Here is a 121,138-nt window from a genome sequence, read left to right on the forward strand (position 1 = left end):
TTCAGGCAGTGCAAGGCCAAGAAGTACTTGCACCCAAGGCAATTACCTCTTGTCCCTGCTCTAGTCCTCTTGCCCTAGTAGGAGGCAGTTTGTACTGTGTACTTGAAATGCCAGGGCCTATTTTGAATAGGGTTTTTAAACTGGAAATTTTGCACTTCTAGAACAGGGAGCAGAGCTAGCAATCCATTCTCCCCCAGACCCCCTCTGGCGCTGTAAATGTAAGCCTCAGGCCACGTTTAAGCCAAAATCACCCCTGAGTATGTATATATATATATATATATATAAGAGGGGTTGAACTTTATGAACTTTGGTCTTTTTTGAACCCAAATTAATTATGTAAGGTAACCATGTAACCAAGAGTGGGGTCTAGCTTTTTGGCTAAATAATTGTAACTGAAAAACAAGAATGTAGAACAGCAAACAAACTGCATGTACTCAAAACTATATTTTTAGATTGGAAATGGGTGTTATTAGTGTGTTTTTCTCTGCTCTCTCATTTGAGAGTTGAATATACTCCTCTAATTGTTGGGCAATTGACTCAAGAGGCTGAAGAACAGCAGACAGCTGTAAGGCAAGGGGACTGGCGGAGCACTGATGTCGATCTTATACGTTGTTTTTGTTTGCTGCTAAAGTCCGGAGAATTATCTCCCACACAGATATTCACTGCTCAAGGGCCACTGAATCCTCACATAATTGGCACTTAAAAGAAAGAGCACATTTAAATATGTTCCAATAAAATTGAAACTTGATTATTTTGCCTTTTTTATTGCTTTGAGGAAGATGCATTTAAGGTCAGGTTGTGTTTGTGTTCTGTGTTATTGCCAATACTGATACAAAGTCAACTTTAGCAAATAGCAATGTATTCTAAATAAATGCATAAGGGCTACAGTATAGGGTATCTGGTATCTTGGTTGGGATCATGTACAAGGTACTGTTTTAGTATTACAGAAAAAAAAAAAATAATTTTAAAAATGTGATTTTTATGATTAAAATGGAGTCTATGGAAGATGGCCTTCCTATATTTCAGAGCTTTCTGGATAACTGGTTCACAGATAATGGATATTATACCTGTAATAATAATAACAAAAACAACAGTATGCCCTCACTTATTATTATTATTATTATTTTCCTCAACAGTGTCTCTATTTGTAATGTGCATTTGTCATTAGTTAATCAGCCTGTTATTTGTTTCTTGAGAAATTAAACATATGTTAGATAGTGAAAGTAAATAGTTCATTTGGCTGCTTTCTTACAGTTCCATAAATCATTAACTTACCGTAATTTAAAGTGGAAATACAGCTCCATAAAAATCTTGGTCTAAGCAGCTAATGAATAATTCTGCAGCTACAGCAGCCATATGCTGACTTCTAGCCAGCCTTAATTTAAACAACATTGTAAATTGTGGCAGCCAGTAGTGAAAGTGCATAACACAAATCTGCAAGGAGCGCACTAGGTATCAGCATGCAACAATTAACAGAAGTGCTAAGCCTATTTACCTCCGGTCTTCTAAGGGCTGTGGCACACGGGGAGATTAGTCAAAGGAAACTTTGGCGACTTTGGCGCCGCGTATGCGATCTCACCAGTGATTTACATTCTCACGGGCGACTAATCTCCCCGTGTGCCAAAGCCCTAAAGATTCTATGGATCAAGACTAAAGGTGACCATACACGTTCATATTTTCGTCTTCTTCCGACGAACGTTTGGATATAGATTGTATGTTTACATGCAACAATCTAAAACTAACCTTCAGATGTAGAACTGTAGGATAAAGCCCTAAAAATAACGGAAAGGCCATCACCCATAGACCCCATTATAAACAAACAAATCTAATTTTTAAAATGGTTTCTTTTTTTCTCTGTAATAATAAAACTGTACCTTGTACTTGATCCCAACTAAGGTATAATTAATCATTATTTGTGGCAAAACAAGCCTATTGGATTTTATCAACATTTAAATGATTTTTAGCAGACTTAAATTGTGGAGATCCAAATTACAGAAAACCCCAGGTCCTGAGCATTCTGGATAACAGGTCCATTACCTGTACTGTAAATGTCCTATTGACTAACAGTAAATTATTGTGTAAACTTGATGAATATAATGGGTTATATATGGAGATTATAAGAGTTCTCAAGACTATGGATATGATGTCTCTGTAAGTTTTAACTAGTTTGGTACTTTGGCCACACCATGACATTACCAGGGTTGAACTAGTACAGTATTACAAATATATGAAAGGTATTGCTGAAATGCAGATGGGTAGAAGGAGGAGTGCAAATAAAAACATGTTATTTGATGGATGTTTGCATTAACCATTACCATTAACCAGTAAAATGTAAAGCAGACCACTCACAGACATTTTTTTACACTTTTCACCAAAACAAACAGATCTTTGCTTGCTTTAATCATTGGGGTGGTGGGCAAAATTGTACAAACATGATTGGTTGGCCCCCAAGGCCACCAATAAGATCACACAGTAGGCAGACTTGTTGGATAATGACCGCATCCACAGCCCAACAAAGTTATTCAGCCTTAAAGGAGAAAGAAAGGTAAAAACTAAGTAAGCTTTATCAGAAAGGTCTATGTAAATACAGCCATAAGCGCTCACAGAAAAGCTGCACTGAGTCCTCTATCAAAAGAAACACAGGATTTCTTGCCTCCCTTTTTGTAAACATGTTCTTTGGGTATCCTTCATTCCTGGGGCAAGAGTCTGCACATTTCTTTCTTCTCACCTGCTACCCCCTGCCACAAGAATGCTAAGAACGCCCTCCCCCCTCCCTTTGGAATGTATAATCTGAGGTATAAGTGCTAGAGCTATGCAGCAGGAAGCTATGAAGACCAAGCTAAAATGGCAGCTGCAATCTTATGCAAACAGAGAAATCATCTAGGGCTGTTAACTCAGGTATGGTAATGCTTTCTGCAGAATAAATATAGTGTTCTAGGTGGCACTAATGTGGCGAACCTATTGGCAGTAAAATGCCCAAATGAGTTTCCTTCTCCTTTAACTTCAACTCTCAGCAGAGGGTGGAGTGTTGAGAGCTCTGTGCCTGGAAATGTGAGAGGGCTGCTGTGCCATACTATATATGCCTGGACCACTGTAAAAGAGGGGGGTACTTTGCCAGAGGGATTACTATGCCATATATGTGCCAAAGAAAAGGGTACTGTTTTTCACAGTCATTTCTGAGGCAAGTCCAGGACATTTGTGCAGCTTTATCTACATCAGTTAGGTCCGTAAACATCTCTAAAAACAGCATAACACGGCATTAATATAGCTCTGTAATTGCATGTTGCCGCTCCTTAATAAGCTGGTGCATATAACCTAATTACCATGTGTTCCTTTGCTAACTGCAGCTGCTGGATCAGGTGAAACAAATCTACTAAAAGTGCTGGCTCAGGCTCAACTAATTTATACAAAAAACATCTCTAATCAGAGCCTGGGTTTATTTATCATTATGTTCAAACAACTGCCTCTCAGTCAAAATAGGATTTACGTATTTTTAGCAAGTCCTCTGTTTTTGGGGTTCATATGAGTCACCAAGGTCATTGCTTGCTTCTTCTATAACTTGATTCATGCAGGTGAAGCTGCAATTTTGTATTTCTACAATTTGATTATATTATGGAAATGAAATGGTCCAAATTTCCCACTCATTCAATCCGAATAAATTTCCTAAAAGCTCCCCCTTAAAGAGGAAATATTGTGTTAAAAAAAAGAATGTGACTGTACATCATGCATTAAATAAAGAAGGAATGTGCTTAGGCTAGTGCCACACCAGGCTGATTCTTGGCCTGCATTTATCTGTAGCCCCTACACTGGTCTCAGCCTTCCATGTGACTGCACCCAGAGCTACTGCATTGGCACAGATGCAGGCATATGGTACGCCGCTGAAATGCATACTGATGTGTTTTCCCGCCAGGGTCAGACTGGACCACCGGGACACCCGGACACTGGTGGGCCCCGGCGGCCCAGACCCGACCCTTGCTCCCCCTCGCTCCCCCTGCCCGACCGCTCCTGCCCTGATGCGTTTAATTAATGCGATTGGGGGAGGACGTCAGGTGAGGGGCCCTGCGAGGGGGTTAGGGGGGCCCCTCCGGGGGAGGGGCGCGGGCACCTGCAGGGCCCCTGGGGAAGAAGCCCCGGTGGGCCCTTCACCCCCCAGTCCGACACTGTTTGCCGCCAAAATCTGCTCTGTGTGCCTGCACCTGGGCTGACACAGCAGCTGTATGTAGTCAAAACCGGTAGGCCAAGGCAAGCGTTGGGGCTGATTCTGAGATTAGTGTACCACTAGCCTTAGAAAAGTTGAGTTTTTTTTATTGAAAATTCTCCAAAATCTCCACTAGTCTGGTTTATTTGTTCCACTTCCAGCTGCCACCTTTTCAGGTTGTGCAAAGGGGCCAGAGGCACTCAGCAGGCTGCACTGTAAGATAGAAACCAATCAGCAGCTAGGCTGACCTAATAGGGAACTGAAGTCTGTCACTTCTTGTGTGAATGCATAGGCGGATTTTCCATAAGGCTAGGGCAGGCTAAGCCTCCCCAAACCTGCTTGGCACATTAAAAAAAAACAAAACAAAAAAAAAAAACCTTACTCCGTTTCTGCGTCCTGGAAATAGATTCCTGCAAGCCCATTTGCTGTGCTCCGATTGGATCTTTCTCCTTGTGGATTCTCCAATCAGAGCACAGCTTTCTTGACAGACAGTAAAATTGACCAATCAGAGCACAGATTCACACAGGGATCGGGAGATTTTGCAAACTGGAAGCAGTGTAAAAAAGAAGACTGAAAAGAAGAATCTGCAGCTGTAAACTTTACTTAAGAACCAACTCTCAACTTTTGCTGCAGTTTTCATCCCACAGGTACTATACCCAGGTACTATACCCAGGTACTATACACAGGCACTATACACAGGCACTATACACAGGTACTATACCCAGGTACTATACCCAGGCACTATACACAGGCACTATACACAGGTACTATACCCAGGCACTATACACAGGCACTATACACAGGTACTATACCCAGGCACTATACACAGGCACTATACACAGGTACTATACCCACGCACTATACCCAGGCACTATACCCAGGCACTATACCCAGGCACTATACACAGGTACTATACACAGGTACTATACACAGGTACTATACACAGGTACTATACCCAGGCACTATACACAGGTACTATACCCAGGCACTATACACAGGTACTATACCCAGGTACTATACACAGGTACTATACACAGGTACTATACACAGGCACTATACCCAGGCACTATACCCAGGCACTATACACAGGTACTATACCCAGGCACTATACACAGGTACTATACCCAGGTACTATACACAGGTACTATACCCAGGCACTATACACAGGTACTATACCCAGGTACTATACCCAGGCACTATACCCAGGCACTATACCCAGGCACTATACCCAGGCACTATACCCAGGTACTATACACAGGCACTATACCCAGGCACTATACCCAGGTACTATACACAGGCACTATACACAGGTACTATACACAGGTACTATACCCAGGCACTATACACAGGTACTATACACAGGTACTATACCCAGGCACTATACCCAGGCACTATACACAGGCACTATACCCAGGTACTATACCCAGGCACTATACACAGGTACTATACCCAGGTACTATACCCAGGCACTATACCCAGGTACTATACACAGGCACTATACCCAGGCACTATACCCAGGCACTATACCCAGGTACTATACACAGGCACTATACACAGGTACTATACACAGGTACTATACCCAGGCACTATACACAGGCACTATACACAGGTACTATACCCAGGCACTATACACAGGCACTATACACAGGCACTATACACAGGTACTATACCCAGGCACTATACACAGGTACTATACCCAGGCACTATACACAGGTACTATACACAGGTACTATACACAGGCACTATACACAGGTACTATACCCAGGCACTATACACAGGCACTATACACAGGTACTATACCCAGGCACTATACCCAGGCACTATACCCAGGCACTATACCCAGGTACTATACACAGGCACTATTACACAGGTACTATACACAGGTACTATACCCAGGCACTATACACAGGTACTATACACAGGTACTATACCCAGGCACTATACACAGGTACTATACACAGGTACTATACCCAGGCACTATACACAGGTACTATACCCAGGTACTATACCCAGGCACTATACACAGGTACTATACCCAGGCACTATACCCAGGCACTATACCCAGGCACTATACCCAGGCACTATACCCAGGTACTATACCCAGGCACTATACACAGGTACTATACACAGGCACTATACCCAGGTACTATACACAGGCACTATACCCAGGTACTATACCCAGGTACTATACCCAGGCACTATACACAGGCACTATACACAGGTACTATACACAGGTACTATACACAGGTACTATACAGTTCTAAAGAATCACTAGCTGACATTAAATAGTTTTTTGCCTGACCTGACATCTATAATAATTTATAATCTATCCCCTACCCTAACAGATGGAGGGTAAGTTAACTCTTTCCCTCTGAAAAAGCTCATTGTGTGTTTATATATTTGTTGTTGTTTTTTGCACTTACTATTTTTTTTTTTGTCATTGTTTTGTTCATTTATAGAAAGTTACAGTGGGCCAATGTTGTGTATCAGTGCCAGTGTTATAGTGCCAGGGCCTGAATATCTGCCATCCATACCCACTGCTTCTCACTGTATATAATGTGCTGGGTTTGTAAATACGGACTGCGTCTCACTGTATATAATGGGGAGTCAGTACCCACTGCCTTTCTTGCTATAAAACTAACATTAACACATCTAAAGGGGTGGTTCACTTTTAAGTTAACCTTTAGTATGTTATAAAATGGCCTATTCCTAGCAACTTTGCAATTGGTCTTCCTAATTCATTTTTTTGAATAATTTGCCTCTCTTCTGCCTCTATACAGATTTCAAATGGGGGCCAAAAAATATTGCTCTGTGAGGCTACAATTTTATTATTATTATAATTTTGTATTACCGTATATACTCGAGTATAAGCCGATCCGAGTATAAGCCGAGGTACCTAATTTTGCCTAAGAAAACTGGAAAAACGTATTGACTCGAGTATAAGCCTAGGGGAAATGCAGCCTCTACTGCTAAGTTTCAATAATCAAATTATTTAATAAAAGGATACTCATAAGTGCTTACATGACTACCATATTAATAAACACAAGGTATGGGCTGGAAAATGAAGCGCTTTAGATTAGACAAATGTAATAACACAAGAGATTTTCCATCTGGGGAGTAGGAGGCACAAGAACAACTGATTCTATGGAGACCATAAGGGGTTATTTACAAATGCAGTCGCATGTGCAGTCACACTAAAATGGACACAAATATTGGGTGTATATTAAAGTTACTTGAATATATACTCCTTGCACTTCTCTTAAGTGCCATTGCATCCATCCTGCCTCTTCTGATGAGTTGTGCCCAAGCATGTCTATTTACACCGGTGAACCCCCAAGTTACCATCACCCTAAATGGTAACTCTAGGGCTGCCACTGCAAGTTGTGTCAAAAGCAGTCTTGCACCAATAGAATTAACTCCCTTTTAGAGATGTGCATTGGAAGTAATGGAAGCCCAACTGTAAGTATGTTAGCCATAACTTGGCACCCAATTTGTGAGCACAAACTGTGTTCATTTTGAGGCATCAGGCACACCTCTCTCTTCACTCCTTAAAATTGTGCTTTTCACACTGAACTGCATTTGTAAATGACGTTTTAAATTACCTTTTATTTCTATAAAGAGGAGGCAAAGGTCTTTCTGTCACATCATCCTTATTACTAGAGCTCTTCCACTTCCATCTCCCTGACACGCTGGACTCCATGTGCGCCGAAAGTTTGAGCGGCGCGTAACCATGGAAACCGTATGTTCTATGCATACGGTCTATGCAATCAGTGTTACACTGCTGAAAGCAGGCGCGCGTCCTCCACAGCGGCAAACGACGAGCGAGCGAGCGCACGTCAAGGAGCGCAGAACGTAAACTACCGTATATACCCGAGTATAAGTCGAGGGTGCCTTTTTCAGCACATTATTGGTACTGAAAATCTCGGCTTATACTCGAGTATATACGGTACTTATTTTTCCAAGTAGGCCCCTTAACTATTCATATTCCCATCTCTTGTTTAAACCACTACCTGGTTGCTAGGGTAAATAAGACCCTAGCAACCAGATAGCTGCTGAAATACCAAATGGAGAGCTGCTGAACAAAAAGCTAAATAACTGAAAAACCATTAAAAATAAAAGTGAATTTGAATGCGATCTACCCCTTTAAGCTAACTGATCACAAACAAATGTTTGCAGATCCCCTAACAGAAGTGCGCGTATGAATACTTTTACATACTAAACATTTTAGGGTAAAAAAAAAAGCACCCCACCCGCACTTTTGTACAGTATCCCTGGGAGTCAGTGGGAATGGCAAGAGGTAGTTGGGAGGTTAACTTTTTATGCCAGCAGCGAATCCACTAAGTGTCACATTAGCTGTAGGTCAGTCTGTGTATGGGCCATATTTAGCCTCCCCAAACAAAAAAGTCACCCTCCGCCTATGTGTGAATGCAAGGCTGCGATTGGCTATCCCTTTCCGACTGTGCTTCTGGCAGGGACCATTGGACAAGCCCACCCCTCATCTGATAGCAGATCTATGGGGAGCTTCAATATAGCGGCCATTTTTAAAGATAATGATAATTTTTAACCCAGATAAAAACTAGAAACATACATTATTCATTATTGCCTACAGCAGTGCTGTCCAACTTCTGTGGTACTGAGGGCTGGAATTTTTCTGGCCTATGTGGTGGAGGGTCGATAATGGAAGCCTGTTTTGGGCACTCCCATTTTTAAACCACACCCACTTTAAACCACTTCCATATTAACACAAACATTTTAAAGTCCTTTTAAAGGACAAGGAAAGGCTAAGTCACTTGGGGGTGCCAAAATGTTAGGCACCTCCAAGTGACTTTAATTGCTTACCTCGTACCCCGGGCTGGTGCCCGGGGTACCTGTAGCGAGCGCTTCCTCCTTCCTGCTTCGTTTTGCCAGGACCCCACGACCGGCGCATGTGCAGTAGAGTGAAAAGCCGACTTCTCTGTTAAAGTTCCACTATTCATTCTACTGCGCATGCGCGCGCAAGCGAATAGGAAGAAGGAAGCGCTGCAGCTACCCCGGGCTGGTGTGGTTCTCTCCGAACAGGGGCACCAGCCCGGGGTAAAAGGTAGGCAATTTATGTCACTTGGGGGTGCCTAACATTTTGGCACCCCCAAGTGACTTTGCTTTTCCTTGTCCTTTAAACCACATCCATATAAACACAAATATTTTCAGTGCATTAACGGTGGTAGCACACCAAAAAGACAAATGGTTGGTGCTCACTGCAGGTATATCACCCATCATTCATATGTAAAAAAAAGTTCATATTAAGCCACACCCTTAAATCCATATGCCTCCTAAATAGTGCAGCAACCAATAGCACATAATTAAATACCCCAACCAAAATGTTGAGACTTGACCATAATCACAAGGTCCCCTGTTGGTTGTAGTACAGGTATGGAACCCATTATCCTGAATGCTCGGGACCTTGGGTTTTCTGGATAAGGGATCTTCCTCTAATTTGGATCTCCATACCTTAAACTACTAAAAGATTATTTAAACATTAAATAAACCCAATAGGATTGTTTTGCCTCCAATAAAGATTATTTATATCTCAGTTTATTATTACAGAGAAAAAGAAAATATTTTTTAAAAATTACAATTATTTGCTTATGATGGACTCTATGGGATATGGTCTTCCCATAATTAGGAACTTTCTGGATAATGGGTTTCCGGATAACGGATCCCATACCTGTATGTGCTTTTGAGTGATAATTACCTGACCCTTGAGAGCACTGGCAGGGTCCAGAGAAATACCATACAAATAAATGGAGGGACACTTACATGTGTCTTGACACAACAAAGCTGGAAATCACACAGAAAAACACTAAGGTGGTAACAAAGTGTCAGTAAAGGAAAATGTCATGTAATAATGTTGCAATTGTGTTTTATTAGCTCATAGTTGAAACTGGAATTTCATGGGGTCGATGCTGTGCCCAGTTATGTTCCAGTCTTTCTAACAACAACACTGAAATTGGTCTAGAGCAGTGCTGTCCAACTTCTGTTGTAGCGAGGGCCGGAATTTTTCCGACCTACATGGTGGAGGGCCGATAATGGAAGACAGTTTTGACCACTCCCCTTTTTGAAACCACACCCATGTTATCACATGACCATACCCATATTAATGGTTGTAGTACAGCAAAAACCTGCCATACTCTGCCTGCCCTACCTTGCCTGTGTGTGCCATACTCTGCCTTCCCTAACCTGCCTGTGTGTGCCATACTCTGCCTTCCCTACCCTGCCTGTGTGTGCCATACTTTCACTGTGTTTGCCATTCTTAGCTGGTTTGTGCCATACTTGGCCTGTGTGTGCCATACTCTGCCTGAGTGTGCCATACTCTGCCTTCCCTAACCTGCCTGTGTGTGCCATACTCTGCCTTCCCTACCCTGCCTGTGTGTGCCATACTTTCACTGTGTGTGCCATTCTTGGCTGGTTTGTGCCATACTTGGCCTGTGTGTGCCATACTCTGCCTGCCCTACCCTGCCTGTGTGTGCCATACTCTGCCTTCCCTACCCTGCCTGCGTGTGCCATACTTTCACTGTGTTTGCCATTCTTGGCTGGTTTGTGCCATACTTGGCCTGTGTGTGCCATACTCTGCCTGTGTGTGCCATACTCTGCCTGTGTGTGCCATACTCTTCCTGTGTGTGCCATACTCTGCCTGCCCTATGCTGCCTGTGTGTGCCATACTCTGCTTGCCCTACTGTATGGCACACACAGGCAGCCTACAGTGACACAATGCTGGCACTGCTCCTACAGTCTGCACAATAACTATATATTAAAAAACTTTTTAATTGCAGTACCACCTCAGTATATGTTCTTTTTGTAGAGTGCAGGGATTATTTGTGGGTTTCTACTGCTCCTGAGGTGTGAACAGGGGAACAATGGGGGTGATTACAGCCTGAGCCTGAGGTGTGAACACTGCAGGGGGTGAACAATGCAGAGATTAAAAGGTGTGAACAACACAGGGGATTACATATTTAAACAATACAGCCTGATTACAGCCTGAATCTGAGGTGAGAACCATGCAGGGGGGGGCAGTTAATCTCAGTACTGATACTATTTAAAGATTACACAAGAGTAAGCCATCAAAGCAACCAGACAGGTGGGGGGGCCACACAGAGGGGGGTCGCGGGCCGCCAGTTGGACAGCACTGGTCTAGAGGAAGCAGTGGCGTAATGTACCTCTACAAGGCACCCTGCTAAAAATTTTTGGACCACTTCTTAATTTTATAATAAGCCACACGTGCCACTGTGTTCAACAGCACCTAGCCCCCTTCCAGCAAGTGCATGCCAAATGCTCTGTCTCAGGACAGGGAAGAAAAGCAAGCAAGTAAAAATTAAGTAAGGTGGACAGCAGACCCAGCAACCAGTCCAGACCTGCTATTCCTAGATCTAGGGTTGCCACTTGGCTAATAAAAATGATGCTTTATGACAATCTTATTAAAAGTGGAAAAAATAAAAACAGAGGAAAACCAGTATTTTTTCCAGAAAAGGTGGCTACCTGCCCCCCCCCCTGCACACATGGGGTTTGCTGTATTGTAGTTAAGACGAAGGTAACCTTATTTGCACTTAGCAATACACTAGGGGCAGATTTTCAAAATGTGTCATTAGAGTTTACCAAAGAAAAAATCACCAACTTTCTCTTGGTTCTTTTGGGATTTTTTTTTGGGAGTAAACAGAACACATTTAGGAAAATCAAGATTTAGGAATAACAAGCCTTGTAAGTGCCAAAAAAATCTGTTAAAGGAATGCACACAAGTTTTGTCATTAGTTAAACAACAGCTTAGGTAAACCATTTGTGGCACCAAAAATAAAAAAGAAGAGAGGATGGAAAATAGTATTGGATCTACCCATGTAATTACGTTTACCTCATGGCAACTATTGTGTGTGCAGAATACTCCTACATATGATTTATGAGTGTATACATTTAGTAGGAGGTGTCACGCTACTTGTGTCAGCAGCCATATTTTTTTCCATACAGCCAAAACTATAACCTTAGTTTAAAAAAAAAAAAAAAATGACAGAAAATATTTAATAATTTCATTTTTGTAATTAGACACTACACATAACTGCATGGCTGTGATCGATACAGTGCACAGTGCAGTGAGTCCCAAATTAGAAACTCATCAATAACCTTTACCTTAGTGAATAGTTTCCTCCTTTGCTCTAAATTGGGGTCATACTTTAATAAGCATGCCTGACCAATCCCATTAGAGGTGAAGCAGAGCTGATAACCAATATTAGAGGCATGAAAGGAAAATAAATGGTGTAAAATTATAGGGCTGGTTTACAAAATACATTTGTTGCTAAACTAACATATAATTTATTATCTCTACCAACATATACATTTTACTTCAGTTATATCATGGGGAAATAATACACAGGAATGCATGTCAGAGTAGATATTCCTCTGGCTACTGAAAGTGACATGGAAGATGAAACAGCAATTAAAATCACAAATAACATCACTGAACTTTAAAGAGAAAAGTTAAACTAACATAAAGGTAAAAATGTAAATGCTTCCATGTCTGGACTCGGATGTGGCCCTGGCATTTCAAGTACACAGAGGCCCAAACAGTCCCCCACCAGCCCATACTTAGTGAATATCTAAGGGCTGTGACACATGGGGAGATTGGTCGTAGTGCGACAAATTTTCCTTGTCGCGGGGGCGACTAATCTCCCCAAAATCGCATCCCATCAGCTAAAATGTAAATCGCCGGTGGGATGGCATACGCAGCGCCAAAGTTGCCCATGTGTCACAGCCCTAAGGCATCTTACAGCAGCCCCTCTGACATTTGCCAGAACTGACAGATTGCCAGTCTGGACATGATTGCTACAGAGCTCTGCATTTTCTTGATCAGGTATGGGGTAGCAGGGCATAATGCACAGGGAATAAGTGCCATGTGGTATGAGACACAGTAGGAAGGAGGTCCCTGCCCCATAGAGCTTACAATCTAAGTGGTTGGGTAACATACAGGCACAAATTGGAAGGTAAGCGTGCACCAGGTATGGGCATTTGCCCTTAAGCACAGGACTGGGCAAAATAGTGGTTTAGTGCTCCAGAAGGTAACAGCTGAGCTTTTTCTTAAAGAGAGTGGGTGAGTGTTCCCTACGCAGGGATTCAAGGATAGAGTTCCAGAGGTAAGGAGCAGCAAGATTTAAGGTTTAAGAAAGGTTTAAGACGAGAGAGTGCAGTGGGTGTGGATGGTGTAAAAAGACGGAGGCTCTGAGAGGAGAGGAGGAGACGACCAGGAACATGCAGGGAGACCTGTGAAGAAATGTAGTGAGGAGCAGAGGAGTGAAGGGCTTTGAATGTTAGCAGAAGAATTTTGTAAGCTATCCTTTGCTTAACAGGCAGCCATGCCAGAGAGCTTAAGTGAGGCTGAACAGGTTCCCTCTTAGGAGAGAGCAGGAGGATCCTGGCAGCAGAGTTTAAGACTGATTGCAGGGGAGAGAGGTGGGAGTCTGGTTAGTAGGAGATTGCAGTAATCTAAGTGGCAAAGGATATGGGCATGTATTCGTGTTTTAGCTGTTACTTGTAAAAGAAAGGGGCATATCTTTGCAATATTGTGGAGGAAAAAATGGCAGGATTTGGCAGTGTTATTAATATGGTTAGAGAAGGAGAGTGACTGGTCAAAGATAACCCCAAGGCAGCGTGCAGAATTAACAGGGTTGATGGTCATGCCATCAGTAGTGATGGTAAAAGGAGTAGAAGGGCCAGGTTTGGGTGGGAAGACCATGAGCTCTGTTTTAGCTAGGTTAAGTTTGAGGTGGTGTTCGTTCATCCAGGAGGAGATAGCCAGGAGGCAGTTATTGTAAAATATAAGGATGTTATATGTCACCAAGGAATTCCATGACCATATAAAGGTATGAGGGTGAAGGCCGAGTGCTGAAGCGTAACTTGGTCACAAAAAATCTTTGGAGGGGCCACACTTCCCAGTCCGCACAATGCCTCTATTTTAAAGGTAGGAGAGGGGCAGAGGAGGGGGGACTACAATACAGCAGACCCCGCAAGGGTTGCCACCTGTCTGATTTTGACCCAAACAGGCCATTTTTTCAAGAAGCTGTTCAGATCAAAACCCTCTGCCTGGTTTCCAATAATAACATCACCACACACACCCATTGTCCAGGTTTATAACCTGACAAAGGTGGCAACCCTAGACCCCACGGTCCCCCATGACCATGGGGTCTGCTGTATATGTAGTTATGCCACTGGCAGATGCTTTCATACAGGTCATGGAACTCCAAGGTGACTTCTAATATCCTCATATTTTACAACCAGGGGTTCTGTTTATATTGTAATAAACAAGATTTAGTGAGTCATGTGACAGAAATGACATTGCTAAGCAGCATTTATAAGGAAATTATTTATAGCATATTCATTGCTCTTGTCACTGAGGGCAGTGAGGTTGGGGAATGCCCTTCCTAGCTATGTTCTAATGGCAGATTCTGTTAATGCCTTTAAGAGGGGCCTGGGTGGGCTCTTGAACAAGCATAGTATCCAAGGCTATTGTGATACAATATCTAAAGTTAGTATTAATTTTTGTATATAGTTATGTATGTGAGTGTATAGATAGGTCAGTATAGGGTTGCGTGTGCTGGGTCTTTTTTCAGCACTATGTAACTATTTACATTTTTTTTTCAATTTCACATTTTGGTATATTCATATAGCCCTTTACAGAGATTAAACATCACTCACATCAGTCCCTGCCCCCTAAAAGATGACAATCTAAGTTCCCTATCACTGTCACACATACTATACCCCCCAGTCCCGGTTTTTACAGCGCGTCCCGCTGTCCCGGATTGTTCAATGAATGTCCCGCATTACGGAAATGCAGAACATTCATTAAACTATCCAGGCCAGCGGGACGCGCTGGCTACAGCGGAGCGCTCCGGCTCCTTCTTCTTGGGCTCCCGCTCCTTATTCAGCTCCTCGTACGGTGGCGACAGGTCCTTTTATAAGGTTGCGCCCGTGCGTACGTGTGACGTCACACGTACGCACGGGCGCAACCTTATAAAAGGTCCTGTCGCCCCGCTGTACGAGGAGCTGAATAAGGAGCAGGAGCCCAAGAAGTCTATGGGGGCCGCAATGGGGGCCGCTATGTATGAGGTACTCACTATGGGGGCAATTGGAGGGGTACTGTGTATGGGGGGCACTGTGTATGGGGGGCTCTGTGTATGGGGGGCTCTGTGTAAGGAAGGCTACTGTGTATGGGGGGCACTGTGTATGGGGGGACACTGTGTAAGGAGGGCTTCTGTGTATGGGGGGCACTGTGTATGGGGGACACTGTGTAAGGAGGGCTTCTGTGTATGGGGGCTACTGTGTATGAAGGGCTACTGTGTATGGGGGGCACTGTGTAAGGAGGGCTACTGTGTATGGGGGGCACTGTGTATGGGGGCACTGTATGGGGGGACACTGTGTAAGGAGGGCTACTGTGTATGGGGGGCACTGTGTATGGGGGGCACTGTGTATGGGGGCACTGTATGGGGGGACACTGTGTAAGGAGGGCTACTGTGTATTGGGGGCACTGTATGGGGGGCACTGTGTAAGGAGGGCTACTGTGTATGGGGGCACTGTGTATGGGGGTGCACTGTGTAAGGAGGGCTACTGTGTATGGGGGCACTTTCTATGGGGGCATTGTGTATGGAGGGTACTTTCTATGGGGTGCTGTCTATTGGGCCATCCTGGGCACTATTTTAAAAATGGGGTGTGGCAATTGGGGCGTGTCCACAAAGTGGGCGTGGCCAAATTTGTCAAATGTTGGGAGGTATGCACATACCATGGCCAATTTCATCAGGAGACAGTTACCTTCCTGCTTGTTCCTGTGACGGAGTAACTGGGCACATTAGGGGGTAAACTAGATAGGTGGCTGTTGAATCCCCATTCAGACGGAAGGTTAGTGTCAACTTAAACCGGACTTCTCACTATACGACTAAATCTGTATTATTGTACCTCCGCAGACTGAAGAACTTACACTCTCCAATTGAGCAGCCGTCAGATCGGCTAGCAGCTAGTACCGCCTTGGAAACGCCTACACGGTGTGTGTGTGGGGGCGTAATGTATGTTCGTGCCGCCCCCCTCTGCGTTGATGGTGCTGTCCCAGCGCGCCGCGTCGGAGGGGAACCTCTGCGTCATGCGCACTGACGTCACGGGATCTCCTAGTGTCAGAGCGCTGCGCTGAAGCTTGTGCTTATCAACTTGCGATCCTGGGGATCAGCTGGTTCCTGGCAGCGCCACTTGCCTCCTCACAGCCCACATGCGCCACAGCTGCCCTTCCTCTGGAGCGGAGGCACAGCGCGGATACTGCAGCGGGGGCAGTGTGGAGCTTTGTTCCTGAACTCGCACACAGGCAGCTTGTGCTTCTGGGAGTGGGGAAAGCAGAAGCATTTCGTTACCCGCCCCCCTGGCCTGGATAGTGGCAGAGATGGAGAGGGAGCTACCGGGAAACTGGCACTAGAGAATTGCCTCAGCCCTGGGTGCAGGGACGGGAACATTCGCTGGCGGCTAGTACGTGGAGGGGCTGAGACTGTCTCCAGGGTTTATACGGGGTAAGAGCCAGCACCCTCTGCACCTGTTGCTCCTGCCATTCCTATGGCTTTGTCTTTGCCTGCTCGTCCTATCATCTATCTATCTATCTATCTATATATATATATATATATATATATATATATATATATATATATGTGTGTGTGTATACATTCGTCTGGCAGTGTGTGTTTGTATATGCCTGTCAGTCTGCCTTTATGTATCTGTCTCTCTGCGTTTGTTCTTCAACCGTGGGACTTTCTCATTACTGATGCTGTGAATTGACTGCAAAGGCAACATTGTGTTGATTCCTGTCTGGCTAGGGTCATGTGACAGCTAAGGTGGGGGGGCTGTCTTTTTTTTAAATGTCTTATTAGGACTGCCACTTTTGTCCTGAGATAGAACTCTGCTTTGCCTTGGAATATCATGTGTTTATGGTTCTACTGAGTTCTTAGAGGTAAAGGAGGAAAAAAACCAACAACAAAGAAAGTTAGTGTAGGCAGCCCTGACCTATAGATTGTGTTGCAGCCAAAGCCTGAACCAACCCCATCCAAAGCCTGAGCCATCTCTAGACCACTGATAAAGACTATAACACTAGTTGACAGGTTTATAACTGCTCGTGAGCCTCATCAAGTTATTGGTTTCTTATTGTCTGTCAAAACTGCATGTTGGCACAAGTAGCTGTCACTTGTTGACTGTCAGAGATGTGTGTTGCGGTACATAGCCCTAGGTACGTTTAATTGGGTGACAGTCAGCTATCAAGGTCTCGGCTGCTCACTGTACCTTTTGGTTGGTGATGCTACCAGCTTCCAGACTTGACTGCACTAGCTGAATAATTCAGTTACTTTGAGTTGGGCCATCATGATAAGAAAAGTATTTTCCATTATCAGAACTCAACTTGTGGAATTTAAAAAGGAAAGCATTGGAAGTGCATATAAATAGTAGTGGTAAAGTGCCCATACATAGCAAGACATTATGGGTTTAGCTGCAAACACAAGTGCAGTTTGCGAAGTGCTATTTGAATGCCATTTTTTTTTTAACCCATAATGCAGTGTTTGCCACCATAATTTCAACATAATTGCGGGCACAGTTGTGTGTGAAACGTCAAGATGGATGCAATTGTGCTTGCGTTTTGACAAAAATCAGGGGCAATTTGTGTATAATATTTCAGAGTGTTGCTTCTGGAGTGAGCATTCTGTTTTCATCTGATTCACTAGGCACAAGTCAGGTGTACCTACTGATGCAGCCCGCGATGGAGACACTGGTAGTACCACCTTGTTCAGGGTAGTGGTAACTCCAACTCCTTGTATCAGTAGGCACAGGTGGGCAACATTCATCAGAAGATACAGCATAAATGCATTGGCAACCATGCAGAAATGCAGGAACATGTTTGGACACAAGTACCTCAGTTATGCAGGTGCATTTGTATATGAAGTCCTGTAAGCCACCGATTTGGCCCAGTCAGTAGCTTTCTAGTACATGTATTGGTCTAATAACTTCAGGCTACTAAAACTCTGAGGTGTCAACTGCCAAGAACCAACATGCTTTTTAGGTGTTGGTCTTGAATTGAATATTTGATCACGTCCTTTTGGTTCACCATTAGACAAAGATTTGGAGACCAAACCTTTAAAGCGCTAGTGTTGGTGGCACTGACTTTTAGTATGTACTAATCACCAAAATTAAATCTGTAAAGATGTTGTATATCTGATGCCTGATTTCAAGTAAAATCACTCACTTTCCGTGTACAAGCCAAGGGGAGATGTTTTTAAATCACTCATAAACTCTTGCTTGTGTCATATAAATCACTTGTTTTTTTAATTCCGCTTAATTTACTGTTCTTGTTTATGAATCAGCAAACAATTACCATACCATCATACAGTAGTTGGGACACTTAGTGCAAATAAAATGTTTTACGGGTCATTTTAATTAAATTGCTGCTCTCATTAGCTTATACTGCTTGCAGTTTCAAATTTTGGTGCCGAAGGCATCGGAATTTAAATCTCCTGAAGTTCACAAAGCAGTGACCTGGGAATCTGGCCAAATTTTCTAACTCTAAACCACAAACCTTTTGCAGCTGCACCACTCCCCTTTATAATTCTTAGTGCCACAGAAGGTTTGCCCTATAATTATAGATTATTATATCTTGGTTGTGTTATATATATATATAATTCAGTTCTAGAGTGGAGAGCACACCAAAATTCAGAAGCGATACCTGGGTGCCAGAGCAAAAAAAAGCAGAATAGACGGGCAGGTGTCGGCACTCACAGGATTCTCACGATGAAGACTCACGGACAACAAGGCATAGTAGGATGCAATAAAGTGAGATTTATTGGTCCAAATCTCACTTTATTGCATCCTACTATGCCTTGTTGTCCGTGAGTCTTCATCGTGAGAATCCTGTGACACGGAGCAGTGTATGTTGTTACAGACCCTATCAAATGTAGCACAACACTGGAATGTCTTGTCCTAATTGTAATTGTTGGCTTATCTTAAACTGGCCATACATTATAAGGTTTGCTCGTTTGGCAAGATCGCCCAATAAGTGAGTGGATTTTTTCCCGATATGTCCACCTAATGTGGGATATGTTGGGCTGATTTAGATTTTGGCCCTAGGGCCAAATCATCAATTTACACTGCCGGAGGTAGGAGCGGTTGAAGAGATGACTTCAGTCCTTTAAATAAACCCAATAGGATAGTTTTGCCTTTAGTTGGATTTGTGCAGCTTAGTTACAATCAAGTACAAGGTACTGTTTTATTATTACAGTGAAAAAGTTTTTTTTAAAGGAGAAAGAAAGGTAAAAACTAAGTAAGCTTTATCAGAAAGGTCTATGTAAACACAGCCATAAGCACTCACAGAAATGCTGCACTGACTTCTTTGTCCAAAGATTTGTTGTGTCTGTAATTCATGTGCCAGAGACACACAGCTCTTTCCTCTCTCCCCTCTCCTGCACCCCCCCTCAAGAATGCTAAGAACTCTCCCCCTCCTTAGGAATGTGGATCTGAGCCAATCAGCAGGAAGCTGTCTTACAAACTGTCTTACAAACTGAGCATGTAAACTTGGCCTCGGTCTCGGTGCAGGAGTGAGGCATTATGGGAACTTTCTTTACACAGCTCAGCATTTTTTCTTCCTGTTTGGCTTCTGTTCATATGAACAGGCCAAATATGGGGAGACTTAAGGGCACTATTGAGACAACTGAAGGTATGCCTGCAGCTTGAGATTAACTCATTATTAGCCTTTCCTTCTCCTTTAAACAAAAATTATTTGCTTACAGTGGATTTTTAGGAGCTCTCAGGATAAGGGATCCCATACCTGTACCATTACTGATCCTGCACTATGTTTTTGTGCCTTTGGGCAGCAATGTTACAGGGGCAGTATATCAACATTAGTTCAGGGAATAGGTTTTTTTTTTATCTGAAGTATGAAAATGAAGCAACTCCATGTTTGCTGATTGCTAGGAAGATAGATTACCAGTTTACAGCCCCCTTGCTTCACCCTTTGTTGTGACTATTTTGTAAGCAGGAGTCCATTATGCTGGGGTATTATCTTTGCACAGGGAATCTTATTATCTACCTCATGGGAAGGCGAGACTAACAGCTGGTGTTAGTTGTGGTGTAGATGTCAGGAACTGTCACCTAGACAAGGAGATTTGGGATTCACATAGTGTTTCCACCTTTACAATACTTTTTACCAGCTAGCAGGGGGGGCAGTGATAAAAGAAGGCAGGCCGTGATGTAAATGGGGGAGTGGCAAGGGGGTGGGTGACATAAAAAGGGATGGGGATACGATGATACGTACAGCTAGGTGGGTGGATCGATGGTTGATTGGGAGAGAACTAATTTATAATTGGGCTTGGTTAATGGTTTTGTTGGGCAAGCAATGGGCTTAATGTAATAATATTACACATTTACCGGCAACTCGATTGCTGATAAATTTGTAATTCCGGCAACCCTACACTCAAATAGAGTACTGGTGTGCTCTTCAAACTCAGTAGAGGAAAACTTGCAGTTTCTTACAGAACATGGCAAGCCCTCCCCATTGTGACTGAAAGCTGGAGCTACAGGGTGGGAACCACCCACAGATATGCTAGGAGGCAAATTATGTTAAAGTGCAGTTATAAAAATTAGTTTAGAATTTAGCATTTTGTGGTTTAGCCAAGAACCTAAGCCTTTCCTCTACACAGTTTCGTTTACTGCTGATTGTTTTGAAAGGCCTCTAGGCATGTGATTTTTCAGAAATTGGGAACATAAGGGAGGAACCTCTTAACAATGCTATGAGATGAAATAGCTTACTTTATTAACTCTTTCACTGAGAACAAAAGTATCCCAGGACAGTGTTTTAAAAGTATTTCTTTTGATGTGATAATAGGCTATGTAACAAAGCCACTTAAAGGGGACCTGTCACCCAGACATAAAAAGATGTATAATGAAAGTTCTTTTAAAATGACTTATGAATAAAATAACCTTTATTTATTAATGCATCCATACTCATTATAAAACTATTTAAAAATCCCAGCATCATTTATTGTCTGGCCTGCCTCAATGCATTTCTCTATTACTTTCACTTTCCATTCAGCACTTTCCAAGTTATCACTGCTTCCTCACTTCCCCCTCCCTCCTCACCATCTAAGTATGTAGCCATTCCATGGCCATCATGTTCCCCATTCTGGCAGATAAAAAAGATTTTGGGGGGATACAAAGCTTGCCTTAATAACAGTGCCCACAAAATGGCCTCTGCCTGCTTGCTGTTCCAAGATGTAAGTGAAGCTTATTTTACTTGGCAAACACAATAGAAAATAAATTGGAATTATTTTTTAGGGTGACAGATCCATTTTAAGGTGGCCATACATGGGCCAATAAAAGCTGCACACTCAGCCAAATGTCTGTTGGGCAAAAATAAAGTTGGGCAAATAAAGTTGGGCAAGTACTGCATTTTATCATTGATGCAGCATTTTCCTGATGGGCCACCATAGGTTCCCATTATGGAAGAAATATCAAATCAAACCATAAAAAAAACTAATTCAAAACTTTGCCATCTAAAAGCTGTTGAGGTCATATAGAAGTCAATAGGAGCTGTCCTAGGCAAATTGTAACAATCTTTATTTAATTTGTGGTTTTAGAGGTTTTGTGTGTTTTTTTTTTTTTCGTTTGTAAGTACCTGTACAAAAGAATTCTTACTGAAACGGAGGTTTTTGTACTCTTATTTTTATTTTTTCACAGGTTTTTTATTCATGCTTTTTTAGATTAGGCTTCTTTAATAAATTACTCGGCTTTAGTGGCTTTAATGAAAATTAGTTTTTTCATGGTTTCAAAAACCACTAAAATCCAAATGTTAAGAGTTGAATGTTATCAGAGAGTTGCTGTTTGCTAGTTTTAAAAAACAGCATTTAATTATATATGGTATCTGTGGATTACCTTGCTTCCATTGCTTTGCCCTGCATTAAACAAACTCACAGTTATGTTTGCCGGGGCCAAAGCTTCATCCATGAAATTGTAATTCACTGTTCATAATTTGGGGACTCTACCTGTCACATAGTTAAGGTAAGTGTATGCATTTGCATAATCAAACTATTTAGAAAATCAGTGGCATTCATATTTATGAACTTTGTCATTGTTCCCAAGTATATATTATATATATATATATATATATATATATATATATATATATATATATATATATATAAGGAAATAATTATTTGACCCCTCACTGATTTTGTAAGTTTGTCCAATGACAAAGAAATGAAAAGTCTCAGAACAGTATCATTTCAATGGTAGGTTTATTTTAACAGTGGCAGATAGCACATCAAAAGGAAAATCGAAAAAATAACTTTAAATAAAAGATAGCAACTGATTTGCATTTCATTGAGTGAAATAAGTTTTTGAACCCTCTAACAAAAAAAGACTTAATGCTTAGTGGAAAAACCCTTGTTTGCAAGCACAGAGGTCAAACGTTTCTTGTAATTGATGACCAAGTTTGCGCACATTTTAGGAGGAATGTTGGTCCACTCCTCTTTGCAGATCATCTCTAAATCCCTAAGGTTTCGAGGCTGTCTCTGTGCGACTCTGAGCTTGAGCTCCCTCCATAGGTTTTCTATTGGATTAAGGTCCGGAGACTGACTAGGCCACTCCATGACCTTAATGTGCTTCTTCTTGAGCCACTCCTTTGTTGCCTTTGCTGTATGTTTTGGGTCATTGTCGTGCTGGAACCCCCATCCACGACCCATTTTCAGTTTCCTGGCAGAGGGAAGGAGGTTGTCGTTCAGGATTTCACGATACATGGCTCCGTCCATTTTCCCGTTAATGCGAATAAGTTGTCCTGTGCCCTTAGCAGAAAAACACCCCCAAAGCAAAATGTTTCCACCCCCATGCTTGACGGTGGGGACGGTGTTTTGGGGGTCATAGGCAGCATTTTTCTTCCTCCAAACACAGCAAGTTGAGTTAATGCCAAAGAGCTCTATTTTGGTCTCATCAGACCACAGCACCTTCTCCCAGTCACTCACAGAATCATTCAGGTGTTCATTGGCAAACTTCAGACGGGCCTGCACATGTGCCTTCTTGAGCAGGGGGACCTTGCGAGCCCTGCAGGATTTTAATCCATTGCGGTGTAATGTGTTTCCAATGGTTTTCTTGGTGACTGTGGTCCCTGCTAATTTGAGGTCATTAACTAACTCCTCCCGTGTAGTTCTAGGATGCTTTTTCACCTTTCTCAGAATCATTGACACCCCACGAGGTGAGATCTTGCGTGGAGCCCAAGAGCGAGGTCGATTGATGGTCATTTTGTGCTCCTTCCATTTTCGAACAATCGCACCAACAGTTGTCACTTTCTCTCCCAGCTTCTTGCTAATGGTTTTGTAGCCCATTCCAGCCTTGTGCAGGTCTACAATTTTGTCTCTGACATCCTTGGACAGCTCTTTGGTCTTTCCCATGTTGGAGAGTTTGGAGTCTGCTTGATTGATTGATTCTGTGGACAGGTGTCTTTTATACAGGTGACTAGTTAAGACAGGTGTCCTTAATGAGGTTCACTAATTGAGTAGAAGTGTCTAACCACTCTGTGGGAGCCAGAACTCTTAATGGTTGGTAGGGGTTCAAAAACTTATTTCACTCAATGAAATGCAAATCAGTTGCTATCTTTTATTTAAAGTTATTTTTTCGATTTTCCTTTTGATGTGCTATCTGCCACTGTTAAATAAACCTACATTGAAATATGTCCATTTTGTCATGGACAACTACCAAATCATGGGGATATGAATATCGTAACATAATGGTAACCGTTAAAAGCCTGAACAGTGCTATTTTTGAGTCAATATTATGGAACCTTGTACAAATCAATAAATCATGTCGAGCAAGGGTCACATCAAGCTGTCGATGTCATCCTCTCCCAACAGGCTTGCATAGCCCAGGGGCCAATTATTTGATTGACCTGATATGGCCTATTACCTATATTAACTGTTAGGGGGCTTTTACAGAGGCTAAAGTGTCAGCCATATGAATTCTTAGCCACATTTTACATTTTTAGCTATCTAAATGCCACCTATATTGATGATCATAGTTACATTACTTGTGGCTTTTATATTTATCATGATGTTTTTACGTCCTTTTCAGTGTGGGAGATAGCATGCTGTAAATTGCAGGTGTTGATTTGGACATTTTGTACAAATGGCTATCTATAACTGGATTTCGAGTAGAAAGGCACATTTGACCATTTTGAACCTTTATCATCTGGATTTATGTTCAGTTATGGTTTTGTGGGATTGTCATAATGTGGGATTTTCAAATTTTGCTGGAGGATGTGCTACCCCCAGCCCCTTCACACACCAGTGTCCCGTATAGTGCTCGTGCATGCATCTGGACCACAAGACGCCACCATTTGGGGCAATTATGTGGGGCATCATGTGAGAAGTGGTGGGTGACTTGCAGGTGTTATAGTGTCATGATTTCTTTTAGTGCATGGAGCTACTGTACAGGGTAATACCTACAGAATCTCTAGGCACTGCGCTACAGTAAATGAGAGCTAACATTTCAGGGCTGGAACTGCAATTTGTTCTGTTTTGATCTGTTTTTATTTATGTGCATAGTAGATTTTTACAAAGTACTGCCTGTACATGTGCTTCAGATAAGGAGCAGGCAGCAATAGTTTAAATCGATCTATAATGGAAAACAATTATAACTACAAGTGTTTGCTAATCTTTTAAATTAGTTTTTGTGTGTGTGTGTCAAACCAGATTTTAATTGTTACATATTTTTTTTTTTTACCTATGCTGTATAAATAAATACTCATGGTTAAAAAAAAACCCAAAAAACTTATTAAACAATGAAAAGTTATGTTACATCCAAAATAAACAGGATATAGGACATTAGAGACATTCACAAATAATGAATGTTTCAGGGAATCGGAGAATCAAAGGGTCAGGTGTACCAACATATGTAAGGGTTTTTTATACATTTTAATGTAGAGTGCTCTTATCTTGTTAGGGGGCTTATGTGATAAGGTGCAACATTTTGCTATACTTATCCCCAATAGTAACCAATCAGCAATCAGCATTTTCTGGTCTCCTGTTTAAAATCAAACATCTTATTGGTTGTTATGGGTTACTGCTCCAGGGCAAACTGTGCGCCTTTTATTAAATATAGGGGTATGAGTTTCTTTCAGAAGCCCCTAATAAATATGTCTAATGGTTAAAAGTATTTTAATGTCTACCCAAACAATGAAGAAAAAATGTTTTGTATAATAATGGAAGTAATAGAGCCCGCTCTCTGGTTGGAAAAAACTATAGTATTTTATACAAAAAATCATTGTAGTGAGTGCTATACTGCCCCCACCGCACAGGAGCTCCTGGTGTGGGGGCCAAAATTGGTGACATGCATGCTTATAATGAGAGTCTACCTGTTCCCTCATTATGCATGTGATGTACAGGTGATGTACAGGGCTTCAAAATAGGCCCTATTACACAGAACAGAAAGTAATAGAGCCCACTCTCTGTGGCTGCAAAGACTTACTTTGAGCGTTGAACGGATATGGTTCAGTGGCCCATAAAAAGTTAAATCTAAATTTGGGAATGCGACCTTGGCCGTAGCTGCTCAGTAGTTAGCCTGAGTTCCATGGGTAATCAAACAAACATTTCCAGTTCACATGTTTACTGTTCCTTTCGCTGCCTTTCCACAGTGTGCCATCAGCCTGGTTGCAAATGCTTAATGGGAATGTAGTCAATTGTGTCAATGTCATTCATTAATGCTGATGAATGGAATATAATTTTATTAGATGAATCATTGATTTGTGTTCTTTGCTCTTTTTTTTTTGTATATATAATGGTATATGGTTGTCCGAGAATTCTTTGGGGGTTATATATGAAGCGCTTACATTGCTTAGTTTTGTCGCAAAAGGAGAAAGTGTATATGCTACATATGGAGAACATTGTGAACATAACTCTGAATTGTCAGTGATTGGCAAGTGTGACTCTGCAATACAGATGCAGCCAAGTGCCTTTACCATGTTGTTGTATTATGTCTCTGCCTCCAGTTAACACAGGGAAAAAATACCAAGAAAATACTCTGGACATGGTGAGACAAAATGTGCTGGCTGCATCTATATCTCATTACTTGTATAAGGTCAGGCTGGTCCAATACAAGTGTAGTATTTGCTCACCATACCACTGATCACAGGTGCACAAACATCCCCATACAGTGTAGTATGGTCATATTTCAGTCATATGTGCATCTGGCTCTCCCCCCCCCCCCCCATGGCTGTAAACCTTAGGAGCCACCAAAGTGTCGACCCATCATCATATTTGACATTTATATAAGCATATGATTTGGACTTTTTACACCTGGGTGTTATATATGAAGTGTTGTATATCTATATTGCAGGGTTGATATATTCATAAAATGATTTGTTTACTACTGAGATGAATACATATAATACTGCAGGTTAAATTGGTATTCAGCAAATGGTTAGTATAGCTCTCTGCATTAGTAGGCCAACACAAAATTCTTAATAACAAGTGCAATTCTAAATGTAAAACCTTTGCCTTTGATTGCCTCGCAGTACTGGGGTAATTTATTGCATATTGCTTACAGAGCTAACAATGCTCCACGTCTTATCTGCACCTAGATGTTCTAGTTTTGCCAAGGTAAACATCTTGTGTCCTGGTTCTCCAGGATTCACCCATTGACATTTAATCTCCAAAAGGTGAATGCTGTGCTCTGTTCCCTGCTTTAACAGAAAAGACTCATTTAACCATAAGAAAAAACAGGAAACTATCAATGGTATGCCAAGGAGCAAAAATATAATGACATTCTGTAGTATAATTGTTATAATGAATTATGTCTCCAGCCTGTGCTTAGTAAAGGTACCCAAATCCAACAATTTACTTGTACTGGGCCTGAGGCAACAGCTATAAGCTCCATTTTTCATAGCAATGCATAGCCCAAACTGATAGCAACATATTCTCATCCAAGAATGTTTTGTTTGTGATTCTTCTTCTTTATATAGCCAAAATATTACTTAGTTCATTATAGACTATACATCATTCACATCATATAGATTGTAAGCTCTACGGGGCAGGGACCTCCATCCTCTTGTGTCTTTGACTCTTAACTTATTGCAACTCTATTTATCTTGTATCTATCTGTATTTATTGTTATACTTTGTATTTATGTATTATTATCTTAATAATCCCCTGTTTGTATTAATGTATTCTACTGTACAGCGCTGCGTACATAAGTAGCGCTTTATACATACATACATACATACATACATCAGTCCCTGTTTTAGTGAAGCTTTCAGTCAAAGGTCCCCATTGCATTCAAACATATTACATACCTCCTAAGTATCCTGCATTACATGGGGCAGTCCCGATTTTTACGTGGCTGCCCACAGTCCTGCATCATCTGTCAAATTCCCTGCATTATCAGCAAGTCTGTAGCAGAAAGCTTGTGAATGGGGGGACTGTGACATCACCCATAAGTTTTTATATATTTACAGACGTCTGACCTGTAGCATACATGAGAATTTGCAGAGGTGAATGTTTAAATGTCTTCAGACGTGATGTAAAAAGGGGTGTGTTTTCACAGACAGGTGGTTATATAAGGGGTGTGGTTACAAAGTAGGTGTGTGTTTGCTTGTTTTTTCTGTGCTGAACAGCTGTCCCACTTTTAATTTCTAAACTATTGGGAGGTATGATATTAGGGTCAGATTTATAAGGAGCCAGTTATCCTGCATGTATGTTTTTGGTACATGAGAAGAAACCAGAGTACCCAGAGAAAACCATGTAGGTCTCACATACAAACTATTTGTAGATACTGACTTGACTAGAGTCCAGTCTCAGACTCCAGTTCTTGCACGGCTGCTCATTAGTAACTGAGCCCTGGAAAGTTGTGATGTCTGCTAGCAAACATCAGTCTCTTTGTTCTAGGGGTGCTAGATTATCCTGAGGAGATTAAAATTACAGTTTTAGAGTTTTGATTAAAAAATGAAAATAAAATATTTTTGAATTTAACAATAATAATTATTTAAATTCTATTAGTGATGGGTAGTTGTGGTGCCAAAATATGATTTGCTTCTTTCTACATTTATTCTAAATTATGCCTTATAAGTATGTTTAAGTGCAGTAAATGCTTAATAGAATCCCACAGATTATTATAAGTGTTAAATAGAAGAAATTTATATGGAAGGGAAGTACTTGTGAAGTTTAGGTGTTCATAAACTCTAGACATACTGGGCAGAACACATGCAATTTGCTGTATGAGTGGAGCTATGAAATGTGAAGCTGCACCAATCTCCATCTCTCTTCCTGTCTGGCAGCCAGTTCGGCAAAGCAAACACCAGCTGAGCGCTTTTAGCAGAGGAAGGAGATAACTTGTGCTACAAAGGCTTCCCTCTGCCTCTGACATATGGATATCTTTTGAGATCTGGGGCTGCTGCTCCGGGAACCTGTGGGATGGTAATTGATGCAGGTCTGTACGATAATGAGTGAATTCTTTGTTTAGATCAGCGGCAGGTCTGTTAACACATGACATGACGGTATTTCTATATTGCTTGTTTTGGTGTCACTTTATCTGTAGTTTGTGCTGACTTGGTGTTTAATGTTCCACTTGTTGCCTATGAGGCATTTCAAGTTTTCTGTACAGTGCAGTTTAATGCATGGAGTACTAGTTAAAGCTTTTGGTTATGCTCATGCTAATTCTAACTAATTTTTGTAAAATATATAAGCACTTATTACAGGTTTTTCTGTCCTGTTCTAAAATTTGCAAGTTTACCATTTTTATTATGACTCTTTCATAGCTTTAAAAAACAAGAAAATATAACCCTTTTAAAATTTGGTGTTGTCTTTAAATCAACAGCAGAGTGAAAGGGGCTTAGTTAACTTATGTAACTTTGCTTACTTTCATATTTATCATATAAGTGGGAGCTGCCATATTGATTAACATGCATGAGACATCAACAAAAAGTTGTCATATCAAATTTTCAAAGCACATGCATAAACATGCAAACCAGAATTAACGCTCTTTAAAACAGGTCCATATGGGACACTATCTAATAAAATAAAGAACCACTAGGGGGCATGGCAAATGCAGTTGTTCAACAGCCTGAGGAAGGGCACTATTCCTAATGCATTGTGCACTGCTATCACAATAAACATTTGCTTCATGCCTTACTCCTTTCCCTTATGATTCCTTCCTTCTTTGTCCTTGGTCTATATATTCAGTGAATATCAACATTTTAACAACCTTAGTTCTCCGGTTGCACAGAAGAAAGAAGGATCCAATGGTAGAATTAAATGCGAATCCCTTAGTTCCTTGTGCTTGAAGCCATTCTGTAGCTACACAAGTGATCAGCAGATTCAGTCTTTATATAGTGGGTTGAACAACAAGATCAATGGGGGCTGACAGAGAGTCCTTGATATCACTGCTTATTCTACAGGATCATCGCCTAAACCAGCGATCCCCAACCAGTGATTCTTGAGCAACATGTTGCTCCCCAACCCCTTGGATGTTGCTCCCAGTGGCCTTAAAGCAGGTGCTTATTTTTGAATTCCTGGATTGGAGGCAAGTTTTGGTTACATAAAAACTAGTTGTTCTGCAAAAACAAAGCCTCATTTAGGATGCCAGTCCACATAGGAGCTACCAAACAGCCAATCACAGCCCTTTTTTGGCACATTCATGAACATTTTTGAGTGTGGCTCAAGGGTAAAAAGGTTGGGGATCCCTGGCCTAAACAGTTTATTGAACATGTCCAGTGAAAATCCCACCCTGGTTTCATTTGGAAAACTTAGTGCTTTTAAATTTACAGATGGGCCATTATCTTGAAAATGTTAATTAATATTTCCAAACTGGTTCATCTTAGGCCACTTTTTCCACCCTTAATACCTACTAATGGGATCAAGTATTTAAACGGATCCATTATAAAGGGTTTAACATATGATCCAACCAACAGGACATACATAACAATCTATTCCACCTATGGGGGGGGGGGCACTATGCTTGGGAGATGTTTCATGCCAAGGTTACTGCAATTGGAAGCTAGTATTCATAGGTAAGAGGCAGATTCTGTTGGCTGCAATTGAATAATACCGACACAAGCTATGATTATAATCTAAAATAAACAAATTAAACACACTCCTTGGAACTGAGGCATTGGTGAAAGTTAATGTCCCCAGTCCTTGTTTCATTGAATGAGCTGAGCATAGTGCTAAACAGCAGTGCAGCAAATCACTTGGCACAACTCTTATCCAGCTCCAGATAAGGAGAAACAGAACCCATGTTAGTGTTTTCCATGTTGCCCAGCCACATGATTGTTTTTTTAAGTGCTAGTGCTCTGTACACATTCTCAGCCAGTTAGCACACACTTGTAAAGTGATTAGCATTAAAATAAAGCTCTATTTAGGGTCCTTTCAGATCCCCCACCCCCTCAGTTTTCATTCATTAGTCCTAGTCACCCTCCATTCCCAAAGGGCTCGGCTAACCAAATCCATGTTGCTGTGGAAATGGGAATGCAATTCCAGCTATGCCATCTTATTTTTCTGGACTCTCTTTCTTATTACATAATGAATTTTGTTTCTGGTCGATTGAGAAAATTTCATTCACGTTTTGCTCATTGTTGTGTGCTTGGTGGGGAGAACCTTATCATAGACACGGCTGTGACTGCATCTACCATATGGTGCAATTATATAGGTTTCTAATTTTGAGATTTATACAAGATTAAACACTCCTTTGATATTAGCTGCTAGTACATTTTTTTGTTTTGTTTTATAATCGTGAATCTTTTGTTTTCAGGTTGTGTAATTTCAAGAACATGACTGGTTGTTCCTATTGATTGATAATTTTACTGACTCTTTGAGAGAGTATCAAGAATGAGTAATGAGTGGGTAAGTTAATTAAAATTATGCATAGTCCTTAAATTTAACTTAACTTTAGTTTTTTTTTACAGAAAATATATTGATTTGACTTTACCAGTACTACCCAGGCAGCAGGTTAATGTTAATACAATTAAGGGGGGAATAGTAATATTAATACAAATACAACAGATTGTAGTGGATGAATAATAGATCAGTCTTTATTATCGTCTAGGGTTTGTTATGTCTTTGATACATTTAATGTTTTATTACTGCACTTGAAGCTATCATTTGTCCATGGTGTAATGTAGGAAAGTTTGACAGTTTGCTGTTATGCTGAAGGTGAGGTCTGTTTAATGACCTAAACTGCATGCATGGACACCATTTAATCTTCTCTTTTAAATGGGTCTAATATGATCAGTGCAAAATATAAAATGACTAGTGCAAGCAGATCTAGGATAGTTATTCTTGATCAGGGATACAAACATGATCTCTAGAATTTGTGACTTTACATTCATATCTGTTTGTCTCCAGGGGTGACTGGCTACTGTTACAATGACAAGATAGAACGTGACTTCCTTATGCTGATGCTTTCTTTGATCAATCCTTGTGGGTGTCCATAAAGAGGAAAACATTCCTATAGAAAGGGGAGCATGCCTAGATGCTTATTGATCAGCCTAATGGATATTATGTATAGGGATCCAGGATTTGGTCTGGTATCTGGTGAAGATTCTGCTTTTTTCTGCAGGATTCAGATTTGACCAAATTCAAGTTTCAATTCAAGCAAAGTGTGTGTTTCAATTCAACTCTACTGTAGCTTAATTTCCATATGCAAGGCCACCACTTTATGCCCACCCTCGCCCACCTCGGCACCCAAGCCTCACACATGCGCAGAGCAAACCCCCGCCACCGCCACAGGCGTTTATGCTCACCACTTAATTCATTCGGAGCCGCGGGGAGAGGACAGACTAAAGTTTCTGCTCTTCTTCCTCTCCCCATTACTCTGCATGGGGGCAAATTATTCTGGTGCGGCTGGGCAGCATGCTGCCCTAGGTCCGGGCCTTTGTAGCCTTGCCACATATCTAGCCCTGAATCTGGAGCTCATTTTAGCATCATCAGTGTCCCACAAGTCAATGGCCAACAAATCAAACTAATAAGGTGTCCAGGAACATGGCAGTGGGGGCTTTTTTTGATGGCAGTGAAGCTGTGTAGATATAGGTTAAGGCAAGATGGCTACTGGTATGCTGCAAATATTTTTAAAAAAAAAAAGAAAAACAGCTTTCAGTTAAGTGCAATAAAGGAACATTTTTTTAAAATAAGATTATATAAGTAAACCTTACTGGGACCTGTCATTGGCTGGGTTGGTGAAGGTATTCTCCATAGAATATCACCATCTGCTTTAAAAGTAGGCTGCAGACATTTCTAGGGTTGCAAATTTTAAATGTAGGCAAACATTTTGGACATGGACTGATGTCAGGATAAACACCTAGAGCTAGATTTCATTTAAGGCATTAGCAGTAACAAGTTTAGTAGGATGTTAGAGGCGACATCCTGGCTTAGCACAGTGTGATAGGCTGCACTGACATGCTGATGTATCTCACCAATCTACAGTGCTAGTTTGTGTCCAGGAATGGAGACGGGGAGTCCAATGCTGCCCTGAATACAAGCAAATGTTGCTGCGGAATGATCCCCAGTGAATGTCTCAGCTGGAGCTCTCTGGTTTGGATGCATCTATAGGGGGATACTGTAGGCTGTGCTGGAGACTATTTTGTACATTAGCCCATCTTCTGCTAGAACGATTGTGCCTGTTTTATTGCTTTTATATCAGCATCATGACCCCATGTAATGTGTAGTGTAAATTACCTTCACCCATGGAAAAAAATTATCTTGTTTACTTTTTCTGATATAGTGTAAGGCATTAAACTCTTTGATAGGGAGAAAATTCCACATTATCAATTGCTTGTTTTTATTGGCATCAGCAGAAACCGCCAGTTAGAAAGCTAAATATTTGACTGTAAATGCAGATAACTTCCTAATGTGGAAAGTTTTTTTCATTTCTTTAATATTTATTTCCTTTGGTAAAGTTGAACAATTCTTGTTATGTTGGAATTGCCTTTTTAAGATGGGACTTTTTTGGGTTACGGGAGAGATTTTTATGACTTCCAGGCTGCTCAGGGACATCACATAATCATTTTATATATAATCAAGTATAAAAAATAATCAGGGGCCAATAATAGCATTATTATCCTATTTCTTTTATCTAGATTGCTTGGAACCTGGGGATTTTCCAGATAAGGGGGCTTTCTGTAATTTGGAGGCCATGGTGGCCCACATGTTTCTCTGCAATACATCTATAGTATTCACTGTGGTCATCACCAAGGTGGCAGTTTTAGTACACATGCTTCTTGTCATCAATCACAGTACTGAAGACCGGATAATGATTTTCTGGATAACGGTTCTTACATATGTTTATACATATGCTTTATTTTCATGCTTTTCAAAATAAATGTTGATTGAAATGTATTCAGACAACTTAGTGTTCAGAGGTTTGAATTTACCCACAGGATTATCATTTTATTTGTATCTGGGGGAGTTGCCATGAGTGCTGTAACAGTGACCTCATTTAAAAACTGTAAGGTAACTGTGACCCCTGTTTGCCAAACTGTTATGAAATAGTGTTTCACTAAGCTATAAACGAATAGAAGAAAATACGCATTAGTGGCTGTATTAGCCCAGAGAAATAAGGGCCTGTAAAGGGGATTTTTGGCATCACAGGTAACCCGTGAATGTACACTTGCTTCACAAGTACACTGCCTAGCATACTAGATAACGTCTTTGGTTTACCGTTCTGAGAGCTTGAATACAGCTTTTACTTTTGTCTCTGCAGAGATGTTTGTTGGTTGTTAATTAAATTTTTTTTTCAAGCAGTTAAAGGGGGGTCAGCCCAGACTATAGTGAAAGCATAGGGCTAAGAACCTGCTAGTTCACCATCCTCTGACTGTAAGCCATGCCACTGCATTTTTTTATTGTGACTGTACATATCTGCTTTGGTAACCTAATTTTTTTGTGTGGTCTTAAAACTACTTTAAAAAAAAAACTACTTTTCACTTGTATAAATTATTAATTTAATAATGATCTGTTTTATTAAGGATGTCCATACACAGACCAATATTGGCTGCTTAATTGGCAGAAGCCAATTGGTTCTTTGGTGGTCACCAAGGTGATAGCCTCCCTAGCTGATACTGGATGGAGCCTCTTGTGATCTAATTGTTGTACAATGATTTCTGCCATGTATAGTCAGAATTAGTGTTCAAAACTGTCAGCAGAAAAATAACTGCATTTCACAATTATAAAGGCACAATGAATGATAAAAATTCTATGTATTTTTGTCTCATTCAGGGCTTAAAGACCATCTTGTAAATGTATGTCTTATCCGTAATGGCAGATCATCCGCCTCCTCCACTGGACAGCACACCGCTCCTAACCACAGAGATACCTCTACTCCCTGCACCCATTGTTAATGGGGAAGGAGGCCAACAGGTAACACCTTTAGTGTTTTGTGGGGTATAGAATTTTCCTTTTGCCATAGACAGATAAGAAGGAGTTTTTTTGGTACTTATTTTGGCACTTTATATTCCCATAACATAAAGGCCCATTAGAGCAGTTGTAACATTTTGCCTTTTTCTAATGCTCACAAATAGAGAAGAGTATGTATATTTGTGTGTTAATTTCCTGATATGTGCAACATGCTTTACAAATGTAAGAACTAATACAGAGTTATCAAAACTTAGCTTATGTGTGACAAATTATCTCCACAAGGTAAAAAATTTTAAAAACCTGGGTCCAGCCACTATAAATCACCTTGGTCAGATTCTAACTGGTGAATCCAGTTGTTCTGTCTGCAGCATGGGAGCAAGAAAATAAGCTGCTCTGTTGTGCAAGTCATTGTGTGTTTAGAATGCCTTGTGTGCCGTATGTGGAGAAACGAGTTAGCTACCCAAAAATTGGTCAAGAACCAGTTTATTATCATTTTAATTACCCCTTTTCTATTGGAGAAACAACCTTAACATTAAGGTGATCACGGTAAACAACATGGGCAAACATGTTCCGGTCCCTTCCCATCCCATAGCTTGATAATCCCTGCTTTATATAACAATGGAAGAGTTTTACAAAGCTTCTGCTGTACTGCATAGCTTTGTGGTCTATAATATAGGGTGGAACTTATGGCACCTTTTACAAACCAGTATATGTGGTATAAATGCACAAAGGTAGAGAAAGAGCAGACACTCTGGTATTCAGTGAAGAAAAGCAGTTGCTCACAGGGTAGTTGAAGTAAAATCACAAAGTTTTTATTAAGCTAACACATGCTACAACAAGCCCCCTCAGTTAGGGGGTCCTGAGTGGAGAAGTCTATATGCCTGCCCCTCATAAATACAGCATTGCAGAATGGTGTATTGTCTGTAGTAGAGTTGTCTTCTGCTACATTGTTTCAAAAAACAGAACCAGAAGTCAGGTAAGGTACAGATGCTGCTTTCATTTGCAATTACATTTGCAAGTAACATTAAAACCACTGAACATTTTTTAATTGCATACAGTACATTTTGATTTTTAGGCAAAATGTTATTTTGTGGTTTACATCTAATGTTAGCCTTTGCTAAGTGCTAATTTTAAAAACAGTTTGTGTTTTGGTTTTGGGGGAGTGTATTAGGGTTACACAAAATATCAGTGTGTAAATGGACACTGCTGGAAGAATGTGTGTTTGGACAGGATATCATTAGAATGACAGACTGGCAAGACAGTTTGTTAAATGTACAGGAGTACTACATAGAATTCATTAAGGGGCAATTTCTTTCTGTTCAGTAAATGTGATACTGTGAGTTATTTTATTGGCTGTAGGAAAGCTAATATCTACTACATTGCTCCAACGGCCGAAACCAGGAGGGCAGAAATGGATGCAAGATCTGTTTTCTTTGAGTTCATAAAATAAAATGCAACATGTGGAAATATGTTTCTTTTCCACAGTTGTTGCTTCCTTCTTTTCCAAATTAACTAAATACATGATTTGGCATATACCTTCAAAAGACGCCACACTAACGGAATTTATGAAAAAATGTTAGTTGTTGCTTAAGCATGCTACATAGTATCAAACATTAGCCCTACCTATTAATGGGTTACTATAGTTACATAGTTACATAGGGTTGAAAAAAGACCAGTGTCCATCAAGTTCAACCCATCCAAGTAAACCCAGCACACCTAACCCACACCTACCAATCTATACACTCACATACATAAACTATAATAACTATGCCTTGACCAAGCTGCCATGTATCTCTTGGCCTTTCAGGCCACAAACTTGGTTACTGCCACCTCCCATAGCCCTTCTATTGTGTAATAATCCCATAATGAGGAGTCAAAAGGGGTGGTTGCTCATCAACCTGGAAGGTATGGCCAGACAGAGCAATAATGGAATCATTTTACCTTGAAGGTGACTGATTTATCTGTGCAAAATATTGTGTATCATGAAAAGACCTCATAATAGAAATCTGTCTGCCTCTATGTCTGAACCTGTTACAATCAGAGAAGCAAGCCTATATTTCTTGTATAAGGAAAATGGTGCATCACTAATCCTGTTGCCTAGGCTGAGTGCTGCCATACATTATGCTGTCAGTTGGTGACTCATGCTTTTAATCTTAGCTTGCATCACTGAAATAGTTATCTGTATTGTGCAGCATCCTGAAGATAACCGTGATGCTATCAGGTATGCTTATGAGCTCACTGCAGCCTGCACTGACAGTCTCATTCAAAAAAGTGTAATTCTATGCACGCTGGACTTTTATACTTAACTGTCTAGTTCAAGGCATGGTTGCAATCCTACTTCAAAAATTCCCAAGAAAGATTTTTTGCAGTGCAGTGCAATCTGGCAAAAGTACAATGGTAAATGATAGTACAGCTTGTAAATTTAAGAATATTCCTTACTATCTTGCAAACTGGCATACAGTAGTTATAAATAAAATAGGATCAAAATAACCATAAAACCAATAGGTGAATGTAAGAACTGGAAACATTTGGTAAAACCAAATAATTAAAAATAGAGTAAATTAGCAGATTTTAAACATAATCAGCAAAATCTGTACGTTAGTTGACCACCAAACCAAGGGTCCTCATTATTTTAATATCAAACATTATCTGTCTGGGTGTATAATTGCTAAACTTTTTCAAATTGTTGATGGGTCCCAAGGGATTCTCATACAAATGTACTCTCTCCAGTCTTTCCTTACTTTTGCCAAAGTTCCAGTATTGGGTTTAACAAGCAGCTGTGATAGATTGCTTGGTTATGTGTTTTTTATCCTGCTTTAAACAAACTTCCCTGTCTCTTGCTTAAGACGACCATACACGGACAGATTTAATATGCCGATTCTGCCCCTTTAGATCTGTATGGCGATAAATCCTATGAATTGAGGACCATGTATTCATGTAATGTGGCCCTCCCCCAACAGTCCACCATAGGGCTCTGTTATCCTTCCATTGGCCCCATGGGCCAAAAGTTCAGTTCAGCCCAATTTGGTGTTGCACCTAGGCTTCTAAATCAGGCAAAGATCTGCTCAGTTGAGGACCGCTGAACTAGCAGATCTTAATGTGTATGACCAGCTGTTTTGTTTTTGTTCCTGATTAGAAATGACCAAAATGAGCCATAGACTAACCACTATCAGAACACAGTAGCAACAAAAAAGGACATATCTGCCTAGGAAGTTTGTTGCGTGTGGTACAGCAAGGTATTGCAGTGTATTCACCCACCCAAAACATTGTGATTTACAGGAAAGTCCCCCACTGCACTTGTTGTGCCAATCAGCTATTCTTTGTACTGCTTTTGGTGGGGTGCCATTGTGCCCCCCACCCTCCTCCGCCCCAGGATTGTGTACCAGGTTGCTCTGAGTGAGGAGATCCGGGTTTACTGAGAAATACATTTATATGTGGTTCACATTGTTTCCATTTATGGGAGATGCCATGGGTTGACTGGTAGGGAAGACTAACACATACTCGGTCACATGAGTAGGGACATTTAAATCACCACGCATGTCATTGCAATTTTTTGTAGCTTTGTTTTTGCTTCAAATGGATATAGAATTAGAAAAACATGTTTACTGTGATAAACATATGGCCTCAGTGAAGGCTGTTTGAGAACGCCTGCTTTAAACCAAATTCAGTAAAATGTCAGATCAGTCTCGTATCGCTGTAGTTTATGCAGCAGTTGCAGTGTCTGTGCATTTCAATGACTTTGCTTTCCATTATTATATGCATGAGAGATAATAAAAATGTTCCCCAAATACTTTATCTGCTTTCCACATAATAAAAAGTAGATACTAAATCTGCCTCTTGCAACAGCTTTTTAAATCATCCAGTATATATCCAGATATTATTTGCTAAGTTACAATAAAGTCAGAAGTTAAATATCAGTTCTGTTTATTTAGAACATTTACATTAGCTTTAGAGTTTGTGGTTATGCTTTACTGAAGAAATAGCTCATTGAGCACCAACTTTGATTAGGAAAATGGTAAGCCAAATCTTTCTGTATTGTTGCTATAGTGCTTCCTCCTGAGCAAAGGTCAGCACATATATTCTGTAACCCTTCTCTTAAGTGATTTTCACTTTTTGCAAAGTTTTACCAAATGCATTAAAGGGTTAGTTCACCTTTAACTTTTAGTATGTTATAGAATAGCCAGTTCACCTTTTCAATTGGTTTTCATTTTTGATTTTGTATAGTTTTGTTTATTTTGTATATTTACCTTCTTCTTCATGCTTTCAATAGGGGATCACTGAACCCAGAAGCTTAAGAAATATTGTTATGGTCTGTTGACATAGGGCACTCTGGAAATCCTGGAGCTACTGCCTCCTCCAGAGGTTCCCCTGCGTTAACAGGCACTTAATTTGGAACAAGAGGCAGAGTGGATAAGATGGGATTGCAGATGCACTTGCAGACAAAAATGATCCCTATAATGTTCTTCTTGCAACCCCATTATATTTTTTTTCCTGGAATAAATAAAGCGGTCTCCCTATGCAGAAAGTCCTTTTGCCCAATTGAATAATGACTATGATTAAGTAAGGTTACATAAATTCATAGTGGGTATGACATCAACCTTATTGGTAAAGTATTCAGCTGGGATAGAGGTGCTTGCTTTCCTCTTTTTGCCCCCTTACCTTCCTTATTACATTATGTGTTGCTTTCTCTAGATTTTGATTGCATACTGTGCCATTTGTCAAAATATCAGGGCCATTATATTAGTGTAGCAAGAGACCCTCACAGGCCTGCTGTGTTCTGCTGGCTCATATAGCAAATGTATTAGTCTTCCTGACTGGTTGCTGCTTATGCAGTTCAGAGGTGTGCACAGCAATTCCATTCTGCAGTTATTAATGTACCTTTTGCATAGCACTTTCTCTTTTTTTATTCCTCTCTAGGTCATGGCCTGTAATGTTGTGCCCTAGAAGTTGATGGAAGGAATGTCTGATACTTGGATTTTATGAATAGTTTAGTGCAGGGCACAGTAAAGGCATGCTCATTTACTCTCATGGCACGCAGTGAGGCTATCTGCTATACCAATAAACAAAAATTCAACGGGTATCTTATTATCATGCAGTTAATCCAGAATTTTGTTTCAGACTTCAGATTCACTTTTTTTGCAGAACTCCTTTTCAACCAGATTTTGTGCTAATATTTGTGAATTTGAATTATGGTTAAAAAAATTAAATTTTTTTATATTTATTAAGTGGAAAAAAAGTGGAAAATTTTAATGTAAAAATTCAGGATCTGAAAGCTTGCAAGGTCATGTAGAAGCCAGTGGGAGTTGTCCTAGGAAACATTTTAACTATTTAGTCAATTTGAGGGTTTTTTTTTTTTTTTACCCTTTTTGAGCTTTACAACCTATTAAAAGTGAAGTGAACTTGAATTTGAGGTATTCGAGTGTTTTTATGGTTTTATTGAATCACTTTATATAAATAAGGTAACATTTGCTCAAAATTTCAAGGTTATTCAAAGTATAAAAATAGCAGGAAAAGTACACAAATACGAAATTTAATAAATAAGTCTTCATGTATTTTGCCAAACCAAATCCAAACCCTTAAAGCTTGTGGATTGAAAGCCCAGGGCAACTGAGAGTGATCAATCTTTGTTCATAATGGATAATGGATTAGTTCAGATGATTTATTTAGTGGATAATTTGGTGTTTGGCTAAAAATTATAGATTCAGTGCATTAGTAACCCACTGAGTAGAGCCAAGAGCCACCTATTAGCATGCAAGGTGTTACTATATGGAAAAATATAAGGGTGCTTTGTAACTATAATTTTTTTTTTTAGGCCAGTGTCATATGTGCACATACGTTCTGTAGCCATGGCTGATAAAGCTTTGTCTAAAAGGCAGAGGAGGCAGGTCTCCAAAGAATCCCCTGGACCATTGTAGCTAAGGGTTGCCAGGTCAGCACTTCAGCAGGGTAGACAAAAAGCCTGCTAGGTCTTCCACCTGGAAATAGTAAAAAAAAAACAAAAAAAACCCTGATTAGAACTGAAGGCCAAATAAGGCTTAGTTTGTGCCAGGGCTAACATCTGTGCCTTTTATTATCAGTTTGATCTCTTGCAGTGCTAATTGGAAGCTTACTACCAGCATCAAAGCTTAGGCTACAGCTACACAAGGGCAGTTTCTTGGCCTACATATAAGTGCTAACTTATAGAATACTCCTTATTTGTTTGCCAACATGGAGAACTTGCCATGTTTTTATTGCAACATCTCAGCTCAGACCTGAAAAGATGCATTTAGATTATTGAAAGTTGCAGGCCCTACAATGAATTCTAATGTTCACTTTCTAGTATGCAAGACCCGAAAAGCCCATAACTTTACTATAACACATTTGACTTTTTTAGTGTGTGTGTGGATGGATGGAGCAAACTAGCACAGCCACCTTCTAGTGGGCTCCCATGGGAAGTGAGTGCATGGGCAAAAGTTTGTGTTTAATGATTGTTTTTATTGGAGTAAATTTTGGCTTTGATTGTAACAATACTACCCATTGTTCCCATTTTTTGGCAGTGGGCTAAGTACTACTTGCAGCTCCCTGAATGTTTTCTTGATTTTAAATGAAAGGGTTAAAATCACAATTTGGATTATTCATTCTGTGGAACCTGATAATGTTGACTGTGGGATTTTAAAGCTTTAAGCTTTGTACATACATTAAAGATTTTTTTTTCTCCCTCAAAAAAATATTGGCTATAAGCACTGCAATTTGAAGGCAGCTATGTTATCTCTGTCTGGCACATTTTCTCAAAGGTTTCTTTTAGCTTGGTTTGAAGACCTCAGATAGCCATTAAGCGCTGAAGAAATAAAAGATTATAGTTTCAAAAAGAAAAGTCTCCATGCTTTTTATGACAACAACTGATATAATGGAGACTCTTTTTGGGGCTTTTAGTGTAGGTGTTTCTATGTGGGCAGTGGCACGTGACATTAGATAAACAAGGCCATGTTAAGATGGGCCTAGGGCAAATATTATGCATATTAGTAGATTGTTATCTACTAATTAGGAAACTTTCAATAATTTTGAGCACAACAAAGCATGTAATCACTGCCTTGTTTGTACATTCCAGAAAAACAAATAACTACTCCAGACCTGATATCAGGGTCTGACTGGGGGGTTGCAATGCCCACCACGGCTGCCGCCCCCGCTGGCCGCATCACCCTCATCCCCTCCTAGCTGCCTGCACGGGCTCCCACCGCACCCTCCTAGCTGCCTGCACGGGCTCCCACCGCACCCTCCTAACCCCCTGCAGGGGCCCCTGCCACACCCCCCCTAACCCAATGCAGGGGCACCCACCGCACCGTCCTAGCCCCCTGCAGGGGCTCCCAGTGCACCCTCCTAACCCCCTGCAGGGGCCCCTGCCGCACCCCCCCAACCCAATGCAGGGGTACCCCCCGGCATTCTCCCCTGAGCGTGCGTAAGTGAAACGCGTCAGGGGAGGACATCAGTGGCCAGGGGAAGCGGCAACAGGTATCAGGTCTGGGTCTTGGTTTTTTCCCCATGGCCCAGTCCAACCCTGCCTGTTATAGATCTGTTTCTCTCTGCCCCCTCTTCCTAATAGATTGTATACATAAATAAATATGTAGGGATCTCCAAAACTGGGCCCCTAGGATGGTTACTCCCAGGTTAGGCCCCAAGGGAGGGTAGTACCCAGTAATGGGATGGTTTGGCACTTAAACAGTTAAATGGGAGTTAGCTTCCCTACAGTTCGGGTTATGGCCACAGGGTGGTGCATAGACTATATAAGGGTATGCAGCCATGTGCTGCCAGGTCTTCCTGCCTGGGACCCCTCTGGATAGAGGTTAATAACAGGCCGGTGTTAGACAGAAAGATATGTGAGTTTAGTCCACTCTAGGAGTGGAAGATAGGCAAGCTAGTCGGCAGCTTGGCCCCAACAGGAGAATTACTGGATTAAGATCCACCAGCACTCATAGCTGGAGTCAGGGAACAAAGTGCTAAGTATAGGAGATTTGCCTAATCCAGGGGTATCTGAGTGACAGTACCGGAGTGACGGTACTCTCAAGACGGGTGTCCGCTTGGCGAGAAGTACCGGGGAGAGCCTTAGAGAGGGTCTTCTGGTGAGAAGTACTGGAGGGAACCCCTAATCATTGGCGGGAGTACTGCTCGTATCTCGTGGAGAGAGGGTCTCTTAAGGAAGAGGGAGTGTAACCTGACTGTAACATTGCACCTGTGTGTGATCTGCCTGTCTGATACATCTGTGCTAATAAACAAGTTCCACTGTTTAAACATCCATCCAGTGTCTTGGTCTCTGCATACACTGAGGATCCACTCTGCCTGGTAAGAGTCTACCCCAAAGGGAGGGGGCAAGGTGCCAGGAGTACTTTCAGATCTCAGCAGGTAGAAGCACAACTGCAAAAGTGGGCTACAAATACATACATAAAAGTAAGAAGAAAATTAAGTTTTGTCATCTCTCGGAGATGCTTAATTTAAAAGTTATTATTATACTATAGTGCCTCAAGAGATCTGCTCATTGGAATCCCAAAAGGTGCCCAGCCCTATCTCGTAACTGGTGAATCTACATGGAAGTTGCTACCAAAGAGTTTCAGAATTTGACTTATTAAACTGATGAATTTTGCAGCCTTTCGTTTCTACTTGCAGCGTTTGCTACATTCCCCTGTTAAAGTATAAAGTGAGTATTTTGTCCTTTCATGTTTCATATATAGGGAAGCTCTTGTGTTCTTCTACAAAATATAATTTACCAGTTATTGCTACAGGTCCCTAGTTTTATTGTAAAGTTCCTTTCACCAAATTGATGTTGAGACTATCCGGTCAATAAAATACTGCTTTATATAAGCACTAGTATACTATTTAAACTTTTTAGGTATTTTTGCATAATTTGCATGTTACTATAAGAAAATAATAGTATAACCTTTGCGTATTGCAGATTTATTGGAAGCAAAGTTTGTCTTATGGTTTTGTGTGCATATTAAAGTTTAAATCCATATTGTATTTCCACTAGAGTAATCTGAGTCACTTGCTTTTAATTGTTCATTTCCCATCATTATTGGAATGCAATATGATCTTGAAGCGTTGACATCACAGCAGCCCTGTTAGTCACCCAATCTGTGTATATTTTGGGATAATTTCCATTGCATTGAAAGCAGTTTGTTCCTGTTGCATCTCATATTCTTGTGAGGCTTAGAGGGCTTTGTCCCTTAAAGGGCTCCTTCACCCAAAAAGTTTTTTTTTCCCAGTAATGAATAAAGATGTAAAATCTGCTTTATAGCACTTTAAAAGTGTAAATGCAGTTTTAAAAGTTGCTATTAGGGTTGCCACCTCTCCTGCATGGAAACTCCAGGTTGGGAGGTGGGGTGTGACATCACTGGGCGGGGCTGTGATGTGGTGATTGTGATCGGCCAAGGTTAACATGTGGAACGTAAAGCACTCCGGACACGTGAAGACTGCTAAAATCCAAAAATTTATTTCTTCATGTTATTAAAACAATGAACGCCTTACGCGTTTCGTGCCCTATCAAGGCACTTAATCATATGATTAAGTGCCTTGATAGGGCACGAAACGCGTAAGGCGTTCCCAGTCTTCACGTGTCCGGAAAACCTTGGAGAAGCATTCGGCATGTGGTGAGCTGCCCGTTTGAGTGATATACATGTGTGATTATCTGAACCATAATGTCTTTGAACTCCAGCTTGATTTTGGGTACTTTATGCTTATTCTTATATAATTCATTGTCTGGGAATTTTGCTTGTTTGGATAAACTGACGTGTCAAACTTGGAGAATCCCTACCAAAAACCGGGCTGTCCAGGTCCAAAGCAGTATCTGCCTGGCTGTTTCCATTCTCTGCATGTTGGGTTTTGGCACTATGTAACAGAAGTCAGCTGATTAAAAAGACCTAGATGGGAACCTCTTACATTATTCATAAGTCAGAATCAGAGAACAGAAAATAATAAAAAAACTGCAGTTACATGTCTAAAAAATTTGAGTTGAGAGTTGATTAGAATTGCTTTCTCTTTCATGCAGTTCCCCATTCAGTGTCAATAAAAAAGTTAAATTGAACCACACTTTATTTGTTAGTTAGTTAAATGGTAGAAATGGAAGCAAATTGAGCACCTTTTAGCCAGATTCTACTGTGCTTCTGGCAGGGACTGTTAGGACCCCCCCCTCATTTGAAATACAAACAGGGCATGGGAGGATCTATAGGGAGCTCAAATAAAGAGGCAATTTTTACAGATAGTATTAATCTTTAGACCAAAGTGAAAGCAAAACCATGTATTATTCATAATTACTTACTAGAATAGAGGTTTTTTTGTTTATCATATATGTCTCCTTTAAAGGAACAGTAACACCAAAAAATGAAAGTGTATAAAAGTAACTAAAATATAATGTGCTGCTGCCCTGCTTTGGTAAAAGTTGTGTGTTTACTTCAGAAAGTCTACTATAATTTATATAAATAAGCTGCTGTGTAGCCATGGAGGCAGCCATTCAAAGGAGAAAAGGCACAGGCACATAGCAGATAACAGATAAAACACTATTGTATTCTACAGAACTTACCTGTTATCTGCTATGTAACCTGTGCCTTTTCTCCTTTTTTCCAGCTTGAATGGCTGCCCCCGTGGCTACACAGCAGCTTATTATATAAATTATAGTGGTGTTACTGTAGCAAACACACCAGTTTTACCAGTGCAGGGCAACAGTGCATTATATATTTATTACTTTAAAGCTATTTCATTTTTTGGTGTTACTGTTCCTTTAAGCTGACCTGCTAATCATTTTATTTTTTAATGGTCTAATATAAACAGGGCAAAAGAGTAATTTGGTCCTCCCTCCGACATCTCATATTCCCATCGCTGTAATCCAGTGCCCTAGGGCCAAACAGTTGGATTAGTCCAACATTGCCCAACTTTTTTGGCATATTGGGGGAAAGATCTGCTCATTTGGCAACCTCCCCAAATGAAGCTTATAATGATCTTATAGTTTATAGGCAACTTAACAGGTAAAATTAAGTTGATGCTAGATGTGATGTGCAGGTAGAGCATAATCAGTGGAACTTATGGGTTTACCTGTGGTTTGGTGCTGGTTCTACAAAGGCAGCCTTTATGATGAGGTGTGTGTTAATGTGGGTTAGGGTCCGGGTGTGGGTTGAGTTTTTCCTGACCCGCATATCACTAGTGCTGGGGGAGTTCATTTTGGATAGTATGCATAGTAGGACCAGCTCTAACAACACTGCAAATTGCTCCTCATCTATCCACCAAGCTTTTGGGTATATTAATGGGTTAGTACTTTATGGTTACCATGGCGTCCGACCTTTGGCTCCTGTACAGTCTGGAACAAGGCTGCCTTTCGTATTGCAGTCATTACTAAATATAAAATGTGCCATAGGAAGGGGGGTATATTTCTGTGCTCCAGTTCTCTTAAATCCTAACCTTCTGCTGGCTGACGTTGGATAATCCAGAAACAGATGCTGCTGCTGCTATTTGTTGATTTAGTTTCCATGGAAACCTGATACATTCGTCTACCACAGGAAGCTCCGTACACATTGGCTGATGTGATAGGAAGCAAGTCTTGAGGTAGGTATTGATGACTGCACTGATAATTGGTCATACCTTTTAACATTCTGCCTGCACATACATTATCCATGGACTTGGCAATAAGGGACGAAGGAAAATACGATGCTATCTAAGATAAGGGGTTAGGCTGTCCTGTTCAGTAGAAGGAGGCCTGATGACCTAGACGTCAGAGCTGATTATCTATCTGTATAGTGAATGGGAGAGATTGGAACATCGGGAGCGGTGACTCTTGAGTCTTCCTGCAGCCGTTGTCAGCCTGCTAGCGCCTCTTGAATGAGCCACATCAAAGGATGCGAGCAACAGTAAGTGAAAGTGCCGATGCTTTGCCAGATCATGCTTGCTGCCAGGTAACAGTGCTCCGAGGGTTTGTTTGCTGATGTGCCTTGCAAAGGGAGAGAACGGGAAGGGGAGGGTGAACTGTCAGCCACACCAGTGCATGTTCACGCCATGTGTTAGCTTTCCATTGTGACTGAACTCACTCGTCTGTCTGACCCATTGTATCTCACAGAAGCCCTTCAGTTCTTTCACTTACTTTTGACATAGCTGGAAATCCTACTGATTGCACTAAACCCATTGGTCTTATTGATGGGCAGCCTGTTAACCATTCCTCTAGTGTTAAAAAGCTGGGGCACCTTGCTTGTAGCCCACAAGCTGTGGTTGATCTGCAACTTTCATTAACCACAAGCAGGTGAAGTATGCTATATATGTTGAAAAACAGCTAGAGGGCCACAGTTTGGGCATTCCCAAACTACAAAACATCATGAATTCCAATTATAATCTCTCTCTGACCACATTCTGCGTTGTTTGTGCTGTATTTAGAGAAAAGATGTAGGCAACGTGGCACCTTTTATTTGTATGTATATCTCTTAGTACCCAGCAACAACCTTCAGCTGTCAGTGGCGTACTGGAAGTTGTATGCAGCATCATCTGAAGGGCACCTGGTTACCCATTTCTTTATTTTCATTTCTCATTAAAAAAGAAAGGACTTGCCATACCACGTGTGGGTAACATTTCTCATGCACTATTTTTATTCTGTTGTATGTATTCTCTAGGCTTTTTATTCATTTGTTTGGTAGAGATAAGCAAATAAAGATGTGACAATGGACAGATTGCTTGCGATATCTAATATGGAACTGTAAAATAATTTTCCTTCCACTGCTAGGCAACTACTCTTCATCTACACTGTGTCTCTGACCCATAAAGTGTTTTAAAAGACAGCCACATTTCTACTTAATTTATTGGCATGTTTAATACTAGCAATGATAGAGTGATTAGTGCTAAAAGCACATAGAAGTTTAGATATACCAACTGCCAATCTGTGGACTGCTGTAAGTTTCTATAGGCTTCTTTGCCAGGGCCTATTTTGAATCTTAGTCTAGACCTGTTGTGGGGGGGGGGGGGGGGGGGGGGGTATGCAGCTGTATCCATAGTGGCTTTTTAGCTAACATGTTCACATTTAGTAAGTATATGGTCCCCTCAATTCCCATGGCATTACTATCAAATATAGTTTTCCAAATATATCAGAGATTGAAAGGATAATAGGGATGCACTGAATCCAGGATTCGGTTCGAGGGTCAGCCTTTTTCAGCAGGATTTGGCCGAATCCATGCTCCTGGCGGAACCCAATGCTTAAAATCACATGATTTTTTGTCACATAAACTCGGAATTGAAAATGTTTTTCCCTTCCGTATCCTAATTTACATATGCAAATTTGAATTCGGTTTGGTATTCGGCCGAATCTTTTACAGAGGATTCTGGGTTCGCCCAAATCTGAAAATCATGAATTCTGTGCATCCCTACTGTTATTAGTTCTGCACTCTGAATCCATAGTGATTGTCATCTTGCAGCAGTGCCATAGAGATTGTTGCACTTTGGCTGCTCAAATTATCCTGTTGGGACTTTAGTAGTAATATTGAAATCATCCATAGCCATTGACTATGAACTGCAGGTGCTGTACTACATATTATACACCTTTGCTGGCTCTTTGTTACAGTCTACTAGATTTCAGTCCCACCATATTTTGCAGTAATCAACTTCAAAGTGCTTAGTCAAACTGGGTCATGAAACTTGAAAACACTGGACAAGATTAGGATTCAGAATTCTGCTGTTTCCTGAGTGATTTGCCAAACCAAAACTAAATCCTTTGTGTCATGTGATTTTAAAGTGCTGGACTATTCAAGATTCTTTTTTAGATGATGCAGCTATTTTGGATTATGCTTATATTTTAATATAAATACAAATATGCAAATTAGGGTTTACATTTTGGTATAGCATTCGGATGAATCTTGTTGGAGGATTTGATATAATATTACTAGATAGTTAATATTAAGTTAAAACATGACATCCAGTAGATTATAGTAAAAAGGCAGTCTGTAAATTGATATAGGATAGATAAACAGAGTTAAGGAATAGACTGGCCAGTTTGGCAGTCTGAGTTGTGGAGTCAGTCTTAAGCAATTTTGGATACCTGGAGTCGGAGTCTGCAAAAATGTTCTGACATTTTAATGAAAAAAAAAAGAATACAATGTTACAATGTCCTATTTTACAGATAATAGCCATAATAGAGTCATTTTTTGATGTAACAATAAAGCCCAGTGTGTAATTGTTTCACTAGTGTGAAGTCCAGCTGAGCTGTTATAACCTTATTATTTCAATTTGTTTGTCTTTTGTTTAGACTTTTTAAGAAATGCTTGTAGCTTCTTCAAAAAATAAAATAAGAATCCACAATGACAGAGGCTTAGTTATAGAGTTAGACCCAAACTTGAACAGTATTCTCATTTATAGATCTACAGGGCAAGGACCTCCATCCTCTTGTGTCTTTGACTCTTAACTTATTGCAACTCTATTTATCTTGTATCTATCTGTATTTATTGTTGTACTTTGTATTTATCTATTATTATCTTAATAACCCCCTGTTTGTATTAATGTATTCTACTGTACAGCGCTGCGTACATAAGTAACGCTTTATAAATAAAGACATACAGACATACATTTATGTTGGCAGTGACAGGCTTGGATGGCCAATATGGTAGTGCGTCAGCTTTCTAGCCAGTAGCTCTTTGTTTTGTTTCCAAAAGCAGACACCATCATCATCCAACTTTAAATTTACTGAGCTTTGGCAGTGATAAAATGCCTTGTATGTTGTATTCTTTCAATCAACATGGAAAATATATTAACATTAAGAACAGAAGAGTCAGAGTCCAAGGATTTATGTACAGACTTAGCAAACCATGGTTTTGGGGATCATTGGCATGAAGGTGGTAGACTTAAAGGCTGAATACGTTTATCCCACAGGGTTTCACTTGGGTCAAGTCCTCCAATTCTGTATGGACTTTGCTATGTGCATAGGGGCATGCTAATACATGTCTGATATAGATGCAGGAACAAAACACACCATTCAACTTTATCTGATCCAATTTTATATTACAACTGTGGGGATCATTCAGTTTTGTGGTGTTGCATGACAAGATATGACCCACAAAATCTGATCAAAATCTCCAGTGGCATTTAGCCCTACATTTCTTCTTGTTTGTTTGGTAAATGATGGTTGAGTTTTACCTCCAATTGTTTGATTACTAACAGTTGGCTGAATAAATATACAAGACTTGTGTTCTCTATTCTCACTTTGTTACTTTGGTACATTGATTCTGTGGTTGCCCCAAACAAGGTCCTTGAATTTTAATTATGATGTAGACAGTGATATTCTGAGACAAATTCTCGTTGGTCAGTTTTGTGAAAAACTTCAGAGCATAAAATTACATTTTACTTGTGCCTTACCTAACTATCAGCCAGAAAGTCTGAGAAAAAGTCTAAAAGCCTAAGAAGTAGAAAATATTGCTCTTTGTATGTGGATTTTTTTTTACTGTTTTCCTTTCCTTTTTATCTTTGCTAGTTGCTATGCCAGTCATAATCAGATGCATCGGATCTTATTTCCTCATGCTTTTATATAAAATAAAGTTGCAGACAGCAGAAACTAAAGGAGGCTGAAGAAATGGGATCTTTTATTTGTTACTTGTTAAACTTATTATACCCCATCAGTACCATTCTTTGTAACAGCATTCCCTTTATCAGAAACAAAGTTCATAGCATTGTCAGCCAGCTATTTTGTGCAAAAAATGTATCTTTATCTTTGAGGAAATTTTACTTGGGAAAGAAGAAATGATACAAATGCTGTAGTATATAGTATAGTATATGCCTCTAAATGCAATAAACAATCCACTGCCATATTGAACAGTTAGCCCTCATGATATTTTATTTCTACTTTTCTCCAAACACTAAACTCTCCAGGAGAAAAAAAGGGTTGTGAGACCAGGTTAAGATGGCCATACACAGGCAGATTTTAGCTTCCTTTTTGAGTCCTTTAGACCAATTAGGCAGCTTATCTGTCTATCCCCTGACAGGCTTCCTGAGCGATATGTGGTATTGAAAAAATATACAGAAGACGAATGCAGGGCTTTTGACAGCTTTGAGAATCCAAAACAGAAAGAGATAAAGGAGAAAATAATCTTCCCATTGTATGACATGCAAAAATTTGAAATTTTAAAAGGAAAACCAAGATGGAGTAGTGCCACAGAGGCAGAGAGAATGGAGAGACTGATCTAATTAGGAGAAGTTTGTAGGGTAAGTTGTGTTAGGGCAGTTTTTTTGGAAGGTTGTGGGCAATAACCAAAATGTTAGAAGCCATAATTAGAGAGAGAACAGGCCAACCAGTTATGAACTAAACTACTGACATAGAGAGAAAGGAGAGAAGAGCGATGTGTTAGAGGTTACCAAGGCTACCAGTATTTTTAATTCATGATTTATTTTCTGTTATGTTTAATAAAGATAAAACCCTTTTCATTCCTCCCAAATGTCCCAATTTTCGTGGGACAGTCCCTCTTTTAACAGCTCAGCCCGCTGTTCCGGATTCTTACTGAAAAGTCCCTCATTTCCCCTTGATCTCCTGCAATGAACACTTAAAAAGATAAAAACTTAATTAAAAAGTAGCTTTTGGCAGAGAGCCCAGAAATCTTAACAAGCTGTACCTGCAATTGGATACACTGTTTCTCAAACTTAATTAAATAAGTGGGCTTTTGGCAGAGAGCCCAGAAAGTTAACAAGCAACACCTGCACAAAAAAAAAAAAATAATTTGCATGTCTAGTATTTATATAGCATTATCACATTTCTGCAGATCTTTACAGTGATTATACATTATTCACATTAATTCTTGCCCCAGTGAAGCTAACCAATCTATGGTCCCGGTCACATTTACACACAGTAGAATCAGTTCTATCAGGAGCCAATTCTCCTGCCTGTATATTTTTGGAATGTGGGGGGAACTAGAATACCTGGAGGAAACCCACGCAAACATATGAAGAACATGGGTACTAATAACCATTAAAAAAAATGGAAGGATAGTAAGCAAGTTACATGATAGCAACCACATATACCGACTCTGTTGACACATACTAATAGAACATATTACTGGCAGTTTAAGAAAGAAAAGCCTGAGGATGTGTGGAAAATCCTTATCTGGCTTCCGAGAATGTGTGATTAATCTGACCACGGACACATTTTCTTCTTTCCTGTTTTGATGCAGGTAAAAGCTGTAAGGGAAATGTTATACACAATGATTTGTCCCTGCAACTTTACCCAGGCTCCAGGAAATACAGATGACTTCCCATTATAAGCTATATACATCACTGCCACCATGAAATTAACTGCCAAAAATAAAAAAGGAGAGTTTTGTATAGATCGACATACCTATATGCCATACTCATGGTGATTTCCATTAATAATAATGGAAACTTTTCTCAATTACTCTGCATTTATTTTTTGTATGTTGCCCAATTCTAATAAGTCAACCTGTAGATCTGCTAATTGGGTTGCTAGTAAATGTATTTTTAGGCAGTTTTAAACTTCTGATCGGTAGCCAATTCTTTTTATATAAAATCCCCTCTTGAAATTCCCTACTGCATACAAAAAATGTTTTTATTTTTAAAGAATATCTTTACTATGCCTGATATTTAACCTTTCAAGGAACCTTTGGAGTAGACGTAACAGTCAGGAACCACTGTACTCTGTCAGTGAATACCTAAAGCTGGCCATACACACAACGATGATATCGTTCGAAACCTTGTTTCATACGATATTCGTTGCATGTATGGTGGATTGACGAGAAGATTGGTATCGCAAATGCTGTGAAGATTTTGATTGGGCGCAATTGAAGGGGCCCGAACAAAATCTGCTTTCAGGGCTGAATCGGCAGGTGGAGGTAGAATTCCTATTGTTTCTACCTCCATATCTGACGGGGGGAAAGATCGTAATTGATACGTTTAAGGCCACATTAAGACATTCTGTCAAATAAACCTATTATTTTACCTTGTCAGATAAACAAATGTAAGATGTCCTGTGATCTTGGAGCACACTGTATTATTTGTATTGCAAATATCCCCTCTCTTTGCCAGCACCATCACATTTTCCTGAAACAAATAGCAGCATTCACCCGGCAGCCATTTCCCTTTCACACATCTTCATTGACATTTGCATCTGTAAATTGCACGTGTGCTGTAAAGTTTGTGCAACAAGGAATGCAGGCTTACACAGGCAGAACTTATTTGATAAAAAGTGCTGCTTAGATTGTGCCTTGTAACGGTTAAACTGAGCTCAGGAGAGGAGGTTAGGAGAAAAACATTTTTTTCCAGGAGAGTGCACAGCTAGAGCAGAGTTTCTATGAAAACCAGCAGTGCCATCTCTTCATTGATTGCAAGACTGGAGGGTGTTTTTGGTAACCTGAGTTACTGTGCATGCTCAGTAGCCAAGAGCCAAAGTCAGTTCCTAGGGAAGGGGCTGAGTGGGTTAGAGAAGGAAAAGGAATCCCAAGTGATTAAAGGAACAGTAACACCAAAAAATGAAAGTGTTTTAAAGTAATTAAAATATAATGTACTGCTGCTCTGCACTGGTAAAACTGGTGTGTTTGCTACACAAACCCTACTATATATAATTAAGCTGGTGTGTAGCCATGGGGGCAGCCATTCAAGTTGGAAAAAAGGAGAAATGGCACATAGCAGATAACAGATAAGCTCTATAGAATATAATGGAGTTTTATCTGTTATCTACTAAGTAACCTGTGCCTTTTCTCCTTTGAATTGCTGCCCCCATGGCTACACAGCAGCTTTGTTTATATAATCTATAGTAAAGATTTGAAGCAAACACACAACATTTACCAGTGCAGAGCAATAGAACATAATATTTTAATTACATTTATCATCTTAATTTTTTTGGTGTTACTGTTCATTTAAGGGGGTGCTGCAGCCTTATTATTAAAGGGGTGTTTCACCTTTTGAGTTAACTTTTAGTATGTTATAGAATGGCAAATTCTAAGCAACTTTTCAGTTGGTTTCCATTATTTATTTGTTATAGTTTTTGAATTGTTTGCTGTCCTCTTCTGACTCCATGCAGCTTTCAAAAGGGGGGGCACTGACCCCAGCAGCCAGAAAACTATTGCTCTGTAAGGTTACACTTTTATTACTTATCTCCTATTCTTATTCCAGTCTCTCATTCAAACCACTCCCTAGCTGCTAAGGTAATTTGGACCCTAGCAACAAAATAGCTGCTGAAACTCCAAACTGGAGAGCTGCTGAACAAAAATGTAAATAATTAAAAAACTACAAATAAAAAATGAAGATCAATTGCAAACTGTCACAGAATATCACTCTTTACAAAGTTAACTCAAAGGGGAACAACCCCTTTAACTTTTTAATAACTGGAATGGCAGGTATTTAATTATTTCTAAGAGACTTATTATTTTTTATTGTGGGGAAGGGGGGTTACATGTCCTTTAAGAATGGCTTTTCTAATGGGTTTACTGATTCTGATCTGATTATATAGAGATCTAATATATTGAGGATGGATGCTGAATGAATCAGTGCATGGATGCACCACATTTACTTCAATAGCATAGAGCAGTTACTTTATTCTCTACAAAATGGGCTTCTCCTAGGTGTATTTGAAATAAATATATATAATGCATAGCATAGGACATATTTTAAATCATATATATGTAGTGCATAGCATGGGGCAGTTATACCATACTCTTTACAAAGGCCAGTTCCTAGCCCATGTTTAGTGACTTGCATGGAATAGCCAGGCAATTAACTTTTTAATAACCTATAAGCATGTGTTGAGTGGCATAGGACAGCTGGGTCATACTGTGCTTCTAAATCAAATGTTATTGATTGTATTGGTCATACTGTTTGTGTTGGCCATAAGATCTTTACCTGATTTAGCCACCAGCATGGTGACCTTTCATTACCAGCATTTGCAGTGCCCCTTATACATCTGCTAAAGGGCACTGGTTAAATAAAACAGACCTAATTTTTATGTAGAACTAAATAGGGATTGTCGCAAAAAAAATTATCAAGCAGAAAATGAGGTTTGTCTGTCATATAAGGACTGATTATTAAATTTTGATGTTAATTGCACTGGTTGCAAAGCTGCCATGTAGTAATTATCTGTATTAATTACTAATCAGCATTGTATTGTGACATTTATATTCTACATATACATTACATATACATTATTATATTGTGAGTCAGTCCCTAAGCCAGTGATCCCCAACCAGTGGCCCAGGAGCAACATGTTGCTCACCAACCCCTTGGATGTTGCTCCCAGTGACCTCAAAGCAGGTGCCTATTTTTGAATTCCTGGTCACATAGGGGCACATAGTTTGCACCCCAGGAACCATTTTCATCCTTGTGTTGCTCTCCAAATCTTTTTACATTTGAATGTGGCTCACAAGTAAAAAGAGGTTGGGGACCCCTGCCCTAAGCTCAGGTAAGTGACAGCACAAAAGAAGATGGGGAGCTACTGGGGCATCTTTGGGGGCACAGATCTTCCCTGCTAAAGGGCTGGGGTTGCCTTAGTCTGATGAAGAAGCTGAAAAACATAATGTTAACCATTTCTTCCCTACTTCATTAGCTAAAGCAGGGGTCCCCAACCTTTCTTTCTTGATTTTTATATTGTACTTTCTAAATTACACTGTTTACAAAGCAAATAATTTACTCTACCATTTAAAATGTTATTCTTGAACCATCAAATGTATTTTTTTTTTAAGTTGTAATATTGGTGCGTAGGCGCCATCACAGTGCATTGAGCTTTCAGAAGGAGCCAGCACTACACATTAGAACTGCTTTCAGGTAACCTAATGTTTCTTCTACTCCCATGTAACCGGAGGAGTCCCAAGCCGGACTTGGATTTCTTACTTTTATCAGAGTGCTATTCTGATATTTACCGGGAGCTGCTACCTTGCTCCCTTCCCATTGTTCTGCTGATCGGCTGCTGGGGGGAGTTGATATCATTTCAACTTGCAGCTCAGCAGTAAAGTGTGACTGAAGTTTATCAGAGCACAGGTCACATGGCTGTGGTACCCTGGGAAATGAAGAATATGGCTAGTCCCATGTGAAATTTCAAAATTAAATATTTTAAAAATTTGTTTTAGCTTTTAAAAAACTGATTTCAATGCAGATAGATCCATGTATGTTTTTCCATGACAGTAGTCCTGTAAGCTTTATTTTTCCTTTAATGCATGTGTTATTAGTGAGGCAGGTCCTCCTTGGTGATTAGTAGTTTATGGTATCTGTTACATTTATTTTCAGGTTATTCTGGTGCAAGTTAATCCAGGGGAGGCATTTACAATAAGAAGAGAAGATGGGCAGTTTCAGTGCATCACAGGTTAGCTATGTTTTCCTATTATTGCTTTTTCCATTTTGTATGTTTCTAATTTCAAATGGAAAGTATTGTGTTTTAATAACGTTATATTCTTCCATTTATTTTCTCTTAAATACATTGCAAGTTATAAGCCTTTATAGAATCGATTTATTGTTCTATATATAACCACATACAAGAAAACAGGTGACTATCTATCTGTGTATATATTTTACACTTCTACAACCTGCTGTATATACTCGCCAACAACCATGCTTTTGAATTTTTATTGCAATGTTTGTGCTGGTTTTTTTTTTTGCAGAATGTGTCCGTACAGTGCCTTGCTACATTTTTGTCACATGGATTCCAAGTACAAACTGCATGACACAGCCATTAATTGCTATTTCTGTGTTTGAATAAGACTAACGCCATTGAGTTAGCTTCCTTTCTTATTTACATTTATAAAATTCCAACTCAAGTGTTTCGAAAATCGTTTGTTTTACAATTAAGTGTAATTAGAGTCGCTTTTAAGCAATTTAGGTTGAAAGCACATTTGTTTGGTTTTTTTTTTTCAAGCGTCTGAGAGGCATAAAAAATCATCTTCTACAAATTCCTAAAAGTACCGATATTTAATGTTTCCAGACTGAAAATACCTGTTTATGTGCTGTAAAGCACAGTGTTGCATTCCTGTGCTTAGCACAGGGGTCTTATACTTTGTCCTTTTAGCCGCTTTACTGTTTTTAAATGATCTAAAGAGCAAAGAAAATACTTCTCCCAGAGAGTCAGCTAATGGCTACTACACTGCTTCCCATAGAAAATAGTCCTATGGCTCCTAAATTTCAGCCTGTTTAGCTTTTATTTAATCTGCAAATTTCTTTAAAGCGGCCCTCCTTCCCCTCCGTTTTTATGCATGCTTAGGGTGCAGAAGGGACTCACCAAAGGTATTCCAGTGGTAACAAGGGGATAAATTAGTACTGGTATGGGATCCATAATGCGGAAACCAGTTATCTAGAAGTACAGGGAGGCCGTCTCCCATAGACTCTATTTTAATCATATATTTAAAAATGTAAAAAATGATTTCCTTTTTCTCTGTAATAATAAAAAAGTACCTTGTACTTGACCCCAAATAAGATATAATTAATCCTTATTGGAGCCAAAACATTCCTGTTGGGTTTAATTAATGTTTTAACATTGTTTTTTAGTAGACTTAGGGCAGATACAAATTACAGAAATATTTCTTATCTGGAAAACCCCGGGTCCCAAGCATTCTGGATAACAGGTTCCATACCTCTATAGGTCTTATGTCAGTGGTAAGCGTTAAACAAGTCTTTGTGCTATATCAGTCTTCTACATCCCCCGTAACTAGCCTCTGTAATGTCAAACATTGAATGACATCTGATTGCAGATTTGCACCCATTTAAAACTCTGCATTAAATACATACTAAACTTTTTGGTGTTACTGGTCCTTTAAGAGCCCTTTAACAAGAGAACAATCGGGATAAAAAGTTTGTCTATGATACCTTAGAAATCTTTTTATAGTCTTCAGTCTGGGGACCGGAAATAAATCAAGGCTGATCTTTCTGTTCACAAACTAACAAAGAAATGGGAATTCTTTCGCCCCCCTTTCTTATGTGCTGCTCCTGAAATAGAAATGTCAGCTCTATGACAGGGAGTCGACTTGCTGAACACATGAATGGGCGCCATTTGTAGCTGAATAATCCATTCATGAAAATCTGTGCACTGCAGAATTTCTGAATGAAGATGACTCATCCAGGGCACAGTCCCAAGCTGCTGCTAAGGACCATTAAATGCTGCTTGACATCACAAGGAAAGCCATATTATAGATGGTCTGGCGGAGAGGAAATTGCCACACGCCTGGAGAAATGGAAAATGTGCAATGCAAATGAGGATGAGTCACCCCTAATTAAAGTCTGAATAAAAAGAAATGAAACATTTTATACGAGGACAAGCCTTTAGATACGACAAAACTCCCTAGAAGCCCTGACTGTTCTCTTTTATTTTGGAGCACAGACTTATTAGATCACTAATAAGATTCCCCGCGATAGTCATTCGTTTGTCCTTAAATGAGCCAGCAAATTGGACGGTGTAGTTGTTAGTTAAAAGAACCATATAAACACTTGTGCTCCGAGAGGGCTGTTAGAATAAAATATCTATTGTTTTCATGCCATTAAGCTGAAATACAAGTCAGCCTCACACAGTTCATATTTCTAAAATAGCCAATTACAGTAGGAATTGAAAATGACAAGTGCATTTACATAAAGGTTTGGGATCTGTTATCCAGAATGCCTGGGACTTTGGATTTTTCAACTGCTGCTGTGGGTGTTTCCTCTAATTTGGGACCTAAAATCTACCGGGCAAAATATAAATGTTTGTTTACATAAGTAGCCATATATATATATTTATACATATTTAGGCAAGTTTTAGGGCTTAATGGCACAGGAGTCCTTTTCTCCCATTTCTATGTAAAACTGTGATCTGTTCTCTGACTGGCTCATTCTTTGCCTGTCTAAAGCATTCTATTGTCTATTTATGTCACCTTAGTAGTTTAGTTTTAATGTATTTATATATTGTATAAGTACAATGCATTTATCTACATTGCCCCGACTAAGTAACCATATAGCTTGCATTCTTATTGTTATTTACACCTAAATAAAGCTTCTTTTTTTGAGCACAATAAATAGAAAAGATAATATAATACGTTCCGCCTTTTCTTTTCATGTAAAATAAATATTTTATTATAAAGCAGTAACAGCCTTATTTGGCTTTGATGCTTTACTACCTTACCAATTATCTCCGAGTAATAGTATGAACATTTTATATTACTGCACCATTTCTTTCTGGCCCACTTTATGAATGTATTTTCTAAACCTTTAGTTTAAACAATGGGACAAAACGAGATAGCTGTCTTGTTTTGTTTGTCTGACAGTTTCAGTCTTTGTTGTGGAAAGAAGCAGGGCTAAATGCTAAAGAATGGCTAACAATCGGCAGGCAGGGTGCTTTATTCTTAAAGGGACAGTATACACCCCTTTTAAAGGAACAGTAACACCAAAAAATAAAAGTGTATAAAAGTAATTAGAATATAATGTACTGTTGCCCTGCCCTGGTAAAACTGGCTTGTTTGCCTTAGAAAGTCTACTATAGTGTATTTAAACAAAGCTGCTGTGTAGTCATGGAGGGCAGCCATTTAAAGGAGAAAAGGTACAGGTAACTTAGCAGATAACAGATAAAACCCCATTATATTCTACAGAGCATATCTATTATCTACTGTGTAACCTGTGCCTTTTCTCCTTTTTTTTCCAGCTTGAATGGCTGCCCCCATGGCTACACAGCTATGTTTATATAAACTGTAGTAGGGTTTCTGTAGCAAACATACAATTTTTACCAGTGCAGGGCAACAGTACATTATACATGTATTACATTAAAACACTTAACTCCGTTAATTAAACTTACATATGAAGCCAGAGGTCAACCTAATAAATTTAAATATTCGATAAGGTATGGGGCGGCTGGTTGCAAACTCACCTAATCAGATTACCATGATGAAAATAGTTACCTAAATAAGATTGTAACTACAGTCTTTCAATCTGTAACTACAATCTTGCAATCTTATTTTGGCTGTACCCTTCCCCCCCCTTTTTCCTCTTCTGTATCCCTATTCCTGTTATATATAGAAAAACGATAAAAATAATTTCTGCAAAAAAAAAAAATTGTTCAAAATTTGCAGTTCAATCATTATCTAATGAGCCGTAGTAGCTGGTGTGTTAACTACTGAAAAAATATATGCTACGTATGAATAATATGGTGGAAGGGGAGAAGTTGATATCCCTTTTAACTTCAATAACCATGTCATTATTTCTCTATATTAAAGTAATACTGGCAGCTCCACACATCTTTTCATACTAACGGAAAGCATAAGGGACATATTTATTATGCTGTGTAAAACTAATTCGCCGAAAAAATGGAGTAAAAAGCTGTGTAAAATAAATGGAAAAGATCGCCGTCTGAACACTGGATATTACGGCCGTTATTTTCCATAAGTTCCGGTGGAAGAAAAAACGCATAAAAAATTACGCCATTTTTACACAGCGAAGCCTGGCGATGTGTGGCGAGTTTTCTCGCCGTTTTTTACACAGCATAATAAATATGACCCTAAGTGTGTGGGGTTGTTCTTGATGATGTGAGACAGGCCAGTGCAAGAGCAATATCTGAAAGCCAGCACCAGGCATAAAGATCCATAAAATCAGAAACTGACCCACATAGAACAAACCTATTCAGAAACCATACAATTGGGCAGACACGTGTGTGGCCACTTTTCTATTGTTAAGTTTGTTTAGGTCCAAATAATCGAAACAGCAGCAAGTGAGGACGAGCTGTGGCTCCTCTTCACTTTTCAGGCACCTGACCAATGTTTGCTGAAAGGAAGCCCCAGTTCATAAAAATATCAAAAATAATAAAAAAACAACAAAACACAAATAGAAGAGTATTGTAGAAATGATACCTATATTGGCTAACAATAAAAATACATTGCAAGCTTTCGGAGCTCTAAGGCCCCTTCATCAGGCAAAATACAAATGAGAACTGAAATGGCACAACATTTAAGGTGGCCATACACGAGCAGATCCGCTCGCTTGGCGATGTCGCCAAGCGAGCGGATCTTCCCCCGATATCCCCACCTACGGGTGGGCGATATCGGGGACCATTTAGGTAAAAAAAATAATAATCCGATCGTTTGGCCCTGGGGCCAGACGATCGGATTATGTGGGCGGCAATGGGGCAGTCGGATCGGGGACCGCATCAACGAGCCGATGCGGTCCCCGATCCGACCAGATTTTCTAACCTGGCCGATCGAGATCTGGCCAATTTCAGGCCAGATCTCGGTCGGCCAGGCCGCTCTGCTCTCCCCATACACGGGCCGATTAGCTGCCGAATCGGTCCAAGGACCGATATCGGCAGCTATAGTCGGCCCGTGTATGGCCACCTTTATACTGATAGATCAAAGAGAAGTGTTTACAAGCAATAAATTAGGAAGTTACAGATAGATAGAGATAACTTGTGAAGATAGTGAAAGTAATTAAGGTTTATTAGGGTGGGTTGTAAATAGTCCAGGGGTCTGGATTCAGTCAGATCAGATAGTGTGACATGAAACCTGACCCCAAATTAAGGCCCTGTCTTAATGTGTTAAATAACTCCATACATTTGAATTCATAGATCTTCCTTTCTCGTTCAGATCCAAAGTTCCCTTTTAGAATTAACACCTACATGTCCTGAAACCTGTGGTCCTGATTGCAGAAGTGTTGTCCCACTGGTGTATTATACACCAGTGGGACAACACTTCTGCAATCAGGACCACAGGCTTCAGGACATGAAAGTGTTAATTCTAAAAGGGAACTTTGGATCTGAACGAGAAAGGAAGATCTATGAATTTAAATGTATGGAGTTATTTAACACATTAAAGGTGGCCATACACGAGCAGATCCGCTCGCTTGGCCCCCGATATCCCCACCTACGGGTGGGCGATATCGGGGAGCATTTAGGTTAAAAAAAAAAAATAATCCGATCGTTTGGCCCTGGGGCCAAACGATCAGATTATGTGGGCGGCAATGGGGCAGTCGGATCGGGGACGAGCCGATGCGGTCCCCGATCCGACCAGATTTTCTAACCTGGCTGATCGAGATCTGGCCAATTTCAGGCCAGATATCAGTCGGCCAGGCCGCTCTGCTCTCCCCATACACGGGCCGATTAGCTGCCGAATCGGTCCAAGGGACCGATATCGGCAGCTATAGTCGGCCCGTGTATGGCCACCTTTAAGGTGGCCATACACGTGGCGATCCGACGATGTTTCGTACGACCATCGGTCGCACGAAACATCGTAAGATCCGCCACACACCATTCAGGGCTGAATCGGCAGGTAAGGAGGTAGAAACAATAGGATTTCTACCTCCTTCTGCCGATTCAGCTCTGAAGGGAGAATTTTGGTCAGGCGCCTTCTATGGCGCCCGATCAAAATTTTCAAACTTGTCCGATCGGCGAGTCGTCCGATATCGGCAGCTTCCTGCGATATCGGTCGACTCGCCGACATGCCATACACGCACCGATTATCGTACGAAACGAGGTTTCGTACGATAATATCGGTGCGTGTATGGCCACCTTTAGACAGGGCCTTAATTTGGGGTCAGGTTTCATGTCACACTATCTGATCTGACTGAATCCAGACCCCTGGACTATTTACAACCCACCCTAATAAACCTTAATTACTTTCACTATCTTCACAAGTTATCTCTATCTGTAACTTCCTAATTTATTGCTTGTAAACACTTCTCTTTGATCTATCAGTATAAATGTTGTGCCATTTCAGTTCTCATTTGTATTTTGCCTGATGAAGGGGCCTTAGAGCTCCGAAAGCTTGCAATGTATTTTTATTGTTAGCCAATATAGGTATCATTTCTACAATACTCTTGTATTTGTGTTTTGTTGTTTTTTTATTATTATTTTTGACACTGGCTAACACGGTACTACAGTTTTTGTTTTGTGATAAAAATATCAGGGTGCCCAAATGGTCAAAAATGGGCAAACTTCCTAACCAAATCTGGGCATGTATAATGTGCTTTAGTTGCAATTGGAAAGAGGCAGCAATACAATTTTCATTTGGAGGTTGTCTCCCTAAAAGTACTTTGTATGCACGTTTTACACATTTATTTTGAACAACAAATTATTGTACGATTTGTTTCCTGCTCACAAATGAGTTTGTCAGGCTCCTGCAACTGAAAAACTACGTTTTTATTGTTACTTTGTATTATTTATCTTTTCCTTCAGGCTCCTTAGGGCAATGACAAACCAGAAAATTAGTCGCCTGTGATAAATCTCCTTTACTGTGGTCTACTTATCTCCTTCAAATGCTTTCCTATTGGTTAAAATGTGAATCACTGGTGGGAAAACATACACAGTGCAGCTACTTTGCAAACATCCTGTGTCATACTCTTTCCTATTCAAATCTGCTTAAGTGCTAAAGTAAAGTGGACCCTTACAAGATAGTTTCCAGAATTCCAAACTGGAGAGCTGCTGAACAAATAGCTAAACAAGCCAGAAACTACAAAAATATCACTGTTTACATCATGCTTAAAGTTAATTTAAAGGGGAAGTACTCATTTTGAAGATTTGAAACATAATCTTCCAGCTTCTGTTTTATATAGAGCAATTTGAACTTTAGGTTTAGTTGTCCTTTAGGTTTCCTGCTATTAACGTAGGTGTATGGAACTTTAACCTGGAGCTTTTAAGCTGCTGTACAGACATTCCCAGCATCCTTCTGTGTCACTGCTCTCGTTTTGTTATGGGAACAAACTGAACAACTTGTGTGCATTATACTTTCTGTATCAGAGAAGGGCAGTCAGTGGTCATATATAAGATGCTGAACTACAACATGCAGTTCTTACTACTTGCACTATAAGTGCAGCAGACTCCAAATTAGCTGGATCACGGCAGTAGTGCACCTTACAACCTTAATGTTTATATACAGCTACCTTGCTAGATCCATTTTTGTCTGCACTGTATTGTTATAAAAATAAAACCCAGCCAGAAGTAGCAGCATGTGTGGAAAGAATAGATGGATGCCTATTCCTGGCAGTCAGGGCTATTGATCCACTGCAGACTGTTCCTGCTTGATTGGTGCTGTGACAGCGTCAGCCTGCATATCTATTGTTTCTGCTGCTGCTGCTGTGGCCTTTGTGTTTGATCCTGTCATTGCTTGCGTCAGTGATACATATCAGTGTTGATGTGATGTCAAAGTGTGGGTGTTCAGTTAGAGAGACAGCGTTCATCTAATGCGCTGCTGTAAAAATCCAGCACTGTTTCCTCTCAGGGAATAACAAGCAGAGTGATTCATCGCTGCTCACATTAGCCCAATGCTAAGTATAGAACCATTCACGACCTGCACATCTGCATGGATTAGTATCTCGGCTGGCTAAATTAAGAGTGCCAAAAGGCTTGGATTAATAAACACAGGAAAAAATAGCTTGTACCAAGTCCTAAAGTAAACCCTGCCACCTAGACCAGAGCTGTGCTTCAGGGAGGGAGCGAGGCATAGGGATAAACAAGTTTAACCATTAAATGGGTGGGTTAGTGCGCGCGTGTGTGTGCGCTTAGAGTTGGAAACATTTTCATTCTTTTGTGCCATTTACTATTATTGATGACACCATTGAAAATATCTATTCTCTCACAGTCATAGACAGCAATGAAAAGAAAAAGAAAAGGCATATCTTTTTCACCCACACTGCTAGTGGGTAGCCTTCACTTATTTTATATTGATAATTCTCGAGCAGGACTCCTTATACCAGGAGGCCCTGGCATTTCACATACACAGCAGCACTTAATTCTGGGGACATTAGAAGTCACCCCAGAGTTCCGTGATCTGTGTAAAAGAAATCAGCCTTCAGCCTCATACCTTTATAGCGTTATGGAACTCCTCTGGGACTTCTTGTGTTTTTTTAACAGGGGGTACATTATGCAGAATTTTATAGCAATGCTAAAGGCAACATTAAAATTATTCACTATATTATGTCAGAGATATGGTCTAGACTGGGGGTCCACAACTTTATTTACCAGTGAGTTGCATTAAAATGTAAAAAATAGATGGGGAGCAACACAAGCATGTAAAGAGTTCCTGGTGGTGTCAAATATGGGCTGTGGTTGGATATTGGTAGCCCCTATATGGACTGGCAGCCTGTAGGAGGCTCTGCTTGGCAGTACACATGGCTTTAATGCAACTAAAGCTTACATTCAAGCCAGAAATTCAAAAATAAGCACCTGCTTTGAGGCCACTGGGAGCAATATACAAGGGGTTGGGGAGCAACATGTTACTTGTGAGCCACTGGTTGGGGATCACTGGTCTAGAGGTAATTTACTAAATAAGGTGAGATAGACTGTAGCTACAGTGGAAAGCTCTTGGCAAACAATTATTGTTTATGTAGGCACACTCTGATTTTCAGGTGCCCAAGGGCATTAAATTCAGTGGGTTCAAGTTCTTTATTAGCATGTTTTAAAATGCCTAATCTCCTGTAGCTCTTATAGAATTTTTGTTTAACATGTTGCATTAAGATGTTATTAAACTACAACTTTCAGCATTCCATAAAAGCTGGAGGTTGCTTGTAGTTTTACAGATTGCTGGAGGGCCTACAATTAGTCCATTCCCACTGTAAAGTATATCAATTGCATTATATAATTAAATGTAGTAACATTTACAGATACGTGTGTGCTGACCTATTAAAAAATAAGTTGCAACTTTTTTTTATATTTTTTTTTTTTATATAGTTTTTTAATCATTAGCCTTGCTCTTTTGCCTCTGTCACTGACACCTACTTTTCATTACTTACCTTTCTATTCAGACCCTCATGTAGTCATCTGGTCATCTTCTAGTCTCTTATTTAAACCACTCTCTCGTTACTACAGTATATTGGACCCTAGCAACCAGATGGCCTCTGAAATTCTGAACTGCTAACTAAAAAGCTAAATCATTTTTTAAAAAATAAAGTCCATTTTTTTTTTAAGAATACAATTGTCTAGATCATGCTTTAACTTGTATAGTGTACTTCCATTTTCACTACCTTTGTGTATGACTGGGAAGTAGCTTGCCAGTACATAAGTACATAGTCTGTAATATTACACAGCCCTGGAATGGAAATGCAGCAGCGCTAATGAAGCCTGGGTTCCTATAATAAATAATAGAATTGCTTGATGATTGCTGGTGCCTGGGAAGTGCAGCTGTTGCTTTGTCCTATGAACAATAATTGGCTACATTTTCCTTTATTGCACTCACACCTCCTGGCTCACCCTCTACTGTAATTCACGTGACTCAGTCATGTGACCCAGGCTTGCTTTCCTTTCTCCTGCATTACCTACTAACGTGTTTCCTACGTGCGTCCCTTGGATCTGATGTGTGTCACAGCTGTTACACAGACATGAGTGGTAAGAGCTCAACCTTGCACGTACCAGCATGTACAAAAGGCGTACGACATGCTGCTCATCCGTGAAAAGATGTGCACTCACACAAATTGCCTAGGAGTCTAAACCTTATCACGTGCTCCTGTTATCCATATGTTAGGTGGAACACACCGGTATTCCTCCTCTGTGGGCGAGTACTCTGTGTTCTGGTGTATTCATTGTGTACTGTGTGGGTATTTGCATATTAATAGGTGTATTTAGCTGCTGCTTTGTGCAAAAGAGACGGGGACCAAGCTGTGAGCAAGTGTTTTCAGGCAGCCATGTGCCGACCGAGAGCAACCGAGAGCTGGATCTTCTGACTCAATCAGCCATTTGCTGAATCACACAGTCCCGTGCTGATATGCATTGCAACAGAAGCATTGCAGTGGTTTCTTTATCAGAAATTCTGCTAAATGTCAGCTTTTACCCCTGGGTACAGTCAGGTGGCAGTTTTACCATTTTATTTGTTGTGACAGATTGTGCTAAATGCTTCTGCTTCCAGCTTCTCTGTTGCATAACACTGTCAATACTAGGGTGGGATTATATTAACCCATTCATTGATTTCATACCATTATATATAACTGTTCAGTCTCAGTTGCAACTCATGTGCCCCCTAAAATAAGTTAAGAACTATCCACATTGCAATCCATGTGTTTTTGTATGTTTTTAATAATACAGAACACTGAAATATGACAATTGAAATTAAAATGAGTGATGTGCAGTTAACAGTTTTTACATTGCTTTTCTTTTGCCTAATAAAAAATGCTTTGGTGGCAATGTACATATGGTATAATATCTAGTTAGAGAGTATTTATTTGGCTTAAATATATGGTTTATTGATTGCTGATTACTTCCAGTTTCTGCCTTGCATTTAAATAAACTCCCTTCTCTTTGACAGGCCCTGCTCAGGTTCCAATGATGTCACCAAATGGCTCTGTGCCCCCAATATATGTGCCTCCAGGATACGCCCAGCAGGTATATTTGTTCTACAAGCCTTTACATGATGTCATCGTAATATAATTTGAAATTATGTGTCGTAGGTTGAATTCATTTTCTAGAAATCTATTTTTTTTCCAGCTATGTTTAATGCTCTTAAGATCTTGAAATTGTTTTCATACCAGACTGACTGAGAAGGAGATTGGATTGAACGGAATTACAGCCTATACAGATTGTTTGTTTTATATGTGATGGGCCAACATTTTCTGTAGCACGTGATATGGTGGTCAGACAGAAACAGACCTTTAGCTACATAAATGCATATTATTAGACGGAAAATTGAGGACCTTGCATAATGAAACTCAGCCTGAAGGAAATTGTAATAGGGTACAACAAGTGGCAATTGTGTGACAGTGTTAAAGCAGAACTCATGCTTTAAAAAACACATAGGCTGTCCTTATACCTACCAGGAGGCCTACTGGTAGTAAAAACCCAAACTTAATTGGATCAGTACACTGAAAACAAAACAATTTCTATACCTTTAAGTCCAATTTACATAAATTAAAAACAGTGGTTGGCCAGCCTACTCAATGTATATTAACAATAGATTAGAAGTTAAAAAAAAATCATTTACATCTACAAAGGCAGTTAGCAACTTCCACTTTTCCCTGCAGCGATTTCCACATAATACCACTTTCATAAAAGGCACTTGCGTCAAATTGCACTCATTGCACTTCCATATAGTTGTGCTGAGTGTTGCTCAGTCCCTCCTGCCTTCTGTTACAAATCAGGAACTGCTTCTCCTATGGCCGCTGGGGAACCCTGAAGCTACTGCCATCTGCTGACCTTATGCATTTTGTGTTCCCTTAACACTTAGTCATACGCACTTAAATCCATTTTGGCGAGTCAGATTCAAATGCAGGGGGTGCAGTGCATTTGCATCATGAGTGACCCATTTGCGACAATTTTGATTGAATTCTAGGGATGAACGCTGCATATTTGCTTTCCAAATTTCACTTGCATTCTCATTAAGGTAAGTGAATGCACCCTTATATAGCTAGCCCATAAAAATATTTATCAATAATAAAATTCATTAGTGACAAATAGTAGAGAACCCTCATAAATTTCATAAAAAGTTAACACAGCAGATTGTTCAGATTACATTTTTCCACAACTGATACTCATAGCCCTTATTAGAGCAAAGTATTGCATTGTGCTTAAACAGGGATACACAGGGAGCAATTAGAGGCTTGATTAAACAGACACACAGCTTAGAATACTGGTCCCATGAAGTTGTGTTGCAGTAGGGACGAGCACCTTTTTTCGGCAGGCATGGATTTACTGCGAAATTTCACAGTTTTCCATTGTAAATTTTTTTTTTGCTAAACTGCAGCAAAAATTTGCAGTGACAAAAAAAGTAGTGTCAAAAACATTGCAGCCGCGGCAATAAAGTCGCGGTCACATCAAAAGTGTTGTGGCTGCATCAGAAAAGGCTGGAGTGAGCAAATTCCTACCATAGTAACCAGAACACTTCCTACTTTCAGCTCTCTAACTTCTGAATTAGTCAGTGACTTTAGGGGGGGAGCACATGCCACATAACTGTTTAGTAAATTTGTGAGCACGCAGGTCAGATTAAAAAACAGGCCAGTCGTTGGTGCCCCTACAGGGGCTGATTAGCTGCCACTTCGGTCCAAGGGACCGATATCGGCAGCTAGAATCGGCCTGTGTATGGCCACCTTTAGAGATTCCTAAAGGGAAAGTTGTGTTCTGGCCACTCTAGCCTTTATAGATTACATTTTTGGGTAACTAACTGTATTTAAATCATTTTTTATTGTGGGCAGTCTATCTATTTTACCCTGTTTCGTTTTTACACCGAACTATTCCTTTAAAGGGGAACTCCAGCTTCCCAACCAAAATGTGTTTAAGAGCTCCACACAACACAGAAATCCCTAATATACCTATCGCTGTAATTTGTTCCTTCAAAATGTTTGAATAAATACCATTTTTATATGCTGAAATCCAGCTGCAAAACAGTTCTTCTCTTTCTGCATCAATTGATATCCTGGCAGGGGAGGAGGAACTAAAACATTTATGTTATAAATTGTAATAACTTTCCACAGCTTACAGACAGCATGCAGGAACTACATAACCCATAATGCATTGCACTGCAATGTTTTTTTTCCTTATTGACATAATGCGTGCAGGGAATTGTGGGATTTAGGGGATGGAGGCTGCAGACAATCGACTACTGTTACAAAGTAGTCAACCAGATCAGAAGGGGAACAGAGGGCCAGGCTTAGGTAATCTTGAAAAGGTTGAATATTTTTTAATTGATGTATATTATTGCTTGTAATTATGTTTTCTTTCAAAAAGCTTAATTTGTGTTTGGGTAGAGTTCCTCTTTCTTGATAACTGGCCGACCATTCTTCATAACTGAGGCCTTCCATACCAGTTATCAGGTTAATGGCCATTTTAAGCTCTGACATCCAAAACTACATTACATATTCTTGAAGAATTTTTAAAAATATATATTCATTCAAGGGATACCCACTAAAGCAGATGCTGCTCAAGGCACAGACCATTGGGTGGCCTATATAGAAAATACAAGCCTGTTACGATATTACATCTTAAATGGATTCAAATTTTCTACATAGTTTTGTATAAATGTAAAGCACAGATAAGTTGGTTATATATTGTCCGACTGCTGCCAACAGAATCCAGAAATCTGCAAAATAAATGCTCATTGAAGGATTGGTCAACAAGATTCAGTCCATCCCATCTATGGTCAGATTTAATTTTCATACTAAAAGTTGATTTTAACTTAGCAAGCCACTTAAAAAGAGCCCTGCTCATTAGTGCTTACAAACTAAGCAATGGAAACACAAGTTGAGATCTGGGAACTTATCTATCTGAATAACATTCAGATTATCCACATATGCTTGTGAGCTTGTGGTTATGTGTACAGTATCATTCCATGGTGTAAAGTAGCTCATTTTATGGCTCATATAAACATTGTAATAGCCCTATCACTCCATTACGTGAAAACATATGTACAAACAACATCTTCAAATTACACCTGCCAGCACATTTGTTCTGCTGTCCAACATTTACCTTTAAACTTTGTCGACAGAAGGGTGGTTAATCTTTAGCGACCGTGTTTAATCTAACATGAGCAAACAGAAAGGTAGTTTTGGGATCCCAGCTGATGGATGAGCCCCTTTGTTTCAGATGCATGTGCTGGAATCCAGTACCTGTGCAAAGGTGCTCCCTCCTGAAACTGTGTAGTACAGACAGCAGTATGGGATTTTATAGAAAGGCAGAAGGTGATTTCATTTTGTAAGTGTACATTTGGTGTCACCAGAATGTGACTGCAGTATTAATGCTGTTCCCCTGGCTACATCTGGCTCATATGCCCAAACTAAATACAAACCTGTCCATTCTGCTTTTGACATGGAGCCAGCTTTTCATTTCACATCGTAGTTCAGTCACTATGCAAGTCTTCCTGTCCTTGTTTACATTTAGCCTGACTGCAGCTTCTATGGGCCCTTTAGAGCGATGTCAGGCTGGGTGCTTTTTTGCCTGCAGGAGAAGCCTTTTCTTGCAGAAGACTAAGCTGTAATTTGTAATCTGCAAAGATGACCACATATGACTTCATAAGTTTTTGGTTAGTTTGGCCAGTTCTGCATTTTCATCTCTAGCTGTTATCTAAATTTGAACAACAGATCCTTAAAAATAATGCTAAAAAATGTATTCAGCTATTTAGCAACTTTAGCAACGCTATTAAGCTAAATTAAGCAACTTATATTTTCTATATAACCCATATAGGTAATTGAGGATAATGGTGTGCGTAGAGTTGTAGTGGTTCCACAACCCCCTGAGTTCCATACAGGCAGCCATGCGGTCATACATCGACCCCCACCTCCAATACCAGGATTCATTCCTCTTCCAGCTATGATGCCTCCCCCACCTCGACACATCTACTCACCAGTGACTGGAGCAGGAGATGTGGCCTCCCAGTATACCCCACAGTATCATGCCGCACAGGTATATGGAGATCTCGGTAAGTAGTTGCCATAATTTTCTGTCTTTAGATAATTAGTTAAAGACCTTAGGGGTCATTTACAGGAGTGAAAGCAAAGTGCAAAGCGTAAAAAATGGGTGCAATCAATCATTTTTGTATGTTTTGCTGAATTGCCACAAGTTTCTGCACTTTGTTCCAAAGTTGAGAATTGGTATTTTTCTGGACTGCTCTAGACCTGCTTAGAAGCACACAGTATATGTTTTTTTTTTATAATCCATAATTGGTCAATACAGTATACCTTTAAGTAATGCTAGATGGTACTAATTCTCGGCCTGTGGATAACCGCAGGCCAAGATCATCTCCTACACTGGCATTAGCCTTTCCTTGTGACTGCACTCAAAGCCATTATGTTGGCTTAGGTGAATGCTCTGAAATGCATACGCGCGGTTTTCAGCAACAAAATCCATGTGCCTGCACCCGGGCTGGCACAATGGCTTCAGGTAAAGGCTAATGTCAGCATAGGGGATGAGTCTCAGCCTTAGTTATCCACAGTCTGAGAATCAGCGCTGTCTGGCATTAGCCATAACCTTTATTAGAGTGACCCACCAGTTAGATACCCAGTGCTACCACCACCACGCTTCCCATGATTTGGAAATCACTGCCCTAATGTATACCGGTTGGCACAATGGGTATTGCACTCTCAGTTCAACAATGAAAAAGAGACCAAATTCCAGTCCCCCATCATCGTTGGTACTCATGGGAAAACTTCTGTTTCATGTAGTCTTGTTGTACCTAAACTAGCTCTTTATTTTTGAAGAAACAACTATCTGATTTATCTTCCTGTTATTGGGAGCACCATGCTTAAGGTTGTTAAACAACATTAAAAAATGAAGAATTGTTTGTTAGGTCACTTCAGGAAAAGGCTGTATGCTGGCGATGACAGAATGTTTTTTCTCATAATAGATCCCTATATCAATTTCTAAAAATTTCCACTGAAGGAAAATTTAACCGTGTATGAAAGTTTTCATTAACGTAACCTTCTGATTCTCAAAGCACCTGGTAACATTAGTCTTACAAAACATGTGCTCAGAACTCTGCCTCTGGGTTAAATGAGACTCACCCACGTCATCAGGCAAAGTCTATTTTTGTCTGTGCAGAAAACTAGAGCGGTAATACAAGCATAATCTTTTGTGAGCATCACTAAATATGCAAAAGTTTTACAGTTTTCTTTGTTGTATATGGTTTTTTAAAATAAATTTTACATTGATTTTTATTCGGTAACATTTTATGGATCCAAGTGCTAGATGTGCTTGCTTTCATCCTGATAAATGCTACCAAAGACTAGATCATTTCATGCTTTTATGGCTTCCTTATGATAAATTCTAAATTACTGATTATGAAATTGTATGACTGTTTTTACCATTCATGCTCATAGTTACCTGCTGTATAGTTTAAATAGAAATCCAAAAGAAATGTAAAAAAATAAAAAGGCTCATTTACAAACCCAAGTACTAGTGCACAGCACAATAGTGCTTGCCATATTATGTAATTTTCAACAGTATTCACAGGTACTTGCATGAATACATACCTCTATATTTACTTGCTTTGACATAGATGAGGCCTCTAATATACAGGTATGGGATCCCTTATCCGGAAACCTGTTATCCAGAAAGTTCTGAATTACGGAAAGGTCATCTCCCATTATAAAACAGTACCTTGTACTTGATCCCAACTAAGATATAATTAATCCTTATTGGAGGCATAACATGCCTATTGGGTTTATTCAATATTTAAATGATTTTTAACTTAAGTTATGGAGATCCAAATTACAAAAAGATCCCTTATCCGGAAAACCCCAGGTCCCAAGCATTCTGGATAACAGGTCCCATACCTTTATAACATTACTTTATAGCCTCCTTGTAGAGTGTAAGCTCTTTTGGGCAGAGCTCTCTTCACTTCTTGTATCGGTTATTGATTGCTTTATATGTTACTCTGTATGTCCAATGTATGAAACCCACTTGTACAGCGCTGCGGAATATGTTTTTGCTTTATAAATAAATGTTAATAATAATAATAGCCAGGGAGTTTTTTCATTAAAGGCGCTCTTATCTAAGTCACTCTAACTCTTTTTTGCTAATAATTCATGGCAAAAAACAGCAGCAGAGAAACTGCAATATACTTTAGGCTAATGCCAGACAAATTCTGCCCTATGCCTCCTACATGTGCCTGCACCTGAATAAATGGAATATGCTCGGGTGCAGGCACATGTAGCTGATATATGCATAAAAACGCGAGAGTGCATTGTTTTGCGTTTTTATGCGTATATGCAGCTCTTGATTTTAATGGACAGCACCTACTGCTGTACAAATACTCAAATTTTTATTTTCAAGCAATCCCATGTGTGTAGTCGTGCCATCGCAGTAAGTGGCTTATTGCTTGCATGGTTTTTGTAGGGTTTGGAGCAGTAGTGGTGTTTCCTCCTCTGGCAGAGAAAATGTGATGTGTAACATTAGGACACTTGTCGCACCTGACAGGGACTTAATAGTAGAAACCCAGACTGAGTTTGAGGGCCTAAAAACTTTAAACTTAAGTTAAGGCACTACAGTTTATTTTGAGGATTATGAGTTTTTGTACATCATTTTTATACTTGTAATATAAGATGATACATAGGACACTTTCTATGTAGTGACCATCAAATTGGCTGCGACTAATTGAAGATTCCTATCCATTATCCTGAGTGGGAAGACTTAAAACTTTCCAGTAACCTCTGTCAGCCAAGGCACAGTGCTAAGGTCATATGGAAAAGTTAGCAAGAAATAAGAACTCAAGTGAATAAACTGCAGTAATTGGTGTCCAGACTAAGTTCTTCCCTGTAATTTCAGATACTCTTTCTACGCATGGACGATCTAACCTCAGAGATGAAAGATCCAACAAAATACATGAGAGGTTGCAGAAAAAGCTCAAAGACAGACATGGAGTACAGAAAGAGAAGCTTAACAGCCCCCCATTCTCACCCAAGAAAAGCACTTCTCCAATAAATGAATCAAATGGACTTGTAAAAGGCCAGAATTCAGGCTTAAATACAGGGCAGACAAAGAACAAGCACAAAGGGAAAGGTGGCTCTCCAGGGGAGACAGAAATACAAGGTAGTGTGCCCAAGAGCACTTTCATAACTGGAAAATATAACCACAACTTCCAGTAAGTTTCGAATGTTAGTTTGTGGCACAGTGGTTAGGATCATTACCTTGCAGTTTTTGGCTTGATGCCAAGCAGGGCACTGTCTGTATTGAGTTTACATAGTCTACCCTTCTGTCTTTGTTTGTTTCATTCAGATGCTCCTTTCCAGAGTCCAAAAACTAATATTTTAATTTATATGTGTGCCTATGGGTAAAATTTTAGATTGCAAGCTCCACTGGGGCACAGATTGATGTGAATAATTATAATGTGCAGAATTGCCCATATTTTGGGCACATCAAGCAGTGACAGACAAATCTCCCCATAAAGACACCCTCCTAAGCATTTTTGAGTAAAGGCCCATGACAGGTATTTGTTATCCAATTGAGAAGAATGGTGGTCAAGCTGCCATTGTTCAGTATGCTAAAAGCATTTTTAAGTGATCATGAGATGTATGAAGAGATTTAATAGTCTGTTTCTTAGGCCAGAATTAAATGTTATTTGTTTTTGCTGGTTGCAGAGACCATTGGTAAGTTAAAGGAACAGTAACATCAAAAAATTAAAGTGTATAAAAGTAACTAAAATATAATGTGCTGCTGCCCTGCACTGGTAAAAGTTGTGTGTTTACTTCAGAAAGTCTACTATAATTTATATAAATAAGCTGCTATGTAGCCATGGGGGCAGCCATTCAAAGGAGAAAAGGCACAGGCACTTAGTAGATAACAGATAAAACACTATTGTATTCTACAGAACTTATCTGTTGTCTGCTATGTAACCTGTGCCCTTTCTCCTTTTTTCCAGCTTGAATGGCTGCCCCCGTGGCTACACAGCAGCTTATTATATAAATTATAGTAGTGTTACTGTAGCAAACACACCAGTTTTACCAGTGCAGGGCAACAGTGCATTATATTTTTATTATTTTAAAGCTCTTTCATTTTTTGGTGTTACTGTTCCTTTAAGCTTCAACACCCTCTTAACAAGACATGGGTGTTCTTAAAGTGATACTGACAGAAGTAACCTTTTTTACATCTTTCATAACATTGTCTTTGCATGAGGTTTATAATTTTGCCATAAACGTATTTCCTGAGGCTTTTACATTCCCTATCTGATCCCCCATGTTCCCCTATGAGGGGGCGGCCATATTTGTGCAGCAGGAGTCCGTAAGCATTAGAAGCTATAACTGACAGGCTGAGAAGGGACAGTCAGGTTGGCAAAACAGTCAGGTTTAGGGAGTTCAATTAATAATTACTAACAAAAGCAGCCATATCAGTGAAAAATGATCAACATGACCTATAGGGAACTTTTTATGTAGATTCATATTTTAAAAAGTAGTTTTTTTGTGTCAGTATCACTTTAACATAACATTTTTTACCCACCATTTTGGTATAAAACAGAATAAATGGAGTATAAAAGAATAAATGGAGGAAAGGATAGTAAATAGTATGTATAAGAAATAATTAAAGAAAGCGAGTAAATAGAGAAGGGTAAAGTGGGCCAAAAGTCTAAGATTTTCTGGTGGGCCCTTGGCACCCCACTCTGACACTGATCTATGATCTATTTCTGGATTCTAAAGCATACACAGTAGTTAAGTCCCTGTTATTTCCTTTACAGAAAAAGATGATGAAACAAAGGCACTCGAAGCACTGCTCTCAACGGTTTCCCAACCTGTGGTAAGTCTTTTAAAAGGGCCACCATCATCTTTTATTTTCTCTTGGATTTTGTTAATTTTTTATAGATTCCATATAGACAAGCAAGGGCAAAATAAGGGCAAACATACATAAAGTGCTGTGCAGTTTCTTATTTATTGTAAAACTGTCCAACCAGGGGTCTGCAGGCTGCACGAGAGCTTTTAAAGGACTAAAAGGTTTTCAATCAGTGAACAGCCTCTTTGAAATATCGAAATAACTTCCACTCTAGGGGGCTGATTTACTAAGACACGAATTCGAATCCGAATTGAAAAAATTCCGATTGGAAAACGAACATTTTGCGACTTTTTCGTATTTTTTGCAATTTTTTCGGCGCCTTTACAACTTTTCGGAAATTATCGCGACGTTTTCGTTACCAATACGATTTGCAAGTTTTAACCCTACGAAAAAATCGTGACTTTTCGCGCAAGTTTTAACGCTACGAAAAAATCGCCAGATTTTGCGCAACTTTCGGAATGGCTACGAAAAACTCGCGTTTTTTCGCACAAATCGCATTGGTAACGAAAAAGTTGCGATAATTTCCGAAAAAATTGCAAAATACCGATCATTACGAAAAAAACGCAATTGGACGCATTCGGCCCGTTCGTGGGTTAGTAAATGTGCCCCTAGGTGTTAAAAGGTTAGTAGTAAGGGTGAAGACACACTGAGCTACTAGTAGCAGCTACTTTTTTACAGCTACTAAACTCCAGAAAATACCTTGTCAGAGACAATACTGAGCATTGGCTCTTCTAAAACACGTAGAAATGATCAGCATTGTGTATTTCAGTAGCCATGACACATCGCTGCTAAGATTAGCTTTGTGTTTCTTCACCCTAAAGGTGGCCATACACGGTAAGATCTGTTTGCTTGGTGAGGTCTCCAAGCAAGCGGATCTTCTCCTGATATCCCCACCTACAGGTGGGCGATATCAGGCTAATTTGGTCGTTTAGAACAGTGGGTATAGGTGCCCGTCCGGTTTGGGGACCACATCACAGAGACGATCTAAAGGACCAATGTCAGCAGCTAGAATCGGCCCGTGTATGACCACCTTTAGGCTGCAGCATCTCCTTAATCACTTTGAATTGCTTCTCCTACTCTAAGGGGTTTTTATTAGTTGTAATATTAGTGAGTAGGCAGCCATCTCAGTGCATTGTGCATCTGAGCTTTCAGAAAGAGGCAGCGCTACACATTAGAACTGCTTTCAGGTAACCTATTGTTTCTCCTACTCCCATGTAACTGGAGGAGTCCCAAGATGGACTTGGATTTCTTACTATTGAGTGCTATTCTGATTTCTACTCGGAGCTGCTATCTTGCTCCCTTCCCATTGTTCTGTTTATCGGCTGCTGGGAGGGGGGAGATATCACTCCAACTTGCAGCACAGCAGTAAAGTGTGACTGAAGTTTATCAGTGCACAGGTCACATGACTGTAGCACCCTGGGAAATGAAGACTATGGCTAGCCCCATGTGAAATTTCAAAATTAAATATAAAAAAATCTGTGTTTTTAAAAACAGATTTCAATGCAGGATTCTGCTGGAGAAGCTCTATTAACTGATGTGTTTAAAAAAAACAAAAAAAACATGTTTTCCCATGACAGTATTCCTTTACTGTAACATGTAACAGATTTGCCCTATTTATTAACCAATATCAGTTATTTGCTTTAATTAAGCCAAAGCCGTTATAGTGCATACCTTTATTATAATAAAGATACCAAGATTTAGTCAAACACAAAGTTCCTGGGAAGTGGCATCCACAGGTTTTCCAAAAATAAAACATCCAGTGGTAGCCTAGATTGCTGAAAGACATATTCGCAGTCTGCTAAATGCTTTATTACTTTGGGGACCACACCTGTGTTCAAGTACTTGCTTTCATTTTATGTTTTATCCTCATAAACTCAGTTGCTCCCTGCATCTCATCAGCAATAGAAATGCATATAAAAGTAAGATGCTTTTTTTTTTTTTTGTTGCTTTGAAGGTTCATTGTTGGTTCAGTCTCGATACACATGAAAGTAAGGCACACAAAGCATCTGAATCTTTAGAACTTTCTTGGAATATTCACTTGAAGTCTTCTCTGAAAAGCTAAAACCATCTCTTACTTTTATCTTCATTCATTGTCTTCATTAAAAACTATACACATCTAAACAAACACATAAAAAGAAGCCCAGTAACAAGATAGGTGAAAAGAAAGCAGCAACACTCATAATCCACATATTGCCGTTTCCAATATTGAAACATAAAAAGCACATTTCCAAAATCAGATGTGGCAGACAGACTACTACCTCAAAAACCTCATAAAGTGTGTTGTGTACCAGCACTGCAACTGTTTTAGCCACAGTTTTATTCTTATTTAGGAATCATTATTATCTATGTAGAACTTTACAAAGATCATCCAGAATTTATATCAGTTCTTGCCTCAGTGGAGTTTACCAACCCGGCCAGCCACCTCATCCTGACCCCCTGCATGTGTACACCAATGAGTGCACACAAGCACTGAAGAAAGGGGGGGTGAGAGGATAACAAGGACCAGCTAGTGGGGGTACAAGGCCCAGACAAGGGGTAGGTAAAAGAAAAAGTACGTGCCTAGCCCCCCCATCTTCCCCACCCCTGTTTCAACCTAGGCACGTCCCTGTTTTGCCTTCCTCTTGTTCATGGAGCTTACAGTCTAAGGTCCCTATCGCATTCACCTACATTAAAGTCAGTATCATTGGAAGCCAATATACCTACAATTAACGCACAAACCTGGGGAAAATATACAAACCCCTTTCAGGTAGTACACAGGCCAGAATTAAACTCATGACCCAAGCACGGCAAGGTAGAAGTTATATCCACCATGCCACCCTGCTTGCCACTATTGTAAGACTTATTTTCTTTCCTTGTTCTGTCTCATTGCATGAAATGATGGAGATTGAACAGGAGATTTCTAGGCTTATTTATGAGTGGACAGTGAAGATGTGCCCATATGCTAAATATACAGTACATGGTGCATTGCATCTTCTAGACACCTGGCTCAGGCATCACCTAAACTGTAGTCCTAGTGGGTACCTGGGTCCCACCAGAGAACTGACCTCAAGGGCCCAGCCTCTGCTGCCACCACTCAATGGGATGTTTCCTTGTTTCCCACTGGGCCAGTCTTACCCTGATCACCCATGAACACCGTATAGAAAAGCCATACACACATGCACATATCCAATAGGGTGCCTAACTCATATTATGTGCAGCTACAGAATGTGCCATTAATATAACTTTATGGAGACAAATGCTCTTTACTCAGGGGGAAAAGCTGATCTGGCCTTTCACCTCATAAATCTGTCACTATGCATATATACAAGAGGAGCAACCAAGGGAACAGAATTAAATCCTACATCCTGCTTTAAAATATATTTTTTAAAATGCTGGTTGGTATACTGTTGCAGGAACCACAAAAAAAATAAATTACAAAAAGAACATGAGATACCTGTCTCTGTCAGAAGCATATACCAGGTAACAGCATGCACTGTATTTAAAGCATAAATACTGCAAGAGGTTCTGTAATATATTTGTATTCTGTCTAGTTCATATTCTTGTGACAAGCTCTAGCAATGTGATCAGCTATATTTCATCACTGCGATGTTCGGAAGAGCTGCTATTATTTACTTGTACGTGGGCTTTTCCAGAGTTCATAGGAATCCCATTACATTTCACATTCTCACTGTGCTCCTTTGTTCCCTTCTGTAAAGTAATACCATTCACAGCAGGTATTTCACCTGAAAGATTGAGCAGAGAGCAAAGCCCAATGGCAGGACAGAGCTATGCTGACATTTAGTAGTGCCAGTCGTACAGTTCCCATAAGAGCAAATGAATGCACAGACTGAGAGGGTCTCCAATTTCCATAGCCTTTCCCACAATCAGTTGCTTTTGCTGACATGCCATTGCTGGCATGTAGAAGTGCTATATTAATGGGGGTTGTGCTATATGTAAAATAAGCATTAGTTCCTAAAAACTGCCATTTATTTAAGCAGTGGCTTGTGCACAGGATGAACAATCTCTTTAAAGCACTCTGTTGGCTTTATGTATTATAATAGGTGTATTCAGAACCAAAACCAGTAGTGCAGAGAAGGGAAGACAGAAACTACTTTGTATAGCAATTAGATTTACAAATAACTAAACCCATTTCAGATTTGTCAGTGATGTATATTGCAAAGTTGCTTACAATTAAAATGGAATCATAAAGTTTAGTTAGTATTCCCTAAAACAATCATCAATATTTTTTTTCATTTAGTAGATTTAGGCATTTACACTTTATTGACCCAGATTTTTGTTATGCATACCTCAACATTGAACCACACTGCCTTTATTTTTTATGTATGTTGGAAGTTTAATAAAAAGATTATAATGAAAAAGTTCTGGGCAATTGCTCCAATGTTTATAAGGTACATAATTCTGTCTGTATGTGTCTACATGTTTATCAGCCATTCCAAAATGTAAGGAGGCTCACTTCTACCTAGTGATCCAAAAGATCAGCCTGATTAGGCTATCAACATGTGTAACCAAACAGTATTACAAGTATACAAGCAACTGTATGTATGTATGTATGTATATCTTTATTTATAAAGCGCTACTTATGTACGCAGCGCTGTACAGTAGAATACATTAATACAAACAGGGTGTTAAGATAATAGATAAATACAAAGTATAATAATAAATACAGATAAATACAGCAGCAATAAGTTAAGAGTCGAGGACACAAGAGGAAGGAGGTCCCTGCCCCGTAGAGCTTACAATCTATATGGGAGGGTAACTAACAGACACAAATAGGCAAATATAAGTGCTGTAGGTCACAGTGGGTGACACTACAATATAAGTGCCAGTTCCCAGATCAGGTGCTGGGCGAATGCTCCAAAAGGTAGTCTTTAACCTTTGTTTTAAAAAGACTGGGGGAGGATTCTCTCCGGAGGAAATCAGGGAGGACATGTATGTAGCCATGTATGTATGTAAGTATGAGCTTTTATTTGTTTCACAATTTTTTTTCCAGGTATCCGATATCCAGGCCAGGTCTGTAACATTATCATGGTCATCACCTTCCAGCCTTATCAGTGAGCAGAATGATGGGACATGTAGCCCTGAACCATACGCTTATGAAATCCTGCTGTCGAGCAGTGGGAAAGATGGAAAGTACAAGGTTGCTTATAGGTAAGTATCTTGTTAAGTAGATAAATCTGGGCAGTTTTACACTGCTCCCATATGTGTGTATGTCTTGGGAATAATGTACAACTTATTATGAATTTAAAAGTTTGTAAGAAGCCTCTAAGATGTTCCATGATCACTTAAAGGTCATTAAGCAGATAATTTTACTGTGGGCGGATAAATGTAACAAAAGAACCATGAATAACCTGTAAAATTATCCTTATGATACACAGGGACCATGAATACTCCTCCCCAATGGTACAGTTATTGCTTCACTTGCAGAGGAGTACCCCTCTTCCTGGATATGCTGCTTAGTGATATCATTTGTGTCATATGGCTCTTTAAACATGTGTTGTTTAGAAAGAAAAGAAAAATACACAGTTAAAATGCGCAAGTATTAGAAGGGTGAGGGACCCTACAACCTTGCCTTATATGGCACATACAACAGCTTTAATATTCTGATATTTTACAGTTGGAAGGGCATTATTTATATAATAGATAATGTTCCCCTACTGTAATTAATAGAGATAGTGTAACTGAGTAAGGAATTACGTGACTTAGAAATTTTTATAGATTGCATTATTCATTATAATCTACATCTTTGGGGCACTTTCAAAGAGAGGACTTGATAAAAGCAGTAGATTTTGGTTATTTTGTAACAGTGTAGTGTATTTATAGGTGCAACTGCATTTTGAATATGTTGCAGTATCATTCACATTTGGCTTTTGTGTTGATGTGTGGGCAGGAGGTGGTGCTATTGCTCTATGTCCAATATTAAACAGGGCAGTTCTACTGTACTGACTTTGCAATTGCTGTTTGTAGTTATCTGCGTGTTCTGATAGCAAAACACTCAGATCCTAGTAGTTCTACTTAAAAGTGAGGATGTCTTATATTGGGATTTCCAGGAATACAAAAAGCAATTTAGTCATTCTGGGACCATTTTCTTTCTATTTTTAACCTGTTTACATTCATTATCTTTTTTTTTTTAATTCCTATAAATTAATTTTATAAATTTCAGTTTTATTTATCACACAGTGAATGTATAAAAAGCAGCATTGGACCGCTTTCTATTAAATATTTATGTTTACATTTTTTTTTCACTTTTTGCAGTGGAGAAAAGGCCACTGTTACTATGGATGACTTGAGACCTGCAACTGATTATCATGCACGGTAGGGCAATACTACTACTAAATTTCTTGCTAACATAATTTCATTGTTGTCTTTTTTTTTTATTGATTACAAAGCATCTTACCTGATATGAGGTTAATATATTTACTAAAACCCACAGACATCTTACCCATTTACTCATTTTCCAGATTTGCAACAGCCAAGTCTCTGAAAATCTGTTGTGCCTGCTATATCTGTACTAAAGCTGTCTTCAAGGGGTTGTTTAGTTAAGGGACACTGGCATGACCCCCCCCCCACAGAGATGCAGCTGTAGGCCAGGAGAGTGTGCAACAGGCTATAATCACCCCTCAGAAGGTAAACTTAATGTTGGATAGCAGCTAAAGTAGGGTGAAATGGGAACAGTAATACTCAGTTTCAGTGTTGCCCATCCCAGCAGACCTTGAGCAGTTATAGAACTACATTTCCAAAAACCCTTCAACAGAATCTCTATCAAAAATCATGCAACACTTTCATGGCTAGTTATCAGGGCTCTGTCCCAGAGGGGCCCAATGGTCACATTGGCCTGCTGTGCGGTAAGCCCTGCCAGGCCCCAGTAAAAAAAAAAAAAGGCCTTCCCATGCTCACTCACATCCCAAATTCAACCTGACCACTCCTCATTTATGTGTAATCTCCACCCCTGATGTTGGCCCTGCTCAACAATATTAGAAGCTTGGAGGGTTGCATGTTAACCAGCTGTACTTTTAAAGTCATGGCACTCCTGGTATTATGAGAATGGGATGTCCACCTTACTTTACTACTTTAGGCCTTGTAGTTCAACCACAGATCCCTTTGGGGGAGCTGTAGTTTAAGCACTACCAAAGCCACAGGCTGTATGTAGTGATATATTATTTCCATGATTATTAGGAGGAAGGCGTTAGCCTCCAAATAGGCTTCTGTTTGCTTACCTGTTGCGGTTGGTTCTTGTACGGAGTTTCTTAGCTATCCAAGCTTTTGTTTATCTTTTTTACATGTTTTGCTCTTTTAAATTGCGATCACTACAGTGAAACAGATGGCTCTTTCATTCAGACAACAAAAAGAGTCTAATGTTTGCTTAAAAAGAGAGAAATTAAATATTGGCCAGAGACCGGTTACTGGAAACAATAGCACAGATGAGCATGCACTGATTACGTGCTTTTGTTGCACTGCATATCAATAGTATCAGCCCCTTATTCAGCATGTGGTATCTGTGTACAGTAGCCAGGAAGGGGCTGCCCAAATCCTGCCCATGCTCTTTCAGGTGGAAGTGTGCTATAAAACTTTGATCAAAAGAAAGATATATATTGACACGTCACTAGTTACTGACTGTTTCTTCATCATAATATAACCTCTAATTCTCCAGACAACTACTAACTGTTATTTATTTATAACTCCTTTTATAACTTAAAAAATAGCTGTGTAAGACAATAAAATTACATTTTGTTTGCACACACATCATAATCCGTGGCACTGTTTTGTTGTATCCGATGGATACAATTTACCTCCTGTAAAATAGCTTTCCCAGTACTTGCAGTACCTCATGTATCTATTTACAAATGTAAAAGTTTTAAATGAAGACATCAGCTTATTTATTTTGCTGTTTTAATGATGTATTTTCGTAAATCCTTTCCCTTTTATGGCTTTGACACATGGTGCTTTTTGTCAGCTGTGTTTTGTTGTGGCTGCAATACGCCAGAAAATACCCTGGCAATGGGATCATTGACTAAACACATTTACCAGCATGTCCTTTTAAAATCTAGCTAATTACAACGGTGCTTCTTAGAGGAATAGACAACCTTAAGGTGGCCATACACGGGCCGATTGTAGCTGTCCCTTAGACTGATTGGCAGCTTATTGGCCCGTGTAGGGGCACCAACGACGGGCCTGCCCGACCGACATCTGGCCTGAAATGGGGCAGGTTAAAAATTTAGTCGGATCGGGGACTGCATCGGCTCGTTGATGCGGTCCCCAAACCAACTGCGCCCATTACCATTGTCTGGGGCCAAACCACCGAATTAGCCTAAATTCGCCCGATATCGCCAAGCGAGCGGATCTTAACGTGTATGGCCACCTTTAGTTACTAGTGGACAGAATTGGCCTGTCAGGCCATCTTTTATTGCGGTTTGCAGCCTATTAGGGAAAAGAGAAGGACCAGTCCTTCTGAATCATTCTTCTTTCCTTACTATGTTACTCGGATGTGGTTAAAACGTTGTAAGCTTGTTGTAAATTTAGGCCATCCAACTGGAGACCCAATGGTCACACAAGCCTGCACCCAGCTACATAGACTTCTGTACATGATTACTAAAAGTTGTGATCGAGCAGGAACATATGACACATTGCAAATCAGACCACAGCCTGGCGTTCTTTATTCCTATACATTGCTGTGTTTGTATTAATTCCTGTAATGGGAAGCGGAACTTGACTATGAAATACAACCCAATGCACTATACATGTTAATTTGTTTTTTTAATTCTTTGTTCTAGATTTATGTATAGTGTTTAATAGACCTGGTATTAAAACTATTTTGTTTCTTTATTAACCTAAGATGAATTTATTTGAATTTGTGTACTGATATGGGCTCATGAAGTCACAAAGGTATTGTCTGTGATTAAAGCAATATCATCAGACTGAAAACAGCCCACAGGCTTTCATACAAACTGACTGACTATCCAGCATAAGGAGGTATATCCGTTCCTTCTTTAGTACAAACAGCCCACAGACTAATGTTAGAAGCAATTACACTTGTTTAAAGTGGACGGTGATGATCCTTATATGACACTATGTTCTGTATACCAATGTAAGGGCTTCCTATTAAGACCTATTTCTATAAACATGTTTTGGAAGAAGTAGCCCTTTAAGAAAAGGTTCTGCACTGATAACTGCGTGTGTATTTATATCCAAACCTCTTGTGCCCTTCCTTCCTTGCCTTTTCAAAGCTATTTCAGAGACCATCAGAAAACATTTGTGATATGATAGCTGCCACAACCAGTTATTATTCTCAATATCTTAGGACGAAGAGAGGCGGGGCTATTAGTGGTTGGAAGTTTTAAAATCCTGTCGTGGTCACTAATCACTGCGATAAGAAATCCTGGTGGCTTGTACCACCGGTATATTCTAATAGAGATATTGTCACAGCGATTAGTTGGCATGACTGGATTTTTAGTCGCCCCTATGCAGGTTTAAAATCCCGATGTCTAATTGCCTTCTCTGTCTTCGCCCCTTAGATCTTTTGTAAAGCATTGGCAGTTTGTTGGCCCAGGTAGATCTCAAGTTGGTTTTATTATGGGGAAACATTTTGCTCTTTTTAAAGGAGAAGGAAAGGCTAATAAAGAGTTAATCTCAAGCTGCAGGCATACCTTCAGTTCTCTCAATAGTGCCCTTAACTCTCCCCATATTTCATCTGTTCAGATGATCAGAAGCCAAACAGGAAGAAAAAACGCTGAGCTGTGTAAAGAAAGTTCCCATAATGCCTCACTCCTGCACAGATACCCAGACCAAGTGACCATGCTCAGTTAGTAAGACTATGAGTCAGCTTCCTGCTGATTGGCTCAGATCCACATTCCAAAGGGGGGGAGTGAGTTCTTAGCATTCTTTAGGGAGGGGGGAGCAGGAGAGAGGAGAGAGCAGAAAGCTGTGTGTCTCTGGCACATGAATTACAAACACAACAAATCTTTTCACAGAGAAGTCAGTGCAGCGTTTCTGTGAGTGCTTATGGCTGTATTTACAAACACCTTTCTGTTAAAGCTTACTTAGTTTTTACCTTTCTTTCTCATTTAAGAAATGCATTTGTGCTGAATCTATAGATCAATTATATATATTTTTTCGATGAATATAAAGACTCCTTTATTACTCAATAAATAAAAAATTGTAATTATTTAAATCCGTTAAAAGCATTAACAACCCCATATGGCTAGCCTAACGCATTTCATGCTTACCCAGCACTTAATCATAGGCACCAGTGCTGGGCAAGCATGAAACTTGATAGGCTTTTCATATGGGGTTGTTAATGCTTTAAAGGGATTGAAATATATACAATTTTTTGTTTATTGAGTATTAAAGGAGTCTTTAATACTTATATGCATTACTCTCCCTTGATCACTAGGGTTTATCCTAATACTATTATATTTAGTTTTTACAAATTTAAACTTAGTTTTATTGTTCTTGGACCTTTGTCTAAATATCTTTTGCTTTTTAGAGTTCAAGCGGAGTCGAACTGTGTAAAGGGAAACTTGTCAGAAGCGGTCAGTTTCACTACACTTTGCTGTGAACCAGACACACCAAATAATCCACGAATAACTAATCGGACCAAAAATTCACTCACTCTCCAGTGGAAGGTAATCATAGCAATGCAAGCTCCTCCCAAGAGTCTGTATCTGTATCCCTAGACTCTTCTTTATTTATATTAAAACATGGGAATGTATGTTAATATGTTGTGCACTGAAGGATTTTGCCAGACCATAACATTGGGACCCTTAAAGTATACTAATCTGGCTCTAGAATATATAGATTACAAGTGATACCTAGAAAGTGTACTGAATTCAGTGTTCCTTATCACTGTCCTCTGTAATCTGTATATTCTAACATTCTACTGTCACCTCTCCTATAGTATTTTGGTGCCTAAGTATTTTGATATTAATATGCCCATTTCTGCCTATGTTATTCATTATTGGCTCATACTTTTAATATAAATGATCCGTTTAGTTGAATATTTATGATTTGGTAACAGCTGAATGGTTATATTGCACTGGACACACTAATACCTATTCATATATGCTATCAAGCTGTGGAGCTCATGGGGTATGGGAATATTTGGGGCAGTTTGGGGACATGTACAAGTGTGCCGCATCAATGAGTCAATACACTCCTTGTCCTGATGTCCTGATGGGTTTTTTAATCCTGCCCAATTGACATCTGGCCTGTCTGAATGTCCAATGCATGGGCCAATAAGCTGACAACTCTGTCCATCTTCAACTTTTATTGGCCTGTGTATGACCACCTTAGTAGCATACAATTGATACAATTAAATTGTTTTAAAAAATGTGTTGTTCACATTATCTTCTAATGAGATAATGTTTAGCCATTTAATTGTATTTATTTGTGGGGTTACCTGAGTTTGTAATTGGGGTATTTTTTTCTCATTAATTTTTTGTTGTGTTTTTTGTTTTAGGCATCATGTGACAATGGCTGTAAAATAGAGAACTATCTTCTGGAATGGGATGAAGTAAGTCTTGTCACCAACAACGTAAAGTGTTTATAATTTATTGAGCACTTAGAGAATTCCTTCTGCGCATATGTACTTTTATACATACTTAACTTTAAACATGAATGCTAGTCAGTTGCTTATTGCCCAGAATTTATTAATGTGTAAAAGTCATTGTCGGGGAGGTGGACAGTAAGACTTTGAGGCTTTCAATTTGTTCTGCGAGTATTGGGGCTAATTGGTTTGCCAGGGGAAAATATAGCTTAACACAGGCTGACTCCAGTTGGGTTGCATGGGGTATCTAAAGTGGCCCTTAGATTGTGACTAATAACAGAGGTGTGTGTAAAGGGAATGCACAGCAACCGCTCAACTCGCTTTAAAATGTATTTAGGCAAATATGGAATAATGTGCATATTATTGTGAGATGAGCCTTTACAATTTATATGTCTGTCTGTGTTTTAGACTTTGGGAGACAGAAACTGCTTGGCATTCGTTCATTTATATGGCATATTCATCTATATATGAATGATAATAATACTGTAATGTGAGAAATTACATTTTTCCTAGCAATAACTTACATTTTAAATTGGAACATTAGTTTTTTTATTGTTAGTCTCTCATAACACATATTATACATGCCTCTGGTGTATTTATAATGCATGTAATAGTTATTTAATTTCCTTTTGTTATACTATTTCTACAGGGGAAAGGGAGCAAAGAGTTCTGCCAGTGTTATTATGGACCACAGAAGCAGTTTAGGTTAACAAAGTTGTCACCAGCTATGGGATACACATTCAGACTTGCAGCAAAAAATGATATGGGCATGAGGTAAAGAGCATTTTATGAACCCGCACTAAATATTTGTTATTATTTGACCGCTGTAGTCTCTGCTGGGCTGGGTAGGAAGTAAGGTGCTCTGCTATATTCCACTGCCTATAGGTAGTCTTCAGCTCTGATTGGCACAAAGCATTGCTGGGTCCAGCCAAGGTTTGTTAGGAAAAAGATTTTTGAAAACTTAAAACACAACTAATGTGTATGTTTCTATGAAGAATCCTACTCTGTAATATGCTTTCTAATTGTCCATTTCCCTAAAATGGGCGTTGACAACCTTTTTTACCCACAAGCAACATTCAAATGCAAAAAGAGTCGGGGCATAACACAAGCATGAAAAAGGTTCCTGGGGATTACCAAACAAGGGTAGTTATACCACTGGTCCCAAGCATTCCAGATAAAACATTCCAAACTTTCTGTTTTACAGTAATAAAACACTCCGTAAATTCTATAACTAAATAGAATTACAGACAGGTAAGAGAATTCAGACCTGTGATTTTTCCTGAGTGGGGCTGGGGCTGTGCCGGATTTTAAAATTGACATGGGGCCAGTCATAATCTTCATTTCCCAGGGTGCTACAGCCATGTGACTTGAGCTCTAAAAACTTCGGTCACACTTTACTGCTGAGCTGCAAGTTGGAGTGATATCATCCCCTCCCAGCATTCGATCAGCAGAACAATGGGAAGGGAGCAAGATAGCAGCTCCCAGTAGGTATCAGAATAGCACTCAATAGTAAGAAATCCAAGTCCGGCTTGGGACTCCTCCAGTTACATGGGAGTAGGAGAAACAATAGGTTAGCTGAAAGCAGTTCTAATGTGTAGCGCTAGCTCTTTCTGAAAGCTCAGGCACAATGCACCGAGATGGCGGTCTACCCACCAATATTAAAAAAAATACTTTGTTTAGGTCAAGAATAAAATTTTAAATGGTAGAGTGAATTATTTGCTATGTAAGCAGTGTAAATTAGAAATAAAAAGTACACCTTAAAAATCATTACAGAATCTCTTTAATGTAGTTATATTCTTCCAAGAAGTACCTCAGGGTGTCTTTGGTTTCTTCCAGTAATATGTTTTTTCTTTCATATCCACAGTGGTTTCAGTGAAGAAGTTTTCTTTTACACCTCAGGCAGTGCTCCTACCATGCCAGCAAGTCCGACACTAAATAAAGCAGGAATTAGTTGGTTATCCATGCAGTGGACTAAACCCTCAGGTACACCATCTGATGAAGGAATTTCTTATATTTTGGAAATGGAAGATGAAACTTCGGTATGTGCTGTTATCGAACCTTTCACCTGTCTGACTTTATCCTTTTCCATTCCAGCACAGATCCATTCATTTTGTGGCCATTGCGTTGCTTCCATTTCATGTCTAAAATCAGTGTAGTTATTGTACTTATATAGGAACTAGTTCCTGACAAAATTTTAGGTACCCCCCAGTTATTAAGATTGCTTACCTGATAACCCAGGCTGGTGCTTCCATTGGCAGAAATTTGCACCAGCCCAGGTAACATGCAGGCAAGAGATCCTCTTCTATTTTTGCTGCAATCCCAGGGCCTGCACATGTGCAGTAGAGTCAAAAAGCTGCCTTTTTTGTTAAAGTGCGGCATTTCACTCTACTGTGCAAAAGAAAGAAGACCAAAGAGGATTGCTGGCCTGCATGGGGGGGTACCATAAGTGATTCCACGTTTTCTTCTCCTTTAATTGTGTCTTTCTCAGTCCTCTCAGGTTCTGTTGTGTTTGTAGATAAATGCTCCATATAATGTGCTTACGGGCCATGTTCTATCTGTTACAGGTAAAAAGGGAAGATTATACTTATAGGGCACCTAAAGTTCTAAATAAACATGGTTTCTTTTAATTAGATTAATGGCATAGTCATGTACTGCTTTTATACAGTAAGAAGCCTCCTGCCATGTAAGATAGAGCCACATATTGCCCCTGATTTTTGGGTGGTGTATACATGTGCACATTTACTGTGCCAGGGGCCTGGGAAGGTACAGTTGGCCCAGGAGACAGATGTTATGATTTTTTTATTTTGACCCACTACTTGGGCAGTCAAAATGTGCAAAGATTTGCTTGTTTGCCGACCTGGATGCCCTTCAGCATTGTTTCCAACATAAATGTCAGTAAGTTTGTGCTATTGTGAAGTTGACATCCTTATACAGTTTCTACTGTGGGATTTTTGGTAGAAAGTTCTGTAATTTGTAATGAACTTGGGTTGACAAGACTTTCTGGTCATTTCTTTTTACAAGTGGTTAAATAAGGGGGGAAAGCTTGCTTACTAGTGGATTTTGTTTGTTCCCTATTTATGTGGTTTTTTTTTTTTAAATTAGCTTTGTTTTGAAATTTATACTGTGCTATTCTATTTGCAGGGATATGGATTTAAGCCAATATACAATGGTGATGACCTTACATTTACAGTGAGAAATCTGAGAAGAAGTACAAAGTATAAGTTTAGGGTAAGTTTATTTATTTATTTATTTAACGATATTGGTGATCTCCCACCAGTGGCACAAGGGCAACATGTTGCAGCATTTAGGCTGCCACAAAGGAGCAGTGTTTTGCCTGCTCTGGTCAATGGCCCCCATTTAAAAGCTGGAAATAGAAAAGGAAGGCAAATAATTCAAAAACTATAAAAAAAAAAAAAAAATGACAATTGCAAAAGCATGGAAAAGTAAGATATTTCCTGCTTTAAAGGAAAAGGTATACACCCATGCAAAAATTTTAAGCACCTGGCAACCTTGGTTAAACTATAGACATACTGATCAGCCGGCGGTTTCTTAACTTTCATTATGAACAGACTGAGAAACACCCCTGGAGCCAGTCACTGTTGTGCTTTATTGGTTTTATTAATGTGCATTAAACTGGTAATAATATACTAGTAATAACTATCTGGTACATTTGTTAATCTGTATGAGAAAGCCATGCCAGCAGTATTAATGTAACAGAATCATTGATATTTTGTGTTTTTTAATCTTATTTATTCTTTATTTTTTTCTGAAATTCTACATCTGTTGTTTGTAACAACTTTATTATCTAAAAAAACAGAACAAATTCAATAAAAATGTATTGTTGAAAAAAATTTGTGACCAATTGAAATGTTGCTCGCAATAGGCCCTTCTATAAAAAACTACACGTTAAACTGAAGGTAATGCGTCCCTTTAAAATCACCCCATAAATACTTATCATTGATCCCCAACCAGTGGTTTGTGAGCGACATGTTGCTCCCCATCCCCTTGGATGTTGCTCCCAGTGGCCTCAAAGCAGGTGCTTATTTTTAAAATTCCTGGCTTGGAGGCGAGTTTTGGTTGCATAAAACCCAGTATAATGCCAAACAGAGCCTTCTGTGGGCTGCCAGTCCACATAGGGGGCTAGTAAATAGCCAATTATAGCTCTTAAAGGAACACCAAAAAATGAAAGTGTATAAAAGTAACTAAAATATAATGTGCTGCTGCCCTGCACTGGTAAAAGTTGTGTGTTTACTTCAGAAAGTCTACTATAATTTATATAAATAAGCTGCTATGTAGCCATGGAGGCAGCCATTCAAAGGAGAACAGGCACATAGCAGATAACAAATAAAACACTATTGTATTCTACAGAACTTATCTGTTATCTGCTATGTAACCTGTGCCTTTTCTCCTTTTTTCCAGCTTGAATGGCTGCCCCCATGGCTACACAGCAGCTTATTATATAAATTATAGTAGTGTTACTGTAGCAAACACACCAGTTTTACCAGTGCAGGGCAACAGTGCATTATATTTTTATTACTTTAAAGCTCTTTCATTTTTTGGTGTTACTGTTCCTTTAATTGCACCCCCAGAATTTTTTTCATGCTTGTGTTGCTCTCCAAATCCTTTCCCATTTGAATGTGGCTCACAGGTATAAAAGGTTGGGGATCCCTGACTTATATAATAGTCCTTACCAGGAATTACAGTGCAGTGTGGGAACCAAGCACCAACTGTGCCTTCACACAGGGAAAGAAAATCTTCAGTTCCCTGTAAGTTCTCCCTAGCTGCTGATTGGTTGGGATCCTGGGAAAGCAGCCAGCAGAGGTACCAGCATGGTTTTTGGGACATATATTGTAATGAATGTAGCACAAACATTAACTTTAAAAGGCATGTTCCTTCTGTATTTAGAAGTTTAGAGCTTAATACATAAAAACTCACCCATGTTCTATTCATTCCTATGGGATTTTTAGAAGTGTATTTCTCAATGGGTGAAATTTAGAACTCACAATTTGTTAAATAAGCTTCTAAAAATCCCATAGGAATGAATAGAACATGGGTGAGAGTTTTTATGTATTAAGCTCTAAACTCACATTTTGATAAATCTGCCCCTATATTTTGCCTTTAAATTATTAATAACTGCATCCTGAAATATATTAAAATCTTCCAGTATTTTGTAAAAGTACAGAAAAATAATTATGTATGATGGATATTCATATTCAGCACAGTTTGCTCCTGTTCTTTGCAGTTCATCTGTTACTGAACAGACACATTTAATTTACCCATTCATTTCTTGCAACATTTTTTAATAGCAAGTTCACCTTGAATATACGTCATAGCACACAGGCCTTAGAAAAGAAAAAAACAACAGCTTCCATAAATATAATATTTATAAGAGCATTTATGTAATTATTCCCTAGAGTTTCTCCCTCCAGGGTAAATTACTCACTGCAGGTATAATGCTTTATATAAGATAAATTATGACACAGTGAGCTATTTTCCTGTCTGTGTGTGGGCTGCCTGCTATCCCATTTAGCATTTTACCACTTGGCTTTGCCCCCCACCCCCCCGATTACATCTAAAATGCCGTTTTGTTAGTAAAGAGGTGCAAAAGACACATTACATGTCCTTTATTACCCAAGGAGTAGACAACTTACCTCTTAACAACAGCTCTCCTGGCACCCAGCACCCCAGATTGGCATGATTGGCATTCATTTAAGTTAAATATTATTCTAATTATACTTTACCTTGCAAGCTTTCAAGTGGGGGTCACTGACCCCAACTGCCAAACAAAAATTGGTTTGTGGGTGTACAATTGTGTTATTATTGTTACTTTTTATTACTTTTCGTTCTGTTCAGTCCCTCTCATATTCATATTCCAGTCTCTGATTTAACCACTGCCTAGTTGCTAATGTAAAGAAAACCCTAGCAACCAGATAGGTGCTACCAATCTGGAGAGCTGCTGAACAAAAAGCTAAATAATTATAAAACCATAAAAAAATGAAAACCAGTTTGAAATTGTATACATCATACTACAGGGAAATATAAAGGAGAGCAAACCCTTTCATCTTTTCCAGGCAACAGTAGACTTAAGGGTAGAATGCTGAATACTATTATATAATTAATGATGAGAAAATATATGTTGTTGGTCATTGCAGGTCATTGCATATAACACTGAAGGCAAGAGCAGCCCAAGTGAGGTGGTGGAGTTTGTGACTTGTCCAGACAGACCAGGAGCACCCTCAAAGCCTTCTGTCAAGGGAAAGGTCCATGCACATAACTTCAGGATAGTATGGGGTATGTAGAGCCCATATGTTTAATGATTCATTGGCAGCTTATGAAACAGTCTATATTGCACTGTTTTTCACTGGTCATTAGTAGTTTACATAAGAGGAGGCCTAATTTGTTTGGGGAACAGTATTCTGACCACTCTTATTACTTTCCTTGCAAATGGGGACAACACAACAAATGGTAAGAGTAAGCTCTAAACTGGAATTTGTTGGTTTTTATAGATCCACCTAAGGACAATGGAGGAGCAGCAATCACAAAATACGTTATGGAGATGTCTGAAGACAGCAATGGTATTCATCTTTTCCGCCAGTTTACATATTATCAGGCATGGAGATCCATGTAGAAATTGTACTTGTAATGTCATTTTCTTTTTTTTTCTGCCAAAAGAAGAAAGTTTTGCAATTGACCATTTAATTTTGTTATTAGCCTTTCTTATTCTTTGCTCTCCAGATTGTTTGGGGTTTTTTTTTTAGTTATTTCATAGGCAAAACACATTTTAAATATGTCTTGTTTGTTTTCTTTAATACATGTTAGTAGTTTAATTTAACTCATTAGAGCACATGGGAAAAAGTAGTAGCATGAGTTAAACAGAGTAGCAGAAGCATACTGACCATGTACACAAACACAAATGCCATTCATTGGTTCCCTCCATAGAGAATACCACTGGATTATTCCTAGCATGTACTATATCTGGCACACTGAAATAATAATTCTTTTTAATATAAAGGTACATTGTGTGCTTAGAAATACTATTAAAGGTTATCTCCCTGCAACAGTACATCTACACAATATGTTTCTATGCTCTCTTTTTCATTCACGCTTCCCCTTATCTCAGCTGGTTGTAGCGCATCCGAGCTATTGCTATTCAGTTGTTCCTTATCAGGCCAGTGTCTGCATATTATTCACTCTAAAAGCAAATTCTTTGTTACAAATACATATGGTAAGTGCCTGAGATCTTTACCGAGACAGACCTTGGAAGTTGGTTTTGGATGCAGTACTTAAGAGTTTATTTAATCAACTGCAGGAAACCGTTAGCAATCTTTCCATATTTCATCTCTAAACAAATTACTAGGAGACTGGTATATAGAAACTAGGAGACCAAGATGTGCAGAACACAGTCAAAAACTGATCAGACATTAATGATTAATCCTGCAGGAAACAAGTGGGATGTCGTATACAGTGGAACAGCTCGAGAATACCTGTGTGACCATCTGAGTCCAGGCTCTTCTTATCGCTTACAAGTCCATTGCATCAGTGATGGAGGGAAGAGTCAGGTAATGTCACGTACCTTGCAGTCTAAGCATCCAACTTTGTGGGACTATGGTCATGGGAGCTAACAGCACGTGTGTTTATTCATAGCCTTAACCATATGCTATAGGACTACTTTTAATTATAATGCAAAGTTAAAGTGAAAAATTCCTAATATATTGTCATTGCAGCTTTCCCTAAGGTAAAGGTATTTACCCCACCCTGCCTTGTAGTACAACATTTATTCAGGCTGCCCTCTAGATCACAACAGTCCTATAGATGCAAACAAATATAGTTAAGCTTGGCACCTTATTGTCCCCTGTGTGAGGCCCATATCTGTCCAAAAAACAGGCAGATGTTGATCAGGCAGGTTTAATATTCCCATTGAGACAAGGAACATTGGCTTATTGATGTAGTCCTCACCCCGACAGCCTGCATCCTGTCAATGTGATCTGATTCTTCGATCTGAGGTCCGACTTCAAGCTGGGCATGTTGGGGAAAGATCCACTTGCTTGGCCAAATGAACATGTTTTTTTTTTCCATTTGTGGCAAGCTTAACCTGATTCAGTATATTAACAATGGAAAATTTCTTTGATCAATTGTGATTTACTATATTATTATTATTACTATAATGGCAATCACAGCTATAATGTACTTTTGTGTTTAATGGCTCTTTAGGTATCAGATACACTGTTAGTTCAGACTCCAGCGGTGTTCCCTGGGCCATGCCAGCCCCCCAGGCTCCAAGGCAGACCAAGAGCAAGAGAAGTGCAAATGAAATGGGGTATGAATGAATGAGGTTTTTTTTTTTATACACGTGTCTTCTTGCTTACATAGAGATGTAGCAAAGCTTTCAGCTGTGGCTTTCCAACATTTTCTGACTTTTACCTTCTTATTTTTAACAGCACCACCGCAGCTTGATGGTGGTTCCCCAGTCACGTGCTACAGCCTGGAGATGTCGTCTTCTGATGCCAGTGAGCATAGAGAAGTCTACCAAGGACCTGAACTGGAATGCACAGTGGCCAGTCTTCTTCCAGGGAAGGCGTACAGCTTTCGAGTGCGCGCTGCAAACAAAACTGGGGTACAGTTCTGCTACTGTCATTTTTCTAATTATGCAGAGAACACTGGATTCTGTAAACTAAACTTTGGCAAGGATTGTACAGTGTCTCAAATCCATTATTCAAAGCAAAATAAATATTGCATCATAGATTTTACACATAATTTTAGTTTATTGTGGTGCAGTGCAGAAAACATTTTGTTACAATACAGGATGAATTGGTGCAACAACGCTAGAAGAAAAACACAGGGAAGCAGATTTTTTCATATTTAATTTTTAAATTTCACACGAGGATAGCCATATTCTTCATTTCCCAGGGCACCACAGCCATGTGACCTGTGCTCTGATAAACTTCAGTCACACTTTACTGCTGAGCTGCAAGTTGGAGCAGCAGCCGATCAGCAGTATAATGGGATGGTAGCAAGATAGCAGCTCCCAGTAGGTATCAGAATAGCACTCAATAGTAAGAAATCCAAGTCCGGCTTGGGACTCCTCCAGTTACATGGGAGTAGGAGAAACAATAGGTTACCTGAAAGCAGTTCTAATATGTAGTGCTGGCTCCTTCTGAAAGCTCAGACTCAGGCACAATGCACTGAGATGGCGCCAACACACCAATATTACAACTAAAAAAAATAAATTTGTTGGTTCAAGAATAAAATTTTAAATGGTAGAGGGAATTATTTGCTATGTAAACAGTGTAATTTATAAATACAAAGTACACCATAAAAGTCGTGACAGAATCCCTTTTAAGGGCACTCCTGGTGTTGGCGGCCTAGCAACAGTGGGGGAAAAAAAGATTATTTTCCCCAACCGGAGTGCAGACTCTGGTGGGGGAAGAAAATTTAGGGTGATGGGTGCCCTCTAAGGGTTTATAGTAAGCCCTTAGGTGACAGCTGCTATTGTATCTCTGTGTCAATTTCTTTCAGTTCTCATTTATTTTTTTTGTTATGTTTTAAAGTTTGGTCCATTCTCTGAAAAGTGTGAAATGACAACAGCTCCAGGACCACCAGATCAATGTAGACCTCCTCAATTAACATGCAGATCTGCAACCTGTGTCCTTATACACTGGGAGGTAAAGCGAATATATAAAATGAATATGTACATGTGCGGGTTTGCTGCTACATCTCTTTGCAGGGAACAGATTCTTTCATTCACTTTTTGTTTGCAGGCCCCCAACAACAATGGAGCTGAGATTATGGAGTACCGGGTTGAATGGGGAGGCATGGAAGGGTGCATGCAGATCTGCTACTGCGGGCCTGGTTTTAATCATGAAGTTAAAGGCCTTTCGCCAGCAATTGTTTATTACTGCAGGGTTCAGGCAAGTTACAACTATATTCCTGTTATCACCACCAGAAAACTACCCATATATGAATTAAAGCATTATCTTTTTCTTTCTTGTTGCCAGGCTGTAAATATTGCTGGTGCGGGCCATTTTAGTGATGTGGTTGCATGTTTAACGCCGGCATCGGTCCCCGCTGCTGTGACAAGTTTGTGGGGAGTAAAAGAAGATGAAGTAAACAGTTCAAATTACTGTCCTTCCACTTGCCTTGCAATACAGTGGGAAAAACCATCTGATCATGGTTCAGAGATTACCACTTACAGCATAGACTATGGGGACAAGCAGCCGATTACTGTTTACAAAGCAACAAGCTACATTCTAGATAACTTACAGCCAGACACAACATACAGGTAAGCTGTCCAGGGTGCACTGTCCCACTTATTAAAGGATCAATGCTGCTGAAATGCCTGTGCCTGAATCTTTTTTTACATGTGGATCGCATAGCTGCTGACCTACAATGTTTTGGGGTTTTTTTGCATTTGCTAAAAGCTGTCTCTGATTCAGAAACAGTGTAGGATTCTCATTGTGGGTACCTGTTAATTTTAGCACTTGTTTTAAACCCAACTAATAGGCTCTATCCTTGAGTTCGTTTATTGTCACTGAGTTTTTATCCTGGGTCTCCTATAGTGTTAATATGTATGTTTAATGTGCAATTCCATCTTTGTTTCATCTTCAACCTTGTGTTTGGCCAGCTATTTCTGAATTACAGTTTTAAGGAGAAGGAAAGGTTCGGTGACTGGGGGGGTGCCAAATGTTGAACTAGATTGTAATCACTTACCTGATACCCCGAGCAAGTGCTCCTGTTAGCAGAAAACAGCACTGGCCCGAGGTACATGCGAACAAGCTTGCTTTTTTCTTTGCTCCACAGTAGAGTGAGAAGCTGAATGTAAAAAAAGACGGCCCCAGGATTTTGAAAAAAGAAGGGAAGAAGAGGAACCGCATGTACCCTGGGCCGGGGCAGTCTTTTTGCTAACAGGAGCACTAGCCAGGGGTATCAAGGGACTGATTATAATCTCGGGGGTGCCTAACTATTGGCACCCCCAGCAACTGAATCTTTCCTTCTCATTTAAGGATTCTGAGACTTGTAGTTCAGTGTTAACTGAAGAGCCAGAGACCAGTTGTTTATATTTGTGAACATGTGTTTTTTTTTTTCTTCATTCTGATTTGTCATTTGCAACGATAACAGCATCGACTTTTTTTTCTATCAAACCAAGCTTATTTCTCTTATTACTCTCACCCTTTCTCAGAATACGGGTTCAAGCCCTAAACAGCTTGGGAGCTGGTCCTTTCAGCCATTCTGTGAAACTGAAAACCAAGCCACTACCCCCAGAACCACCTCGACTGGAATGTGCGGTGTACAGTCACCAGAACCTTAAGCTGAAGTGGGGAGACGGTGCATCCAGGGCATTACCCACAGATTCCATTCAGTATCACCTTCAAATGGAGGATAAGAATGAAAGGTGAGGCTTCTAACATGGTGCCCCAAGGTCAGAGCTTTAGCTTCGTTTTATGGAACCTTGCGTGCAAGTTACCTTTTGCCCAGCTAACAACATTTACTATTACTACTACTAAAATGTATTGCTACCAGTATATAAGGCAATTCAAATCTCAGCTGTCAAGGTAACACGACCAGGCTGTTCTATTGTAGCATAACAAACACAGCAATAACACAGGCTTAATTAGCCAGGCCCTTAACAGGTTAAAGGTGGCCATACAAGCCTTCAATAGTGCCAGATCAAAATCTTTTAACCTGGCTGATCGACGAGACAACCAATATCCGCAGCCTTCGCAATATCTGTCGCCTTTTCGAGCCACCATACACACACGGCTTAAGTCTCACTACCTTCATTAGGGTGATGGCCCACGGAAACTTCAGAAAGCAAGGCAACGCATATGCCTTTCCACTAGCGATTTACTTTATTGCCAGTGGAAAGGAATTTCGGGGAGATTAGTCACCAGTGATATCCAAGAAAAAAAGTGGGCGACTAGTCTCCTCGTGGGCCATCACTCTTAAGGTTGCTCACAATTGCCTCAAAGTTATTTTTTTTGTTCCTGGCTTGTAGACACGTTTTGGAGGCACAGATTTACTAGGCTAGAAGCCCACATGGTGCTATTAGACTACCACAGCCCTTTTTGGGCTCTCCAAAACTTTTAACAAAAGATTGGGAACCCCTGGGTTAAAGCCTTCCACAGACACCATCTTTTGTTTTGTCGGAGAGAGAAATGAAAAATGAAATGGGATCAAAATCAGTTCAGTCAATTTCTGGTATAATTGGTGGCAGTCGCTCTGAATAGAACGTTAGCACTAAATGTTAGTTTTGCTGGGTTTTTTTTGTGGTTGGCCTTCGATTATATATATATGAAAACTAAATTGCTCTCCTTTAATCAAATTTACTTAAAGCTGACTAATATTGTAGTTAAAATCTTAGTTTGTATTTGGCCTTTTTAACTCTTTTCAGTCCAGTGCTTATTAATTAAGTTCATGGCCATGCTTTCTGGAAGGTATTATCTCTGTGCCAAAAGATACAGTGTTTAGCCAAAAAATCCACAGGTTTAAGAGTGGTCCCTACAACTTTTTCTTTTTCAGATTTGTATCCTTATATAGAGGACCATGTCAAACATACAAAGTACAAAGGCTCAATGAGTCCACGTCATACACATTTCGTATTCAGGCATGCAATGAGGCTGGTGAGGGGCCTTTTTCCTCGGAATATGTTTTTACAACTCCAAAATCACTTCCAGCTGCCTTGAAAGGTAGGTCAATACTTTTGTAGAAGTAAATAAGTACATTAGGGGTAATACCCAGAAACACCTGGTGACTGAGAGTAAAAATATCACACTGGTTTTTACTGAAAACGTGTAGTACAAAGTGCTAAAATAGATGCAAATACGTATACTAAAAACATTAAAACCAATGAAACGGGTAATCAATGCATGGAATGTTGCTCAGAATTACATTTTATAGCCTAGTGCAAAAAATGTTTTTTAATTTTTCCTAATATTTTCCTAATGAGATACTAGAAAAAGCAATGAATAAACTGAAATTCAGAAAGAATGCTCAAGTTATTGTGTTTTTCAATATCTGCCTTTGTAAGCTCCAAGAATTGACCGAATTAATGAACATACCTGTGATGTCACGTGGGAGTCCTTACAGCCAATGAAAGGAGATCCGATTATCTACATTTTGCAATTAATGGTTGGAAAAGACTCTGATTTTAAACAGGTATGTGACTGTAGATTCTTCTTTGCCTTTAAATGACCGCCAAAAGCTAGTCACATAGAGTGGTGACAGATGGACGTCTGTGCAAAAGCAGGCATAGAGGTCTGTCTGTTACAGCTCTGAGTGCAGCCAGTGTGCTTGCCCTTTAAATGACAAAAGGAGCAGAACCTAATGAATAGTTGCTATGGGATACTGCACCTGGGCAAATCAGTGCCTTTTATTACATGAAAGGTTGAAGCTGATTTGTTGTTCAAAGTGTAGCTCTTATGGTCACACTCTTGGCTGGATACAACCTGTGGTGTTGTACATGAAACTTTGGTACAAATATGCTTGCAAAAAGTTTTTTTTTAGGTATTGTGTTTCCCTTGAATTCTGAGAATCCCTCTGTAGAAGTCATTAAAATGTAGAATCGGTGAGGTGCTCTTTGCTGTGCAGGATTAGGAGGATGATTCCCAGCGTAATCTATCAACAAATGAATTGTAACTTCATTATAGGACAGATATGAGCATTGACTTCTTATAATGAAATTGAAATGATGCATTTACTCACCACTTGGTACAGGGTTGCACATTAACCCAATCTCCAACACCCACCTCCCCTATAGTCCTTTTTATTTTCTTGTGAATGTTGTAAATTTCTTTTTTTTCCTAATAGAATTAGATTTCAAATATATCACACTGCTAATGTTATTAACTCAGTAAGGTAACTCAGGTTTCCATTTAATTAACAAACAGGACATCCTGTGCTATAACCGTATTACTGTGTAAGTGTAATACGTGCTCAGCAAAACTTGTTTAAAGGCCAATGACTTGAGGGCTGGATTTAGGGTCATAGTCTTGGCGTTTTGAATTATTTCCTGTCTCTTCCAGCTTCCAGGGGGTTGCTGATGCTGGCAGCCAAATAACAATTGATCTTTGAGTTAGTTCCTTACCTCTGGAACTCTCCCTCAATCCCTCCGTAGGGAACAATCACTCACTCTTTTTAAGAAAAAGATGTTACCTTCTGGAGCACTAAAAACCATTATTTTGCCTATTCCTGCGCTCTAGGGCAAATGCCCATACCTGGTGCACTCTTACCTTCCAATTTGTGCCTGTATGTTACCCGAACACTTAGATTGTAAGCTCTACGGGGCAGGGACTTTCTTCCTACTGTGTCTCATACCACATGGCACTTATTCCCTGTGTATGTATACTTATTTATTGTATTTATTATAACACTTGTCCTCCCTGTGTGTAATTGTGTATTCTGTAAGATTGTACAGCGCTGCGTACCCTTGTGGGGCTTTATAAATAAAGTTATACATACATACATACATACATACATACATTGTTGGTTTTTTTATTGCTTAGCTTTATGTTCTGGCCCTCTGCCCTTCATATTCCAGTCTCTCGTTTAAACCACTGCATGATTGCTAGGGTAATTTGGACCATAGCAACAACGTAGCTGCTAAAATGTCAAACTGGAGAGTTGCTGGATATAAAGCTAAATCATTAAAAAAAACACAGATAAAAAAAAAAATAAAGACAAATTTCAGATTGTCTCAGAATAGCATTCTCTACAACATACTAAGGGCTAACAGTTAACTCAAAGGTGAACAACCCCCTTTAATGTTGCTGTTTCTCAGTAGATAGACTAAGGTTGCCAACCCTGTGGCCCTCTAGCTGTCCTTAATTTAAAGGTTTGATGGTCAGGTCTGTTCTTCATACACCATCTTATTGTTCAGCCTACTTATATTAATAACATTGATACCAAGAATCATAATGCACAGTACTTGTGTGTATTTGTGTGTGTTTGTCTATAATGCCAGTCAGTGTTCATATGCAGTGTGGCTGTGCCCAACATACTGGCACCTCCAGTTTCTTATTAAGACCTACTGCCAGTTGTGGTTGAGATTAGAAACCATTTAATTGTTTGCCAACCTTCTGTAACTTTGTAAAACCTACAGCCATCTGTATTTTCTCCCACTGCAGGTTTATAAGGGACCTAGTACATCATTCCGCCACTCTGCCCTCCAGCTAAACTGTGAATATCGTTTCCGTGTATGTGCCATTCGCCAGTGCCAAGATTCTGCAGGACATCAGGATCTCATTGGTCCATACAGTGCCACCGTCCTCTTCATTTCTCACCGAAGTGAAACCCAAACCAGCACCAACAAAGATACTGTGGAAACCACAAGGACAACACGGACGCTTAGTGACGAGCAGTGCGCTGCTGTCATCCTTGTGCTCTTTGCTACGTTCTCCATTCTGATTGCCTTTATCATCCAGTACTTTGTTATCAAGTGAGAGGATCCTATTTGACCTAATCCCACCCTGCTAATTTTTTTTTCTCTCCCCCTTTTTAATTGCACATCCCAAATAGGTTACAATTGTTTGTTCAGTATGTTCCATTACGAGAGGTGGCAGTTAGCACAGCATTGAGACTTCAGTAGCATGCCATATTTGCTAGCCACAATACTAAACCAGTAACCTGCAAAAGAAGGCACAACGTCTGCTGCCAGGCAGATCTCTATACTCAATGCTTTCACACTTACAATCATAACGGCTCCTTCCGTGGTGTCAGGATGGCAGTCGAGCAAGGGTAACATATTTACAGAGCTATTTTTGAAGGACACCCAAAGTGCTGCAACAAAACATTTACAAAAGGGGGGGATGCTGTGAAAGGTAACTTAGCGCTGTACTTCTACCTCCTCTGTGTCTTAACTTTACCCTTCTGCTGCCTGGTGCATTGCTCACTCCTGCTGGCTGTGGAAGAGCTTACAACTCAGGCAGAGAAATACAAAACTGGAAGTTCTAGAATAGTCTAAAAAAAAATGAATTTAAAAAAAAATGTTTAAAAAAAAAAAGATTTTAATATTTTTTTTCGTCAGAAAAGTATTGGCTGTAGCTGTTGATTGTATACTTAATAAAGTAGGGCACGGAATGGCATCATTCTGTTCAATACAACACTGGGGAAAAAGGAAATCAGGGCTAATGATAAGAAGGCAGACAATATATAGTGATTGGGAATGAGTTTTTTCACCTGTTTGCATCTTTTTTTTTTTTTTAATTGATGAAAAATAGTCATATTTTTCCTAGTAAGGTGAAAAATGAGGCACAGATAATGGCAATTGCGATGTAACATTTCCTTTCAGTTCCATGCCGGTGGCATTGTCTGCTTTAATAAAGCTAGGGCTCCCAAACTCCTGCTCTTCAGACTTTAGGCAACTGCAGTTCCCAGCAGCCTTAGCTGGAGGGTTACTGTAAGTGCAAAGCAAAGGGCCAGGAGTTAAGCTCCCTGCTTTTAGGCATTATGCCAAACCCCAGCCTCTCCAAAGGGTTAACCAGTATCATTTCCAGGGCTGTCTGCCGTGCATTTCTCCCAGGTTCTGGGAACAACATGGGGTAAATCATTAAGCCTTTAGCGCAGAAATTCAGGTATGTTCCAGCACTTTTATCTAAAGCATATGTAGGATAGGATGCTGTCATGTGTCCATTGCAAATAAGCTCCGTGCATTGCCTTTTTTATCCTCTCTTTTTGTTTCCCCTCACCAAAACCTAATGACAGAACTTTGTAATTTGCACCAAGAAACCTTTTAAGCTGCTTTATTCCTTGATAGATAAATGAATCTGATGTTTATTGTTCCGTCTGTCAAGATTCTGTACCAAATTGTTGTTTGCATGTAGTTACTGTTGCATAGAAGCACTTTGCATCATTCCTTGTTCTGTGAGCTTGCCATTCGTGAGTCGTTGGCCGGTCGGGCGGTCGGATTGATGTATGAACAGCTGCGTCAGCACCCACAAACTGCCAGCTTCCTAAAGCTTCTCTCTTAACTCACACTGTTCTGCTCACCTTTCCTCCTCTTCCCTTTCTTTTTAATTTATTGTACCAGAAATAGTGATTCACTAATCTTTCTTTTTAAGTTGTTTGAGGGTTTGCATTTTTTTTTTTAATTGAAAATAAGCACCTCTGTCGGTTTAAACAGCTGTATCATGCTTTGAAGATCTCCGAAGAATCGTAACTACAATAGAAGTGGGCATGTAATGTAATCGTTTCTGTGTCAAATTATCTGTGATGTAGAATATGTTTTGTTTCTTTTTGTTACAAGAAATTATAAACTTGGGTTTCTCCGATGGTAAAAATGCTCCGTCTTTGAAATGTGATGTGTGTTTACTTTTCTTTCATATATATATATATGATTTTTCCTTTTCCTCACTTTTTATGTATCAGCTAAACTGTTGTCACGGAACACATTGATAATGAACCAATTTTTTCCTAGAACATTCTACAGTGCCAAGTTTGGCCAGTATAAATGAGGTTTGTGTGTAGTTGCCCAAAAGTTTCCACGCGGTTGAATGTCTAAATATTAAAGAAAAAAAAATGGAGCGTCACTGCAGCGACCCTGTTGTGGCCTATGTTTTTCATAGTAAAAATTCAAATTAATTCCTATTTTTGATAGTAAATGTCATTTAATAGTGTATTTGCCATTAATCTCGGTGCAGGTTTCTGCAGTGAAAGGGGAAAATAAAAAAGCAGAAAATTTTTAATGTAAACTTAATTTTACCTCATACACTGTACATTCCAAAAGAAGAAATAAACTCTAAACTTTTTAAAATCTTATAGGTACACTACCAAACATATCACTATAAAGTGTGAAATGTCGGACTTCATACAAAGGAAATAAAATGTATAATCTCCTATAAACTATGTAGCAAAAAGTTCTGCAAAAATCAGTGGGAAATAAAAGATGTATCATTCTTTCTCCGCTTGTGCTCGTTTTTCTTACCTTTTAAAAGATATGACAAACAACAGCCACTGATAAGAAGGACATTACTGTTTAACAATATAAAGTTTAAGGGAAACTCTATGCAGTGCACCACCTAGAGTAGAATAATAATAGCCTCTGGGATAGCAGGTATAGTAGGGAGAGATGGTGCCTATAGTAGCAGTGGGATAATAGCCTCTGGGAAGGGACTGGGGCTGTGGGATAGCAGGTATAGTAGGGAGAGATGGTGCCTATAGTAGCAGTGGGGGGATAATAGCCTCTGGGAAGGGACTGTGGCTGTGGGATAGCAGGTATAGTAGGGAGAGATGGTGCCTATAGTAGCAGTGGGGATAAAAGCCTCTGGGAAGGGACTGTGGCTGTGGGATAGCAGGTATAGTAGGGAGAGATGGTGCCTATAGTAGCAGTGGGGGGATAATAGCCTCTGGGAAGGGACTGTGGCTGTGGGATAGCAGGTATAGTAGGGAGAGATGGTGCTTATAGTAGCAGTGGGATAATAGCCTCTGGGAAGGGACTGTGGCTGTGGGATAGCAGGTATAGTAGGGAGAGATGGTGCCTATAGTAGCAGTGGGATAATAGCCTCTGGGAAGGGACTGGGGCTGTGGGATAGTAGGTATAGTAGGGAGAGATGGTGCCTATAGTAGCAGTGGGGGATAATAGCCTCTGGGAAGGACTGGTGGCTGTGGGATTAGCAGGTATAGTAGGGAGAGATGGTGCCTATAGTAGCAGTGGGGGAGTAATTAGGCCTCGGGGTAAGGGACTGTGGCCTGTGGGATAGCAGTTGAAGTGGCGAGAGATGAGTGCCTTATAGGTAGCAGTGGATAATAGCCTTGGGAAGGGACTGTGGCTGTGGGATAGCAGTATAGTAGGGAAGATGGTGCCTATAGTAGCAAGTGGGGGCAGATAAATAGCCTCGCGGAAGGACTGTGGCTGTGGATAGCCAGTATAGTAGGGAGAGATTGTTTGCCTATAGTAGCAGGCTGGTGGGGATAATAGCCTTCTGGAGGGACTGTGGCTGTGGGATAGCAGTATAGCTAGGGAGAGATGGTGCCTATAGTAAGCAGGTGGATAATAGCCTCTGGAAGGGACTGTGGCTGTGGGATAGCAGGTATAGTAGGGAGAGATGGTGCCTATAGTAGCAGTGGGGGGATAATAGCCTCTGGGAAGGGACTGTGGCTGTGGGATAGCAGGTATAGTAGGGGGAGATGGTGCCTATAGTAGCAGTGGGATAATAGCTTCTGGGAAGGGACTGTGGCTGTGGGATAGCAGGTATAGTAGGGAGAGATGGTGCCTATAGTAGCAGTGGGTGGATAATAGCCTCTGGGAAGGGACTGTGGCTGTGGGATAGCAGGTATAGTAGGGGGAGATGGTGCCTATAGTAGCAGTGGGAATAATAGCTTCTGGGAAGGGACTGAGGCTGTGGGATAGCAGGTATAGTAGGGAGAGATGGTGCCTATAGTAGCAGTGGGTGGATAATAGCCTCTGGGAAGGGACTGGGGCTGTGGGATTGCAGGTATAGTAGGGAGAGATGGTGCCTATAGTAGCAGTGGGGATAATAGCCTCTGGGAAGGGACTGTGGCTGTGGGATAGCAGGTATAGTAGGGAGAGATGGTGCCTATAGTAGCAGAGGGGGATAATAGCTTCTGGGAAGGGACTGTGCCTGTGGGATAGCAGGTATAGTAGGGGAGAGATGGTGCCTATAGTAGCAGTGGGGATAATAGCCTCTGGGAAGGGACTGTGGCTGTGGGATAGCAGGTATAGTAGGGAGAGATGGTGCCTATAGTAGCAGAGGGGGGATAATAGCTTCTGGGAAGGGACTGTGCCTGTGGGATAGCAGGTATAGTAGGGGAGAGATGGTGCCTATAGTAGCAGTGGGGATAATAGCCTCTGGGAAGGGACTGTGGCTGTGGGATAGCAGGTATAGTAGGGGGAGATGGTGCCTATAGTAGCAGAGGGGGGATAATAGCTTCTGGGAAGGGACTGTGGCTGTGGGATAGCAGGTATAGTAGGGAGAGATGGTGCCTATAGTAGCAGTGGGATAATAGCCTCTGGGAAGGGACTGTGGCTGTGGGATAGCAGGTATAGTAGGGAGAGATGGTGCCTATAGTAGCAGTGGGATAATAGCCTCTGGGAAGGGACTGTGGCTGTGGGATAGCAGGTATAATAGGGAGAGATGGTGCCTATAGTAGCAGTGGGATAATAGCCTCTGGGAAGGGACTGTGGCTGTGGGATAGCAGGTATAGTAGGGAGAGATGGTGCCTATAGTAGCAGTGGGATAATAGCCTCTGGGAAGGGACTGTGGCTGTGGGATAACCCTTCTGGTATGGGTCAGTAAAAAAGCCTAACAGATTCTGTAGGTGATTAGCTAATAGTTTGAGTATGTTAGTAGATTTTAGTCTATAGTTTTGACGTAAGTGCCTGTAGCCTTCTTAGAAATCATGCTATTATACGTTGGTTATATGAGGGTACAGCCCTGCACAGCATGTGTAACACAGCAGCAAGGAAAGTGATGAGGTGGGGGGATTCCCAGTTTCTGTCTCTTCTTTAAAGGGATTGCTATTTAGCTTCTGGCTCTCTTATGAGATGGGAGTGTGGCATATCAAGCTGTATGTACCATGCTCAGTACATTTGCACTTTGTATGAGTGGGCTTCATTTCTTTTTTTGTTTTTTACCCCAAACTATTTGCCTGCTTTATTGCTTTTGCTGTATTGGGACACTATCAGTCTTTCTTATATCCAATACACAGTTTGGATGTTACTACTAGCTGAGTATAACTGCTGGGGGGGACTTACAAGGTACAGGTATGGGACCCCTTATCCAGAAAGTTCTGAATTACAGAAAGGCCATCTCCCATAGACTCCATTTTAATAAAATAATTCTCATTTTTAAAAATGATTTCCTTTTTCTCTGTAATAATAAAACAGTACCTTGTACTTGATCCCAACTAAGATATAATTAATCCTTACTGGAGCCAAAACAAGCCTATTGGGTTTAATTACTGTTCAAATAATTTTATTAGCAGACTTGAGGTAGGAGATCCAAATTACAGAAAGACCTCTCATCTGGAAAACCCCAGGTCCCGAGCATTGAGGTTCCATACCTGTATAACTAACACACACACACAAAATAGGAAGGTTTGTACTTGTTCTACTGTATACAGCAATGTATTGAGGCTATGGTGGCCCTTTAAATGCAGTTCTCTAGTGCTCTGAGAGTAGCATTGTCTGTTCCAGATATCGCTGTTGCTGTTGTCCACCTGGTGTAAAATAATCACTGCTTGAATAAAGAGTAGTGTCACTTATTTTTAGAAACCAAAATTATCATCATCATTTATTTAGCCATAAGTATTCAGTATAAATTCTCAGCATATTCATGTAAACAAGCAACAAGTCACATACACCCCAGCTCGGGCTTTTACACCTTCCAGCATCCCCAGTGTATATGGGGACCCCTATAGGGCACTTTTAAATGCCCTGATAAAGTTACCCTTCTGGCAACAACTTTTAAATGCTACATCTGCTGTGCTGTGGATTCATTCTAGTTATATCAAGCCAAATGGAAGATTCCCACTACATCACAGCCATTATTAAATGTTTTTCTTGTTCATTTCCCTAGAGAACGATGTTCCTTCAGCAAATTTCCTAAAATCATTAGAATCTATTTATTTTCAGTAATAATCGGTCCCCGGAGGCAGTAGCCACAGGGCTCTCTAAAGGCTTCTGTGATCAAAGGAGGAAACCAAATCAGTAGGAGTCAAACCCACATGGCCATGCATTTTGCATAGAAAACAAAGAGTGGCAGAGATAACATAGAATGTAAGAGGTTAATGCAGGAGAGAATCAATAAGGCAGTTGGGTTAGCCAATGCTGGAACTGCTACTGATGCGCTACGGACTCCAGAGCACAGTATGACCAGGTAAAGTAAAGCTCCCTGCTCCATGGTGCACCTTCTGCCCATAGGTAGCCTTTCCATACAGGATCAGATAAATCTGGGCTCCTGAAAGCTGCGTGTTTGATCAGCCCTCCCAGCTCGGTTGGGGAAGCCTGCTTTGCTGCTCACATATCATTTAATTCAAAGGATGAAGAATGATTCAAGTTTTGACAGTGGAGGAGGCAACTGGGACTATGATGACATTCCAGAATGTACTGAGTACCTGTGTTCATTTTTTCCCATCACTACTCTCATCCCAGTAACCATTGTGCTGCTCATTGTAATGGTTGTCGGTGTTATAGGGAACACAATCACCATCCTCATCATCAGGAGATACAAAGAAATGAGGACAACCACCAACTTTTATTTGTCCAGCATGGCTATGTCTGACCTGATCATCCTGCTCAGCTTACCCTTTGATCTGTACCGACTCTGGAAGTCCATGCCGTGGATATTTGGAGGGTTTTTGTGCAGATTTCTACATTTTATCAGTGAGGGCTGCACATATTCTACCATCCTGCACATCACAGCCTTGAGCATAGAAAGGTATTTAGCTATCTGTTTCCCTCTGAAATCCAAAGTCCTCATCACCAAGACGAGGGTGAAGTGTGTCATCGTGTTTCTGTGGGTTTTTGCCCTATTATCAGCAGGACCCTTTTATTTTGTGGTTGGGATTGCTCAGATGTACAATATTACCAATGACTCGGACACCGGCTGGGAGTGTAGGTATACTTTCTATGCAGTCCATTCAGGGCTTCTCAATGTCATGATGTGGGTGACCACCACCTATTTCTTCATCCCCATGTTTTGCTTGATCATCCTTTATGGCTTCATAGGCAAAAAGTTATGGAAAAGCCAAAATAGCATAAGAGGCCGTAACACAGCACAGAGAGACAAATCCCACAGACAAACCATGAGGATCCTTGGTGAGTATGACTGCATTAAAATGTATAGCATGATGGGAACTACTATAGGCAGTGATATTGTAGTGAGTTGCTATCAATATACTCTCCACAGGCTTAGTACAAAGCAATAGAATGTAACAACAGGACCTGTTTTTAGCCCTGGGTTTGGCCCTGTACACAGTGGGAACAAGAGATAAGCAGCTATAGGTAAGAAGAGTCACTGGGGCACAACAGCTGCTACTGGTAATTCATCAATGTTTAGATGGTTGCAGGTTATGCATCCGTCCAACCAGAGATTTATCCTTACCGCTAATATAGGCACCATCTCTCCCTACTATACCTGCTATCCCACAGCCACAGTCCCTTCCCAGAGGCTATTATCCCCCCACTGCTACTATAGGCACCATCTCTCCCTACTATACCCACTATCCCACAGCCACAGTCCCTTCCCAGAGGCTATTATCCCCCCACTGCTACTATAGGCACCATCTCTCCCTACTATACCTGCTATCCCACAGCCACAGTCCCTTTCCCAGAGGCTATTATCCCCCCCACTGCTACTATAGGCACCATCTCTCCCTACTATACCTGCTATCCCACAGCCACAGTCCCTTCCCAGAGGCTATTATCCCCCCACTGCTACTATAGGCACCATCCCTCCTACTATACCTGCTATCCCACAGCCCACAGTCCCTTCCCAGAGGCTATTATCCCCACTGCTACTATAGCACCATCTCTCCCTACTATACCTGCTATTCCCACAGCCCCAGTCCCTTCCCAGAGGCTATTATCCCCATGCCTACTATAGGCACCATCTCTCCCTACTATACCTGCTATCCCACAGCCACAGTCCCTTCCCAGAGGCTATTATCCCCCCACTGCTACTATAGGCACCATCTCTCCCTACTATACCTGCTATCCCACAGCCCCAGTCCCTTCCCAGAGGCTATTATCCCCCCACTGCTACTATAGGCACCATCTCTCCCTACTATACCTGCTATCCCACAGCCACAGTCCCTTCCCAGAGGCTATTATCCCCCCACTGCTACTATAGCACCATCTCTCCCTACTATACCTGCTATCCCACAGCCACAGTCCCTTCCCAGAGGTATTATCCCCCACTGCTACTATAGGCACCATCTCTCCCTACTATACCTGCTATCCCACAGCCCCAGTCCCTTCCCAGAGGCTATTATCCCCACTGCTACTATAGGCACCATCTCTCCCTACTATACCTGCTATCCCACAGCCACAGTCCCTTCCCAGAGGCTATTATCCCCCCACTGCTACTATTAGGCACCATTCTCTCCCTACTATACCTGCTATCCCACAGCCACAGTCCCTTCCCAGAGGCTATTATCCCCCACTGCTACTATAGGCACCATCTCTCCCTACTATACCTGCTATCCCACAGCCACAGTCCCTTCCCAGAGGCTATTATCCCACTGCTACTATAGGCACCATCTCTCCCTACTATACCTGCTATCCCACAGCCACTGTCCCGTCCCAGAGGCTATTATCGCATCACCCCCCCCGCGGGAACTGCTCATGGTGCAGGGGCACGGTGGCCGACCGGGTTGCCTAGGGTGCACAGTTGGCTTGGCCCGCCCCTGTACTACAGTTCCCTCAAAAATTCTCTTATTCCCCTTGCCAATAAAATGTAGCCATGTGATCAAAAGCTTTCCCACACATTAATAGCCAACAACAGCTATTCTGGGGCCCTCTGGGTGCAATGTGGGGAGGGTTCTGTAGTTCACATTTGTTTTTCATCTGTTCATTTCAGGGCAGGGTTTGATATATACCAAGTACTGCATTTTTCTTGATTATTATTACTGAAAACCACACAATTATGGTGGCTATATAATGGTAGAGCCATTTGGATTATAACACTGATATCTGTTATGCACTACAAATCATAATAAACATCAGAAATGTTCTAACAGTGATTCTCAACCTGCAAATCTCTGGCTGGGACCAAAAACATGTATGTGGCTAATGAAAAGCATGTGGCCTGGTGTAGTGCAGCAGTTCAGCGTTTCCATGCCAACATGCAGCTCCAACTAGAAAAAACATCTTAATGGAGCTGAGGAACAGGGGCTAAGGGTCAGGGCAAAGGGCTTCATAGGCACAAAGCATTTGAGACTTTACATTTGAAATTTAGGACAATTGTAGTTTATTATGGAAATATTTGTTTATATTTACATTTTTGTCTATGCATTTGCCTAACAGAAATATAAAGTAAAGTAACTTTTTTACTTTTTGCATTAATTTGCCAACTTTCTGGCTCCGTTTGCTCTTTAAAGCTGGTCAGTCATGTTTAGATCTGTTTTCAGGGTGGGGTGCCCCCTAGCGGAATTATCTTTTGTCAGAGTTATGGCTAATGTTCTATTCCTAGCAACTTTGCAATTTGTCTTCATTTTATGTTAGAGTTTTTTTTTATTATTATTTGCATTCTCCTTCTTCTTTTGATTACTTATCTTATTATTCAGGCCCTCTCCGATTCATATTCCAGTCAAACCACTGCCTGATTGCTAGGATAAATAAGACCCTAGCAACCAAATAGCTGCTGAAATTCCAAACTAGAGAAGTTAAATAACTGACCCACAAAAAATGTTAAAAAAAAATGAAGACTAATTGCAAATTTTCCTAAAATATCAATGTCTACATCATACTAAAAGTTAATTTAAGTCAAACATCCTCTTTAAGGCATGGTCCAATATTTGTACAAATTGCTTTAAAGGAATTGTACCCCTGAACAATGTTTATCTTATATGTAAAACCCTGCTTTTGGATGGGTTGAACTTGATGGACTCTGGTCTTTTTTCAACCCTATAAAACCATTTTTATAAATATATACTTTTCCAGTAGTTTGTCCCATTGTATAGTCACTTAATAGAAAATTGCTATTTTAAGCACTAAGGGCTGCCCCCTGGTCTGTATAATTCACAGTGCACACAAACAAACCAAGGGCACACATACGTGTTAGGTCACATCAGCCAATGAATTGGCAGAACTCTGTTTTATAGTTCTACACTTCATCCTGTTACAGTCAGAGCTGCATTATTCCCTGGCAGCTGATCTCTGAGGGAGCACCCAGCCCATCACTAAATGGTGGCTCAGGGGAAAAGATATAAATATATATATATATATATATATATATACAGTGGTGTGAAAAACTATTTGCCCCCTTCCTGATTTCTTATTCTTTTGCATGTTTGTCACACAAAATGTTTCTGATCATCAAACACATTTAACTATTAGTCAAAGATAACACAAGTAAACACAAAATGCAGTTTTTAAATGAGGGTTTTTATTATTTAGGGAGAAAAAAAATCCAAACCTACATGGCCCTGTGTGAAAAAGTAATTGCCCCCTGAACCTAATAACTGGTTGGGCCACCCTTAGCAGCAATAACTGCAATCAAGCGTTTGCGATAACTTGCAACGAGTCTTTTACAGCGCTCTGGAGGAATTTTGGCCCACTCATCTTTGCAGAATTGTTGTAATTCAGCTTTATTTGAGGGTTTTCTAGCATGAACCGCCTTTTTAAGGTCATGCCACAACATCTCAATAGGATTCAGGTCAGGACTTTGACTAGGCCACTCCAAAGTCTTCATTTTGTTTTTCTTTAGCCATTCAGAGGTGGATTTGCTGGTGTGTTTTGGGTCATTGTCCTGCTGCAGCACCCAAGATCGCTTCAGCTTGAGTTGACGAACAGATGGCCGGACATTCTCCTTCAGGATTTTTTGGTAGACAGTAGAATTCATGGTTCCATCTATCACAGCAAGCCTTCCAGGTCCTGAAGCAGCAAAACAACCCCAGACCATCACACTACCACCACCATATTTTACTGTTGGTATGATGTTCTTTTTCTGAAATGCTGTGTTACTTTTACGCCAGATGTAACGGGACACGCACCTTCCAAAAAGTTCAACTTTTGTCTCGTCGGTCCACAAGATATTTTCCCAAAAGTCTTGGCAATCATTGAGATGTTTTTTAGCAAAATTGAGACGAGCCATAATGTTCTTTTTGCATAAAAGTGGTTTGCGCCTTGGAAATCTGCCATGCAGGCCGTTTTTGCCCAGTCTCTTTCTTATGGTGGAGTCCGTGAACACTGACCTTAATTGAGGCAAGTGAGGCCTGCAGTTCTTTAGATGTTGTCCTGGGGTCTTTTGTGGCCTCTCGGATGAGTTGTCTCTGCGCTCTTGGGGTAATTTTGGTCGGCCGGCCACTCCTGGGAAGGTTCACCACTGTTCCATGTTTTTGCCATTTGTGGATAATGGCTCTCACTGTGGTTCGCTGGAGTCCCAAAGCTTTAGAAATGGCTTTATAACCTTTACCAGACTGATAGATCTCAATTACTTTTGTTCTCATTTGTTCCTGAATTTCTTTGGATCTTGGCATGATGTCTAGCTTTTGAGGTGCTTTTGGTCTACTTCTCTGTGTCAGGTAGCTCCTATTTAAGTGATTTCTTGATTGAAACAGGTGTGGCAGTAATCAGGCCTGGGGGTGACTACAGAAATTGATATTGAAATTAAAAATTGAAATTGATAAACCACAGTTAAGTTATTTTTTAACAAGGGGGGCAATCACTTTTTCACACAGGGCCATGTAGATTTGGAGTTTTTTTTCTCCCTTAATAATGTAAACCTTCATTTAAAAACTGCATTTTGTGTTCAATTATGTTATCTTTGACTAATAGTTAACGGTTTTTGATGAGCAGAAACATTTAAGTGTGACAAACATGCAAAAGAATAAGAAATCAGGAAGGGGGCAAATAGTTTTTCACACCACTGTATTACAGTTTGGTGAGATTCTTTCTCAGTCAGTTTTTAGGGTATAAATCTGTTGGTAAGTATTCATTTTGGAGTAATTTTTGAATTTCCATTCCTAATTTCGCTGTTTGTTTCTCTCTTTTTTTTTTAAAGCGGTGGTGGTCCTGGCTTTTATAATCTGCTGGCTCCCGTTCCACATTGGAAGAATCGTATTTGCAAACACGGAAGGCTATGAGATGATGAAATTTTCCCAGTATTTTAATGTAGTTGCCATTCAGTTGTTTTATCTCAGTGCCTCCATCAACCCTATATTGTATAATCTAATTTCTAAGAAATACAGGAGTGCTGCCTACAAACTGCTCAGACCCAGCACGGCTAAAAAGAAGACATATAATACAATTAAAAATGACACTGGAGATAAAACAGAAAGCAGTGCTTGTGTCCATAATGAATTTGTTACTCACATATGAGATAGCAGTCATTTAAGGGTATATTTATCAAAGAGTGGAACTAAAGCTTGCCAGTATGCACTGGGCTCCCCCAAAGTTTGTTTGACGGGGGGTGCTGTCAAGTTATACCACTGGACAGGCTTGCAGTTTGGTGGGTCGTGGCAAGCTCTAGTTGCACTTCTTGATATATGCCCCATAATGATATATATGCCCCCACTATATCTAAATAATAAGGGGCTGATTTAATAATTTTCAAGATCAGGTTTTAAATTTCATTTTTTCAACAGAAAATCAGGAAAAATAAAAATCTCTCCTCCTAAAACCTGCAAAGACGCAGGTTTTAGAAATCACGTGGGGAAAAAAGACTTTCTATATTTTATGAATTGTAGTAAAATGAGATCCAAAAAAATTAACAAATCAGCCCCTTGGAATGTTATGAACAATATAATAAAGCTAAAAATAGTACACAACCTGCATCTCATGTGACATGTGAAAAATCAAACATTATTATTCAACTGTTATCACGTGGTTGTTAATAGGGCTATTCTAAATACGTATATTCTCAGTAAGGGCTCATACTCACAAGCGTTTGCTTTTGCGCTTCCCTCCGTTGTGTCCCTCTGTGTTACACTGCAGGAAGCACAGAAACAAATCCATCTATTCTTCCTATTGTGCCCTTATTTGCATGGGTGCATGTAAATGCCGAATGCAGGTGGAACATAGCATGTTGCATCCCACCGGCGTTTAGCGCTTAACATTCACCTTTGTGAGTTCATAAACCCAACTGAATATCATAATGAGGGGTGTATTTTCCCTTTAATAATACAGAGAACAAAAAGGCACAAACAGAAATTGCAGTTACATTTGCAAAAATACTTTAACATCACTTAATTGTATCAACATATTGTTAGAACATTTTTAGAATTACCATTGCTTTAATTTTGCAATTATATATTATTAGCAGCATGCTGACTTATATGCACACACCAAGGGGCACATTTACTTACTCACGAACGGGCCGAATGCGTCCGATTGCGTTTTTTTCGTAATGATCGGTATTTGGCGATTTTTCGGAAAATTGTCGCAACTTTTTCGTTGCCATTCCGAATGTTGCGCAAAATCTGGCGATTTTTTTCGTAGCGTTACTACTTTTTTCGTAGCCTTCGCGCCGAGTACGAAAGATTCGGATTCATTCAAGCTGCAGTATGGTGACTTTTCTTGGGCCAGGTTGGAGCTGCAGGGTGCCATTGAGTCCTATGGGAGGCTTCCAAAATCATGCTAAGTCTGAAAGTTTCGCCCGCCGCTTACGAGCGCTCAATATGAAAAAGTCGCGACAAGATATGAGCGCATCGTAATGGCTACGAAAAACTCACGTTTTTTCGCGCAAATCATATTGGTAATGAAAAAGTCGCAACAATTTCCGAAAAGTCGTAAAGGCGCAGAAAAAATCGCTAAAAATACGAAAAAGTCGCAAAATGTTCGTTTTCCAACCGGAATTTTTCCAATTCGGATTCGTAGGTTAGTAAATGTGCCCCCAAGACTATACAATACACTGGCAGATATCCTGCAGTGACAGATTAGGTTTTCAAACATGACTGATCTACAAAGAGACTGATATCCTTTGTGTGTATCCTTTGTGAAAGGGCAATGTGTTTTTGCATAATATTTGTAAGACAGGAATATTGATTTTTTTTTTGTGTTTAACCATTTGGGCTGAATACATATTAATATATTTTGTATCTTTTTGTAAACATGAAAGGGCTGGATTTATGTTACATGTAAATGCATCAATTGGAAGAAAAGGATTGAACTGCACAATAGAGAAGAACAGGGGTGTGCACCCTATAGGCAACGTGTTATTACTATTAACTGCTTATGACTGCATTCAGCCTTTAGAGTGAAGACACACGGACTACTAGTAGCAGCTACTTGTCGTAGCTACTAAAATAGAAAATGCTGATCATTTACTGATATTTGTCTCCATGTGTGTTTTAGCAGAGGCAATACTCAGTATTGTCTATGGCGGGGTATTTTCTGGCGTTTAGTAGCCGTGAAAAAGTAGATGCTACTAGTAGCTCAGTGTGTCTTCACCCTTAGCCAGACAAGCAGGAATAGATGCTGAAGTGCCAGGTGCTGTAAGAGAGCAGGACATTTTCAGTATGTGATCACTTGAATAGTGCTAAAGAGAGAAAACATCATTCTTCCCGGTGCTATAACTGCTTCATTGTGCACATAAACACTCTGTGATATCTAGGGCTGACATTCTTTCAAAATGTCACTTTGCATTAAAATGAAAACTGAGATAACACTTAATGGGCTGTTTTAGGTACAAAACTAGGGGTAGGCAGTACTTCAGACATGTGTGAGTGGTGTACAAGCATGGTGTGGGGTATGAAGCGAGCAGAGGGGGGATTCGAGCAGCAGGGGGTGGGTTGTGGGAGCGGGGATCAGCAGAGGGAGGGCATGGAATGATCACTGGGCCAAATAGCATTGGCTGGTGTTGGGTTCCCATACTACTTTGTCTGGCTTGTGCTGTTTTTAACAAATAAATTAGGTTGTTAACTAAAGACATATGACTCCTATAAGCACTACAACCAGTCCTTGTAAAGATACTCTGTAGTATCACACATAGCCAACCAGACACTGTAAATCTGAAAGCACTCAGTCTGGCAAATCAACATCTTTATCTGTATAGAAATGTACATGTGGTGTCATGTCTGGCCAACCAACAGTTGTGTACATTAAGGTACTTTTATCACTTATGGCCAACCAACTCCTTCAACTATACATTAATACCCTCTGAGGAATGACTTACGGCCAGGCAACACCCAGAACTATTCATGAATGTATTCCATTGTATAATGTCTAGCACGCCAGTGCCTGTAAATATACACAAATCTTCTATGTGTTGTCACACAGAACAAACAAATGCCTGTAGCAAGATACAGTCACATCATAAGTGTAAACAAGTGAAATGGACCTTATGTTAATGTTAAAGGAGACATATCCTATAAAAATTAAGAATGTACCAGTGAATTATACTCCTCTAGATATAGAAGGATTGTGCTTTAAAAAATTGTGTTTTGAACTTATTTATTGAGAAATTCCACCAAAACCCCACTAGTCCCGCCCATCTGTTCCACTTCCTGCTGGCTGAATTCTCTGGATGTGCAGGGGAGCTGGCGGCTCTCAGTACACTGCACTGTAGGATAGGAACCAATCAGCAGCTAGGCTGACCTGATAGGGAACTGAAGCCTGTCTTTGCTTGTGTGAGTGCAGGGCTGTGATTGGCTCTCCCCCTCCTGCTATGCTTCTGGCAGGGACCGTTAGGACACGCCCACTCTTCATTTCAAACACAGACAGAGAAGTGATAGGATCTATACGGAGCTCCAATAAAGGGGCCATTTTTACAGATAGGATTAGTTTTTAGCACAAAGTGAAACCAGCACCGTATATTATTCATAATTGCCTACAAAATTAGGGTTTTTTCCCATTTCCCATCCAATATGTCTCCTTTAACTGTACAAAGTATGTTTCCCAGAGATAAAATGGTCTTTCAAAGGCTAGACTGCTTACGGTAAGGGCTTCTTATTTCACTGAATAACTTCTCCCAAATTGGTCACATTTATTTCCCAAATTGCTACTGATGCCTGTATTAATTGATTCAGTCTAGGTTACAAAATACATCATTTCTTTTATTAGGCTAATTAACAAACTGTTCACAAAATATTTGGTTAAATACAGTCTATTAAAATGGTCTATCTATTAAAGGCTGGACAGCATATGATTTCATGGGGGGGGCAACAATGTCAACTATTGAGGAATGTGCCAAGATATGTATATTAGTGTTCTCTGGAGCATCCTTTTGGCAAACTGGATCATTGCCCTTATCTGTACATTAATATTATTCTAATATACTATACTCTGTGCAGCTGTGGTATCATTTCTGTAATAAACCATACAATACATGCAATCGCTGGAACCACTTCTGTCTAGCCATTTTTTTTAAACATGTATGAATCTGTTACCTGGAATACATGGGACCCTCTGCTAAATGCTGACTTGATGAAAAAGTAAAAGGAAATTAGCAATTTTTGTTAACAAGTGCCTTTTTCCCAATAGGAACTTGCTGAACAAATGTTAATGAAAATGTGGGCATCAACTTTAAGGCCACTAATGTTACCACAGATTTGGATTTATGTAGCTTAGTACTAAGTAGTTTCATTTAGGACATCTTCCAGCTACTTATGGGCAAAGGCACCAAAGAAGGGGCTTATCCACAAAACCTTTGCAAAATCTCAGTCTGGAGAGTCTTTGCTTGAATGGAATTATACACAAGAGTTTTTCCCTGAAAGTATTGAGCATCTATTTATTTTCTGGCTGTAGTTTCACCTCAGGCAGTTGGGCTTTGTGTGTGTAATAGTACAGGTATGGGATCTATTAACCAGAATGCTTGGGACCTAGGAGTTTGCCTGATTTTTTTGTAATTTGGAGCAACTGTCTGCTAAAAAGAATTTATTTATTAAAAAATCAAAAAACAAAACACAACAGGATCTTTTCCTAAAAATATGGATTTATGAATCAAGAACAAGGCTCTGTATAACTATAATTATGACAAAGCAAAAGAACATTTGTAAAAAATGAAGACCTTTTTGTAAAATCAGCCCCTATGGCAAATAGCAATTTGGTTTCCAGATAATATTAATTATGTGCCATGGCATGGACCAATGAATAAGTTTTACATTGACAAACCAAAGAATCCCCTACATAAATTGTACCCTAAAAGGCTAATTTCCAAATTTGATGCTAATTCATAAATGAAATCTGGATCCAATCGCCATGTTTTTTTCTACCCCGAACGCAGCCCCATAATCTCAACATAATAGCAGGTGGCGCTTAGTAGTGTCCCCTACAAATAATCTGCCATCTTGGGAAATAGTAGGTGGCGCTTAGTAGTGTCCCCTACAAATAAGCTGCCATCTTGGGAAATAGCAGGTGGCGCTTAGTAGTGTCCCCTACAAATAAGCTGCCATCTTGGGAAATAGCAGGTGGCGCTTAGTAGTGTCCCCTACAAATAAGCTGCCATCTTGGGAAATAGCAGGTGGCGCTTAGTAGTGTCCCCTACAAATAAGCTGCCATCTTGGGAAATAGCAGGTGGCGCTTAGTAGTGTCCCCTACAAATAATCTGCCATCTTGGGAAATAGCAGGTGGCGCTTAGTAGTGTCCCCTACAAATAAGCTGCCATCTTGGGAAATAGCAGGTGGTGCAACTTTTGTTTTTTTCTGCATTTGTTAGGGGATGGCTTTAGGTTTAGGCACATACAATGAAATAATTTTATAAGCATTTAAATGGTCTTTATCCATCTGTTTTGCACAGGGCCACTGGTTGGGTTAGGGTTATCCATCACTTGCAGTAAAGCTTTCTTGGGGGAAGTTTTTTAGGCAACGGATCCCCCTACCCCCTCCGCTGTGTCTCCTACCGGTCTAACCAAAAATGACACAGAGACTTCTTATGTTGGCAAAAATCTGTGGAGTTCACATTTCTTTATTTAAACAAAAAACTTAAAAAACTAGGTGCACCCTGACCACCAGCTGCGGCTCCTATCTTAGCAGAAAACCATGGGCCCGCTGCTCATACCATAGCAAACAGCTATTTTAGGGAGAAGGGATCATCAGGCAGAGCACCCTCTGCCGGCCGACCAATCTGTAGCCCATCCTCCTGCTCCCCATCATGTGCAATAATGGCGCTAACCCAGCCTCTCGCGTGACTCAGACAAGACCGTGCAGTCAAAGTCTGCTCCACACTCATTACTTCCCAAGGGTAGGCCTGCACTTCACTGAGAAACCACCGTTTTCCTGGAGCCGCTCTGTTGCCTCATACTTGGAGCCGCAGCTGTGCCCTGGGAGCACCGACATGACCTACACAGATAATAGTACCCCAGAGGAAGGTGAAAAAA

At 40.1% G+C, this 121,138-nt stretch overlaps 2 protein-coding genes across 7 annotated transcripts; both read left to right on the forward strand.

Moving 5' to 3' along the window:
• The first annotated feature begins 16,027 nt into the window (after positions 1–16,027).
• LOC100492173 (fibronectin type III domain containing 3A) lies at positions 16,028–105,101 on the forward strand. Of its 6 annotated transcripts, none has more exons than XM_004911963.4 (27): positions 16,151–16,758; positions 31,004–31,095; positions 34,462–34,602; positions 55,798–55,873; positions 66,738–66,814; positions 70,601–70,835; positions 73,679–73,942; positions 75,582–75,640; positions 80,664–80,821; positions 81,926–81,985; positions 86,154–86,292; positions 87,126–87,179; positions 87,862–87,986; positions 89,077–89,251; positions 90,354–90,440; positions 93,365–93,503; positions 93,719–93,787; positions 94,653–94,771; positions 95,424–95,529; positions 95,651–95,826; positions 96,761–96,874; positions 96,971–97,120; positions 97,208–97,491; positions 98,389–98,601; positions 99,729–99,895; positions 100,237–100,364; positions 102,332–105,101. In XM_004911963.4, the coding sequence occupies exons 3-27, from the start codon at positions 34,483–34,485 to the stop codon at positions 102,644–102,646; spliced, it is 3,609 nt and encodes a 1,202-aa protein (XP_004912020.2). In that variant the 5' UTR covers positions 16,151–16,758; positions 31,004–31,095; positions 34,462–34,482; the 3' UTR covers positions 102,647–105,101. The 6 variants fall into 6 exon arrangements, with proteins under 6 accessions (XP_017947214.2, XP_004912020.2, XP_004912021.2 ...); XM_018091724.2 differs by lacking the exon at positions 16,151–16,758 and adding an exon at positions 28,605–28,684; XM_018091725.2 differs by lacking the exons at positions 16,151–16,758; positions 31,004–31,095 and adding an exon at positions 16,028–16,105.
• A 3,972-nt stretch (positions 105,102–109,073) lies between these two features.
• mlnr (motilin receptor) lies at positions 109,074–115,238 on the forward strand. The gene is made up of 2 exons (XM_002935747.2): positions 109,074–109,980; positions 114,887–115,238. Exons 1-2 carry the CDS (start codon positions 109,203–109,205, stop codon positions 115,201–115,203), a joined length of 1,095 nt encoding a protein of 364 aa, XP_002935793.1. The 5' UTR covers positions 109,074–109,202; the 3' UTR covers positions 115,204–115,238.
• Positions 115,239–121,138: the final 5,900 nt, after the last annotated feature.

This window comes from Xenopus tropicalis, chromosome 2 (genome assembly GCF_000004195.4).
Source record: "Xenopus tropicalis strain Nigerian chromosome 2, UCB_Xtro_10.0, whole genome shotgun sequence".
NCBI lineage: Eukaryota > Metazoa > Chordata > Amphibia > Anura > Pipidae > Xenopus > Xenopus tropicalis.

Excerpts from the sequence above, each read along its gene's own strand:
- LOC100492173 (XM_018091725.2), top strand. The coding sequence starts at position 34,483 with ATGTATGTCTTATCCGTAATGGCAGATCATCCGCCTCCTCCACTGGAC. Across the intron at positions 70,836-73,678 it reads ACAGGTATATGGAGATCTCG|ATACTCTTTCTACGCATGGA; the intron begins GTAAGTAGTTGC and ends CTGTAATTTCAG. Across the intron at positions 95,530-95,650 it reads AGAAGTGCAAATGAAATGGG|CACCACCGCAGCTTGATGGT; the intron begins GTATGAATGAAT and ends TATTTTTAACAG.
- mlnr (XM_002935747.2), top strand. The coding sequence starts at position 109,203 with ATGAAGAATGATTCAAGTTTTGACAGTGGAGGAGGCAACTGGGACTAT. Across the intron at positions 109,981-114,886 it reads ACAAACCATGAGGATCCTTG|CGGTGGTGGTCCTGGCTTTT; the intron begins GTGAGTATGACT and ends TTTTTTTTAAAG.